General features: G+C 41.9%; 2 protein-coding genes across 2 annotated transcripts; one reads left to right on the top strand and one right to left on the bottom strand.

Moving 5' to 3' along the window:
* Window positions 1-38,755: 38,755 nt before the first annotated feature.
* Window positions 38,756-69,213, top strand: ADTRP (androgen dependent TFPI regulating protein). Its single transcript, XM_054285167.1, has 6 exons — window positions 38,756-39,102; window positions 46,340-46,474; window positions 47,886-47,987; window positions 58,355-58,470; window positions 62,195-62,346; window positions 68,108-69,213. The coding sequence occupies exons 1-6, from the start codon at window positions 38,950-38,952 to the stop codon at window positions 68,149-68,151; spliced, it is 702 nt and encodes a 233-aa protein (XP_054141142.1). The 5' UTR covers window positions 38,756-38,949; the 3' UTR covers window positions 68,152-69,213.
* Window positions 69,214-99,764: 30,551 nt separating this feature from the next.
* Window positions 99,765-120,237, bottom strand: TMEM170B (transmembrane protein 170B). Its single transcript, XM_054284864.1, has 3 exons — window positions 119,713-120,237; window positions 112,018-112,188; window positions 99,765-108,011 (listed from the first exon to the last, which is right to left on the bottom strand). The coding sequence occupies exons 1-3, from the start codon at window positions 119,807-119,809 to the stop codon at window positions 107,881-107,883; spliced, it is 399 nt and encodes a 132-aa protein (XP_054140839.1). The 5' UTR covers window positions 119,810-120,237; the 3' UTR covers window positions 99,765-107,880.
* Between the last annotated feature and the right edge of the window lie 22,593 nt (window positions 120,238-142,830).

Genomic DNA, 142,830 nt, shown 5'->3' with positions numbered 1-142,830 from the left:
TAAAATTGGTTCCTGGTGGAACAACAGCTGGCCAGCACACATGCTTCTTTTTCCAGTGAGGTTTCTGCTTTCTCCTTCAGGTGGTTTATGGGTTTTATATAATAACTCATGTGTAAAAATACTTGACTGGCAGTAAAATGTGATGGAGAATTTATCAGTCTATTCCTACATCTAATTCACAGGTCAGTAATTAGGGTTGTGAAAATGAGCAAAATCTTCTCACATAAGACTTTGCTTTTTATTCCTGTGCTTAGCCTAAAGGTGTGGAAAAGTACTTTGCATTGTCCTACACAATATTTTTATTTCTTTTCCTAGAAAGGCTCAGAAAATTTGCACAAAATATACAGTTGTTTAACCAAAGTCGTCTGGAAATTCTGCAAACCCTTCTTAAGTCTGTAAATGTGAGTTATAATAAAGACAGGAAAATACACGTGATATAAGGTAACACAAAAAAGGTACAGCAACTTTTGCAATATTGAATTTGATTCACTTCTCACCAAATTAACTTACTCAACTGAAATTAATAGAGTTACACAGCTATCCAGGTGGTGCTAGCAAGGCAAGGATTCAAAATCCAACCGTTCCTCTACTTTCTCACAATGGAATGAATCAGGAGAACACCGCTGGAGCCAGAAGAGCAAAACTAGAGAGGAGAAGCTGTCCCATTAGGGGTGAAGAACAAGAAAAGAGCATGTGCATGGCCTCTAAGGCAATGACCACTCCTCTTGCCCACACACATAGTGCCTCATACATAGCATCCCTCATGAAGAGTTTTGCAGGGCTGGTAGAACAGATGGGAATAGCAACAAGGAAGTGGCAGCAGCCTTTGGGACATGTTCCTGTGCAGAGCCATATAAGCCCCTAGCAGTCAGTGTTTAGATGGGTACCAACAATTTGCTGGCTCAGATCCTTAGCACAAAGCAGCTGGCAACCTTTGAGACTTGAAGGAAGCAAGCACAGCCAAACTAAAATAGCTTGGATCCTCAGTGATGTGCAGTAATGCTTCTCAATAAACAATTCCATTTGGCTAAGAGGAAAATGAATACTAATAAACCAGTTGAAGCACAATAATATAAATTATTTCTAAGATGCTGAGGAAAATCCAGAAGTGTTTTACTAGGAGAGACAGACCATGTGGATGGAAGGACTGTATTACATGCAGTGGCTTTCTTCTGATGATGATGAATTACATCCATACTATTCTTTCCTTTCCTTCTTCTCTAACTCCGTTAGGACAATGATACTTCAACACAAGGAAATAAACCTTTAATTAATAGTCTATGAAGGAATTAACTTATCTGCAGCACACTCAATCCCAGTATGATTTCTCAGTGTGATCATTCCCTATTCTTCTGTCTTCTACCTCAATATTCCTGTCTTCAGGAATATTCCTATTCTTCATTTTCAACTTTTGTGTTAATTTTTAAACACAACATGAAATAAATACTACTACAATATGTCTGAGTGACAATTACACTACTTACTAGGTCAAGCCATTGTGGATGCTGAATGCCTTCTCTGTGTGAACACACCACAATTGTGTTTCAGAGGCACTGATGATATTTTACCTTTCTTCCTTCCTCTCCCCTCCCATGGTTTACTGTTAAAATTTTTTCTCCTTTTTGCTGTTTTATATCCTGGCCAAGTATAATTTTTAGAAAATTTCTCTAAAAGTAAGATTTTGAAAAGCCAGTTGCACACATTCCAGTTTGTAGCCAAAGAATACGAGATAGATGACAACCATTGTATCACACATATTACCTGTGTTTTCATATGGCTTCTAACAGAGTAAGGAAAAAGAAGGCAAATCTTAGATTTTCACTTATGACAGCTCTCTTTGGTAGAAATAGATCAAAATTGAGGGAATCAATTCTTGCAATCTATTGAGGTAAAAGGCATTCACCCACTGTAGCTAAAATACTTAGCATTTCTATGTACGGATTCTGCAAAGTGCTGAGCATAAGGCCTCAGTAATCCCAATCCCAGTAAGTTATGGAGATGCTCAGTCCTGAACCTACAGCTGGTTCTATGGCAATCAGAGACTGAAACAGCCAGAGGAGAGGGACTGGGGGTGCAACCTGAGCCCTCCAGTTCCTCCCTGGAGCCTGGGTGGAGGGAGAGACATCACCAGCCTCACACAGCAGCTTCCTACCTGCTCCGCAGATGGGGAGCAAACCCTCTTCTGGGTGAGAGCAGGGAAAATGGCCACTTTTCCTACCCTTCCCACAAAACTGTCTCCCTGAAACAGCTGACAGCCTGCCATTCCAGGGAAAAGAGTGAGACATTTGCCTGTAGTAATATCATCTTGAATTGTGAATTAATCAAGTCTCAGAAGTTGAGCTTAGGTGTTACAAGCTTCTCTGGGGAGCTCAAATTTACCTGAAAGAATTCAAAGAGTTTTAAACAAAATTATAGCTACAATTTAGCAAAGGAAACGTGTATAGTTCTGTTTCTTATCGCTGGAGTGCTGTAAAATTGAAGTGAATTTTCAATGTAATTCATTCAGAATGATTCTTGTTGAGTAATTATCTTCAATAAAGATCTGTCAATACAGTTTCAAGCTATTGTCATTTTATATCAAATATAAATTAGACAGTATAATGAATTCAGGTGCACCTAAACTCAATGTCAGATGAAATTCGTCTATGATAATCAAGTGAAATAATTGCTCTAAGGAGATAAAAACAAAACCATTTAATACAATAAGAGTAAAACTCCTTCTTTCTGGATTAACATAGCATAGATGATTTTGCAAAATCATCTGGGGTGTACATTTCAGGAAAATTCTATCTAACAAAGTTTTCAGGATTGATTTCTGGAAATAAAGTGCCATTATGTTGGGTGGTATAAAATAGCATAGCTTTAAAATAGATAAAATCATGTCTATTTAAACTGGGTGAAGATTTGCCAAACACTGATTTAAGCTTGTCAAGGTGTTTAGATAAAGGCTGTGTAGCCAGAATGACTGAAAGGGTGTGCTGCCCAAGGGGCTAATTTAGCAATCCTAATATTTTCTGAGACACAGAGACAATTGTTTAAATACTTTTTGGTTAGGGCATCACCAGCTGATGCATGGCCTGACACATCAGAGCAAGAAAGAGTGTCAGTTCAGCAGCTGTTATGACTGGACCTGGAAAACAAGGCTGTGCTGGATCAGAGGTTAGGTCACAGCTCCCATCAAGACCAAGGGCAACTGAGTATCTTTTTCCAACAAGAACATTTTTCTGACCTACTCCGTGGTTTATAGTGAGTGGACACAAATCAGCAGACACAAATCATTGTCCTCCCTCCTGTCCTCTGAGGCCAGCAGTGGCACAGCCATCAGGTTGTTATTTTAACAACCTTCAAAGTGTTAAAAGTAGTGAATATTTTTTAAGGAGAAAGAATCTGTGCTTTCAAGTCCATGCATTGTTATTCTGCTGTCTTTATTCTATCTCTAACTCTGAATGTTTCTCCAAGCCAGGCTGCCACAGATATTATTTAAATTTGTCCTGCATAACCACAACAACTCAACACTTATTGTTTCTGAATACAAAATTAAGCTAAAACCCACTGCTTTTATACATCTATAGTTAATGAACAGAGAAAACCCAAAGATAGTTGGAGAAAAGGGGACACGTTTAGAGGCTCTTTCTTTACAAGCACAGCAGCAAATTGAAACATGGATGATCCGAAGCAGAAAAGCCAGCAGCACCAAGCAGTGCCACACCAGAGATCTGAAACCAGCATTCAGCTCTTGTAAAACAGAACAGAAGCTACTGAGAGAGTCCTGTCCTGACTCTGAGTAGCAGGGAGTGGTGACAATGGGGTCCTGAAAGACAAATGGCTGCTGAAATGCTTTTGGTTTTTTTTTTTCAAGTTACTAATAACTTTTCTAAAATCCTCCACAAAATGTGGTCTTGTCCAGTGCCAGTACAGCTTATGTGCATAAAATAGGACAATGCATATGACGGAAGGAGTGTCTGTCTAGCAAACACAGCTCATCTCTCCAAATGGATTTAATAACAAAGCATTTTAAACAGGTTTTTGAGTAGTCAAATCAATCCTAAATGGGAGGCTGATGCTGCAGGATGCTGAGAGCTCTCAACCTCCAACTATATCTGTGGGGATGTCCAGAGCCTTGTTGGGTCAGGTCTCTCCACCTGCATTTGGGGATCTTTGAGGTGGATGTCAACAAAACCTTTAAGCATTTTAAGCATTTTAAGTCTGCACAAGCACATGCTGTGAGGTTAGCTCCTTAAAGCTTTGCACCTGACATTAAGACTAAATCATGCTGCAATTTACAATTATTTCTCTTCCTGCCTGTTTACATCTGTGTTTTCTGGTTGCTGTAAATCCCTGCTTTGCTTTGCAGTGCTCCTTGGCTTCAGTTTCTCTATTATTAGTGACAGACCTGTGCAATACATCAGCTCAGACAGACGGACTGCGGAGTTACTCTTACATTTACCCTCTGCCTGACCAGGGACCAGCAGGAGTCACACCCAAGTACCCAGTAAAGCTGGTTACCCACAGTTCAAAGTAAGGAATGACCTGCAGTGCAGGAATGACCTGTTACGTGCACTTGTGCCATGATAAACTGTGTCCCAATGGAGAAAAAAGGAATTCCATTTTGAGAGACACTGGAGCAAATACTGATTAAACCCTGTTTTCTTGCCCACATTTGATATTTTAGAGTAGGGTAGTTAGAATTGCTGTTTTGCTGCTTCTTTTACTTGCATTACTCATTATATTTCTCTTATACCCCGACAGAGCAATCTGGAATGATTTGTTTCTCTGAAACAGTTAAGTGACCATCTACATATATAAAAACACAGATTTATTTATGCTTTTGCAGACTGCAATATAAAGCAGCATTATAAAGGAGAGTGAAACAATGGAATTCCATTAACTTTGAGCTGGGCACAAAGACGGTTACACTCCATATTGTCTTTAACCTGTTTTTATGAAACAGAAATCTGCAGTTGTATTGGCATTCAACAGCACAAAGGTAGTTAGAATAAAAGCTCTTGAAATTATTTTCCTCATTGTACATTTTGGAGCTGGTTGAACAGAACGGAAAAAAAAAAGATAAAAAAGAATATGTAACGAAACCTAGAGTACTTGTCTACTAATGTATAATCTGGTTAAAATGTTCTTACCTTTTGTGAAAGCAGAAGTGATCTAGTGAAAGAAATTATTACAGTAAACAGAGCTAGAGCAATTTGAAGTTAACTTGGGTGAAATCAGTACCATGGGAGCAGTGTGTACATTTGTAAAAGCAGGTGCCACACACGCTGGACTCACAAATGGGCATCTGTCACTTCTGGTGCTGAGCCACAGGGCTGAGCTTGCCACACCAGCACTGTGGTCCCTCATGACATCTGTTCATCAGCAATCATCCCCTTCCAGCAAACACTGTCCTCTCTCCCACTCCTTCCCATCCCCAAAACACTGCACAGAGGGCAGGAGTGCTCTTGCTCCCTGTTTGCATGGGGACTTGGAGTATTTGGCCACTTTCTAGGCCACCTGCTCTGTCTCTGGGGACCTGAGGAAGCATCACCACAGCCACCAGCCTACCACCAGGGTGACCATGTGACGACTGGATTCTTTCTGCTTTCCCCTGAGACGCCTGGATACTGGGACATGAACTGAAGTACTGAAAATCCATTTTTCCTCACAAAAACCGAGGAAACCAAATCCACTTGCATAGTTACTCCTAGGCCACCAATAACCATCCCATGTAGTTTGATGACTGCTCTGGCAGCTTGATGGGCAGAACCTGTTCCCTTTCTGATTATAATTCACCTCCGTTTCTCCTGCCAAGCTGGAGAACGGGGAAGGCATGTGAGCAGCTTGGATTTGGGCTGCTTTCTGATTTCAGATAGGTTATTTAAGGGTTACATAGCCCTCCTTGGGCAGAGCTGGTGTCAGGGGCAGGCAGCCCTTAAGTCAGAAATTGCAGTCTTGCACTGCAGTTCTTGACTGCCTTCAGGGTGCTGCCCTGACCCAGGAAATCTTGCAAGCAGAGAGGAGCAGAAGCCAATTTTTATTGAGAGCTTCTCTGGAAAGAAACTGCCTTAAAGGTGACAACAAAGTTGTCTTCTGAACTTAGAGCAAAACTGACACATTTAGAGGATGAACACATGAGTCTCTTACACAGCACCCTCTGGCAATCCCCAAGTAATGATTTCACCTATCCTGCATCATGAGGGCATATTCCTTTTGCCCTCAACTCAGGGTCAGACACATGGGCAGGCTGGAGGATTGTGATCAATAACTTCAGAGATGCGCATCCCCTTCAGGACCCTTTGGAACATCTAAGAACACAAGGAGTGCAGAGGCCACTGGCTGCCTATCTGAAACTCCCAGTGCTGGGTTCTGCCCCCACAGTTACTGTCACACATCTTGCAGCTTGTGCTTGAACCTGGCAGAGAAGCCAAGAGCTTTAAATGGCAGCTGTTTTTCTCCATGGAGCCCCTTCCTGTGGGGCATCCCACTTCTACAAGGGTCACCAGCTCAGGTGTATTTGGCTGGGAGCCTCCCATGTGATCGCAGAGGACCCCAGGACTGAATTACAGTAAGGGCAAGATTAAGCATGCTGATTTTTTTACCAGAGAGTAGCTTCACTTTCCTGCCCCTACAACTTCTTTCACTTCTCATCTCTGTAGAAAGCTGTGTTCTGTCAGGCTGTACAAGCCCTTAACTTGCATTTTCCTGAAGAGTGGCCACAGCCACTAGATCATGCTCTCTGCAGGAGGAAATAAAATGTGCTACTGTAGCAGTGGTGTGTGCTGGGCAGAAACTGCTCAGATGGGCTGGTGTGAGGTAAGAGGTAAGAGCTCACACACAGACCTGCCAATGCGCTTTAAAAAAAGGCAAACACAATGGGAGGCCCCTGTGCCACGTTCACCAGATGGTCTCACACCTGCCAGTATCTTCTGCTGGTCTCACTGGGGTAACCACAAAGCTTTCTTTTCCTCCCCCATGCCATTGCATCTGTGGAAAAACAGCTGCCACCTCACAAGACATCCCCAGAAGTCAGCCTCCTGCAAGGCTGTGGGCCTCAGTGTGGTGGTGACAGCCCCATGTGACAAAGGGCAGTGTCAGAGCAGGGCAGGATGTCTCAACAGGCATGGCAGTGTGTGTTTGCACAGATGTTCCATGCTGGGCATGATGCCCCACTCTTTGCTGCTGCAGGAGTGCAACAGGTCGGAGTCGGCCTCTCCGCCTCCCCATGCTGATACACGTGTTAAGTTCATTATCCTGTTTGCAGCTCCTTTTCAGGATAACTGAGATGTGAATGTTTGAGCTGTGTCAACAGCACACACTGTTAGACCTCCAAGGAAATTAAGGCCCCAAAATGATTGCAAATGGAAAACCTTTCTTTTTCTTTTTAATTAGTAATCCAACCAACCATTTAATAGAGAGCAAAATAATCACAGAGAGGTGAAGGCAAGGTATGTAAACTAGATTTCTGCTTGACTGGACCTGCTCTCTCAGGGTGCAATTGGTAACACTTGTCTGCATTAATAAATCTGCGCCTACCTGAAACACATGGGAAAAGCTGGAGAAAAATGTCATTGTTGGTTTCTACAAAGATGTTTCTAATTCTCCTATTTGCTTCCAATTGTTCCTCAAAGGCCAACTTCAATCCCACTCAACTTCAATTTCACATTATTTTGAGAAAATTAAGAATATGTTTTCCAATAGATATTTCCACTCCTATCACTGAGGTTTGAGATCCTCATTAAAAGTCATTAAATCTTGAGGAATAATTACACTGTTTCTTCTTAGATGAAGTCTGTGCCAGTAGGGTTTCTTAGCTCCATTTATTTACAAAAAAAAGGTAAGCTTTTACAAAACATCCAATCCTGAAAGATACTCTTACATGTGCATATCTGAGTTACATTCCCCATTAAATTTTAGCCCATACATTGAACCCTTGAGTCCTCCTTATTTTAAGAAATGGGCTTTTCAAATTTATGCAACTGTATCTCAAAATCTGCACTCTTCCTTTGCACTGAATTTTTGTTCTGTGGTTTTTTTCCCCAAGCTAACACAGCAGGAGGTATTCTTGCTGAATATTTTACCTGAATATCTAATCGGTGTCAGCTCCTCTGCAATGGCTTTTGTGGGGTTTTTTTCCAACTTTGCTTGTCAAGAGAGCTCATTGTTGGAAGGGATGGCTCGAGCATTAGCTGTGTGTGGAGGGAGAGAGCTGGCACAGCCCTGGTGCTTCAGCTCCTTGGGGTGAGCCAGGAGCTCACATGGTGCATGTCCCTAGTGCTTCAGCTCCTTGGTGTGAGCCAGGAGCTCTCATGGTGCATGTCCCTAGTGCTTCAGCTCCTTGGTGTGAGCCAGGAGCTCTCATGGTGCATGTCCCTAGTGCTTCACCTCCTCGAGGTGAGCCAGGAGCTCACATGGTGCATGTCCCTGGTGCTTCATCTCCTTGGGGTGAGCCAGGTGTTCCCTGCTGCCAGATCCCAGCCTCCCCTGGCATGCCAGGCTGTGCTGGAGGAATCCCGGGTTTCACTTCATTGTCTTCTGCCGCCTCTCACACAGCAGCCACACACATCATTGCAGGGAGGTCTCCCAGCCATGGGCAGTGGCAGCTGTAAAACACGAGGCAGCTTCCCCACATCCTGGGCTGCGTTCAGACCTTCCCTACATCCCAGGCTGGGTTCAGACCTTCCCGTCCTCGAGGGTGACCTGCCACATGCAGCAGATCAGGCACCAGCTGCTTTCACTTCAGCCATTCCCACTGCCTCCGGCAGAGGCTTTCTTCGCTTTGTCTTCCCTCTTTCCCAGCGTTTAGGAAGGGGGAAGACTCTACCCTGTCAGAGATGACACGTAGGAGGGTGAGATTCAGAGATAGTTGGTTCAGGGAATTACCACTCAGGCTAATCTGGTGAAAGGCATATTTTAAAGCAACGAAGGAAAAAGAAGGAGGATAAAGTACATTGCTTTATACTGTGGCGTGCCTTTGGACAGAGATCTGTAAAGAGTCCCAATGTACAGGGTTGTTCCAGTTCACAAAATGAGAAAGCAAAGCTTCTCCCTTCCAGATTCATCATTAACTCCAGAAAGGGAAGATTATAAATGCTGGACGAGCGCTGGAAATAAAAACATAAATCTACCGCAGAGAGCGCACTATTCAAACAGTGTTACTCACAGCCTGCACCCCTGAATAGCCCCACCGCTGCTATTTATAACACCACAAGCACCCTTGGAGCTGTGGAAAGTCCAAACACTACTGGGACAAGCATTTTCCCACCTGTGAGAACAGAGAACCTGTTTGTGCCACGGCAGTGACTCAGGAGCGGCTGGGGCTGCTCCATCCATCACCTGTTTGCAGGGGGGTGGTGGGACACAGACCTTGTGTGCACCAAGCTGCAGCTTTGTGAAGCTCAATGTGTCATATATGTTGCAGACTTGCAGAGCAGTTTTAGGCTAAGCACTGGAAAGTAACCAGTTGTCTTTTCAGGGGGGATTTAATTAACAAAAAAGAAAAAAAAAACCAAAAAAACAAACCCAAAACAAAGAAACAAGAAAAAAAAAGATCACGGAAGAATGGAAGAATTTGTGAATAGAAATATGTCCAGAAAACTGTTTCTGTTGTCTGAGGCTCTGCTGTTGTATTTGGAACAGGAGCTCTTGCAGGTTTGTCCCTTTCCCTAAGAAAAATTCAGGCTTCTTGCACCTCGAGGTCACATGTCCTTAAATTTTCTCAAAGTAATGTCCTGTGGCTTTGCTAAGAATTTTTTCTGGCCATTTCAAATTCACCATTTCACTTGCTCTAGTCAAGGGGTTTATATGCAAACTTTCATGCAAGTCTTATCCTTCAGTAAGACACAGTAACACCCTTGGCTCTGGAAGTATTCAATAAGGAAGACTCCTTTGGTGTGAAGGGTTGCACAATGATGTATGAAGTTTAGCCTTTCCAAAAATGTCTTCTCATTCTCTTCCTCTGAACTCTAAATTATGCCGTTCATCTGAACCTGTCTAGAAGATATCTGATGCTTGAGGATGACAGAGTTTATCTGGCTCAGTACCTTGACTGCTGTCTCTTGGAAAGTTTCAGCTGTTGCAGAAAATTCAGAGAATGATGGTGTACAACTATGACTTTTTTTTTCCTTCTGGGACCCAAAGCCAGGATTTTGTTTGGTACATGGATATTTTGTTTTAAACAGATATTGCATCTAAGGGGAAATGAAATTTCTGCTCCAATCTTAATGTAAAATTAAAATGTGTAATGTTTATTCCTTGAGAGCACCTTGGCAGCATAGAACTTCCATTCCAGAGTAAATATATAGATATGCCTATCTGCCAGGGATAGTGATTTAAAAAACTAATCTTCAACTGCAGAAACCGCAGCCTCCGGCTCTTGCCCCTTGGGGCCAAATCCAGTAAAGAGAAAAAGGCAAATGTCACATTTCCCTGCCAGTGAAGTTTCTGACCACCCAGAAGGCTATTCAGCCCAGGGAGAAGCAAGCAGTTTTTTATGCAGCTTCTATAATATCTCCTTCCAACCCTATTTAGACACAAACCAGGCCTGTACAGGCAACAAACAGACTCTACAGGGGCTGTAATTCTGCATTTTAGAATCATGGTAAGAGGTCTCACAACACTGCCCATGGTGACAGGCCCTACAGAAACCCAGCATAAGAGGCAATACTTTTCCTGAGGAGCACCAGAGCCTAGAGAGAGGAAAAGAAAAGCTCATCTCAGTGGGAAGTATGCCTGTGACGACCCAGCCTAGCAGCCAAAGAGCAGAAGAGCAGACAGATCAGACAGAGAATCACAGAATCATTTAGTTTCACAAACACCTTTAAGGTCATAGAGTCCAAGCCTAATGCTGACAAGTCCACTGCTAAACCATCTCCCATACCAGTGATTCCTGTGTGCCTTTTACATTTTATCCTGGATCTAATTGTCTGTGACCATTTACAAACAGCACTGAGATGGACAGGGTAGGGGCAAGGTAAAGTGAAACTCTGATTCTCTGGCTTTCTTTGGCAGGCCTCTTCTCCTACACATTATGTGGGCATTTATCTGATTTTCTAATCTAGACCTGGTTTAAAGCTTATCATCCTCAACATAAAGGACAGCAGCTCTCACCCTGGCAGGAAGGGGCACTCCAGCAGTCTTGCTTCAACTTCCCTCTCCAAATCGGGCAGATTGGGGATTTTAACATGGGCTTTCCCCAGTGATTTCTGAACCACAAGGCTGCTGGCTACTCTGCTTAAAGATTCAGCATTTCCTGGTGGAGCTGCTCCACTCTGTGCCAAATAATTTAGTGTGAACAAATGTGGTTTGGTCACTCCTGTTAAGCTTTAAGGGGAATAGGACTAGGGAAGGGTTTCATAAAGACAGTCGTGATCTACATCACATCATGTCATGAACGGAAATTGCAAATTTCCTCCACGCAGAAAGAAGGAACTGAAGTGGAAAGTGCAAACCCTGGACAACCCCTGTTGGTCCAACCACAGAGTGAAACAGAAACAAACACAACTAAAGGAGGAAGCAACGTGACCAGCAAAGTGTCACGTCAGCATGGCTCCTCTGGAAACCTCCTCGCCCAGGTCTGCCTGCCCGTGGGTGGCAGAAGACTGAATGAGGCAATGAGGAGAGAAAATGTCTCTTCATTCTGCTTGTCCTCAGCTCAGCAGGGTTTCTGAAAAATCCCTTGTGTGCTCTGGATGTGCACATCTATTGGCATCCATTACCCTGCTCAAGGAAAACTCTCTTAGCTATTTGAGAGCTGAACAAATTTCTCACGGATGCAGAGCAAATGATCAATACAGGGATGGCCTAGGCACAGGGAACATGCAGAGGTTTGAGAGCCACCTCTTCACACAGCTCAGTTCAACATAATCTGGCTCCTTGAAGATCTTGTGTCTTGTAGTTGATTTCAAACTCCCAGGGAAGCTTTTCCTGTGGCTGGGACACTCATAAAGTCTCTCTCTCTCATGTGGGTGTTCCAGCAGTTAACACCATCTGCAATCATGTTGCAGACATTCCCTGTGCTCGAGCACACTTTTTTCTTTCTTTTTTTTTTTTTTTTTGCTTAATGGAGACACTAATTTTCACATGACTGATCGAATTTAGTGACATCTCAGACATTTCCCCCTCTGAAAAATGAGCCTAAAAATGACCAAAGGATTCAAACATTGAGAGATTCAAGCCAGGCAGCCAAAGTGATTGCATAAGACTTGCTTCCTTAGAAAAGTCATGCTAGAAAACAATGAAATTCAAAGTAGCTGCTTTTCTGTTCTCTTAATTCTCTAATTCTAACAAGCTAGTCTGCCAGTAGGATTGGAAAATTTTCCATTCACAGAAGTTGCATATCTGTGTCTGTAAGGTCCTAGAGATTTGCTGAAATTTGTGGGTGCCCAATCCTCTACAGAGGTGTAGAAATCATCCCTGTGTTTAACAAAATATTCCCTTGTTTGCCAGTGTCTTTTGATGAGAATAAGTAATGAAAATTCTGTTGACTATTGTCACAGACCACTCAAAAAACAGATACAAATCTGTGCAAAATTGAACAGACTCTCTTCTCAAGAAAAAAAAAAATTAAAGCAAGAAAAATGTTGATTGATGGTGTTCATCAACTCATATAGCTGAGGGGTGAGCAAAACAACCTCACAGGCTGGCACGGTAAAAAGGAGGAAGATGACAAGGCAAGGGAAAGGACCACGCTCCACACCCACTATATAAAATCCAGGGAAGCTGGAGCTGCTTCCTCTGAAGAAGCTCAGACAAATGCCACAGAAACACCTGGGAGAGTGGCACTGTGTTGATTTCTCAGTGGATCAGTACTCCAGGGTTGGACAGCCTGGCTGGGATTTCCCACACCACCTACAGCCTTACCACCCTCAGGGCCACCCCTGAGTCAGGTGAGATGCACATGTGCTGCGGGCAAGAAGGACATAGCTGCAATGCCAGAACAGCCCAAGGTGGCAGATAATGCCAGCCTCTCTCACTGGGGGCTGGGAACATCGACATTTGGGAGGAGGAGGAAGAAGAGGAGCAGGAGGAAGTTGGTGTCCGTGACATATCTCACACATATGGCAGAACCACAGCAGCTGAGAAGGCTCCTGAGCCAGGAAACAGGATTACAATAACTGAGAGAAGTTTCTCCTGTGTCCTGGGGGTCCATAAACCTGCCTGTGGGTGAGTTTTCTGCCTGGGAGCATGCCTTGTCCCTTGACCAAATCTGGGCCAACAGCCCATCATTTCCAACAGTACTCAGCTTTGTCTTGAGGAGCAACTTGTGGCTTGAAAAGTGACTTTGTCATCCTATATATAAATAGCAGACACAGCACAAGCTGCATCATGTCTAACTGGAAGACAATCATAGCTTCTCTGGATTTATTGTTGACTGTGAACACACTAACATGAAAATACTATTTTAAAAGTCTGAACGCAGTACATGTTTTCTCCGTCTGTGTTCTTAAATTGATAAAATACATCTGCTCTGAAGAGTCATTACAGCTTATCACAGAAACTTGGATCTAATTTATTGCCAGCAAAAAGCTTTCTTCAAGCTTCTTTCTTTTTCAGATGCTCTACCATAAAACATGATAATTCACATTAAGAATGCATTTAAACACTGCTGAAAAGACAACTTGTCCTGAATAAAAGGTAGCATTCAGGGTGATGGTTAGGATAAAACATAGCCAAGATTGGAATTACAAGCTGTAGTAATTTGGAATGCATCAAGTTTTGCCTAATAACCCTTATATAGCCAAAGTGGCCTACAGCCTGCTGAAAATCATCTCTCCTTAAATCAGCTTCCTTTTGAGTCCTTAAAATCGCCTGCCAGACGTTTGAGAAATCCATATCCATTGCTTTCACCCAATACACTTTCTTTACCCTTTTTTGTGGCTTTGGGAGTGCAGTCATCAGGCAAAACTTGTTGCTTCTCAGAGGTTTTAAAATCAAATTAAATCAAATCAAACAGAGGGGTGTGCAGTACCAAACATAATTGCTAACTGTGGCCATAGGCTGAGGACAGGCACGGAGATGGACAATCTGAGCCCTCCTCCTCTGCAGGGTCGAGCAGATATCACAGTATCTTCAGGGACAGTCAGGGGAAAGAGCTTACGGCAGGAGCCTGAAGGGTCAGTAGGGTCTGCATGAGGCAGTCCTGCTTGTGAGAGGTCCCTGTGCAGGAGAGGATGCTGCCACAGCGCATGATGTTCCATAATTATCACCCAAATTCCTCCTCATTCTCCCCAGATTTTCATAACTTTGTTATGCATTCTGCACCAGCCCTTGGCTCTTGTGCTCTCCTTCCCCCTCTGGATAGCAGGGTGAGCACAGAGCAGGTGCTGGGGAAAGGTGATATAAACATGCCCCTGGCATTCCCAAGCAGCACATGCTTCTGTAAGCAAAGTGTGTCCCAGAAGCTGTGCTCCTTTTGCTCCTTCATCAAGGATGCTCTCCACATCCTGCATGTTTCTGTAGTGGCTCTGCTGGATTTGGACAGGGAGAGCTGCAGTTGCCTGCTAGAGTTGGTGCTTGTTCACCTGCTCAGGTCCTCTCCTCCGGTCTCAGTGCTCACATCATGAGTGTAAAGGCACTGTGGGGGGCACTATGGGGTAGAAACTCCCTTCTCCTAAAGAGAAAGTGTAAGGCCAGACTTTATCTTCTGGCACAAGGACAGATCCAGCCTTCTGGGTGATCTCAAGGATTTTCCAGCTGGCAGCTTTTTTGCAGCCTTGTCTTAGACACTGTTCCCTGCTTGCATATGGAAGTGAACCACTTTTCCCAGGAAACAAGTGGTGCTGAAGTGTTGCCCCACCAAACCCAAGCCCCAATCCTAACTCTAACCCTAACCCTTTTGTGTTCCTGTGCAAAGCTCCCCTGCTGAAGGCCCAGTGGGTGGTGGGGCAGGGCAACCCATTGTGCCCAAGACCACTGGGACTCACCGGGCAGTCACACCCCTGCTCCAAGATTTACTCTCCAAGCATTCAGCAGCCTCCCTCCCTAGCACTCATCAGCTCAGCAAAGCAACCACACTGCTCTGGCCACTCTAAGATCTCATAGGGCAGCAATATTGGGCTTGGCCACACTTCTAAGTTTGTTTCCAATTCTGTTTTAGTTTCATTAAGTGCCTCCTAAAAGCTGCTGTTTTGAGCATTGCTTTCTTAATTCACTGGAAACACAGAGTCAGTCCATTGCCCCCGCTCAGTGCCACTGGCAGATGCACTTCTGTGCAAAACTCATCTGCTGACATTGGTGCTTTCCTGAGCATCACCAGCAGAGCACAGCTGCACACAAGCCAGGAGGTGCAGAAGGCAAATGAATGTTTCACATTAAAAGTGCAATGTCATAGATTAGTAGAAAGAGGGAAAAAACCCCCAAACCACCACATAGGTAACTCTGCTCCTTCAAAAGCACCAAGTTCACTGGCAGATTTAGTAGTTTGAAAGCTAGCAATGCTCTTGCATTGTTGCTTGAACAACGTGGCCAGATCTTCCTCCCTCCGAGCAGAACTCAGACTTCCCTGGAGACATCTCTGCAGCCATGGGTAAATCCTATTTTTTTTAGCAGTACCTAATCATTACTGGAGATCTCTTTTCATGCACACAGCTATCCATGTAACAACACATCAAGGTCTACAGTGCCAAGCACGTAGACATATTTGTGGACATCTACATTAGATGGAAATGCCACCATGGAGTATGCCCCTCCAGACACTGACTCCAGCTATTTGCTTGCCATTAGAAAAGGGCCTGCTCAGTCCAACACCCACAAATCAAGAGTGTTGTGCAGTAATACAGCATTGTTCACTTTCTTTTCTCAAAGAAAAAAAAAGAAATCAGATTTCATCGCTTCTTTATGTGTTGCAGTTGTTTAAATGAAAGACTTTTCTTCGAATTTTCCTACAGTCATTTTCTGTCTTATTTTTGCTATGCTTCCAAATAACATTCACTTGGGCATTCACTTAGGAAACACAAGAAAAGGAAAATATTGAAAAGCTATTGATCTGCCAGGTGGAAAACTCTACATTTCATTTCCAGGACCTTTTTTTTTTCAGCTTGAGAAACAACATATTATCTGTTCAGTAAAATTCTGGAATCATAAAATTGTTTTATAGCAAGAACAATCACAAAGACAATTTGTTCTTTGAATTTATTTTGAAGCCTGCACATATATTGTATGCCATGCTTATATGCATAAGTCAGTTGTGAATACAGTTTTGGGTCTTGTTCACAAAGCTGATTACAACCAGAAAAGAAAAAACTGCTAGCAATGCTAAAATTCGTCCCCATGGAAAAAGCATCTCTAAAATGACTTCTCATGTGCCATGGAAGATGCCAAATTACAGTACCTCCCTTTCCATTAGTCACTCCACAACATTGTTCCCAGTTGCCACATCTTGCTTTTCCCCAGCAAGAAAGCAAAGAGGGCCACCAGACTCCCTGCTGTCCTCAAGAGATAGACTGAAAACATTTCCTTTTTGTTTTGTCTTTTAGGAAGAGGAGAAATGGACTATGCATTTAGAGAAGAGTTTGAGATGTTGCAGTTCTAAATTTCCACAAAAGTACTCACTGGCAGAACTGTGAGAACCAAGAAGGCTCTGCTTAGGGGGGCTTCAACACCCTGTGCTACATATATTTTCTCAAACTAGTTCTCAGCTTATCATGTCACTTCTCCCCAAAATAAGGCGCCTGTCCTGCACTGCCTTTGGCAAAGCCTATACTCTAATGTCTCCTGGACCTTCAGCAAACACAGAAGCAGCAGCAGGTACTCATTAATTGCCTACCTCAGCCATTGCTATTGTCAGACCTAAGGGGGGGTGACATCACAGGTTTCTCTAACTTAATGAACACTGCCTGCACTGCAAGGGTCAGAGAAACCCTAGACAAACATCACCTGATGTTGAAAAAGAGACTTAAAAAAAAAAAAAAAGGGTCAGAGTCCTGTTCTTCCTGTATTTGCTCCAGAGCGGGTGAAGTTGTAGAGAAAGAATAGCTTTTAAAGGCACAAAGTGGATTCTGGCATGTTTCCCCTTTTGTATTCCAAGCTTCAAGTTGGAAAAGGCTGCATTGAGGGTGGGGTTTTTTGTTAGTTTAGTTGTGCTGCTAGACATATATTTAATCTGTTTCCCTGATATTCCTGTTATGAGAAGTGGCAGCCAGATTTAGGGAGACATTTATCAATAGAGGAAGCATACACACAATTACTACAGCGTCGTCTAAAACAAAGGGAGTTCACTTTTCATTACCCTGAGGCATTGAAAAGGCTCTGCCATTCTTAGTATTCCCTCTCTCTCTCTTTCCAATATTAAGTTATTGGGAACTGGCACCCATCCTTTCCCCATGAAGACATAGGAAGTTTGCAAGCTTTAAGTGAAAGCTCTGGAGGTGGATCACATCAGCCTGGTTGGGGTGAGAAGAGACCTGTGGGGATCATCTGGTCAAACTCCCCTGCTCAAGTGAGGTCACCCAGAGGTGGTTGCTCAAAACCATGTCCAGAAGATTTTTGAGTATCTCTGAAAATAGAAGCATTTGTTTACCTCATGTAAATGCACAAAAGTGCCTTATCTTACCCCAACTGTCCTTCCACAAGAAATAAATCTCACAGATCATGGATAGGTTCCCACGTAAGGGAAAACAGAGCAAGCCTGCATGGTCAGGGCAGGCATTAATTTCTCCCATGACACAAATCAATCCTTTCACTTCTTGTGAGAGAAACAAACTCACTTTCTCTTTTCTCTGCATTTTACCTTTTTTGCCCCTCCAAACACCCACACTTTGCCTGTGGCAGTGGCCCACCAAAGGGAATTACCGAGATGGAGGGAGCCCTTTGCCAAGATGTCCAATAACCACACAGAGAACTTTCCAATCATCTTGCCCCATCACAAGGTGCAGTAGGGGGGACAGACCTGGAATTTTTACATGGGTCAGATGGGTGGTTTTTTGGACAAAGGAGTGACTAAGCAAGTTTCAGTTCAGCCACCTTCCTGCTCTTCCCCTGGGGAAATACATGCCCATGTAAGAACAAAGAAGTGGTTAAATATGGGGTTATCTGACCAGATCTCTCACCAATCTTCCACACTTGGGGATTCCTTCAGCCACCAGTACATACATTTCTGAATTTTGATAACATATACTAGTGCAGCTCTGAATATTCTCGTTAACCTTGGGACTGTTTGTTTGGGAGTCACGGTGGGGGTTTTGGTGTGGGTTTTGCTGTTCTTGGGGGTCTTTTGTTTGTTTGTGTTTTTCTTTGCCTGATTTTTGTTTTGTTTTGGTGGGGGATTATTTTGGTGGGTTTTTGTTGTTTTTTTGAATTGCAGCTTGCTAACTTTACTGGACTTTACTGACTTGTGGTGGTAACAATTGTTAACAATTTCAAACAATTGTCCCTTACTTAAGGGACTTTTTTCACCATATGCTCAACAAAGTACTCTTTAGAAGCTGGCACAGATTCCCAAGAACTTTCCAGTTTTCCTGTTAGGTGTTATAATATCCCTGCTCCAGCATGAGTGGAAATAATTAGGAGACATCTCTCTGGGCTTCAGCAGGCTGAGAATGAAGCTTCCAATTTGCTCTCTGAGAGTTTTTGTAAAATCATACACAATAAGTTGCCCTGAGGTGTGAGTCTTACTCAGGAAGGTGTCTGGGGCAGCTGGGGCTGAGGCCTCCTTCCCTTACCACTAGAAGGAAGATCTACAGAACTGTTTCACTGTATTGACTGCACTTTTAAAACAATCTTGTCTTGTATTGCAGGTTTGCTTATCCCAATTGCTATCCTAACTTATTTTTTCATTAGAAGGATGGTGTGATTTTAACAGCCCAAATATTTTGGCTATTAATTAATTTTCTTGCCTAGACTGAGAATTGAAAACACCCTATTAATGAAAAAAAATCAGCATGATACATTTGGCTTGTGTCAGCTTATATTTTTCATTTGCCTCATATCTCAGCTTTGGTAATCAAGTTGATTTTATTTTTATTTACACTTAAGTGTCACTGCCCAACTCAATTGCAAAGGCTGAAATAGGGAGGGGACAGAACCCTGTATGAAAACCAGCTGTTGACATTGGAATTAAAAAAAAAAAAAGGGAGAGAGAGAGAGAAACATCTTCTGCATTTCTTTGCCTATCATTGCCTAATTTGTGGCAAATCCCAGACACATTCCTAAGGATGCAGATGATGACAGTGTCAGAAGACTCATTCATTGTTCTGGAGGTCACAGGAAGTCAGTGGCAATCAGAGGACCCAAGTTTCCCCTACAGAGATACTGCTAGTGTTTTTTGTATTTGTCCATAACAAGGTGAAATTTAAGCTGACAAAACTGCTTCAAAATCAATGCCTTGGAAAAGATATTGCATATGTTTTCACTTCTACCACATACATTTGATTGTTATGTCAGGGGTTTTTTTCATACTTTTTCCACAAACACAAGAAGTGCCAAAACATGAAATTCTCTATTAACTGTGCAGTCTATCCTGTAAGCAGACTACAAATCACAGCATTACTCTTGTCTTTAACCCTATAAAGTGCATTAGAAAATCTGACTTATGCTGTTTCAAAAAGCTCATACCCTAGAGATGGGGTTCAGCTGTGACACATTGATGTCACACATAAAATATCTCTCCTGCATGATGCCACGCAGCCGAGGGGGTACAACACCACAGCCCCACTCAGATGCCCAGTGAAGCCAGGAGGGAATCACAGCAAGGCACAGGCACAGAATTTGCCTGCCTCTACTGGCAACAAATACTATTGACACACAAACCTCTGGGGTGCTAAAATGCTTCACTCCAAGGAAAGGCCAGGACATCCCAGGGAAGCAGTCAGCCAGACACTGATAAATCATCCCATTTACACAAGGCAGGGAGAGCACCTCAGCCACACTTTAAAGAACGCGACTTTTAACCCAGCTCACTCAGCCCTGGGGCAGCACTGTACTGTTTGCTCTTTTTCCTGAAGTCAATAAAGAACCTCTGGATACCCCATTCACAGTTGCATCCAACACTTACCCCAAGTATTCAAGTCCAGGTTGTATGGGGTTTGGAGTAATCTGTCTTGTGGAAGGTGACCCTGACTGTGACAGGGGAGTGAAACTAGGTTATCTTTAATGTCCTGTCCAACATAAACTATCCTGTGATTCTATGTCTTACACAGTGTTTTCATATTCTCTCTTGCTCCATCATTCACTGCCTGATTTGGTTTCACATGCTGATGAACTCCTGCATTTTACTGTCTCTCACCTACCAAGTCACTTTAGTTTCTTTAATCAAGCCATTGCTTCTCTCTGATTCAGCAAGCCAGCTAGTTCCACTTGAGTAGCCATCAGCTTCACATACCAAAAGCTGTTTGTTTTATTCCTGCAATTTCAATTTTCACTAGCTCTGCCTACCTCCCCAGGCTGCAGTTGGCAGCAACATGAGGAGATGCAGGACACCAGCAGAACAATCAATCTGTGGCTACACAGCTCCAAGGAAGCAGCTCTGCAGTACAGCAGCAGACAGCAGCTCCCAACATCTTCCCTTTGAAGGGAGACAGCTTCCCCATAAATGCTACCCAGCAGAAACTCAGTCGCACATCAATTGCTATTGATGAAAAATTAAGACCTGAAGATCTTGGAATCAAACTCAGAAATGAATAAACTATTCATAAGAAATTACCTCTCTCTTCCTCTGTGTGCATTTTGTTCACCAGCATTTCCTAACTTTTAGACATGTGTCGTCTGACATAATTCATCAAATAACTTCATCTACATGACAAAAATTATGCACATAATTTGAGAGCAGACTCCACAAACACTTAATATTCAAAATTCAAGCCGTGGTGATTAGTCTTGATTGAACACACAAATCAGCCAGTGTCTTACTGTATTTGAATGATTAACTCCATAGTTTTTGGAAAAAAACTCCACACTTATGATTATGATGAATTCAGAATCTGCTTTTTTGGGACTACTCTGATATTTGCTTGTGATTTTGCCACCCCTCCCTTTTTTTTTGGTTTAAATTCTATAACTCTCTCACCATTTAATCCATTTGCAGACAGTAAACAGAAAAGAAGAATGTATTCCAGAAATGTATTCCAGGATGCATTCTGGTAGAAATTTGGAATTGACTTTTCGTAAAAGCTTTCTGCAACACTTGCTCTGACCTCTGATTTTTCAGGCAAATAATGAATTCATGCTGGTGAACAGTGTGCAATTTGATGATACCAAGTCAAAAGTGCTTTAGAATTATTTTTCTTCTCCCTGTTCTATCTTTCTTTCCTAGGATCAGATCAGTACATATGAAAGACCATAATCTGGATGTCTTCCATTTAACTATTTTCAGAGGAACATCTTGAAAGTTTCCTTTCTCCTTCTTAAGATGAAAAGTTCTTTTGAACTCCATTGGCACTTCGGTGCCAGAAATGAGATCAAAATGCAGGGTTTCTTATTTCTTCCCCTCAGTGAACACCTGGAAGAACACCAGAGGCTATCTGATATTCTGAATATCTGCCACTTTTCTCCTGGTAGCAGATGGTCTCCTCATCCTTGGACACTGCTGTCCTGTACTACACTTAGAAGCTCAGAGTCAAGGTAGAGTGCTTTAGAATAAAAAAAAAATCAATTACTAGAACGTAAACATCAGTATAAATACCTCATTTGTAATCAGTTTTATTCCATTGTTACAGCAAAATGCACATTTCACCCCCATGTGGGAGATGACTGAAGCAGTAAGTATACAGCAAAGCAAAACCACTATTGGAAGAGCACAACTTCCCTTGGAAAACAGCCTTAGAGCAAAATCAGAGAAGCACAAAATCCTGCCAAGACATCAAGTTTTGCTGACATTTTGTTTTGGAAATAACATCAAAAAGTAAATGTTGTCAATACCAAAAAGGAATCTGATAGCAGTATTTACAGTTTCAGTGTGCTAAAATAAAGTTGTTTAACTTAATTCCAAAGCCACCTTTGCTTCAAATTTCAGTCAGTCGTGGTACCTGACTTAATGCCTAAAAACCCTCAAGAAAAACAGTGGGATGGAAATGCTCCAGTTACACTGAAGCATGCTGAGAGGAAGATTTGATTTTTATTATTGTAAATATTTTGGGCAAGAATAGCGCAATTTGGCAATGTTAGTTTGAGTTAACATAAAGTCACAGCTGGAAAAAAAAAATCAGAAGGGATAGTTAAAGAAAACCTCAATCCTGCACTCAGCTCCTGGTGTGGCAGCAAGGGGAAAGTTGTCCAGATGCTGTGGATGTTCAACTTCTGCCTGGCAGGGAAGATCTAAGGATCTTTTGGGGTTTGCAGTCTCTATACAAGGAGGAAGGAGATGCTCAACATCCTACTGCCAGTGATGGAGCAAATACAGGGTAGGGACTTCTGCACTAGAAACCTCGAGAGAGCAGAAAGGGTAGCAAGAAATTTGGTGGGCGTATGGAAAAGGGAAGAGCAAACAGGGCCAGCTGCTTCTGGATATGGGGTAAAGGTGTTTTCCTGAGGTTTCTGCAGGAGGGATTTCCCCAGCAGCTATTTATTGCTGTTTCTGACTTTAAAAGACAAGACTTGGGGAAATACAGCACAGGGGCAGATGGTGCTGAGAAATACCCATCCCTCCATCTCCCATTTCTTCTTTAGATGAGGAAACCAACTGAAGCCTGCTTCTGCTCCTCTAAGCAGCTGCATCACACACAGAATTTATATGCATATTTCTTTTTATGCATCTTTTCATATGCCCAGAAGGAGGACAGGGCACGGGGAATGATTACATTTACAGAGGTAGAAAGCCTAGATTGGTTTCCTGGGAAGAGCACGGTGAGGTCAGACAAGGTGCAAATTGGCAGAGCTATGCCTTTTAATGCTATGGGGTATTTCTGGCAGAAGAGGAACCCCAATTTCAAAGTGAGCTTTATCCTACAAATAGGAGCTATCTCATGTTGAGGAGCCCATCTCCCATGTGCTTGTAGGGAAATGAGAGTCACAGCACTCCCCAAAACAGTGATGCCTCCAAAGCCCAGAGAGGAGTGAGGAGAAGGAATGGTACTCCACCTTGAGGATTCCTACTAAAGACTGCAAGATTGGGGATGGATGAGACCCTGTGCTGCCACCATTCCACTGAATTAAAGGATGATACCCTGCAATCTTGCTGCAGCATCCTTTTGGGATACTAAATTCCACACTAGCAACTTTTCACCTCCTTCAGGGAGATGGGGCTACACTGTGGCCAAGGATGAGGGTGTTCTTTCCCACGCCAAACCAGACCCTTTCTCCCAGAACAGAGTAATTTCATACACTGAGAGACCAGATGGCAAAGCTCAAATGTCACATTAGCTTGTTTCTGAAAAAAAGTCACAGCCCAGGACAAGACTGGCAAAGCAGAGGGAGCACGGCACATGAGCACACACGCCCGCTCACCAAAACACAGCTGGCTGGGCTTATTTTTAGACCCGATTTGACAGGGTCCCTTTAAATTTCGCTGGCTTTTGTCAGTTTGTATCACAGAGCGAACGTTGTTTAAACAGAACACATTATTTTTGGCCCGTGAATCACAGGACCCGCTCAGCAGCCTTTTCATGCAAACCACTGAGAGGCCTCTGTTTTTCTCTGCACCGGATTATTGCAAAAAAACCCTTAATCACCAGGTACGGTGATTGGCTTCAAAGATTTGCAAATTAGGAGTAAGCTATCAAATAGCCTCCTAGGGGCTGTCAACCACACAAATCCCATTGCCATTAATGAGGGCTTATGCCACTAAATGATATCTTTCTGTACATGCATACATATATATCAACACATACACACACACAGGGAGTGTACAGCACGCCTGGCTGGTTTGCTCCTGTAGGAGGCACATGGGATTTCCCTCATGTAACATCCTTGGTAAACCTAACTGGCAGGCAAGCGGGGAGATCTCCCGGGGACCCCTCACTCATCCCTCTGGGAGCCAGCGCCCTGGGAGCAGCGGCGGTAATTGCTCAGCTGCGGTTCTGAGGGAGATGCTGGCACAGGAGCTGTGGGAGTGTTACGAGGGAGGGTGAAGCACCAGGGGACTTTCAAGTGTGGCAGGGAAGGAAAAAAAAAAAAAAAAAAAAGAAAAGAAACGGGAAAAAAATCAAAGGCAGTTGGTTTTAAAGATCTCAAAGACCTTTGTAAATACGTGTGCCTCGTGCCTAAGCGGTGACAGGGATCTTCCTGGCTCCTCCGTGGCGGGAGGAGGAACATCCCCATCCCTGAGCTCAGCGCCTACGTAGGCTCGTGGTTCCCCGGACCCGCTGGGCTGCGGGCAGCCCTCCTGCAGCCCTGGAGCACCACCAGCGCCCTGAGTCACACGCGGCCGGGCCGGGCGCCTCGGCCAGCGGACCGCAGCCTGCGCAATGCTCGGCGAAAGCAAAACAAAAACAAGGCACACGCTCCCCCGCCCCGCTGCCACCCCGGGATGGGTTTGAAATGATTCGCAGCTGCTGCACAGAGCTGTCAAGCTCTCGGCTGCGTCAGTCCCGTCTCAGCGCCGAGGGGACGGCTCGGCAGGGCAAGGGGAAAGCGAAGCCCCGAGGAGGGCACAGCTTTCCCCTTGTGCACATTCAAACCCGCTCTTTTAGCACGGCAGGATTATCCAAATCATGACATGCATGTGAAAATGAAAGGAATGCAAGTGTTCAGTTTGTTTGGGTTTTTTTTAAACTCAGATCTGCAGATTCTCTTCTGGTCTGAATTTAAAAATAAAAAGGGGAAGGAAAATTAAAAAAAAAAAAAAAAAAAAACCCACAAAAAAACCCGCATAGCTTCCATGTCCCAAGCTGAAATGAAATAATATGCAGCGTTTGCTCTTTTGCACTGGGGATTTCCAGGACCTTCCTTCCCGCAGGAGGAGCGGCCCCGAGCGCCGCTGGGCTGCCCGGCACAGCTGGGGCCTGTGTCAGGGCCCCGGGCAAAGGGCACGGCACCAGTGGGCGGGCTCCAAAACAAACTCAGCTGCGGCCACATTTCCTCCTCACGGCCCTTCTGTGAGAAGGCAGGAGCCTTGCCCAACCCTGTCTAGCCCCGCTTTTCTTAACCGAGGCAAACGCTGCTGCAGTTTGTCCAAAAGGGGTAAGGAGAAGGCTGTGGGGAGGGATGGAGCAGAGCCCAAAAAAGCAATGAGGCTGTGAGGGACAAAAGGCAGGATTAAAACAACAATTCATTTCCAGGATAAAAATGGTAACTCCTGAGCAAAGATGGCTTAGAGAGTCTCCAGGCAGATGGAAAGTCTCAAAACTTTCTATTTCTTTATTAAAAAGGAAAAAAAAGAAGGAAATAAAGCAGAAGGAGAAGCCCCACCTAAAGGTCTCAGTTTTAAAGACCACTTTCCCAGTGTAGCAGCAGCAGTTGTTGCCTTCACTGGCTGCACAGCCCTGTGGAGCAGGCACTGAACATCACACCCCATAACGTTCCAATTTCTCGTCCATTTCAATTTATACCATCATTCCAGCATCCCAAATTCAACCATTCCTGAAGGGCCGAGGAGGTGCCTGTCGTGGGAAGCTCAGGACAGGGGACCTGAGGTTGCAGGTGAGGCACTGGCCCTACCCCACACAGGTCACTTCACCTTTCCTCACTGTACCCACAACAAACAGCGAGCAAAACAAATGCATTCAAGTCTCAGGGGAAAGTCTGGAACAGGTACTGGACAAGGGCTCAAAGCAACAGTAAAAAGAGGCCTGTGAACACAAGGTTGGATAGATGGTTCCTTTCCCCTAGCAAACATTTCCATTTTGTTCACTCCCTGATGACATTGTCTCCTTTGTGCAGTACTCTTGGAATCTTGGCCCTCTTCAGCATCTTCTTTGAAAGACATATCATCATCTGGGATTTGTGGGTAACTTATCCACTTAAAAAAATACACATTACATACAATTACAGCTGTAGCTTAATAGGAATTGTATTCTCTCCAAAATAAGCACTCTGGGCCAGTGAGCTTCAAGGGACTTTCAAACAAGGTTTACCAAAACAGAAACAAAAGTGAAAGATGATACCTACTTTCTGTCTCCCTACCTCTCAAATAAAACAGTTTTGTCCTCAGTGGAAGGTTCCACCAGAAACAGAGGAAAGATAGGATTACATGGAGTCTCCCACATTTTGGAGTGAGACGGGGGCTATTGAGAGAGGAAAAGACTGATTACTATCTGCTGTTTCTTCTCAACAGTTGAGAAACAAGGGAAATGAGTTAGTTTTGGCACTGGGGCACTGGGGACACACAGATCTCAGCTCTCAGCAGGTTCCAGGGAGCAGTATCAAGAGGGCTTTTCCTGACGTCCTTGGGACAAAAAAAAAAAAAAAAAAAAAAAAAAAAAAAAAAAAAAAAAAAAGAAAAGACAAATGAGAGCAAAGGAGTTAACACTTTAGTGTAGGGCAAGCACACTAGTTTCGCCTAATTTTGAGGGCAGGTCAGGTTCTGGGATTGGGGACAAGGCTGATATGTCTATGCTTTGTCATTTTAATTAATGTCTAATTCCAGCTCCAGATCCTTAGCAGCACACTGGAAATATACTGGATTTACTCAAGCTTTCAATTCACCCTGCTTTGGGTAGGGGCTTAACCAAAGAAACAAGCAACCTACAGGTGAAATGTGAGTTTTGACTGAAGAGTGGTTGTCAATCACCCGGGTCTCATACAGGAGTCCAGTGCAGACAGACCCTTCCTTCCATCATGGCATCTGATAGAAATGGAGCAGCCCATGGAAGGCCATTCAGTAGGTCATCCACATGCCTGGACATTATATATTAAAATAAACACAGGCACTCCAGAAAGACAGAATGCTCCTCCCTGCTTCACCCAGCCTTAGCAGCACATCTTCCTTTAGGGAATCAATATCCAAAGGTAACAAGGCCATTCTGAGCTCCTGCTCCTGACCTAACTACCTACTTGCACAGGTGATCTTCTACATTTGAAAAGCAGAATACTTTGGAAGAAGTTATGATCCAGCTTCCTGGAGATTGTTTGCTCTTTCCTCTTTACATTCCTTTAGGCTGCTTTCTCCCTTGCCCTCCTTCTTTCTTTCTGTAGTTCTCATTATATTTTTGAATCCTTGACTTCACCTTTTCTTGCCAGCCACACTTCTCTCAGTGACCTAAATTCAAATCTCAACATTGAGGCTCATTGAAAGAGAAGGTACACTCAGTGAAACCAATTACACAGAACAGACAGCCTATTTCTCCACTGCAAAAAGACACTTTAGGTAAGTTTTAAGAGTCCATGCATATCCCACAGGATTGCATGGCTAACTTCAGATTTGCAACAGCAATCCTCAAACTCATCAGTTAAAGATGCCCAGACCACTGCACTACTGAGTCAGTTCAGAACCCACTTAAATCTACATTCTCCTACATGTTTCCATATGTATTTCTGGCACTATTTAATATTTTCTTCTATCTATTCAGGAAAAAAATCAAAGAGTAAATGAGATATCTATTCGCTGCTGACTGTATGTAGTCAAAGTCCCAACACTGAAATGCAAAGCCTCTGTTATAAATTGAAAAATCTGTTATCTTCTCTCTCCTGTAAGCTGGAACCACTACTGGAGTGGCTTCTGCAAGTCCTGCACAGCCATGAATTTTGTGGAGTCACTTGGAAGTCACAAAAACTAGTTCTGTGGAAGAGTCAGCTTTGGGGCAGCTTAGCTTTCTTTTTATATTTTTTTAAAATTATCCTTGTAGATGACATCTTCACTAATCTGTAGCAAAGTCCTCACATGCCCTGACTTTTGTGTTGTTGGGAAACAAGCTTCTGTTCCACAAAGGTGCAAGCCACCTCTGTTGCAGCTCAGATCTGCTCAATATTTTACACTTCAATTTCACTCTGCTCAACATCTCTGGAACTGGCTTCTGGCCGAGTAATGCAAATCTACACCAGCAAATCCCTCTGCCAACTGTGGGTCCCAAAAGCTGTCCTGGGAAGGAGCCCTTCCAGTCCTTTGCAGGGCCTCTCCTAATTGACTTTCACTGTGCTCATGGAAACCACCTCCAGCATGATCCAGCCTTCACTACCTCCATGGATGATGCCCTGTTTTGCCTGTGTGCACACAGCCCATCAGGATGCATTTCAGGGCTCCATGGAAGGACACTCAGGCATGTGGCAGGAGGGAAGTTCAACAGAAGGCCTCATCTGGATAGCCAGGGGAGCAGGGCTGCAGAGTGCAGCACTTTCTACCTCCCACACAGTACAGATGCAGCCCAGGTGGCTCAGAGTTTTTATTACTGCACTGGTGGAGAAGCTCGAAGGAATGTAGATTTGGACGGTCTGGAAGTCATTATCCCATGGTGCTGTCTTTAGAGTTGCTATTCTGCCTTGGACAAGCTCCCTGAAAATATGCACAGGCTAACTCTTATGCAGTAATAAATGAAATAGAGCTTTACATAAAAATAGCAATTGCCGGGGTGTATAGATTTGTCTTTGAGGGAAATATGCGTTTGCTGAATTACAAGAACTGTTGTGGAAAGCAAAGATGCTCTGCTCAAGGTTGTCACTAAATATCTGCAAAGAACCAGAGGCCCAACTTCGTTCAGCACAGACCTTCCTTGTGCTGTGCAGTCAGCAATATTCACATGTGATACTTGACCTTTCTGAACTGCATATTTTACAGCTCGATTTTTTTTTTTAAAGCAAAAATAAAAGCAAAAAAAGACACTTCAAAGCATCTTCAGCATGTGCTACAGGCATGTGCTACATCCTAGCTACAGCTAGTGGGATTGAACCAGACACTGTCAGCAGACAGTAGTTTGATCCAGTCGCTGGAGTCCCAGCAAAGCCTTTCTTCTGGAAGAGCATCACTTTGCTTCAGCTCTCACACCAAGGTGGCTAGCAGATTACGGAGCTTATAACCTTTTACATGTTAAGAGTGTATTTTTTCCATTTTCCAGTCACATACAGAGCAAAAGTTCTTTCCCCTTAAGTGTCCTAAAACATATTATATTTTGAGTTCAGAAATTTACCTCTCTGTGGAGAGGAAAGACAAAGAAAAGGGTAAAAGAGAAACATATATAAAACTGGGAAGGCTCATCCTTTTAATGTGGCAGCCTGTGTTCCTCCCACTGTTGTGTGAACTGCGAGTCCCTTCCTTTAACCAACTAGGTCTGCTATTTGGTTATTCCTCAGCTGTCATTGTCCTCTGTTTTGATCCTGGTTTCTCCATGAAGCAATACAATACTGCCCAGTATCCCAGCACTGAGCCCACTTAGCTGACACCATTACCTTTCCTTCCAGCCAGGGTAGTCTGAACCAGGTTCTCTTACTCCACAATGACTACAGCATTTAGTGAGAAGAGCAGTGGCATCTGGAATCATGCTTTTTGTGTGAGTGCACCAGCAGGCATGAGGAAAGAAGCACAGACTGCTGACACACATGGCTGTGAGAACTTCTGCCACCCAAGTCAGTGGCACAACACCGAGCTAAAACCAAGGGCACCGGCAAGCTCTGGGCTCTCACTATCAGCGCAGCATCACCTACTGTTCCCCCTGTGCTTTCTGCATACGTGCTGGGCTAAACTCCAGGGATTAATTTACCACCCACTGAGCAGTTTTGCAGAGGAGGAAGGGATCAAAGATTAGTTCAACAACATGAAGTTGTCACAAATGACGCAGAGGCCGATATTTCCTCTTGGCAGCCCGGAGTGCCGAGAGGGCTGGTGCTGGCACCTCCTTAGGTGACACCAGCACTGCTCTCCGTGCCAGAGTAGCACCACTGGAAGGCAGCACTGCCCAGACCCATATACATTTGGCTGCCAGAAAAGCTCCAGGTGTGGTATCCCAGGAAAATGCCAGCTCAGCTTGCATGAGGCTGGTGCTGATGGTACTCTGGGAAAGCCTCATCCAGATCTGAGGTACTTCTGATTATTTTTACACTATTATCCTCCCCCCGCCATATATTTTCCTGCCTTGATCACCAGCAGATGACTGAAAGGAGTCACCACAAGTCTGACTCCTGCTCTCAGACACCTGCAGCAGCACCACTTAGCATCAGTCCATGTTAGCATGGGGCAAAACTTGTGAAGAAACAAAACTCTCCCAACTCCTAACTGTTCTTTGTCTTTTTACCAGCTTCCATCTAATGTATTGGAACCAGCACATCTGCACTGCTTGTCTAGAAACTCAGTTTTCCTTTTTCAAAGCAAGAGAGGTGACGCCCTCCTTTCTTAAAGGGTCTTGGAATGCACACAGAGAAAGCAGTACAGCACATCACCGCTGAGTGCTACAATAAAACACCAGCAGAAAGCTCCTGAAGAAAACAAGCAGGCAGCTCTGTCCTGCACTCTGCAGATGAACTCAAGCTCACTGCCAAACACAAGCAGTTCTCTTGCTGTGTGAACAGTAAACAGTAGAATTAGCTGATAACCAGCATCTTGAATTTGGCAAAGGCCCACTTTTTTCCACCCCCACTTTTAGGAAGCAAGAATGCATGAAAACTCCAAGGCTTTGAGATGGAAAGTGAACAGCAAACACTGCCTCCCTTCACCAGCTGATCCCAGAAACATAAAGGTGTACAAACTGCCCGTGTTTTCACTAAGCAGCTAAAGCACATGACTGAGAAGGTTCAGATCCTGCAAACACATTTAGTGTTAATGAAGCACAGCATGATTTCAGAGGGTAGGGAAAAGGAGGCAGCACATACTAAATTGCCTTATCCCAGTCTCAAATTCCCCACAAATACATCTGATTATCTGACCAGTAATCAAATGAAATGTTGCAAAAACTGGAGGCCCTTCTCCTCAGCACTCAAAATAGCTGTAAGGAAAGGAAATGTGTGAATGCACATCATGTAATGGAACTGACAGTGGGAGAAGGAAACTTTAGGTGTATGAAAAAGTGGACTTTATGAAGAATATTTTTTGTCTTTTTTTTCCTCCCTCTTCCCCTCACTCAAGTTCATTTCTATACAGGATAACTCCTGAAGGATAACATTTTGTTATGGGAGACAGCCAGTCTTATGAACAGCTATGGCAAAATGCCCTGTGGGAAGCCATCACTAAATCAATCCAGTCCATGAAACTGTGACGTGCTAAAGCAAGTAAAGAGGCCCTGGCTGCAGATGCAAAGGTGAGCCACAGCTGCTACAGAAGCACAGGGCTCCCATTGTCTCTCACTCCCCTGCAGAGGGCAAGCTCAAGCTGTGCCCAAAGCACAGCCTGCAAAGCAGGCTCAGAAGCAGAAAGAAAGTGCTTGTACTGCCACCTCCCTCCCATGTAGGACTGCTAGAGCACAGGTTACTGCAGGCAGGTGCTGTGGGCCAGAACTTGGTCATGCCTGGCACAGCTCTTTGGGCAATACACATCACCTTAAGGAGGTAGGAGAAACCACCTAGGGAGGAAGACCTGTGAAAATTAGGAGCTACAGTGAGTGTGGATACATGTGATAACTAAGAGGAAGCTGGAGGGAGTGGATGGACATACTCAGCAAGGTGCTGGTGTTAGGAAACATCTTTGTGTGGGGGTTACCAGGGTCCTGGTGATCAGGATAAGAACTGAAGCAGAGGCAGCAGGCTACTTCAGCTTGGGGAAGCAGGGCAGGGCTTGCCCCTTCCCCATCCCAACTTCACCAAAGAGGAAAGAAAATTCAGAGAACTTCCCGGGGTAAAGGGTCTGAACAATAGGGGCAATTTGCCAGCTCTTCACAGTTGCAGGAGTATTGCAACTCGTACATTGCTGGGGAAGAACAACAGCCAAGACACTGAGATATCATTGGTATCACACACGGCTTCTGCTGCAGGATTTGCTTTTTTGTTTGAGAAGGGGGAGATGAAGAGCAGCATTGACTTGGTAAACCCAACATTTGCCTGCTGACAGTGCCCAGCCAGAGTCTGATTGCCATGGCAATGCCTCCCTGGAGAGCTGAGCAGGGGGTTTAGGCTGTGCCTGAGCCGGAACAGCCCTCTGCGTAACCCCTGCTCCAGCAAGGGCCTACTAACAGCTGACTGCTCCGTACACAAGTAGGATTCAGAGCCACAAGCTGTGTCAGGCACTGCTGAGATTTTTTGTGAAAACCACAGCACTGTCTCTTATGTGGGAAACCCACTGTCTGTACCCATTGCTTGAACAGCAGCTGGACCAGCCCACTGGTTCAAACTTCAGTATTTTATCATCATAAAAACACTGCAACCTTTGTTTTATCCTGTCTTTGGCAGACTGAAAAAATTACTTTGTTCTTCAGTGCTTGGTAGGAACTGGAGCAGGAACTGGACATGGATTTGGCGTACAATGGATATTAGTGTCCCAAGGGAGAGGAGATCCTTGTACTTGCCACTCTGGCCAGCTTGCAAGGTCCCAGCATCTAGCTGGGTTTAGGAAATTCTTGGCATTTACACATGTTTTGTAACCCACTGAGTCATCCATCTAGATTATACCAGTGGTGGGAAGCAAACCAGAACCTCTTCAACATCTCTTGCAGAATTATGTCTTTTCCTCCAACATGATTCAGAGGTTATCAGGACTTAATGGGAATAATCATTAATTTACATTTCAGCAGAAGATTTCCATGTGACTGGAACACTGTTTCACTGGTCTGGATCACCCTTCTCCATGCACATGGCAGGGATAAGCAGTTCCATGCTCTGCTCTGCATTTGTTGCAATCTAAGTACCAAAGGTTGTGAAAACAGATTTAGGTACTATACTAATACACAGTATAGATCTTATTATCTAATAGATAATCCAATATTATCTAAGATAGAGTTGCACATAAATGACACCAAGTCAGAAGCACTTAGTAGAGTCAGTGCTGGATCTCTATTGCCTTGCATGTGGAATAATTACTTATGGTTATAAATAGACCACATTAAGAGTAACATGATAGGCAGTATGTTATCAAACACACGTCTATTTACAAGACAAGTTCTTGACCCCCCTCTAGAAAGGCCAAAGCAAAATATATATATATATATATATAAATGCATATCTTAGCTTGCCCAACAAAATTTTCTAGAAGGACAGAGTCTGAGAATCAGTTATACTTTGTGCATGCAGGATAAATACCCTGGCGTTTTTTCCCTAGTACACTGTGGTGTGGTTTTTTCACTCTGAACTTCAGGTTGTTTGTGCACAATATTTCTAAATAGTCATACATTAATTTTGCCTCTCTGACAGAAAAGGGAAAAGGTAAAATTAGGAAGCAACTTATATATCTCTTTAAAAAAAGTATGTAATTTCTTGGAAGCTGTGGAAAATAAGTGAAAAACATGCCTTTTATTTCTAAACAATATTAACCTTGCCAAGAGAGAACACACTCTTGGGGTTTGGTGGTAAGGTAAACAATTACTAATTTCCCCTATGAGTAGGAGATAATGAGATAGGCAAGCATTTTTCTGATAAAATGTTCCTTAATTTCAACATATCTACTTTTAGAATCCAAGTTGTTAGCTGAAAAGATTTTGTTTTGATTGATGTCATAATTCTCATTCATTTAAAAGAATCAGAAATGTCAAATCATTGTTACACAGGAAGTTTTGGGCTTGGATCAAAGTGACATTTCATTTAGCAGTCTGAATAAATGCACAGTTTAAAAGCCAACTCAATGAGAAGGAGACACTGAAATCTAAGCAAATACTTCCAACTACTGAATCCAATTTCTGCTTGTACACAAGTCATCCCTTTGGGACTGAGAAATCTCTCTGAATTTTGGCTTTTTAGAACAAACTTTTAATTCAATTCAGAACAAAGATATTGAGATGAGGTAAGCCATTTCTTGCCTTCTCCTTAAAAATACATATTAAAAATATTAATCTTACACAAGAGAGAGAGGAGAGGCACATGCAGGAGGATGCATAAGCTGTCTAAGAGCCATAAAAGTTTCCTGCTTGCCACAAACATTAGGTAGATGTTGCAGGGGTGCTTATTCTCAGATTTGTACTGAAATATTTCAGGATACTTTTAATCAATCTTCATTACTTGTTGCTATCACTGCTGCATTGCTGGGCAAAGCCCTCAGCTTTTATTAGAAGCTAAAATATTTTTACACTTCTTACTTGCACCGCTGTGAAGAAAAGTTAACTCAACCAGAACTCCCAGAAGCTACCAAAGCCCAAGACAAATAAAACCAGAGAGAATTAAGTCTTGTGAATTACACCAACCATATCACTTTGCCTCAGGATTTGATGATGCCTGGAGCAGACTATGCCGAGCTGACAATTTTGTCAATTATGTTTCATTTCATACATTGGGGCTGTCATAGGATGAATTGTTATTGTAGATGTCCCTGGGGACATTGAGCTCAGGCAGCCTCACACTACATGCTAAAAAGCTTTCTCAGACAGAGTTTGTCAGAAAAAAAATCTTCTACACAGAGCCCTGCCCTACCTGCAGCTGAGCCAGAAGGAGGGAAGCAGAGCCCCCAGACACATTCACATTCTGCACAGAGGATGCTGCACAAGAACAGCCCCGGGCCCCCTTTGCAAGGGATGCTGACCCTAATGCAAACCAGCTGACAACAGCAGTACATTAAAAACAACCAAACTAGGAAATCGACATGTGAAATAGCAGAACTGCGTCAAGGACAGAATCAAGCATCAAAAAACTAGAAGAAATATGTACTTGCCCAAATCCTTGTGTTCTTTTCACCTTATAAAATCACTCTGGCAGAAGCAAGACCCCCTGCTGTACCGTCTCTTATTCTTAGATGGTGCCTAGAAAGGAGAACTAAGCACAAAGATGGGGTTTTTAAAGTCCCCAAACCTTTCCTAGGCTTTTGCATGGCTTTGAATCTGTTCCTGTCATCTGATCCTAACTGCTGTCACCTACCAGTAATTTCCTGCCTTGCTCTTGCTTGTTTTGCCATCACTGGATGCTGCCGTGGCAGAGAGGAAGCCTTGCCAGTGCAAAAATACTGAAGAAGATTTGAAAGGCACCTATCTGGTCTCTAAACAAATTGTCAGAAGTGAGGAAGCAAGAATATTTGTTTCTATCAGCTGCTTCATTAGCGCAGGTTGAGGTGGTAATTAAACACTATTATGGTAATGATGGGCTTAACTGGGGGCTGCTCGATGGCCTAGAAATACTGTGCCCATCCGTGAAGACACACAATTACATTGCCACTTCACACTGTTTGCTGTCACCTCTGTACCTGAACCATACTAATAACATGAGTGAGTCAAACCCATTTCAGTGCAGCCAAGCAAGCTGGCCTAAGTCACTCTCATAGAATTGGGAATGAGCAGAGGACATTTTGTGGACATAAACTGGATTTATGCCTCCAGTTACTTGTTCTATCCTTCAGCTGAACCATGTTAATGAACTAAGTGGGAGCTCCCAGTTTGCTTCAGCACAAAGTCAGCTATTGCTGCACAAATCAGATGAGCCCCTGAAGTGGGTTGGGAGCATTGTCAGTGTTTGTGAATGTGGCTCAGCTCCAGGGGAGAAGCAGATGCAAGCTGGGGTGTGGTACCAAGCAGATGGAAAACGGTGTTTCCCTAAACAGTCCCACTAGATCTGCAGCAGCACATCTGCTGCACCCCAGTGTGTGCCTTCTTCCTTTTTCCAGTCACTGCAAAAAGATTTGGACCGAATCCCCTCTTCCACTGAACCTTCAGTTGATGTTCAGACCCATGGAGAGATGACATAAGACATGACCTTTTCTGTGCATTTGCTTGCCACACCACACTGGCCAGGAAATAAGAAAGACTCCATGAAGTGTGAAGTGTTGGATTTCAGATCCTATTTGGTGCTCATGCTTTCTTTGCACTGTTTCTGCGTCCAAATTCTATCCCTTAGCTAGGCTGAAGGGAATGTATCTTCCTTTTTGTATATGGGAAAACAAAGCAGATGGTCTCAGTCTGAGGGACAGATGTCCACATCAGAAAACTGTCACCGCACTTGACACCTTCCCAGTCATACTGGCCAAAATCCTCCAGAAAAGAAAAAACGCACCTTGCCATTTTGCATACATTTACATTCATTTGCATGCATTCAGGCACCTACTGAGCAGAATGCTCAGCCTTCCCATTTCTTAAGTTGCACTCAAGCTCAGAAAGACTGGTGTGAAGATTACTTGTTAAAAGAGCTGACTGCCTGGTGACTTTGGTATGCAAGCTATTAATAAAAAGGGCCCTTCTGTGCCAGTGTCCTATTCTCTTCCTGCCTTTTGTCAAATGGATGGGTCTAGACACAGAAGAGCAGCTCATAACGGCACTACCCCTACCCAAAAATTCTATAAAGGCAAATGAAAACCCTTTTCTTCTAAATTTTCTAGGACATGAGCAAAGCATTTGACACTGTCCCACATGACATCATCCTTGTTGCTAAACTGGAGAGACACAAATTTGACGGAGGCACCACTCAGTGGATAAGGAATTGAGTGAATAGTTGCACTGAAAGAGCTGTGGTCAACAGCTAAATGCCCAAGTGGAAAGCAGTGGAAGTGGCATTCCTAAAGCATCAAGACCAGTGCTACTTACCATCTCTGTCAGTGACGGGGACAGTGGGATTGAGTGCACCCTCAGCAAGTTTGCTGCTGACACCAGGCTGTGTGGTGCAGTCAGCATGCTGGAGGGAAGGGATGGCATCCAGAGGGACCTGGACAGGCTGGAGAAGGGGGGCCTGTGTGAACCACATGAAATTCAACAAGGCCAAGTGCAAGGTCCTACACCTGGGTCAAGGCAATCCCAAGCACAAATACAAGCTGGGGGAGAATGGATTGAGAGCAGCCCCAAAATAATTTGTCTGGGAGTTGTTAATGAGAAGCTCATCACGGCCTGGAAATGTTCATTTACAACCCAGAAAGCCAAATGCATCCTGGGCTGTATGAAAAGTAGTGTGGCAGTCAGGTCAAAGGAAGTGATTCTTCCCCCCTATGCCACCCTCATGACACCCCACCTGTAGTAGTTCCATTCAGCTCTGTTTGTAAGAAGGAGATGGACCTGTTGTAGCAAGTCCAGAGAAAGCCACAGAGATGCTCAGAGGGCTGGAGCACTTCTCCTATGAAGACCGGTGGAGAGAGCTGGAGTTGTTCAGCCTGGAGAAGAGAAGGCTCCAGGGAGACCTTGGAGCAGCCTTCCAGTGCCTAAAGTGGGTTCTGCAAGAGATCTGGAGAGGGAATTCTTACAAGGGGATTTGGTGACGGGACAAGCGGGAATGGCTTTAAACTGACAGAGGGTAGGTTTAACTTAGATATTAGGAAGAAATTCTTCACTGGTGGTGAGGTACTGGAACAGGCTGCCCAGAGAAGTTGTGGATGCTCCATCTCTTCAAGTGTTCAAGGCCAGGTTGGAGGAGCTTTGAGCAACCTGCTCTGGTGGAAGTTGTCCATTCCTATGACAGGGGAGCTGGAACTAGATGATCTATAAGGTCCCTTCCTACCCAAATAATTCTAGGATTCTGTGATTTTATGAAAAGACTGGTGACGGTCCGAGTACAAAAAACACATAATACCATCCTGTTTTCCTTTTTTTTTTTTTTCCTGGCAGGGAGTTTTCTCTTTCAACCTCAACAACCACAGAAGGCTCTATGTCTTTATTTTTCATAAGTGAGGCAGCAATAATTCACTGGGATTGTGGTGGCTGGAATGCCTGGGGGATCTGGATGCGGGCAATCTGAATTAGGGGAGAAGTCAATGAAGCACAGGAGAATACTGAAGTGCCTTAGTGCGAGGTCTGTTTCCCAACATGCAGGCACATTGCTGTCTGAGTTCATAGGAAATTATCCCACATGGAGCCTTGCATCTAGTAGGAGGGGGAAAAAAAAGCCAGATAAAAACAAACCAAACCAAAACACAGCAGATTGCTCAATGCCGTCTGCAAGCCAGTTAAAAGGGGAGGAAAAAGAGATCTCTTAATGCAGTCTGCTTGGCCAAAGCTGAGCCCTGCTCATGGGGCAATGTCTGCAGGGGCAGGAAGAGCATGCTGCCTCCCCATCCTGCATGAGGAAGGTCCAGCTGTGGGCTGGGGTGTGATACCTGCTCCCCATCAAGGCGCCTGTGAAACACTCAGGTAGCAATTACTGCTGAGAGCACAGCAGTTATGAAGACTCTAGGAAATATTGTGTGTATTTTGCAGTGCTAGTTATGATTGCTTGGTGAGGCAGGAGGAGAGGAAAAAGCAACCATTCTCACGGGAACTTTTTTGTTTGCTTCATTTTGGGGTCATTTTGTATTGGTTCTTCTCATCTTCTCAGCCCTGGTGATGTGATGATGTTGTGCTAGGGAGGAGGGGCTGTCTGAAGGTGAATGGCAGCAAATAAAGAAGAAGAGAGGGAAGACAGGCTGCTCAACACTTCCTGTTTGTCACCCAAGGCCTTTGCTCTGTTGTCTCTATCCCTGCCAGAGCTTCAGAGTGACTCAGGGTTTGTCTAACCTGCCATGCACAGCTGGGATGAATTCCAGCTGCTGGGAGCAGCATAAAGGTGGCAGAGTCTTTTCCCACCAAAAAAAATTAACAGCCAGAGAAATTTTCAGCCCCAAGGACCTTTGCCGATGAATCCTGTCAGCTTCCTTACCACCTCCATAGCTTATCAACAAATCAAGTAGGCTTTTCTTTCACAGGCCATTACATTTCCCACTTCTTTCTTTGGCAAGAGGCAAAAACAGTCAAAAACAGAGGCTTCCCAAGCTGAGTTGGAGACATGGCTGTACACACAGCTACAAGTGAGGAAAATGCCACTTGTTTTCACTCTCTACCCGACACATGACAGCCTGTTACACAAAATCAGCAGCAAAACTCCCCCCACACTTTTGCAAAAGAATAACCCAACCCAAAACTTATGTAACTCTGCAACTAATCTTTGGTAATCTTGAGCAAGGCATTTAAATCCAGGGAATAAGCCTATTCTTCTCATCCCCCCCACCCCCCAGCCTATCTTGTAAAGTAAAAAGGGAAACAAACAGAAGCAAAGTTCATAGCCTTGTGGTTTTTCCTTTTGACCAGAGCAGAGTGGCATCGTGTCCCGAGACTGCTCTGAAGTTAACCCTCCTGCCTTGCCTTATCCCATGCACTGAGCACCTTAAGAGAAAAGCTGCTTTCAGAGCAGCTGTCAGTTGCTCTTGGCTGAAGCATGGAAATCTCTACTCTCGCCACGTACCACTGCCTTGCTTTTGTCTGGTACTTTTTCGTTGCCTACTCCATCGCACACGTGAAAACAGAGGAGCGGCCATCTGAAGTGTTCCTTTACGGTGGGCAGTGGAAATATTTGACAGTCCTCAATCTGGTAAGCCAATCCTGTTGTACAGTGATACCAATATGTCTGTTTGTTTGTCTGCCATCTGCGCCTCAAGACATATGCAGCTGGTGTATTTCCTGCTGTTAAACTGCTTCCTTTGGTGGTTTTTACCCCCAAGGAAACCAAGGAGGGATCTGTGCTTGTGCTGTGAAATGTATTCACAGGTTTCATGCAGAAAGAATATTGACTGGTGAGATGCTTGGTTTTCAGAAAGTACTTCAAAGCTAGCTGCCTCCTTGTAAAAGAGGCATTGTCAGTGGGGAGTAGGACAGAAAAGTAGGAGTATGTCCTGCCAGGACACATACAAGTTTGGTGCCTGTTTTCTAACCTTTGATTCAAAACATTTCAACACTGCTTGGAGTTTTACTTCAATTTTTTAAAATAGGCTTTTATGTCCTCTAAATTACAGGAAAAGTGAAACAAAGCAGAGCACCTTGCTAATTTAGCCATTCAGAGTACCTGCTTCATTTGACAATCAGTTGAGAACACAAGGGAAAGAAATTCCAGCCTGTGGAGAGAGCTGCTTGTGATATTATTACATGAGTGTCAGCAGTGCTTTCAACTGGCTGCCCATTTCCTAAAAGCGCACAGAAGAAGAGAGACTGTAATGTGTTCTGTTTCTTCTAATGTGCTGTCATTTCACAGGATAGAAATTCAAAGTGAAAGTTCATGAGATACCTAGGGGAGAAGGCTTGTTTAGAGTCCAGGATGTTCATCAGCAGCTGAGGGCAGTAGTGCTGGTGGGGTGGAAAGACCAGGCTTGTGGAGAGGTTTCCTATGAGGGAAAAATTTCAGGCACACTTGCTAATTTAAAGGATGACCACAGGGACCTACATCACTTTTCATCCATTCTGTGTGACCTTCAGAGTTAAATTCCAGTGAGAGGTCTGATCTGGGGCATGTTTGTCTCTACTTTTACCCTTCAGAAGGAGACATCCTATGTTGGAATTCAGTGGAAGGCTAAAGGCTCCCCAGCTCCAAGTGGGGCTTTTGGAGACCTTCAGGGAGGCAGAGAATTTGGTTTTCCTCTATCCTCAACCGTTCTGTGACTCTGTGAAACATTTGCAAGCAAGAAGCAGTGAATGGCAAGTGAAGTGACCACAACAACCCAGGGATTCTGGTAGCCCCAGCCCTTTCCTCAGTGGCCAAGCCAGCTATGGGAGGATGAGGACACATATATCACTGCAGTTGGGTGGCATTTGTACTGCTAATTGCTATGGTGCCTGTTTATCAGTATTGCCATTTTGGGGGAATAGCTGACCCCAGTAAAATACCACCCATACTTTCAGGCAAAACAGCATCTCCACCCCCGTCCCCTGGCACCATTATAGTGAGATTTACCACCCAGCTCTAAAGCATGAGATCAAAAGGACAAAGCAAATAACCAATCTCCCAGTATTTTGGGATGAAGAAATACTCACTGAAATTGTCATCCAGCTTCCCTTAGTGACCATCAGTGGATGATCAGGGAAAGGCTGCACAAGGCAAGAGCATGTACAAATGTGAACTGAAGTTTCCATGGCTTTACTGTCTCACTAGCATAGCCAGCCAAAAAATAAATCCAGGCTAAGGTGGCTAATATCTATTCAAAGCCTTCCTTTCATCTATCTAAAGGAAAAACATGCCTGTTCATAGTTCTGGTGCTTTCCCTATCCTCTGTGCCATGAGGCAAGTGTGCCTTGTGTGAAAGAGCAGTTCATTTCGTTGGTGTAAACCTGCTTCCTTGACAGCTGAGCTGGATGCCTCATTATTTCTGTGTTGTAATTTAATCATCCATCCCTGTTCACGTTTTCTTTGCCACAGATTAGAATGGCATTAGATTATCCTCTCAGTTACTGTTTTCTGCAGGCTGGAAGTCCAAACTGTTTTCATTTCTCTTCACAAAGCATTGCTTCTCATTAAAGCATCCATGTCACCGTTTGCAGCAGTTTTTCAAATTTCAGGAGGGAGTAGGTGGGGCAGGCCACAGTGGTCAAGTTATGAGCATATATGGGTTTATACAGTGGCCTAAAGGTGTTTCCTTGTTTGTAGTTTAATTCTTTTTGGCTGCTCTTAACTTTCTATTTGTCTTTTTTGATCACTGGTAGGCAAGGACACAGCAAGTTGAGAGAGCAATCCACACTGAGACTAATATTTTTTTATTGGATGGTGACAGCTACTATAGAACCCATTGTTGAAAAATATATAATTGAAGCTGCTTTTTAATTTTTTCTGAAATGCTTTACATTGCACTTATCAACACTGATTTTTGCTTACTATTTGATCACTCAGGCACTCAGTATCCTGAGATTCTTTGGCAATTTTACAGTCAGGTCACTTTGACAGGAAAAAAGCCCACATCAGATTCACGGAAGTGTATCACCTCAGTATTTGCTCCCTTTCCCAGCTCATTTACAGATGTGCTGAACAGCTCAGGTTGTATTAGATCTCTGTGAGAGAGGACTCTTGCTCCACTTCCCCAGTCCTTTGACTCCCAAATTTTAACCACTCATTGATCTGATCCCAATGCTGAAATGGAGCTGCCAGCCAAAAGGGAAATGGTTTGGGCTGAAGATATTGCCTATCTCATGCAGAAAATGTGGCAATGGGAAAGGGTGTGCAAAATTACTCCTTCATGGATGGTAGTCCTTCTTCTTCAGAGATTTATTTATTTCAAGAAAGGATTGCCAAAAAATGAAGAGGCACTAGGGAAAGAAATGGTGTCACCCTGTTCTCCTGCTGAACTGGGTAGCATTTTTTGGTAAAGCAGCAGCAAAAAGGTGGCAAAATGTTCTTGAGCTGCTGTATTAGAGAGGAAAAGGGTGAGAAGACAACATGTCCCACATGCTGTGGTGCTCTCTGTGGGGCTCCACTGGACTTAAAGGACTCATCCCATGGCCTGGCATTAAGCCACTCCCTGTTGTTGCTGCGGAACATAGAGGAACAAGAGGTGCCTGTCAACCACACTTGTCCACTGGGGGCACATCCAAGACACTGAATTTTGGTCAGTCTGGACAGAGCCCTGGAAAACACCTTGGGGATGTTGGGAGTTATGGTTGTGGGGAAGAAGAGCTGGCCAAAGCTTCACACTGGGCTGTTCTGGTTCCGTGGATCTGCTGTGCTGGGCAGGCCTGGGCAGTGCCTTGGAGGCTTCCCCAGAGCCAGGAACACAGAGACAGCCTTTGTCCAGCTCTTCTGCGCGTGTCCTGCCAGACTGGGATGGCCTGCCTTCTGGCACTGCCTGTCTGAATCCCTTGGAAATTTTCCCTCCAAAATTTCTCTTATTTCTTTGGAATAGCATTTAAAAATTTCTTTCTGTGGAAAGCTGCTCTGGCCACCTCACTGTAATCTGAAATATAAATACTGGGAAAACTAATATTTTCTGAGGATGGAAATGCTGCTTGTCTCCCAGTTTTGCTGGAGAGATGCTGGAAGAATTCCTTCTAGATATGACCCTCTTTTAGCACCTCATTCAATTCCTTGCTAGTCTCTCCCAAGAGAGCTACATCTCTGACATTGCTTCTGATCCATCTTCTTAATGATCATAGCAATCAAGATTCAGTAAGGAAATATTTTTGTAAGAGGGAAAAAAGGATAAGTGGGCTTTGTATCAAAGAGGTTCATTGACCCATTATTGAAGAAGCAGAAATGACAGATAAAACCAATTTTGTATTAATTTCATTCATCTGTGACACAAAACAGTGCAAGCAGAATCATTCATTGCCTGAAATATCTGAGCTCATAAAATTCTGCTCACTGCTTACAATCCATTAGTAAATAACTGCATAATGAGCACACTGCACCTTTAAAAACTATTACTTGTGTTCCTGCCCCAGTTTATTCCTTATACTTTTGTCTTTCATAATGAAAATACTGTTCAATGTCCTGAAAACTGCTTTGTATTTATTTCAGAATAGGTCCAGTATTTAGTAAAGATATTTTCCAAGACACTATCATGTGAATGGATGTGTGTCTACACTAAATGTTGACTTTTATGTCTAATAACTTGCTCAGAATATTGGATTTATCCCTCCCTAAAGGGCAGAACTTGGAGCCCGATTTATTTGTACTAGCTGGAGATTTCAATATACACATATGGCAAGATCTTATACACAAAAGTAAATCATGTCAGGTTAGTTAAACAGAAACACCCTTTTGATCACTGCACCAGATAAAAATTGAGCTTTGTCTTTGTCACTGTGAGTCTCAGTTTGGAAAATTGATCTGGCCAAATTAAATGTTTCTACAGCACCCAGCACCATGGAACTCTGCAGGGTCTAGAGGAGAAAGCAGCCTCTCTCCAGCAGGGATAATCATATCCATATTCTCCTCTTTGGGTTAATCATTAGCTTTCTGAATGCTTCCAGTCTTCCTTCTGTTCCTGTGAGAACACTTTAGGGAATCCTTTCTATTTACAGCCAGTGGATTTATATTCCATGAGTGCCTGCAATGGATTTGTGAGTGCCAGCACTGCTGCTTGGGAAATTCACAGGACATCTGGAATAATTTGATGTTTTCACATATTTATTTTTTTTTATGTCAACATTTTCCCTTTAATGGAGGGCTACATGATTTGGATGCACCTTTCTTACAATAATAACCCCAGTGGGTTTGGAGCTTGGATCTTAATCTCTTGGGGGTGTACAATGCCAGACTGTGCAGTATTAGGGATGATCCTAGCTGAGTTCAGTTTTCTGGTTTGAAAATTACTTGTATAGCCTTCCATTGCTCTTGGAAATGCAGAGTGATCACTAAATTGTCTGCAACACCTTTGAAACTATGGTGATGAACAAGGGTAGAGTTACAGCAGCACAAATCCAAGCTCCTGAGGCTGAGTTCAAACTTCTTCAGGAGTTGTTCTTCCCCCTGTTTAGCTGGAGAAATGGGTCAGGTTACACATTCAGATAAGAATTTTCCATACAGAAGATAACATTGTCCTCCCCTGTGTATAACAGAATATTTACCAGGCTGAGAATGTGGCTGTTTTGGGACTGTTTCTTTTCAGTAATGTTTATTTTAGTTAATTTTGAAGCGGGGAAAGAAGCAGCCTATCCTTGTCCCATGATTAATGTAATGCTGACCATGAACAAGATAATAATAGCCCCATCCTCTGGGAACCAGGCTTCTCCCTAATTGCTTTATTGGCAATTAGTCACCATGTGTCACTGGACTGTCACCACCCTCACGTTCATTTTTCATGCCTTTTACAGAAAGTTACTGCTGACTCTACAGGGTGTAACAAGAGCTTCTGGTCATTACCAGGCTTTTCTTAGCTCTTCGAGGACTCAGTATTGGTGTCCTGGTGAGACCAAGGACTGGGACAGACATTTGGGCTGAACCTGTGTTTGTGTCTAAGTACACTGCACCCCAGCATGGGCTTTACTGAACCAGACCCATGACTTGGAGAGCTGAATCCCTACTGACTGAAAAAGTGCCTGCTAATTGCGATAATGGGGAGGGGGAAATCACACTCAAAAGAGCTACTTTGGGTGCCTCAGAATTGAACAAAAACCTCTGTGGGTTCTGATGAAGCTGCTTGGGTTTGTTTTTAATGTAAAGATATGTCTGTTCACCCTAGGCCTTGATAGGAAACATGTGGCCTTGCAGCTGAGCTGGGTGATGCACAACCTCTGGTCCCTGGTCCTGGGTGACTCTGGGCCAGTTACCCAGCCCGTGTCAGCGCCTCCCTACCTCTGCTGCTGTGGGTCTGCACAGGGAGAGGGACAATCCAACAGTGGCACTTACTGTCCTGGCTCTCTGGGCTGTGGAAAGGACAGGGAAGGAAGACTGTATCTTTTCCCTGTGCCAGGAAGAAACAAAATGTCTGGGGACAGTGGCAGATAACTGCTGCAGCACCTTCCTTGCAGAAACTATGGTAATTTTCTTGCCCAGGGAGACTCAGTCTCTGGAAACTAAAGCTTGCAGAAGCCCTTGCTTGACAACAGGCATGGTGAAATCATAGTCTCCTCCTCCCCTCATATATTTTGATAATTAAGGAATTTCTGATGGAAAAACATTGCACTAATTCTGTCCCCTCCCAAGCACCACCCTTTTCAGCTTCTTCAGAAACTGATGAAATACCCAGCCACAACTTAGAGACTTTGCTCTAAATAAATATCTGAGTCAGAATAAGATCATGGCAAAAGAGATCTCATCCTGAAAGCTGTAACCCTCTTTCCATTTAAGCATCACTAGCTGATCCAGTGTTTGCAGTAGGCTGCATTTCCCACATTACATTACTCTGGGACAACCTAGCCTTAAAAAGAAGAGGTCACCCCATGAGTTAAGTGAACAGAACTGACTTGGTGCTAAATGCAAGACAGTGGGAGAACTATTTTTCTGCAAGGTTCTATTCTGCCTTTTTGTGTCTGACAAATCTGGTTCATCTTGATCTGCTGTGTAGCATTAGGAGAGAAAATGAAGCAATTAGAAAAGCAATATTGGTTTAAACCACAGTAATATAACAATTTTACACATAATTTGGAGAACTCTGTTTTGTCACTGTGCATGTATCTAATTCTTTACCAAATCCTCCTAGTGTCCTCCCCCCCAAAAATCCCACCCTCACTACCTATTTAAAGAAAGAAGGAAAAAAACTGCAAAACACAACCTCCCAATCCTAAAATTCATTAGTTATAAATTGTTTCATTTAAACTTAAGTAAAACTTCATTTTTAGTTTGAAACATCTGGATTATTGCTTCTAAGCATTTGAAATCCTTTCTTGAATCCCTTTGAGTTCAGCAAAAGAGGTTTTTTTCAACTTCTGCACCTAATTCTCACCTTAGATCATTTTGAGCTACTTGACACTGAGATCAATTGCACTGCGAGTCCCTAGAAAGAAGAACCTGTGTTGGCTAAATAGTGGAAAAGTTCTCTAGCAATTGCTTTACAGGAAAAATGTCCTGGCATAATTTGTTCCCTCCTGCTCAGATATATGCAGTGGTCAGCCATTAACATAGGAAGTATGATGGAGCTGGCTTTCAACTGTCCCTTCACTTCACCCATCTGAATCACATCAAACATCTCTGTTTAATCTATTAACTGGGATACTGTTAAAGTTATCTCCTGACCAACTTTATTTAATCAGTTTGGGTTAGTAAAAGAGATTGAGCCAACAGCTATTTCCCTCACACAGGCTTGCTGCTCATGAACAAAACAGCTCCCTGAAGAGCATGAACAGATTTCATTGAGGAACATGCTAATAAAAGCTGGATGAGTTTCCCTCATTAGGTGTAATTACTTTAGGTTTTGCAGGCTGTCTTCTATGGGGTGTCCTTCCTGGCTGATGTGTTGAGACTAATTAAGAAACTGCGATGTGCTAAGTGCATAATTTCCAGCAGAGACCTTCTTTTCAGTGTCCTGGCTTTCCCAGTGTCCACAGTAAGTACCCTTTGTCTCTGTATGTGAAAATAACTTTTGCATAAATGATTAGGGGTCTGTAGTACCAGAAGCATGTGTATGAAATAGATAAGAACTAAAGGTTTTATTTTACCATTGAATTTGGAATGGATTTGGACCATTTAGAAGAAGAAACAATGCTGAGCCTGTCATGGTTGAGAGCAAAGCCTCTTGCACAAACATGAGGGTTGCTGTCCTCAAGTGGACACAGATTGACCCCAAAGGGTGAATGAGGTGCAACCTCTCTGTTAATCTCATGGTCCAAATAGCTGTGGATTTATCAACTTAGGGCTTTTCTCTAAAGGGCAGCACAGGTCAGGAGGACACAAGAGGGTACCTAAGAGGCAGCAAAACCTCACATCTCCTTTTTTGATGCCAGAGTAACTTTAAATAAGCACTGGAGAGAAACAGATTCACAGAGAAAATACTTATAGTCACAGCCTACGTCAGATTCATCATGGATCACCTACTCCCTCACAGACAATGCTGTTTATCAAAATGGCATGGGTTGGACAGGAACTGATAGGTTATTTATACATGTAGGTACTCTCTGTGAGAGTTATGCCTGCAGCCAGTACTGAATCTCAGAGGGCTGAGAAGCACTGCTTAAACAAGGTCTACAAGCAGCTCAGCTAGCTGGCTCCATAAAAAAGCCCTGCCAGGGATGGAGTCAGGGTGTTCACTATGCTGCTGTCATATCCTGCCAGGCATCCTCACCATGCCTGCAGGGCTGTGGCACAGGCTCACTCTTCCAGCATCTCACACCCCTGATTTCTAGCCCCAAGCACAAAGTGTGCTCAAATACAAAGCCAGGCCAAAATTGCAAATCAGCTCCCAGGTATCAGTAACTGATACCAGGGATCATTTCCTTCAGTTAAGTTGTCCCACTGTAATTCCTGATTTATTGGGGGAAAAAATGGGTGCCCACAGTGTGCAGCTTTCGCCTGCAGTTTAGGAATTAGACTTATGAGATGTGAAGGTAAACGGTAAGTTTATGTGAACTGCCTTATCAAGATCTGTTTTTACTTTCTTACTGAGCAAAATAAAGGCTTAACACACAATCCCTTGAGGAGAACTACTTGACCATCAGAAGATCCCATCTGCAAAGGGAAAGAGGGAAAAAAAAAGCATCAGCTAATCTCAGATTCCACAGAAAATGTCAGTGTTGGCAGTTTATAAAGCAGGGGTTTTTTTTCTCTCAGTATCAACACAGAACACTGCATCTCTGAGTAAATGTGAGATAACATGAGTTTATCTGGCAGTGTCATCATTTTTCATGTAAAAAAAGCATGGAGACATTTTGCCTTCTCAGAAATAAAAGCACTAACCAAATCCTAGCAGTTATGTTTGTCTTCCATTTTAAAATTTCTTTCATTTTGCATTTTGGTTCCAGTTTGTGTGTGTATCCTTTTGGACACTGTATACCTACAACAGAGAGCTGGTTTACCCCAAAAGCCTCGATGGAGTCATCCCGCTCTGGCTAAATCATGCTATGGTGAGTAAGAAACACCTCAGCCTCTTGCAGAGAAAAGGGAGACTTTGCAAAGTGTGCCCCACCACTGCATTGTGCCGTTTTCCAGAAGGGCTTCACAGCTTTTCCGTTCTCACCTCCTCCTTGCTGCTTATCTGAATCTGATGTTGAGCTGTACGCAGCAATCAGATGCATGTGCTTGAAGCTGCCTCAAGAAGCGTTTTAGCACACAAGGAGCGTCAGCTAATCGGTGCTTGTCAAACCTCTGAAGTCAATGAAATGATGTGTAGTCATAAGGAAAGAAAATCTCACTTATTGTAGCTCAAAAAAGAAATTGTGTCTGCTAACTTAAGTCTCTGAAATACAAAATGGCTGTGAATGTAACAAAGCAGCCCCTCATTTTTAAAAAAGGTGAAATAACAAAAGAGAATCTGACAGCTCTACAGCTAATAAGCTAATGTGTGCACAGCTTTGAATAGCTGGATTGCAATGATTGTTTACAGATTTTCTATAAATACTTTCCAGATTTCTCGTTCATTTGCTCTGGCCGTTTTTATGATGTGTTGAATAATCACATATTTCTCATCAGTCAAGTGAAAGGAGGCTGACAGTAACATGGAAACTGTGGGTGGATTGCAAGGTCAGGGAGGCCTCGTGGGACGAATGCGAAGTGGGAGAGAAGGGAGAGGTTCAGCTCTAGGCTGAATCAGAGAAGCCAAAAAGTATGAAATAATCACATAGAAGACTCATTTCTCTCCAGACTTCATTTCTTAAGAACAGTGCCTTGCCATCCACTGCAGTGGATGTACCCAGTAAGTGTTGAAGGTAAATCTGGGAGGGTTTGGGGTGTCTGGCTGAGGACAGCTCAAGGTTTGAGCAGCCCCTTGATTTAGACAGGTGCATTCAGAGTCGCGTGACTGGAATTCAAACACACAGAGGCATGTCCGCATTGCTGATACCCGAGTGGTGAACCACAGCCATCATGCACTTTTAACCTCATCACCTGCTCTCTGTCCACCAATTCATTTCCACCAGGACCTTTCTGTGGCTGTCCAAACCTTTGCACAGGTGCAAAAGGGTTCTGCTCTTTCTGAAAACCATCATCCACCAAAATGAAAGATTCTTTATGTCCTCAGCATCATGCTCGTTTCAGGTCCGGGATTTAGTATGGGGAACTGGTTTAAAATCCTCACAGTGGTGGAGGTGCTGAGCAAGGGGGGAGGGGGGAGTAGCACAAAGTGAAGCTCAGAGAAGATAGGCTTTGCTGCTTGTTTTAATCCTGGCTCACAGCTGAGAATTTGCCCTTTCCATTTCCACATTTGTTTATGACATCGGAAGGTTGAGAGGTGTCAGGGCATACATTTTTATTTCATGTGCAAGAACTCTTTTCAGGAACCCCTCAAACATATCAGTTATAACATCTTCTTACCTTACCTACATCTACATTTCATAACAGAATCATTTTGACTACAATAAAAAGCTTTTCTGTATCAGAAGTGTCAAAAACAGGTGTTAAAAAGGAAAAACACATAAAGCAAACCTCTATCACAACCTGATATTTTATTTCTGAAGCTCTTAATACACTGCAGACATCTTGTGCTTGACAGTTCCTGGGTAGGAAATTTTCCTTCCAGTCACTATCAAGCATAAAACATCTGCCACCAGCGTAGACTGATCCCTGCTATTGACAATATCGTTGTGTTTTAGAACACCGTCCAACAGGTGCCTTCAGGCTTAGCTGAGGCATTTTCTTCTTCCAACACAAAATATCTGCTGGAGACATTAAGGAGATCCAGGGACACTTTAAGGGACAATCTCCAAGTTCTGATTGCCAAGCAGACGCTTTTTCTTTGGGTTCCTTTCCTTGCATATTGCTGTTCCATTATGGCTCTGAGATTACAGGCATTTCATGGCAGATTGAAGCAGCATGTAGCTGGCTTTGGAGGAGAAAGACATGGGTGTATCAGTAGTAACCATCAGTGCCATATCATTTGCAGTGGGAGTACTTTTTTTTTAAATCTCAGTCTATTTTAATGTTGTACATAGAGAAAGCATATGTTGTTATGTAACTGGAGAGTGAGCCTAAAAAATAACCATGCAAACCCACTTCAGGAATATTGAGCTCCTTGGCTTTGTAGTGATGCTGCAGCACCTTCCTTGCAGAAATGAATAACAATTTTTTTCCTCACATGAACTGCTCTTACAATGGGAAAAAGTCATTGTTGCCTACCTGCTAGCCCAGAGTTGCAGAGTGAGCACTACAATTTAGCCATGTTTTTGCACTCTGAACAGAAACATTTTGTTTTGCAGATGGGATGGTTAATGTAGAAAGGAAGTTTGCTCATAGTTGAAGGAGACCAAATATTCCAGAGTATCTAGGTTTCTCTCTTTGCTTTTCTACTGAGTTTAACCCAAAAGCTGGGCTTCAGTTTCCACTTCTCTTTGCCTGGGATAATTATGTTTTACCATCTTTAAACCTTGACCTTCGGGGATGAAAAAAATCCACTCTACTTATGTCTCAAGCACAACTATTTTATTTGAACAAGATTTTTGAAGTGGAAGATGGCTGAGACAAAAGATACACCGGCCAATTCATCAAGTGAATTTGTTTATTTCTTTCCCAGTCATCGCTTTTCAAGCAACATCTGGATACTCTCCAGAAGGAGACTAACTGCTGGAGACAGCTTGGATTAAACCATGTGCATGTATTATTCAACTTAATGGCAGTATTGGGGAACACTACACTTTGAAAGGTCTGACAGAATTGAATGCTAAATAAAGTGGGCCACTGGTGGGTCAGAAGAGATAACTCAAAAACATTTTTGATCTATAACAAAAGATACATATAAATGTTGAGCAGATGTGTTCACAAAAATAGAAATGGTACAATTGTGTTTTGTAAAAGAAGATTTATATTTTCAGTCTGTTGGCACAGTTTTCTTTATTTTCAGACTGCAGCTAAGTTGAGTTTGGCCACCTCTTTTTCTAATTTACCCTGTAGCTGTGTTACGCTTTCACCTTTACAAAAACCAGCATTTTAGTTCCATGGGCACTCTACTGACACATGGCTATGAGTTGTGCATGTTCAGAAGATATTGTAAGCTATAAAGCTGACAATAGACAAGGAAGGAAGGTAAATGGAAGCTCGGAAGAAACATCTCTTACCTGGCAGACTTTCAGCAAAGATGACAACAAATTCCCCATTGCCTGAGCTTCTGAAGCTCCTTTGCACTTTGCCCTGTTGTGGCTAAGCTGTACCTGAAAATAAAAAACGAAAACGTAAGGGAGTGAGAGAACAAGCAAGGTACACACAAGTAATTTTCCTTCACTGAAGCAGGCCACTGATGCCTTGACAGTAGGAGTACCAGCAGGACTCACTATGTCCCCTCTCATCTTGGATCTTCTTGGTATGTACAAGCTGCTTGTGTTCTGCCTACCTAGCTATACCTCACCTTCCCCAGTGTGGGCACATCTACATCAACAGAAATGGTATTTTGGATCAGTGTGATTTACATCCATCTGGAAAAAATGTAAGTTATGTAAATATAAGTTACTCTTACCCTCATGTGAGGGTATCTGTGTCAAGGATTACATCTTACTACAGCTATTTCAGGAAGCTGCTGCGTCACTAACCAAAAAAGGGGGCGTAAATTCAGTTTGTAGGGCAGAACCCTTTTGTCCAGGCCACTCTAACTTGACTCCTACTCCAAGTGTGTACACAAGAACAACCTCAGGTTCATCTTTGGCCATCTTAAACAATTCTCTTTGCAAGCGTTATTTAATGCTTAATAATTCTTGCATATTTACACAAGGGAGAAACATTTCCATTTGTTTGCATTTCACAGTATCTCAATTTTAAGCTGTCTGGCAACTATGGACATTCACAGGCTGCCAATTACATTCAGCTTTTGGCAAAAGAAGAAGAATGTGTGTGTGAGGAATATGGCACACAAAATTAATCACCCCACACATTCAAGAGCAAAGATGCTTAGCTTTTCCCAGCACTACACAGATTTTTTTGAAGTTTCCATTTTTGTTGACATAAGCCCATTTCCTCAGGGAGAAAGTATGTGTTTCACAGACAAATGTTATGGCAGGGAATCCTCCCGGGCTGCTGCTACCCCAGCGTGCACAGGTGCAGTCCCCGTAACCCTCCCTGCACAGGAACAGCTGGAGAAAAATATTCCACAGCAAAGGATGTATCACTTCAGTCTCATGTCAGCCTCCAGCTGCAACATCAGTTTCTTAGACTACATATCTAATGTCAGGGAGAAAGGCGATTAAAATTCTGGCATTGACATTGAGACAAAACATTTGCTAGTAAGCAATAGGATATTCAGCCAGGGCCTTATTCCCAAAAATGCATGTGTGCAGGCAAGAAAATATCTCTGAAGCTCTTTTACCTTTGATCATACAATTGGTCTAATGTTTCATCCATTTTTCACTATAATGTTCCCAAACTACCTACACGTCTAAGAAAAAAATTATGTTGCTTTGCAGGTGAGAATGAATGGATCTGGAAAGGGCAGAAACAGGTAGTAGCTGATGGTTCAGAGAGGAATGCTGCTGGAATTAAATTGAGCAATAGCTTCCCCACTAATCTGCTACACACCTGCTCAGTAACAGGACTCCCTGTGCCTCCTGCTCTATCCATAAAATAAATCCGTGGTTCCCTGAAAATGCACTGATGGTTGGAAACACAAAAGACATGTAGCAACCCTAAGAGAGAATTATATCTTCAACTAAACATGGCAAGGTACTAGTTAAAGAAGTAAAATGAACAATAAAGCTTAAGCCCCTTCCACCCTGAAAAATGAAGAGAGGTTAAGGGAAGAAGAAAAATGTATAGGGAAAGATTGCAAAAGAAAATTTTGAAGGAGGCATTTGAACACAGATAAAATAATAGCAAAATAAATCAAAAGAGGGAATTAGTTCCAAAATTAAGCCAAGAAAGTAGAGACCATACAGAGATTTGGAAAATTATGAGTATAAAAACTAAACAGAGGTTATGGTGACAGGAAGCCGTTTAGTTTTATTATGCTCAGATAACACAGGCTGTAATTGTTCATGAAAGCATCCAACTGAAGGAAATTTCCATAGACAAGGGGACATTTTCCAACAAAGAACTGAGTATCTGAGTAGACACCTCAAGGGACATCCAATGAACACTGGCTTATGAGCCTCATAAGGCAACACCAAAGTGGGTTTTTCCTTTTACTTTGCAGTAACATACCGATGGGGAAGAGAGAAGCATGAGTATTGGCCACAACTGCTTGTCAGCACACAGGCTCTGCGGGGAATTGGTCTGAAAGGAGAAGCACAGGCAGTTTTTCAAAAGCACTTGATGGTCTCCAACTGTGCCCAGTGGAGTTTAGTTTGGCCAGTGGTAACTGTTTGTGAAAAGATTCCTCCCTGAAGTCTCACATGTTAATGGAAAGCAGACATGGAGGGTATGTAAATGCAGACGAATTAGAAACAAACAGCTCTGGTCAAGCGAGGCATCATTTCCTCTGCTCCAGAGTCAAACAAGGTCACACCGAGTCAGCTGCGACACACGCGTCAGGAGCACCAGTGATCTCAGCAGCTCTGGGGAGACTTTTCATGGGCTCAAAGCTCAGCCCAGGCTGGAGCCTGCAGCTGAGCACAAACTCTACCCAACCCTGCCTTCTCAGCCCCAGGAAGCTCGCTCTTACTTGAATTCTCAACGGTGAAATGAGGATATAGCATTAAATAAATACAGGAATTACTCAAAATATGGGAAGTAAAAATTCCATATCGTCTTAGCAAACACTGGAAATAATATTCAGAGAGGACTATTTATCTCAGCTTAAACTCATGAACCTGAAATGTATCCTGGGAAACATTCAACACAGGGTAGGAAACAAAAAGTAAAGAAGCAGGGGAATGTTCTTGTCCGCAGGAGAAAAGTTAACGTGCCAATATTTGAGATAAAGTTCAGAATATGTTTAAGAAACATTCTTCCCGCTGTATTCATATGCCAGAGTTTGTATGAGCAACAAAAATAAATTTGTAATTTTATAACTAGTTCAGTTTCACCTGAGTTTTTCAGGAAAGAAGCAAAGAAACTAAAACCAAATGGAAAATCACAATGACTACCAAAAAGAGACACAAAGGATTTTAAAATGGAATGTTTGGAAGCAGAATTTAGGCTAAAAGTGTGATTAGTTAGCTAAATGTCTGTGATAATTTTGAAAGTCCCATCACTTTTATCTCTTCACTCAAGGAAGAAATTTTAAAAATTCTGCTCTTGCAAAATTTGTAAGCTGAAAGCTTTCCTCAACAAACAGAGGTTGTTAGACAAATAAATACATTAATATTTCAAAGAACGTAAAAAATAAGTACCAACAGGATCCTTGCCAAGAATAGGGAAAAGCTCTCTGATTCAGTTTGGTTCATAGATAGCCTGATCAGTACACACAGCTATTGTTTTAGCCTGTTTTCCTTATCTTGGAGTGAAATAGGTGGGGTTTTTTTCCCCTCCCTCTGTGATAATTATTTTTGACAGTTTCACTGTTTATATGTGAAACTGAGAAACTGTTAATTGAAATAAAAAATGAGTCACTGTTTCCAGCAAGTTTTGCCAATGTTTTGATCTGTGTCAATCTGAGCTTAATAATTAAAGTTTTCTTTAAAGGAAGAGGCAAAACTGTATATTTTAATTTGGCCCCATACAGATACTGTGCTCCTCAGACATACGTCAGTTTAAGAATATGAAATGCTGCTAAGTAGGACTGAAAATATATTTAATGACTATGCACCAGAGACCTACAGTTAAAAATAATGCAGATGAGAAAATACATCTTTTTTTTATCCTTCCTTTTTTTTTTTTTTTTTTTTAGAAAGGGATATGAGAAGCCTTTATAGCCTTTCAGCAGATCTGATTACCATGATATATGCTCTATCACTAATGATGTTGCCAAAGTCAACGTCTCTGGGCTGTGAGAGGGAAATCATGTGGAAAGCCAATTGTGTGTCGTAGGCGAGGGGCAGGCTCTGCGCCCTGTAGCCATCCACACATTCCCCTGGTGTCTGCTCTACAAACACTCATCTGCTGTCATAAACTTGCTTGGGTATTGCATAGGAATTCCTCTGTGATTTTACTGTTAATGCACAAATTTGGCTTGGCAGAAATAGGCTCTGGGATAGCAGAAGTGTGAGGAAAGATTTTCCCACATGTTTACAAGCCTGGGCTGTACATGAGAAGGAATTGGGGGGCAGAGGGATAAATGAAAATAAAAACGCCTTTATATCCACAAAGGAAAAATAATAATTTTTTTTTAATTGTCCTGGGGGTGCTTGAGGAAGCTGAGAACTGTTGCAGAAATCTGTCTCAAGAAGGCATTTTCACAGCAAATTTAAATGACTCTACAAAAAAACCCCACATCTAGTTAATATACTTGGCAAAATATATTTTAAAAGATGCAATTATTTGAACAGAAACACAGCACACAGTCATGGGCCAGTGACATCACTGGACTTGGGAAGAGAGAAGCTTGCAGCTTTCCTATGCCACAACAAATTTCTTTCTTTGTTTTTTGATGGTTTTTTTTTTTTGCATTTGTTTTTCCAAATCAGTATAGCTCCAAGAACTTTAAGAAACTATTTGCAAAACAAGAGGCAGATAGTCCGACTCCTGAATGCTCTTGCTGTCCTTAGACATGGAAAGACTCTTACAAGCAGTGGAAAGATCACTGAATCAAGAATAGCAGAAATTTCAACCTACCCCTTCCACTAAACTCCTGGCTGTTCCCAAAAGCAGGCAAATTTTCCAGTTTTGCCAGTAACTTTCAAGCTTCTATTGATTTATAAGCTCCCAAGTGTTTTCTCTAACTCCGACATAAGTGGAGGAGCCTGACAAAAATGAGTAGTAAAGCACATCAGCCTTTTGTAAACCAGCACAGACTACAAAGCAGATCTCCCAGCAATCTGTTGCAGGCAGTACCAGCCCGCTGCTCAGCAGCAGTGCCGATGCACGGCGTGTTTGAGCAGCAGGCTGCCCCTCACGCCCCCAGCCTCTCCCTGTGACTGTGTCCTGCTGTCCACACGTTGTCTGTGGGCTGCTGGAGCATGTGTGCTTCCCAGCATGAAGCTGCATCTCTCCTGTGGGACACTGAGCCACTCACCCCAGGTCAGGGACAAGATGGACATGGAACATTCGCCCATCACAGCCATCACTGCATCAATCTCTTAGGCCTTTGAAACTTCTCATTTTCCTCTCCTCTCTAGATGCAACAACACATTCAGTGCATTCACAGGTTCTGTGCCTGCCTTTGGGCTGCTTCACTGTTCATACTTTCTGGCTCTTTGTACTGTTCTTTCCTGGGCACGCTCCAAAATACCTGTCAAAATGAGGTGCTCTAAATCAGCGTGCCCGCCAAAGGCTTAGGCTAAAGCCTAAAAATGAGGACAAGGTGTAGGTTTTCCACCACTGCTGCCTTGCCATGGGCATTTTGGGATTTGTTCAAGGACAAACTATTGTTCAACTATGGAAAATAAACTCTTTTAACTGTTTTTCAAAGCAGCTTAGCACATAGATTTCTGACTGAAAGAAGTTACAGGGATTACATATGAAAACTGTGTGCACTGAAGATATTTTTCTGGTTAAATGAATTCAGGAATCACTTGTACTGATATGAGACTTCTGCAATCAACCAAGCATGTTGTAGAGCTGAAGAATATCTTTGTGAAACAGAACAGAAGAAAAGAACAGTGTCAATTACTGAAAGGAACTGGAACATAAAAGAAATATTTTCTATCTCTTTTCTCTGAAAAATGAATAACTGAGATGGAATGGTTATTTTGATGGAAGGATAGCCAAGTATGAATTGCAGCTCCTGGTTTTGGTAGGAGGGATGAGGAAGGACACTCAGCTTCCAGGTCACTTGGAAGCAGCAGACAAAAATGGATGTCTATCTCTTAAACAAATAGCTAAGTGCATGCATGCTGTTTGTAGCTCACAGTGCATTTAAAGAAATTAATGGGTATTTTTTACAACCTCTAGCATAAATGCAAGGCAACAAAACTTTGACACTGTATTACCATATCAGATACTGACCACAGTTTCTGAAAAACATGTACATTTAAAATGTTAGAACCATTTATCTGGGACAAGAGGAATCTTTATACCATACCCCCAGCACGTTATGCCTTTAGGGAGAAAGACAAAAAATATCCTGAGTTTGACATTTTTTTCTATTTAAAACTCTATCTTTCTTTCTCTGTTGCCCTTCTTCCATACCTCCCCCATCTACCTATGAAACCATTTACTTAATTACCAGGAAATTAAGCAACTAATCAGCTACAGTTGTTACAATAGTTTTTCTCCTGATGCATTTCATTGACTGTTTTGCTTTGTTGCTCCCCAACATTGTTTAAGCCATCTGTCCTAGGTAGTGCAATTCAATTCCTTGCTTGCACAAGGAATACAAAATTTTCAGTGGGGAAATTTCACCTAGGCAGATTATTTTCTAAAATTGTTTCAAATCAGTCAAAAATTTGAGGCATTAGCATCCCATGAATCCCTGTATTGTCCATTTAACATCTGAGCCCAGAAGGCTTTCTGCTGTGCTCTCAGCATCCCCTTGGTGAGGAGCATCCCTCTTGGAGGCAGCTCCTCACCACAAAACAGTCAGTGCCACCAAACTGTCTGCCCAGAGCTGAAAATCCTCCATGCTCAGACAGTTATCATTAAAGCTCTTGAAACTGAAGCTGCAATTCAAACTCTTCAACAAGAAAAAAAAAAAAAAAAAAGAAAAAGAAGAAAAACACATTTCTCCATCAATTTAACTCCTTTCTGATTCTGGTATAAGCTTGCTTGAAGTTTCTTCATCCCCTTCAATCACAGCTAACTGAAGTCTCCTGTATGTTTACAACCCCATTTTTCCATTTACAAAGGGAAGCACAACACACTGGGATTGCACTGGAGCAAGTAATAAATGATACTATATAAAGTACAATAATGACTAGAAGAGAACATGAAGGCAATTCAGCAATTACTCAGTGAGTTCAAGGAGCATTCCTCTGACATCCTCAACTGCACATAATGATAGAGCTCAATATCTTTTGTACCGTAATAGGAATTATAAAAAAAATTCTTGCATTACAAAATGCAGGGAGAGCTCACCTATTATAAACATAGACCGTGCTACAGGCAAGGCTCATTTTTATATCTTATTAACAAGAAAATTTTGGGGCTTATTACTCTAGGGGTACTTCATTGTAAAAAATGAAGTATGCGCATTTGTATACAATTATTCTCAGTATTGTTAAATAATTCTTTGCTTCTGAGCAGGTGCCTGAACTTTATGATCAGCAATGACTGAAGGCAAGGCACTGTGATCTGTCAGTGACAGAGTCTCTTTTTTCCCCAGCACACGGCTGTATTGCCATTTGCTCTCCTGGAACTCCTTGCCTTGCCGCATCGTTACCCAGCAAAGAAGAAGGGATTGATCCTACTGGGATTTGTCGCTTTTCTGTATATCAGTTGGTAAGAATTTAAGTATTTTTTCTCCAAGTAATCTACTTTTCAAAATAAGGCCAAATGCTGTACTTTCGACCAAAATTTCTCCACAGTCTTTTCTGTGGAGAAATCATTTAAACTTCAGCTGAGACCCATGAAAACTATTTCCAAACATAAGCGAGGCAGGTTTCTTCAAACACAGTATAGATCTTGAGACCTTACAGTGGCTCCTGCTCTTGTAAGGCCTCTTAAAGGAAAGTAACTAAACAGCCATAAATTCAGGGATAATTCGAGTAATTTCTTTTGGGCTGGAGTTTTTACTTCTACTGGTACCATCAAATTTACCTCCACTCACTGTCCTGCTTGCTGCAAAACCAGAAAATCTCAAAAGGTCTGGGGGTCATGGGAGCAGGAGAGAAGTAAAACTCAGTTCAGTGTTTGGCAAGGACACGTGGCTGGTTTTAGAAACTTGAGACAGAAAATGATACTCTGAGCCAGGTGCAAACTGGTGGGTAGCGAGGAGACATCCACCCACCACCACCTCCCACTCCACCAGTGGACACTGCCCACATTTCCAGCAATGCATCCATTGATCTCCAGCCTGTTGGAGAATGATACTGAGAAAATAAACTATATCTAATCAGCACCTCTCACAGCTCATAGCCATCTGTCCACCTGCTGTGTGTGTGTCATGCACCCCTGGAGTGGGTTTGCTCATTGCATCCTGGCTGCAGTGCTGGGATATGGAGGCACTGCCACCCCATGTAACTATGGGCAGCTGCCAACACCTCAAAGCTCTCAGAGGATGCTTTTTATTGAGACTCAACTCAGGAAGAAGGCTGTATAATTTCAGGGTATTATACAACTTTCCAGAGCTGAGGAAACATCCAGACTGAGGTGGAGAATATAGAGCATGTGTATTACAAGAGGATACTGGTCAGTGAGGAAGCCACTTGTCTTCATGCAAAGGTTTCTGAGAAGTCACTGGAACTAAGAGGAAACCCATCCTTTGCATTCCTACTCACCAATTCTCACTCTCATCTAGACACCATCTTCAGCCCAGTGAGTGAAAATCTGAAATAGAAAATAAACTGTTCAGATGAAACACTGGACTGACTTGAAGCCCATCAGTGGCTGTGGAAACAGGGGACTTCACTGATACATTACATAAGCAAATTAGGAGCCATTTATTCTAATCCTGCCCAGAGCCTAATAGGATTACGACCGTGGCTTCCTAAATTCCTTTCTATGTTCTGATTCACCCCATTGCTTAATGCCAGCTTTGTTTTGCTTGTCTTATGACAACATTTGGGTTTTACTGTCTTTGAGACCAGACTGCCCTTACAGCCATGTGAGCCATGCTTTCCCCTAAAATCCCTATCAGCTGAGCAGTTTCATCCTTCAGGAGACATGGCTCATATCAGGACCTGAATCTACACCAAAGAATGAAGATCAACACAAGCATCAACACATTGGAGCCCTCCCAGTATCTTCTATGAGCTGGTGCTGCATTGTGTTTCCAGGGTCCTGAGTGGAATGTGATCCCTTAGAGTGCTTGTTCCCTGTGTGCCAGGGCCCTGATGAGTGGATAAAAGATGTTAGAATGTCAATACAGTTTTCAAATCAGCAAGGAACCTCCTGCCTGCTTTCTTTTTGCCTCTACTTCGTGGTTCCCTGCAAACCACAGACAACAGCTTTCAACCAACAGAAAAAATTTCTGGCCCGTGCACTGAAATCTCAACACATGTACATATTTTACTGTTGGTGCTACAACCTGGTGTTTTAATAGCCCCATTTGGGCACCATATGTTTCACAAGCAACAGAGTCCTTGCTCCAAGCCTCTCCTTGGACTGTCACTGCCATCGCTGCAGCGCCAATGGGCTGAGAAGTGACTGGTCCCTCCAAGGCAGCAGAGAAACTGAGCAGCCGCTTACACCTCGCAGCAGACACCTGCCTCTGAGCAGGGTGGCACTGTGGCTTTGAACAGTCATTTATTTGGGTTTGGAAATACAGGTTGGAGTGCTTCATATGAGAGACACCAGCTGGCCAAATTGCATGAAGATAACCTAGTTCCTCATTATATAAAAGAAAGGTGGTTGTCACTCTCTGTTTTACTGTTGGAGCTACAATATGAAAAGAGGAGTCCTGTGCAGTGAAGAACACATGCTGACATTTGCACTCCACTTAGCACTTGGAATTCAGTGTTTCTGCTCAGCCTCTCAGGGGCCTTTCCTGCAGGCTTTTCTTTCTTTTTTTTTCTTTTTAAATTACTTAGGTGTTTCACAGCTCTGTTTGTTAGATGAAAAAATCTTGAATCATAAAAATTAATCCCTACATTTAAATATTTCCATGCTCAGTCCAGACAGCTCTACTATCAATCCCCTCCATTGCTCCACTCTATCCCTCAGGTGATGATAGTAAATCTTTATTTACAAGCAAGACAAAACCACCTTTTTATGCTCCACTTCTTCCTTTTTTTTACTAGAGAAAGGAAGAAGCATCCTTTCAGCCTTTTTTTCCCTCCTTACCATTCTCCCATTCCTCAGTGTCATGACACAGTTTCAGGATAGTGTGGCAGCCCATTTGCCACTTCTCTTTGAGGCATGATGCTCAGTAGCAGGATGGGTGACATCAGAAAAAATTGCAATTGTGTTCCTGTGTTAGCACTAGTGGTGGAAAGTAGGGCATAATACTCAGATATGTTTTTTTAAATGAAGAATCAAACTTTTTAGGACCATTTGGACCCAAAAGTTTGTTTTAGGGAAGTACTGTCCTTGTTAAAATGGCACATCCTGATAACAATCAATGAAGACATACCCTATTTCTTAAATTCTTTACATAATCAATACAAATATAAATAATTTTATTCACAAAAAGTATTGACAAAAAAGCATTTTTCCTATACTTAAGATATATAAAGATCACTTCTATATTCTTTAGTTCAGACATTCTCTATTAACCACTCAAATGAGCCATAAACAATGAACATATTACCAGCAAAATGACAGCCACTACAAGATATTTTCTGAGAGAATAAAAAAAGGCAGAAAGAGAGGGCACAATTAGAAGAAAAGAAACCCTATAAAGCAGGCATATTAATCTTCTTTCCTTACCAAACAATGCTTTGCACACAGTTCTGGCACAAAAGGGTGAAGCAGCCACATCTGTTTCTCACCTAGCCATTCTTCTTCTTTTCCTCCTCTTACAAAAGAAAAGCTGCTGGAGAATTCCCCTTGCCCTTTCACCTCCTAAAAACTACTTTCCAGTCCTCAAAACAGTGCTCAACAGCAGAAGGATTGGGACAGGCAGGAACAGCTCTGTGTCCCCACAGACTCTAGGGATCTGGATAGGGGCTGAAATGCCCTCTTTGGATGCAACTATCTAAAGAGCAAACATATGTGAGAGCTTATCTGAATAAGCTTCACTAGCATAGCCAAGTGCACATCCCTGTTCCTGAGCATTTTGCTATTTTACTGTGCTTTTACTGCTGTTAATAGCCAATGCCACCAGGGTGACAGAAAAATATTGTGTGCATTTCAACCTGCATGAAACCCATCTAATTTAGCACTGGCTCAAGTGTGCTTCACAGCAAATAGCCCAAGTGCCGAGCAGATATATTGACAGCCGAGCTAATTTTCTCTGTATCAAGCCTGCTTTGATAACTCAGCCCCTCAGGAGCTGGAAATTTTGAAGTGGTTCTTCTAATTGAATGGCCCTAACTGAAGGTAAATTCTCTCCTTCCTTGCCTAGGGTCCTGTGGATTTATTCTGTAACAGGAGAGTGGGTATATCCTCTCTTTGCTTTGTTCAGCCCCCCTGGACTAGCAGCCTTTTTTGCCGGTAGCCTTGCCATCATCGTCACCTTCTACAACTTCGGAGAGTTCCTCAACCGTATGATATGGGGTCAGTCCAAGTTTTCTTCATTACTTCTATGCATATGAAAAAAATACCCCTGAAATGAACTGCTGTGGTTGCCCAGGCAGGCAGGAAGAGGAAGGGGGCATGAGTACACTGGGGAAGGTGTTGGGATGGTGGCACTTGGGTGTCACGATGTCATTGTTGTGTCCCACCCGCATGCTAACAAATAGAGAACAGACTGGAGCAAGGATTCCAACCCTACCAGACAAAGGTTGGACCAGCTTCCTCTAATTTGGGTCAAGAAGCACCTCTTACCAGCATAATCACTGGGTTTTCAATTTCTGCTCAAAGAAGGGTCCAGAGAAGCCACATGTCTTGGGCTAAAACTCTTACACCTGCATCACATGTTGTTTGTCAGACTAGGGATTAGCAGCGTTTACTGCAAATTTACAGGAATGCATTTGTGTATCCAAGGAAAAGCACTGCAGCAGCAGCTCCATGACTAAAACAGCACTTTGGAAACTTTTACAAACTGTTGAGAATTTTTCCCTTCTGCTTTAGTAGTGGTATGGCCAGTAGTGACCTAAAAAAAGTGAAAAGCAGCTTCCTTGGACATAATGGGCAGTTGGAGGGGGGAAAAAGCGTAGCTTAGGAGAGCATATTTAACAAATGGAAGAAAGAGAGAACTGAGGAAGAACCTTTGGGGGTTTGGCATGGGATACTATTATTATTATTGTTGTTATTATTATTTCTGTCATTATTATTCCTTCTGGTTTCCTCTCCTTTTTCATTCAAGATTGAATTTTTGAGGATGAAATTTTTTCTGTCAGGAAAACATGTGTATTTTATTTAGGACAAATGTGGGAACATTTGCAATTTCTTAAACTAGCTTTCTGATTAAAGAAAAAAACACTGCAAAAACACCTCTGAAAATAAATAAGACAACCTCCCTCTGTTCTCAGGGAACATTTGATGCATAATCCATTTTGCAAAGTCTCACATGCCTGTCAAGCCAAAGTAGAGTGTCTGTAGCTAGTCTCTCACCATCCATACTCAGCTACCTAAAAGCAGCAGATTGGCTTTCAAATGTGCTGAATAACCAACTTCACCGGTTGCTACCTTTGCAAACAAGATGCTCGCTCTACATAACCATGTTTGGAGATTTTGGCCACATTCTATTCTGCAAAAGCATCATATGAGATGAGGATTGCTGGTAAATGAAAACAGATCTGCAGCCTTTCTCTACTAGCTCTGGTTTAAGAGGCTTCACATATAAATAGTAACTACTGCTAATCAAAGACTGCACCATCACCACATGATGGCATAAGTCTTTATATGAGATATCTGATATATTTATGTATCAGATTTTTTTCATCACTGAGTACATATTAGTAATTTTAGGGCTAGGGTATGCCTGCTGCATAAGCTGGAGATAATCAGAATTAAAAATAATTTAATTTCCAATGTGTCAACTGATTGGACAAAATATTGTGCCAAGCAGAGATCAAATTAACTGCAAAAATTAGATGCATATTCAACAGCTGACTAAAGAAACTTGGGCAAGCACTCAACTTTACTGTGCACACAGAAAGGCTGAAAAGCACCCCAGTTGTGGTAGCATGAATGTAACCTCAGAGTATGTATATAAACAATACACAATATTCTCCATTGATATCTGGTGTGCTCTTGTGATCCCTGGAAGCCTCATCTGTGTGGTGGGTCTGCCTTTCCATGCACAGTTGCTTTTTTCCAAAGGAGCCACAAAATCCCTGCCTTAACAATTACATGGTGTTTTCATCCACGTGCAAGACACTCCCCTTGAGTTACAGTTCCTCATGTTGGTGCCAAGTGTTTTTACTGATCCACATCCCAGCTGTGTCCACCCAAGAGAAGAGTAGGACTTCCTTAAGCTGGTATCAATAATGAAGTCCCAATAAGCCTTGAAACATAGCCACAGGGAAGCTATTCCAAATTGCAGTGTGCCAGAGTTTTAATATATTCCCGACTGAGACAAATTTTTGGTTCAGCATTGCCAGAGAAAAAAAAGCTGCAAACTGAATGAAGATGTGATTCCAACATACCTTTTTTCCCAAATGGCTCCGTGTACTTTTTTTCATCCTACCCTTTCCTCTCTTTCCTTCCCATCACAATAAGGCAGAGGATGCAGTGGAAATGATCCTGCAGAAAAGAAAAAAAATACCAAGCAACCAATCAAAAAACATTCCCCACACCCCACAAGCAAAACAATCAGTGGTGGTAGAGGACAGACCTCTTCATCTTTCCATACTCTCCACTTTGCCCACCTTCTCTCTCCCTCAAAAGATAAAGTACATGGAAGGGCACTTTTGATCTCTCTTTTGCTTCCTCCTCATTCCCCAAAGGCTGTTTGGGTTACAGGTTAATACAGATGTCTATTAGGTTCTTATAGGCACATCTGAAAACACCTTGTCTAGTAACACCTGAAGCCACCAAAAAATTAGACCTGATGCTGGTGGGATCTGACAAGGCAGAGCTCTCTGGCTGGGCTGCTGGCACCAAGATTCTTCCCAGTGGAAAAAAATCTGAGGCTGTTGCTTCTTTTTATTTCTTTCCCACTCGAATGAAAAACAGCTCCCCAGAGGTGTTTATTCAAAGGTGCAAGAAGCATTAACAAACAGCTCCACCAGGGTGGCAAAGCCTGGCTCCCTCCTGGACTTACATCCTGTGGCAGACCATAGGCTGCTAATCAAGCTTGTTCTACAGCAAACCATGCTTCATATGGGCTCTTCCACACTCCCTTATAACTCCAGGCTATTATTATTTTTCCTAAAACCAGCTACATAAATATTTACTCTTTTTCACACTTAAAGGTGTATTTAGTTCCAACTTATTCCAAAGTCTGTAGATGGCAGTTTCCAGCTTCAAGCAAGTACGTGTTAAATCTACGTCCTGTGCTTGACTGAAAAGATGCAGAATCATTTCTGAGAGCTGGAAAATCTGGGCTGTAGAATAATATAACCTTTTTTTTCCTTTTCAGGATGCCAGACCCTAAATTCATTTTATTATTTATAGACAAACTGCTTCATACAGCATTGGAGGTTTTAAAAATGTATTATCTCTCATGCGCCTCTCCTCTCCCTCCCCTTGCACAGTTGGATTGGTGGTAACTAAGGCAACCCAGCTGCACAGCCTGAGAGGCACAGAAAATAGTACCAGTAATGACTTCTTTTTGTTTTAAATCCCAGAGTTTCTAGAGTACAAGACAATGTTGAGCAATAGAGAAACTCCAAAGAGGATAATTTGAAACAATGAGCTGATTCTTTTACTGCCATAAATTTACCTCAGCCAAGAACTTGGCTGCAGGGTCTGAGTACCAAAGATGAACCGTGTGATCGTTTCTCCCCTTCCTGATGGGTGAAAAACATCACACAGGCAACTGATCTCATGTTTCTTCGACCAGTCAAACTAGAATCCTCAAAAATAAAGCAAAGCAGTGCTTGCTTGGGGTTTGCTCTGTTTGGGACAATCAGATCCTTGGAGAAATTTGGATCAAAGTTCTCCACATCAGACAGAGCAACCTTTCAAATGAGGTCTCTTATCTAGAACTCACATTTGAAGATGGAGCACATTCATTTGTCTTCCATCTAACACATCTGAAAAAAACCCCCAAAATAACATTCATCAGCTGCTTCATTTCAATACTCTGAAATGCAGCTGGAGAGGAGCTATAGCTAGCAACAGCTACTTGCTCCAGCAGTGATTGAAAAGCCTCCTGATGTTTTTGCCTCTATTTGCAAGATTTTGTGGGCCCAAGGGTTCTCCCAGAGAAATGCTTATCCCCACATGGTGGAACTGTCCTTTGAGAGAGAAACAGGGGAGGAAAGGAGGCTGATTGCTGGAGTGGGAAGCAGCTGCAAGAGACCCAACCTAGGTGCTTGCTGTCCACTAGAAGGGAAAGCTTTGGCCAGCAGCAGGCTGAGGAACAGTCAGGGGAAAAACAAAAATTAAAGATATTATATTGCAAGGGGTAAGGCAGCTCAACAGGAATGAGAGCCATTGCTTTCAGGAAAAAGAGAAAACTTATGGTGGAATACCTTTCTCATGCTCAGTGCATAGATGGATGCACTCTTCCAGATCTTCTATGAGCTCTTAAATATCTTGGGAAGACATTGCTGAAACCTATTTACCTAAAGCTGAAATAAAGTTAAACAAAATTCTTCTCTCTAGCCTGTTTTTCCTCCTTTTTTTTGGAGTTCTTTTGCATTCAGCGCATTTTCCAGAATCATATAACATGTTTTCACAACTGATTATTTTCCCTGAGTTTTATTTTTGTATTTATGGGCTTTTGAAACCAAGCTCCCTTAATACCCTGTAGCCTTGGGAAATCCAGCCTATGTGACAGCTCACAAATCTGTGCAATACAAAGCAATACTATAATAAGATTGAATTCTTGATGCTGTCATTATTCTGAGCAGCTGTTGAGATTGCAGAAACCCGAATGGCAAATGAAGGGATGCAAAGGGCAACTGTGTGGGGCATGAAGCCATGCTACCATTGTACTGGTACAGGCTTATCAACAGCAGGTTTTGTATGAATGTTAAAATGCTGATGTTATTGTTCCAGACACAGGTTTCACCCTTCGTTATTGCAGTATCTAGGAGGGATTTTTAAACTGAGATTCCTTTCCAGAGGATTTGTTGTGTCATGCAAAGAATAAGAGTCTAGAGTCTATCTATTCCTTTCAGTGACCAAATTATGTTTATATCCATAATTTCCCTATATTGCCAATGATTAATGGAACTCAGATTTTACAGGATTTAAATCCCAGAGTTTGAAAACCAAATATGAGTATTTACTTTTGACTCATCCTCGTTGTACCACAAACCTGTGATGGCACATTTATGTCCTTCATATTTGTCACTCCCAAAAGCTGCAGTTTATCCCTCAGGCAGAGATGATTGACTGTGTAAAGGAAACTTGCACTATTTGTCACAGGTCCTATTTTTGGTGATAAGTCTATCTGGCAATCCACTGGAGGCAGACTGGATCAGAACCTCTCACAAACCAGAGCTTACAAATTCATCAGTGGAGGCCAGACATTACGAAGTACTGGTTAACACGCTGGTCCTGGCCTGTCAGGCTATTTTCTTTTTTTGTGGTTTGGATATTTTCCCCTCACCCATAAATATCCATTTGGTCAGTACATACCAATACAACACAGCAATTAGTGTTTCAGAGCCTCTGAGGTCCATGGACAAGGAAAGATCATTTAAAGGAGAGTTTCCTATGAATGAATAGGAGGGGAAGAAGAGAGGCTGAGACAGTGTGTTAGAAAAGATACCCATAAACAGTTGATTATTGGCTGCCCTCAGAGAAGCAAAATAGCTGGTGCTTCAGAAAGCTGTGGGATTTCAGTAGGTCCTGTGCTGTCCTGACCAGCCATGTGAGGATCCTCCAGCTTTCCACATGCTCTTACAACAAGCTAGGTTGGCTTGGTGGCTGACACTTTCTCCCTCTGGCAAAGCACAATTATTCTCAATGGGTGTGGCCCATGGCAGATTTCAAATAATTCCTCAGTCGTTGAGTAATCAGTTACTTGCTGGGGACATCCCAGGCTCATTTGACTTCTGCAGCACTTCAGCATTAGCAGCTGGTCCAAGACATGCACTTGCAGTTCACTCCCACTCCCAGATGGGTAGAGTTCCCCAGGGATGTTGGGAGGCTGGGGCCAGTTTCGCATCCTCCTCATCCCCAATGTGTGAAAGGACTTCTCTGTTGTGCCTTCCCCTCAGATCCCAATAATGTCTTCTCCTCTGTCTCCAAACAGGAGATTCAATAGTAATACTGGACCACAAGTGGAAAGGCAAGTGAATCCTCCTCTTGAAGCCAAACAATCCCTCCATGAATTCTGAAGCCATGAAGTAGAGGAAAATAAACGTAGCTGTGATAAATCCTTTCTCCAATGCATTGCAGCTTCTGGTGAAGCCATTATGACATCAGACATATGGAAAACTGGTGGAAAATATGAAATGTTTGCCTCTTTCATGATAACTCTGCAATTGCTATGAATAAGAAAATTGTGTTCATCTGTTTACACAGATTTCTCATCTCTTGCACAACGTACGTGAGGATGTGTCCATGGTTAAAAGTTGTCACTGGTAAATGCATTCCCTCATGAGCCTCACACCACTCTGTAAAAGACCTGTGAATGCAAGCCAGCTCTTGTTTGGATTGCCCTTCATCAAGTCTGGAAAAAATTAAGAGGAGAGATAATTTTAACCGTGCTGTGACTTCCAAGCTAGCTAGATAACAAATTGGGCTAACGAGCACTGTAATTAGAAATGTCTGCTCAGAAAGTTCACCAAGAAGCCAAGTTCTTCTAACGAGAAACTTTCTGTAATATTAATATGCTTATATTATGCTTAATATCTCCCCTCCATTTTAACAGGAAATCCGAAGGCAACAATTTCTTCCTTTTTCTGGGTTTCAGTTAATCTCGCAGCAAAAGTAACCTAATTATACTGACTGTATGATTGCTTTGACAGAAAGCATGTTAATTTAAAGCACTGTTTAACATAAAGCTGCCTGCCATATAATTACACTCCATTCACATGTTTACTAATTTTCCTCAATATAGTTGATTTCTGTTATTAGCCTCAACATTTTGTTAACATCCAAAACACTGGAGATCTGCTTTGCAAACTCCAATAAACATGCAAAACCGAGAGTAGCACAAGTGTTCCTTAATGGTCAATGTGAAAAAGAAAAATCTCTCTTATTATTCCTGCATTCAAAGAGGATTTGAAACTAGTTGCAGTACTTAAATGTCTAAATCCATCCTCATTGCCAAAACCCCTCGCTTAGAACTACTGTGCACGCTGTTCACCAGGGTGTTATTTTCACCTTTCAAATGCCGCTGGAGCTCAGTAAAAACAAAACACATTGTAAGCTGCCTGTGAGCAATAAAAAGATAATGTGTATACATAAGATTGTTCTTCTCATGTGTTAAGCACCTGATAAAAATTCTAATCTGGGAAGTTAACATGCTAGGCGTAGACTGCAAACTAAATGAACTCAATGAGATGCGTGCATGCGTTCAGTAATTCCCAGCCTATCTAGATAACTCGCTCCAGCTAACTTTGCAAGGGGAATGTAAGCAATTACACATGCCCACACACAAACACACTCCTCCCTCATTTTTTGTTGGAGCTGAAAGATGCTGGTCAGAGGAAATATATTGGAGAGAGAGACAGAAGAAAAAACACAGAGGGAATTGGGGAAGAAGAGAAAGTTATGGGAACTGCCTGTACAGGTTTGTTGGGTGTTTTTGTCTCTACCTCTCTTGTTTTTAAAATCATTTGTTTTGTACTGATACTCCAGTACAGTTCAATTGTCAGAAACTCAAAACAAAGCCTGGGCCCTAGCACAGGATAGGTCTTTCCACTTCCAACCAGAGAAGCCAAATGACAGACCTCACCCTCAGCTCCTGCTCACACCAGTGGAACCTTTGGGATCTGATGTGGTGACTGAGCTGCTGGACTACAGGGCTTTGAGGAGAATCACGGGGAAGGTTGTTTATTTCTTTGAAAAGGGCTCAGAAGAGGCACTTCTTTCTGCTACATCCGGTATGGAGAGAAGCTGGATTCGAGTCATGCACTTTGAGAAATCAATGAGGAATGCCTGTCCCCAAAATACAACTGCTGGGATCGTGGATTTGCTTTGTTCTTTTCCCTCATATCCACAAAGCTCTGAAAGGAGGAAAATGTGTCATTGCTCACAAACCAACATTCTCCCTGTGATTTTTCAACAGGCTTTACGGAGACACCCTGTGTAAGGATCTGGCCTTGACGACATTTACACCAGATTTCTCTTTCCAGTCAGTCTCTCCCATTTCATTTTAAGCGTGCGAAGCCAGTCAGAACTGTTTATTTATAGCCGTAGATGTTCATGGCTGTATAAATTAGCTGTTATTACCGAAGGAGGTGCCGCCCACTCGCCCAGAGCAGCTGCACAGGAGCCCTTTCATGCTGCTCCACGGAACGCAGCCCCAGCGGGCAGGGAAACGACGCTGTCCCAGGCAGACGAAGGGACCACGGCTCAAGCCCCTGGGCGAAAAAACAGCAATTAATTTTTTCCACAGTGCAATCTGCAGCATGACAACCACAATTACCTAATACTGTTTAGACCTGCCACTTGCATTTGGCAGAGAGAGAGAGAGAAAATGAAGGATTAAATTCACCAGAAGAAAAAAACCCACCCAGACTAGAACCTACCCCTGGACTTTTGTTTTATAAGATTAAGCGATATTTGTTTAGAGGGGGTGAGGGGGAAGGGCCAGTGGGGGGATGGAAATGCAAAACTGGTTGTTATTTGAGACAGAGCACAATCAGAAAATAAGAACCCATCCCATACATACAAACACTGAGCTGTTTCCAGCAGAAACAGCTGGAAAGCAATATCCACCACCACGAGGAGCTTTCATCTTAACTCACACCTTTGTAACAGTTTACTTCCACAAAAAGCATAGGCAAGTGCTAATTTATTCCCTCCCCAGTTTCCCACACAAATTTCTTAGTTTGGGTCTCTGCCAGAGCTTCAGGGTCACAATGTGACCTCAACAACATAATTTAAGATTGTTCCAAGCCTTCAGTGGAACTACTGAGGATTTACTTTGATGGATATGGAGCCAGGATCTGGCATGCAGAAAATATGCATTTACATTCTACCAAAGTGTCTAAAATAGTTGCCCAGGGATGCTGAAATTCAATTTGAGACCTTGTATTCACTTGGCAGAGCACATAATTAAATATTTTGTGCCACAAAATTAACCAGAGTCTCAGGGGTATGGGTAAGAGACGGCTTAGAATCAACCATGAGAGCCAAACTAAGACCTACTTCCCAGGCAAGTTATTCAGTAAATATTGGAAAAAAATCATTGCAGTCATAGATAGGTTCATAATAATTTTTGTTAGTATTTAATCTTGCTGATTATCTGTAGTAACCTCTTACCTCAAGGAAGAGGCTATCGGCAGTGTGGATTCATTTAAATAACCCCAATATCAAGAACTACTCTTGAACTAAAGCTCCTGCTTTACAACTAAAAACTGTTCTTGAATTAACCATTTGGAAAGAAGCATCAGGTAAAACCCAAATACAATTACAATAGGCCAAACATCAGAACAAGTGGTTAAAAGCCCTAAAGCAGAATTTTTGCCTTTTGAGGTCTCCAGAGACCCTACACTGCAAGGAGTTCAATGTTCCTGAAAAGCAAACCAAATTCCTTTAGTGTTTGATGTCACAGTTCTTCAGTTTAGATTTCAGACATGGTGAGTCTAAAAACAAGGGTTTGAGTTAAACCCCTAGGATATGGCCCAATAATAGTTCTGAACTATAAAATTCCATGGTAATACTTGGTGTTTCAAATGTCACTTTCTATCAAATGCTCTCAAAACATAAACATAAATCTGCCTGCCTTGTTTATGAAGCTTTAAGCAAAGCTGCAAGTTCTTTTCACCTTGAGAGGGTAATTTCCCTCAGTACCTGGAAAGCAGCACACATATAAGAGAATAATGCTTTATTTTACACCTAAGACAAGCAGAATTACCTCCTCCAAGGAAGCAGGACAATATGGTTTCACTGTTGGTATGGACTAGGTTCCTTAGGCAGAGGAGAAAGAAACCAATATATACCAACACAAGACTGCTTCTTGAGATGTTAGTTCAAGTTTTTGGCATGGAAACCCCCAGTGGGTGTGCAAAAGCATCAGTGCTCAAGAGGGGAAATGAAGACACGTGTATAAAAGGAGCTCCATGGTTAAGCATTTCTTTCCACCAGGCTTTTCTAGCTATGGACAGAGAGAAGCACAATTGTGGAAGCGTGCTTCAAACAGGGAAGAACCACACTTTCAACCATAGAGGTACTAAGGTTGGAAAAGATCTCTCAGATCATTGAGTTCAAACATTAACCCAGCACTGCCAAGTCCACCACTAAACCATGTCCCAAAATGCCACATCCACGCGTGTTTTCAACACCTCTAGGGACAGCGTTTCCACGACTTCTGTGGGCAGCCAGCTCCAGCGCCTCCAGCGCTCCATGTCCTTGCTGTACCGCGGTGCCCAGACGCGGACACAGCACCGGAGGCGCGGCCTCACCGGTGCCGAGCACCCGCCGCACTCAGCACAGCAGCGGCAGCGCCAGAACCAGCGCGGCACAGCCCGGCAGCTCCGCTCCGCTGCGGCCGCTCCGCGAGGGGCAATTCCCGGCAGCTCCGCTCCACCGGCAGTGCCGGCACTGCGGCCGCTCCGTGAGGGGCAATTCCCGGCAGCTCCGCTCCGCTGCGGCCGCTCCGCGAGGGGCAATTCCCGGAGGGAAGCGCGGCAGGGCGGGAGCGCGGCTCTCATCCCGAGGCGCCACAGCGCCCCCTGGCGGCGGCGCGGCGCCCTCGCCCTCCCGCCCCCTCTGCCCTGAGGGGCCCGGGCGGGAGCGGAGATCCCGGGGCGACTCCCGGGACAGCTCTGCCGGCCCCCAGCGCCGGGAAAGGCTCTTTCCCACCGCGGAAAGCCGCCGTGTCCTCCCCACAGCAGCTCCTTGCATCGCCCATGGGTGGGTGATTTCAGCGTTTCAGGGGTGCAGCAGCCTCAGCGTTCTAAACTGAGTAATTCCCCTAAACGGAATAATTCCGTCAGGACACGCCTGATGGATGCTCAGGGATGCAGCAGCGTTCAGCTCTGGAGCACGGGGGCAGTCCTTTGGGACCGGCGTTCTTGCACTCGCACATCTGCGAGCCCAAAGCAGCCCCAGCCCGAAAGCGAATCCCCGCGGTGTCCCAGTGCGGTCCCTCGCAGGCAGCCAACACCACCTTATTAAGTCAAAATCACAGGAAGAGGGAGAACAAATAGAATGTCATTTTCATCAACACATGTAACAATTGTGCGCGAGAGGAAAAAACCCGAAATTTAATAGAGCCCATTGTTTTTGTCCATAGGTTCAGTTTTGTGGATGCTTTGCACTTCTTTCATTTTTTCCCCCTCTTTACCACCCCCCTCCCCCCCCCCTTTTTTTCCCCTTTTTTAAAAAACAGATGTTGCCAAATGTTTTTGAATCACACATACTCCAAAATGCCTCACAATCATTTGTGGAACCACCCCCAGGCTCTAAACCCTTATATCACTGATGCAGCCTCCTTGTTGCTAGCTTGCCAAACAATAGCCATTGTTCCTGAAGGGTCCGGCCAAAACTAATATGATGTGCAACTGCCTTCCCACTGTTGTCTTTGCAAAACTACTTAAAAGTTCCAGAGATGCCTTTACGGATGGTGTACAGTACAAATAAACCCGAAAGGAGCAGAACAATTGGAAAAGCTCATAGGAACATTGGAAGTGGGTGGAGTAGAAATAAAAAAATTGTGGGGGGTGAAAGAGAGGAAAGCATTATGAGAAAGAGTTTATATTAAATGATAGTGAAGCGTTTAGTTATGCAGCTGGTTTTGTGTTGTTGCAGAAGTGAAACCACAAATATTTTAGTATTCATATCACTACAACTTGCATATAATTAGCGAATTTGGTAGCTGTGCAAATGCACCTTAAATGATTCTTTTATGCAGCTCTGATTTTGGAAAGAATCACTGTGAATGAAGATTTGGGAGGGAATAGAAAATGGCTACAATTCCTGCTTGGAGAAATACAATATCTGAAGAAGAAATATCTGGAAATCATAGGGGTCACAGACCCACAGCTATATATATATAGCCTGTAGCTTATGGACAGTCTGATATGTATTGAATTCAAAATGTAAGCATTGAGGAGGGGGAAAAAAAAAGAGTTATTTTGAACTGCCATCATAAAAATTGAATTTATTTCTTATGTGTAGTTCATTACATACCAGTGAAGGATCAGCTTGACCTTTCTGCTATTAGTAGTCCAGGCCATGAAAGAAGTTCCGTCATGAACCAATGGAAGTTCATACTGTTGTTCTCTGTGTAGTACATCTCCAGATAGAAAGATCACGCATCTTCCGTCAGCAATACATTTATTGATAAAGAAAGCCCTACAAGGCAGGTCAAATCCACAGGTACATTGTGTGTGGTGTGAGAATCGACTCTCAAGTGTTCCTTCGCATTTCTACTTCTAATCATTGATCTATTTAGTCATCCTAAGTCTCAGTCCTGGACTCTGATACAAATTCAGAGCTGAACTTTGACCGCAGTCCTGAATCAGAGGTATAGGAAAAAACTGAGCAAGTGAAAAAAAGGCACCACAACTACTTCAGAGGAAAGTTAATTGAAAAAGAAAACCCACAACATTCTGGCAAATATCAAAGCTGATATTTCTACATAATGTAACTCAATTATGAAGTATTTACTAATCACATCATATTTATTGTTAACAAATTGTTGCAAGTGCCTGCTACAATGGGCCTCTGTTTAGCCATTACTAGCTGCTTGACAAATGATCTGTGGTGTTAGAAGGTCACAGAAAGAAGTTGAGAGGCACTGGGAGGGGGAAAAAGGGAAGGAAAAACCCCCAAATCCCAATTATATAGCAAGACAAAACTGTGGGAGAATCTCCGATATGCTCTTTAAGTATAGCCATCCCTTATAAGGAAGAAAATCATTACCAACATCAAGCACAGCCTGTGGGCAAAGCCTGTGCCACTCAGATGTACCCCCAGCGTGTGTCCCTGGTGACGTGTCCGTGTACTCATCCTCCAAGTATGTCCCACTCAATGTACAGCTGCAGCGTCTTCCTCCCTGGGGCACACAGCATCTATATGTCCAGAGAAACAACACGTGGGCCCAGGTCTGACCCCCCGACCTCCACATGCTGCAAGCTGCTTCCAGAGCTGAGGGAAAGGAAATGACCCAGAGGAAACAATGCAGGACATCATTCCGTGAGTGCACTCTTGTGGTCAGCTGGGAAAACAAAAAACCAAACCAAGAAATGAAACAGTCATGACAGAAATTAGGTTGATCTGGTCATTACACTGAGGGAAAAAAATGCCTTTCCTTTTAGTGGTTGTGGTGCCTTTTAGGAGTTTCTGTTTTGTTTTGCAGAATTGCTGGGGTTTGGAGTTTCCCGATTATCGGAGCCCTCCCAAAGCACTCCTACACTCTCTGTCTGTGCATGTGAGTGCTGTCTCCTATTCCCCAATGAGAAAGGCATTTTTAACAAATTGATAAGACAGAATTTTCCCATACAGTCACTATCAGGCAAGCAGAGAACTGCATGGCGTGTTAGAAATGAAAAAATGTGCTCTAACTTGGACTAGCCCTCCCAATCCTCCCCCTTCCTCATCCCAGGGTCAGAGCCAGATAGTGAAACATCTCCCAGTCTACAGCACTCACATTCCTGAAGCAAATGCCAGATGCAGCCCTGTGCCCTGGGTTTGGTCCATTTGACCACCTATGTTAACTGTTGAGGAATTTCAAGGAAGCAGGAAAAACAGCAGCTGAAGGAATGAAAAACCAGCCACTGTATCCAACACTGGCAGCAAGCACACAAAATCTATGTGCTATGTCTTCCTTGTGTGTTGCCCCATAGGCTTTGAGGAGCAATCAGTAAAGCCTGATTTCCCTCATACAGATGGAAAATATCTTAGACCTGAGCTTGTAATGAAAACCATGCTTAGACAGGGGTTTCTATAGGAGGGTTTTTCTATGCCTCATTCTAGCGAATGAGGCACGGGGCAAAGTAGAATTCTCTTTTTGCTAGCATACCATCTATAAAACAGCTAAAATGTCCAAAGTATTGAAGAGGAGATTTAGCTTTGAGCAAGAAGTATTGTCACAGAATAATTTAATAATTAATGGAGAGGTTCTTTCATTTAACTCTAGTTGCAGTGGGCTTTCGGTTCTCTTTGGTGTTGGGAGCAGCCAGGGTTTTCCAAGGGTGGGCAGCACAAGGCAGCAGGCCATATCTGTCAACAATGCACTGTGTGGTCCAGCTTAAAAACCTCTCTTCCTGCCATTGTTATCCTTAAAGCCCTGGAATTTCATCCAAATGGATTTGACCCCTTGCAAAACAGCCCGTGCATACTTCCCTGATTAGGGTATTCCTGCTAGATGAAAAGAAGGAGGGGGTGGAATTGGAAGAAGAGTGGCTTTCTCCACCTCTGCCCAAGCAACACAAGTGTCCTGCTGCATGCTGGACTCCAGGATGGGCACGTGGCTTTGAGGAAAACCAGCTTGTCCATTGTCCAGTGGGGGAGCAGGTCTGTGCACCTCAGGTATGCCCCACAAGCAGCAACTGCTAAAGGGGGGAGAAAATAACTCAGAGGATACAGTTCTTCACCCAGCTTGCATTTGCTTGTGGAATAAATTTGTTGGTGTCATTTTGACCCAAGCTTTAGGAAAGGTCTTTTATTATGGCAAATTCAAGTCTGAAATGCATTGTCCTTCCCCATGGTGCAGCTCTCAGTCTGCCCTAATGCTTTGCCATGTGCTTGCAGGTAGTGCTCAAACCGCTCCATCTATTTCCCCCCTCATTTTTGTGCCAGTCTTTGCCCTGCTACATTCCCTGTACCTGACTAGATGATCTCAAAATTTCATATAACTCAGAAAAATTATTGATTAGTATTGCCATCTGCTTCCAGCTCTCCCACCTTGTTTTTCTCCATTGTCTTTGCCCAACCTTCCTACAAAAGGAACTTCACAGTTTCTTCCTTGACAGGGCTGCTGATGTCCAGGACAGGCCACTGCTACCACTTCAGCTCTATCACTCAGCATATCCCTCTGCCCATACATGAAGGTGTTTCAATAACCAAACTGGATTTCCCGGAAATAGAAGAGCACTTAAAGCAAAAACTACCTTCAAAATACCTGAAACTAAAAGGTCTGGACAGAACTTTCCAGACTTAATCAGAAGAGGATCTGGGTCTTCTGACTTCTGGCACAAGACTTCATTCCCTTTGTCTTCATAAGGCTTTGGATCAATGCATGCAATAAATATTTCCACTGGGCTTTAACTTTGGCCATTCACCCAGCTATGGACTCCTGTACAGCCCTGTGCTGTTATCGTGGCTCTAATTAGCAAAGGTTACACAGCCATATCTATTGTTTCAGCAAAGTTTGGGCCACGAAGTTCACATGATCATACTAGCTGAAAATAGAGGTTATCAAGCAATCAAGCTAAGCACATTACTTGCAATTAGAGCTCCTTATTTGTTTTATTCTCATGCACTCACCTTCTTGTCCTGCCTTCCCTTCTCCCTACTGCCAGCATACCACTTGGAGCAGCGCTGCAGCTTTGCTGTGAGCAGCGACCCTGCATCGTGTAGGCAGCTGAATTAAACCCTATTGCTGTACCCATCTAAAGTGACATTGGGACAGGGGTGACACGGGTGTGCCTTGGCAGCTACATGGCAGTAAATGATATTACAGCAAAGACACACCACTGGAAAGGACAAAGCACATTAAGTTAAACCTCAAGTCAGGCTGTCCCTGGCCAGTGGATGCAAATGATTGACTGAGAGTTCTCTCTGTGCCAAAACAATAACGAGAGATAAAAAGGGATTTGGACATTGTTCCCCTTTCACTCTCAGCCAGAGTCCAAAGAAACAAGCAACACACATGCACACATTCAGGTATTTTGAAACAAAAGTGCACGCAGAAGATTGAAATTGTGCAACCAACTCTGTTCTTAGCATCACTTGTGTAAACCACTATGGCTATATGTCTATATATGGCTGTTTTCTTATTTCTATTTCACTCATCTTGGACTCTGTTGTTGAATGAGACCATTTTACTTTTATACTCAGTCTGTCATGTTTTTGGTTCTAAGGAGATAGCATGAGGCAGTTATGGTTGGATCACAGTGATGAATATTAATATTCAAAATTTGCAAAAAGCTTAAAATAGATTGTTAATTGAATTACTATTCAATGGATAGTGGAAACTATTCTATGGATAGTGTTACCTGTTTAAGCCCTGCTTGGTTCAGTTTAATTGTGCCTCTTGGAGATTCAGGTTACTGATAAGTGTGGTCTGCCACCACACTCTGCTTTTCACTGACTTTAAATGCCATGCTGAAAAACTGTGACATTAAAGGTACTTCAACCTGGGGTTCTTTTTGTTTATATTCTGCCCAGAGACCCCTTAAACCCTATGCTGTTCTCAAAAGCAAAGTGATGTCTAGAATCTCTTTTTTTGGCTTTTGTGCTCCATTTATGAAAAAGATTTCCTCATAATTAAGTGACACTAGAACAGTAGACTCTAAACCAAGATGACATCCCTATTCATGGAAGGAAAATTAGGGGCTTCCAATGTGGCTACTGCACTCCATAGAAACAGCTTGGTACAACAGCCTCTTCCCAGAGACCACTTTTTGTTCTTTAACTTCTCCCACTAGTTTATTCCTCAACAGCTTCTCCGTATAGAGGAACCTTGAATAGCTTTTCTTGAGCTCTCTAGCTTGAGAAAAAAGGTTGCCAGCTGTCCTCAAATCTAGCTGTGATCCCTCCACCAAAACTTGCTTAAAGTGGGACACATAGGTCTGTTGTGAGCCAAATACTTTTTGCCTGTCATGGAGTGGTTACTTCCTTTCTCATAAATACAACCACAGAAAAATCACATTCAGTTTAATTAAATAGTAAGATTTATCCTTTTCTCAATAATTAGAGGTGTTTCAAATATGGTGATGAAAACAAACTTTTCTAGATCTCAGAGCAAATGAAACCAAGTCCTTGAAAACAACTATTCTTGGAATATCCCAAAATGAACATTAAGAGAAAAGATGCAGGCAATTCTTTGATAAGAGGCTAGAGGTCAGATCTGATATAGCAAGCAGAAAATTTTTGTTCTTTCCAGAAAATGAGGGGGGAGATCTAATCGGGATTCCTCAAAAAACTGTGCAAGAACCGACTTACAAATAAAATGGTAATTGTGAATGGTAATTCTGCTCTTCTCAAACATCTGTTTTTTTTTCCAGGTAATGCATTGTTAAGCACAGTATTGATTAGCTTTGATTTAATGCAGGTTCTCCTGTGACTACTTACCCATAAAAATGAAGATTTTTCCTCCCTAAATGGAAATAAGAAGCAATAACATTTTAGAGCAGTAGATATCAAACCCCATGGTGGCTTATACCTGGAATATAAGAGTTCAGAAATTAAAATAAAAAATACTATTCATTCTTAATAAACCAAAATTTAAATACTCCCTTTATTATACCTACTTTTTTATTTCCCTTCCTGACTTCCACATTAATAAAGGCTGTAGCTGTAATAAAGTCTGGGAAGCTAATGGAGACATAAAGTACCTTCAGAACCACGTTGGAGTGGTAAATATCAACCATATTTCATTTGACTCCATTTAAGAGAAACACCTAGTTGTCCTTTCCCAAGCAAATTTTTGTGGTTCTTTAAGAACACAGAACTGTTTGCATTTTGTCAAAACTGGTGCCACTTATGGAAAGAAATGAGGGCTTTCTAATACAGTGATTTCTAATACAATTCATCTGTCCCTGTAGGAAATTCATATTGCAATGAAAAATGAGCAGCATAGCTTAGTTGTACACTGGAGACTTTTTGCTAACCATTTCATTCCCAAGCTCTGAAAAGGCTTGCAGTTAAATCTGGCAGGCACAAGAAATTACATAACATGAGGCTCACACAGCACAGAGCTCCTGAGAAAGGCCAGAACAGCAGACCCTCCCATCCCAGGCCTCTGCTGCTTCTCAAGGAACAGTGGCAACAGCACCTTCTTGCACAAGTGCCATTTATTCAATTAATCTAGTTCAGGCTGTCCTCATGCGAGGCATCCAGTCACTGGATGGCTGAGCAGGACACAACAGGTGACACAGGAAGTAGGATGCCATCAGACAGTGCCAGACAGATTGTGCAAGGGCCCTTGACTGCTGAAATAAAGGTGAAAGATCATGCCACCTTCTGCCCCTTCTGGCAATGGCCCTGAGTCCTGTTCCATGTCTGTTCAGCTGACTCACTTATACACATGTAGAGAGCAGAGAGGAGCAGTGATGTAAAGCCTTGGTTGGCATTTTGGAAAGGTCTTTGGTTGAGTTTGTTCCCCCTGCCTCACCCCAGGAATAGTATTTCTATTTCTGTCTCTGCCACTTCTCCATCTCTAATGGCATCTTTAATGTCAGAGTAAGAAAGAAGTATAGCAGAGTGAGATTTGGAAGCTACTACAAACTAAACCCTTTTGCTAAATCTGTCTCTGCATTCCCAATTTCTATAAGCACAGGTTGAGACCAATATGAAGCAGAAGAGACATCTAAAAGCCCCATGTTACTTCACAGCCTTTGAGCCAGGTTTTCAATTATTTTCTTTCTTTTTGTGTGAAAGGGTTCAATGAACCTAAAAGAGCATTTTATTAGAAATTTTTAAAGTGCTTAAAAAACCACAGTGGTTTTTTGGAACTCTGTGTAGTGGATACAAAAATATTTTAACACCAGGGCTGGTGTTATAGACTTACTTTCTATTCCACAACTTGCTCCTGCTTTCTTCCTTTTTGGTCTCCTACGTGTTGTACATATTCATGGCAATCTTCCAGTGGTGAGGTTGCAATGAGAGTACAGACAGCAACCCTCACCTGCAACAGAAAATGAGCTTTTTTTTATTCCATGAATATCCTATGCCATTTATAAATGCCAATTTGTTTGGTTGTGGATTTGGGCTTTGGGTTTTTTTTCTATGATATATGCAATTTGGAAAACACACTTGCTTCCTCAAAATGCTAAGCAGCTTCACAATGTCTCATAGGGAGGAAATATAACTAATAGTCATCTTTTAAAAAGTGACAACTGGCACATGAGTAGCAACTGTGCCTCATGCAGCATAATTGCTGGTATTTCAAAAGGTGACTTTGTAAGCAGGGATGTTTATAAGGCACCCTGCTGTCTGCATGCTATTCGAAAGTTGCTGAGGATTTGCGTGATTTTCTTTTAAATTTTTGTTTGTTTTGAGCTTTTATCTTCTCTGTAAAAGCAACACTTTGACATTAAAGCTGAGTTTGGCAGGCAATTTAACTCTCAAGTAACAAAGCTGTGGTCTCATATAGTGTCTGATATCAGAATAGAACACGGAGAATAGAAATGAAACAGGGAAATAAATTCTGAAAATTATCTTAAAAGACCTACTTCTAAAATACTGTGTCTCTGTATGAAAAAACAGCCATGTAAGAGAGAAGCATAAAATTAACTTCTACCAAATAATTTTTACTGAAAATTCCTCAAGTGATGCATTTAAGTTACGTGCTTTCGCCTCAAACAGGTTCAGAGGATCATGGACTAAGCCAGGTTAGAAGGAGCCTAAGGAGATGATCCAGTCCAGCCTCCTGACAAAGCAGAGTCAGCTGTGAACATGGGGGTTTTAAAAAACAAATCTCCCAATCTTTTTGTTTATATCCTAACCACCACTGAGGACTGGAAGGCAGCCTCCTCCTCATCAAGCTTTTGAAAACAATTACACAGGAATTTCTTTTTCTTCTTTAGGTACAAGGGTATTTATTTTAATATGACAGAACATGAAGCCTTTTCCATGGTGCAGTGAACAAGGCAGGGAAAGAAAAGCCTCTCTTGGTAAATAAATACATCAGCACATACAGGCAAGGACTCGTGGAGACAATGGAAATGTGGACAACTGACTTGTACCAGTTAACTCCAGGGAAAAGAGGCAAAAACCACTATTGCCTTGGACATCTATAGTTACAGCTTTGCCATATGGAATTACAGTGATGTAAGCCCAGACTAAGCGAGCTCGTAATCAGGCTTTTCAATCTAGTCAAAGGAGGTGTTGGGGAGAGGTAATGTTGACAAGTAACTAAAGTATAACTGAGGCAGTATTGTGAACAAGAAGTAGTAAAAGAAATCAGAAAAAATATTGCTCCCAACCAAACCTCCCTCAAGACAATAATTTTACTTTCAGGTCTGACTGATGCTGTTGTTCACATGTAGTGAACTTGAGTTTAAGCCCAGGACAGCTTAAGGGTTTCCAGGAAAGAAACTGGCTCAACAACAGAGTAATAAAAAGGTAAGGAAGTCCACATCATGTGCTGAATCCTGAATGTCTGCACAAGGAGTGAGCTAATGTGCAATGTGACGAAGTAGGAAGCTGCTAATGACAGACAAGCTCCAAACTGGATTGTTCCTGGGGATTCCCATGTGCATATCAGATGGAAAAATAATAGCAGCAAGGAAAATGCAAGAAAACATTAAAAAAAAAGAGTATTCTTATGATTTCTTGGTTGTGTAACCATCTCCATAGCCTCATCTTGAGTCACTTTTCCAAAGCTTTGTCAAGTCAATTATAAATACACCTCCTAAAGAAACAAAATTGCATTGGCAGGGAGAAAGATGTGGTGATCCAAAGGGTCTTTTCTATCTCTAATTACCATGACCTCAGCTGGACATGCCCAAAATCTTTTAGAGAGGAATGTGTGTTAACACTTCCATGAGGACATGGGCCCCTGGGGAGGTGAATATGTAATTGCTCCAGCAAAGAAACATCATCTAACTAGTCAGGAATGAAAAGTTATTGTACACTGAGCCAGTGTTAGTCCAGTTGAGAAATTTCTTGTCTTTTTTTTTCCCCTTTATCATCAACGGTTTCCCAGTGTGATCCATTTCAACTAGGCTTTCTATCCCACTTAGCAAAGAATCTCCCAGATTAGAAATATTTTTAAACTTCAGATGAACAGTTTAATTCAGTAGTATTTTATAATTTTTTTTTTACTTTATTATTGTCAGATAAGCAAAATTTGGTTTTGAAAAGAAATTGCAATGTGTTTCAGATAATCTCTTCACTGAGTATGCCTCTCCTCTAAAAATCAGTGTCTGTGGTAATAACTAGAAATGACTGTACTGCTATTTTTAAGGCTACTTGAACGAAAAAGAACTTTTCAGGAAATCTTATGACTATTTCTATGCTGGAAAGTTTTTAGCTAAAAAAAACCAGGTTTTAGAAAAAAATATTTATATTTTTGTTAAGTTTTCAAACAACAAAGATTTTCTTTTCAACAACGTTACATGCAAGTTTTTTTATTTACATCTTTCTATTCAACAGGTACATTAAAGTGTCAGAAGAGATTAAAAAAAAAAACAACAAAACAACAAATTTCAATCATAACCATCTATTTCCTGTGAGGGAAAAGGAATTACTGCCTTTTTAATGTTGTTTTATTTTAGCAAGAAGAGGCACAACTGGTCTCTTTTGATAGCAAGACCTGAGAACTTATCAGAACAAATATTACTAATGACTAAAGTGGTGATAGTTGGCTGCAATTTAGGTTCAACATTCCCAGAAGACCTTATTGCATAATCAATTTGAACCTACATGGTTAAATCAAATAAAATCAAATGAATAACATAAAAATCAGCACAGGAGCATATAACCATGTCAGACCTAGGTACACTTTATCTCTGCTTTCAGTGTTTGAGGCAAAGACCTGGGAATAACATCAAGAGTGGAACTATATGGAAAGTGGAAAGTTGGGGAGGCCTCAACTTGACATAGGGCAGCAACAAGGTGCCCTTCAAGTCTGAAATCAGGGAAAGATGTTGTATTTTAGGGTCTTTCCCACCACAAAACCTGCCCACCACAACTTGCTGAGACTGAGAGGATTGGAAAAGCACATACCTGTGGATGTATGCCTTTGACTCTTGATACCAGTTTTGTCAGTGCTGAAGATAAATATTTGAAGATAAAACTTACACATTTTTATTTTTCTTTGTTAAAACAATAAGGGAAAAATCTCCGGCTTCTTGCTTCACAGTGATGTGACTATTTTTGGTCAGTGATAGCATTCAAATTGCCTTAAGGGCTGTGATAGGAAAAAGCTAAACCTTATTTAAAATAAGGTTTGAAAGAGGCATGAACTACCACCCAATCTCTGAGGGAAGTGGAAACAAGAGCTATTTTTGAAACTGAAACATGGGTGAAAAATGCTGGGGTACTGAGCCAAGGTTTCCTAGGGCACTGTTCCTTAGCTGGGTTTTTAAACACTGTAGAAAACACTTCAAAAAGTTTATTGTTTTTAACTTTTTTTTTCTTTTAAAGTAATATACACAGTACAGTGCTCCTTGATAAGGCTAAACCAGACGTGGAGATGCTCGAATGCAGGAGGAGGCAGGCAGGGCACCCCCTGCTCCAGCACTGGGAGCTGCTCACCTTTGGGGCACTCAGGGGAGACACAGCCGTGCCAGAGGAACCTGTTTCTGTGCCTCTGAAATCCCTTTGTCCTCCAGGTGGGTGAAAGGGCTGCAGTCAGAAACTTACTTAGCCATGCTCTTTGAGGGTCACTAATTAGCAGGGCCATTAACCCCACATGTGGAGCCCAGCTAGCACTGCAATAGATGAGAAAAACTGCTCCTTTCCTCCCTACGGACTGGCTTTCCATAAGAGCAATGCTCTCCTAGAATGCAGCTTGGCTGTGTTTGTTAAAAATACCAAACTGCATGGACTGCACATGACAGATGCACATCAGCAAGGAACTTGAGTGTGTGCCCCACCTTTAACTTGTTGAAAACAACCTGGGTGCAGCTGAATATGCATTTACCCATCTTGGTAAACTGGAAAGGGTAAGATCTACAAGGCACTGCTACAATATAAATCAGGCACATATTGCTCTGTTTTCTCAGTTCTGAATGTGCTGTTAAAACTTGGAATGACAGTTTAAGGGATGTAAGATGAAATGAGTGTTTTTCTGTATTGTTATGAAAATTCTTATTGATTAAAAATAAATATATTACAATTGACATTTTTTTCTGATGTAGTTAAGGAAAGAAGGGCTTTTCCTGTCAGCAAAGTGTGATCTTTAGAAGATCATTACTTGGTGAAGAGGAGAGAGTGGGTACCTGTTTCCACAAATGTGACAGCTTCACTGTGTCCTCAACAAAGATAATTGATTAAGTGCATATTGGATTAAAAATTATGTTCTAGGGGGATCCTGTCAACTGTACAAATGCCTTAATGTCTACAGTATTACCATATGAGAGGTGCAAGATGGTATTGGCAATGAATTCCTAAAAAGGGATTATTTATTGTTTTCCTCTCAAAACTGAATTCTTAAAAAAATAAAAAGGCAGAATCAAAGAAAACTTGGCATCTGCCCAGCTGTATGTTGGAAATAACTTATGAATTAGCACTTTGTAAAGCACAAGCTCAGGCGGTGTTTTGGAAGGGTTTTCTGCATTGCCCTTTGTTTGTCACTGGGCTGCTCTGCACCTGTTTCATACTGTACATACTTGGAATTTTTCTGTATTCTTCATCATTTCAAAGACAGGAACACAAACAGCTCAGCTTTTCCTGAGATGACTGTGTCTGTGTGTATATATGCATCACTGAAACTTCCTAGACTCAAATGCTGTTTTCTCCTGCCAGACTCGCCTGTGAGTCTTCCTGAACAGCAGGCACTTTTTCAATAGCAACTTGGAGATACTGAGGGAGAATAGAAGGTCATTTTCTAAGACAGGATGCCAAGAGGACAGGAATTGAATGGTGCTGGCTGGCCACTAGACGCCATGCAAATCAAGAATGCAGCGTGGTCCCCAGGGAAATGGCTCATGAGCCTGGAGTATATGATAAACCTGCAACCAAAGCCTTCTCAGGCAAGTGCGATAACAATGTGTCACATTCCAGAGGAGTCAAAAACAAAGGTTGCAAAAGTCCTTGCAAAGCAGCACTCCCTCAAGACAACTGTGCTTTCAAGGAAAAGGAAAGATTTGGCAGGTTCTGTCACTTCTGGCTATTTTCTGAAAACAACACTGAACGTTTGGGGTCAGTCTGTCTTGAAGCCTCTATGTAAGTGACAGCAGAAAGGCGATGTAAGAATCTCTAACCTTTAAGAGGTTAAAAAATTGATATGCATATGCAGCCACACACTGAAAATAAAGTAAATGCCACAATAAGGAGGTGGTAAACAGATATTTCCACAGTACATTACAAATAATTACCTGTTTTAATGTAGTGTTAGCCACCAGCTAGACTAAGTCATCTCTTTAATTGTTTTCTTACCTTTCTCATTTGCATATTGTGCTGCTTTCATAAATAAGTAGTCACTTCATTGCTGCTCATAAATTGAGAGTAAACAGCTCAAGATATGTATTCCTTTTGTTTGCCATTGTTCAGGGACCAGTCTGTGCAAACAGATTATGAAATAACTGCGCAGAGGAGATGTTATTTACTATTAATTACTGATGTTGGCTGCCTGGCCAAGTCCCATGGTCTGCAGGAGAGGGGGACAAGGGATGGGCGACCAAATAAATCACCCTTGCTAAGGTGATAGACAAAACCCTGACATGTGTGTATGATTCCGCAGGTAGAGCATAACTTATGGTGTCCTGAGAATCAAGGAAGGAAAGATCAAGTGTGCCCCAGAATTCAGAAAGTAGCTACACTGTTCTTGTGTGAATCAGATCAAGCTTACTGCCTCACCCTGCTTTCAACTTTGAGGTTTGCTGCTCCTCTTTCAGATCTGAAGGTTATCTGAGCTCATATGCTCCTTTCTTCCAGATATTTCTGCCAATAGCAGTACAAACAACACAGATCTTTGTGGTGTTGCTTCGTAAAAATTCTTTGATATCATCAAAGATCCCTTGTCCCTCGCAGAGTATCACAGTGCACCTCACAACGCACCACTTCAGCAGTGGGATAAAAGCCCTTGTGCCAAGCATTAGAGCCAGAGATCATTAGCTGAATTGCAAAGAAAGAAGTAGAAAGTCTGGAAGAAAAAAAAAAAATAAAAATAGCAAAACTGAAGGCTGGAAAGACTGCCAAGATCACAGCTGAGCTGTCTGTAGCAAGGCCATGTTCTTCACATGGATCCCCAAAAGCTGTTAAGTCAGGCTAAGGTAGGCACTGATTCCTTATTCCCAAAGGCACCCAGAATTTATGCATAGGTGAATATGAAACGCATCCACATCAGAAAACAGCCACAAAGAGAGCGTCTAGAACAGGATCTGCTGGGCAAGAGTGTAACACCATACAGCCAGGAGACCAACAGTGTTCAAAACCAGATCGATGTCCTGTATAATACCCTCCATTTTTGGCACTGTTTCTTAAAGCATTTTTCTGCCTGCCTTACTGTTTATGTAATGCTCTATCTCTGACTGCAATTACATGACAACCTCTAACAGCCCTCAGAAGGAACTGTCAGACCACCATATTTTAAAAAAATAAATAAAGGCTAGCAAGTTACCAGTCATTCACATCTTGCAAGGACCAAAACTTATCCTCAAGCACTCCAGCAGCTTCTAACTAAGAATAGAGAAAGTGTCAGCTGCATCATAGACAGTGCTAATAAGCTCTTTAACAAGCGCAATTTGCCTTCGTGACTGTCTCCCGAAGAAAAATCCAAAGGTTGCCATTAATTTTACTTTCTCTTCTCAGAAGTGCATTAAGGAAAATCAGCTCTTTGCTTCACTAGTAATCTACACAGCAAAAAAGCTTTCCCTTTCTCCTCTGCCCCCATCTGTGATTCCGAGGAAACACAGAGCCTTAGAAATAAAGGAAAGTTGTAATGTCAGTCATTCACTTTCACAGACCCCCCTTCCTCCCAAATAATGTCTGCTGGCAGTAGTCTGCCCACTCTGGATAGACAGAAAAAGTTATCCATCAACTGGCCAGAGCATTACAGGGGTTTGGGAAGTCAGGACATTCTGTTGCTTCTGCAGCTAGAGAAAAAGCAGTTTTTGTGAGTGCAACAGAGTGCAACCTGTGCAACAATCACAGGTCTCCTTTTCTCCATCCCATGCCCCTATCCTGGGCAGTCATCCAGTTTTCCAACAAAGCTCAGATCTCCAGGTGATATTATCTCTCAAGGTCTCACACATACCAGAGATGAGTATGAATCTCAGGTTGGGATTTGCAGCCTGAATTTTCCCCATCGCTGTAAATTGGTCACTTTTAATCTTCCAGTTTAGACTCACCTGCAGGGATTAATACATTTGGGAAAAACAATAGCAAATTAGAACAGTGATTCAAAGTCTGCCCACTGAAAATAGATCAGTTTTCTATGCAGATATCACTTATAGCTGAACATTTGTATTCATCACAAATCTATCTAAGTCCTGGCTCTTATTTTCTGTTTCCTCATGCTTAAAAACCTCCTACACAATTATTTCCTTTATGATTCTTTCCTTCCCACCCAGCCCAGCCACTGCCCTTCCTGGTAGTGTGCCAGTTCTGTTATTGTTCAGAGGTGAAAAACAAGACCTATCCCAGGAACTCACTCTGGCAAAGCTTAACCCAAAATGATTAAATCAAGAAGAGGGACACAGCCCAATGCAGGGGCCTCTGAGCAGGGCTGGTAGTGCTGCTATGGCACAGAGAGCCATGTGCAGGGCTCTGCTGTCCACTTGCTTCACAGTGACAGGGGGGACAGTCCTGCAAGGACAGAAAGCTGATCATACTCAAGGAGGCCACAAGTTACATTTAGGATTAACTTTCTGGCAAAGAAATAATGAGGTTGCCATGAGGATGCTCTGGGGTTTGAGAATGAAATGGGGGGCGAGCCATTAAGTTGTGAAGAGAAGCAGTGCTTCCTTCCCACATAGCCTGAACACACAGCTAATGATTTTATCCATTTGTACCATTTGAGGAACAATTTGACTTGGCATCTGGGCTGCCCAGAGGCAACCTACAGCTTCTGCAAAGCCACCTACAAAATGAAGCTGAATAATGAAGTTCTGAATACTTGTATCCACTGCAGACCTGCTCCTCCAAGGATTACAGGCATTCCATAAAATGCCACTGTTGAAATTTCACACTTCTCTTTCCAGTTTACAAGATCAACTCACTGGTACTCTGTTTTATTATATTTTTTTTACCTGGGAAAATAAGCAGACACTATATGGAAGTGAATTAGCCTTCATTCAAAACATGTTTTGCAAAAGGTTGGATTTCATTCAGTGCCAACCAGAAGATAGACAGTGATCTTATTTATGAGGTCTGGATCTATTGTCCAGGTGTAATTAGCTGATTATTACACTTCCCATTTCTGTTATTGTAGGTCCTTAGTTCTTTTTGTAACCTGATGCTCTTTGATGTTTTTCAGAGCAAGCAAAAGACATTTCTATTTGTCCTAATTGTTCAGGAAATTAAAACTGCCAATATTTTTTCAGCTAATTAGAGTGAAATACTTTGTTTGCCACTCCCAGAACAGACCTGTAACATCTTTGTTGCTCTCTCTAAATCACCAACTGCTCATTTGCTTCCTTTCACCATCCTCCATCACTCAGCAACTTTTTCCACAGGACATTTCCTCTCACCAGTTGTTCATTTGCCCATAACAAAACGTATCCTAATGGAGACATTGAGCTTTTTTTCTCTCCAGATATGACATAGCATACTGCTGTTGACAGCAGAAGTCACCTCTGCAGGAATAGAGGCTGCTGCTTCTCATAGGAGAATAGGAGTAAGGGTGTGCAACAGGCCTGGGCTGTGGGATGCTGCAGGCATGGGTAGGTGGGATGCTGAACAACTACTTCTTCATGTTCATTGTATTCTTTAAATATTGTGATTATGGGGGGAAAAGAAAAAAGGGAAAAGTTTAGGGCTTTGCCATTGCTGCTTTAGCTGGTAATTAGTGTGATCACATTTGTAAGTCATAGGGGTCTTTAGATACCTCTGTCAGCACCATATAGGACCCATCAATTAACTCTTCCACATGACACACGAGTTTTAGAGGCCTGTTTTAACAACACTTGTCTACACCTGATCTAGGCTAAGCACTCCCATGTAACTTTCTGTAGAACCCTCTTACCTTAGAATTAATTACTCTTCCACCTTAACTTCACATTGTGGAAGTCTTCCATAGGAAGGCAGGTCCTACACATCTTACCTTGCAAGCCTCTGTGGTTTTTGAAGTGTTTGAGATTGTGCCTATCCATAGGCAATTTTTTTCTGTAGCCATTGCACCTGGTACACCTCATCCTTCTTCAGATCCCAAACGGCTGTCACAAGGCTGAGGATTTAAAACTAAATTGACCCCTCCTTTTGACATTGGGTCGATGCCCCCATGAAGTGTGCTGCAATGAAGAATCATGAGTGAAATTCATTTCCTAATGTATGGTTTGCTTTTACTGCTGCTTCAGTGAAACATGGAGTGCTTACTTACAAAGGTCAGTAGCATGAAACATCTATCAAAAGTTTTTCTTTGAAAATAAATCAGAGCATGCTTAAAATAACAGTAATTCTCCTGAAGAGTTGACAAATACTATTTGGTACTGAGACAGGGAACACTCTCTCTATCCATAAATCAAGATGTCACAGAAAAAAGCAACAGGACTTCTTCATATTCTCCTTTCCTACACCTTCACCCTTTTTCTCATGATATCATTGCCCCAGGAAAATGATGAACACTTACAGGAAGAAAATCATTCTACTGCCAAGCCTGTTCATTACATGTCATCCTTCAGATTGTACTAATAGCTTGTTCTGGTGGCATTTGCAATATGAACAGCCATCTGCAAAGCCTGAAATCCTCAATATACTTCTAAATATATCCTCCATAATTGAAAAGTTTTGAAATGCCTGTGTCTAGGTTTGGGGGTTTGTTTGTTTTTTCAGTTTTTTTTTTCCTTTTGGTTTGTTTGGTTTCTTTTTATTCTAAGTATCTTTTGGCTTAGGGAAAAGATACCAGTGATTTTAAGATATGCATATTGACAAAAGCAAATTTAAAGCCCTGTACATGTGCTAACTAAAGCTGTGGTAGTGCTCATCTAGCTAAGGAATATTGCTAACTTAAGCTATTATCCTAGAATTGCCATTCTCTAAAATAACCCCGGGTCTCAGAATAAAAGATGGGACTACCCCAGTACATCTTTTCCCCTTTCTCCACTGCAACACTAAGTCCTCATGGCAGGAAAGCAAATGAACAACACTATCCTGTAAGATAGACACATTTGCAATAACATTGCTCATCTTCAGCTTGAAATTCCTTACTGCTCCCTGGCAGATTGCCTTTCCTAGAGAACAAGAAGGAGAGGAGATTTTACTGTTGTACACCCATATGTTTCCTCTCACTCCTAAAATCCAAGAGGCACGTTCTCTGTACTGGTGCCCTTTTGTCTGGCATAAATCAATTATTTCTTTTCTCTTATATAACTAAGATGAGTCATAAATGCATAAAGTCAGACAGGTACTGCATGTCCTGAAAGCACCTGGAAAAAGATACCCAGGGGTAGGGAGAAAACAGTAATTTTGCTTGCCCACAGTATAATGATGGGGGTTTTTTCTTTTAATTGATTTTTAAAATAGATTTTAAAGAGTTATTTATAGGCTGCATAATTTCTGTCCCAAGCTGCATGAACATAAAGTTCTCTTTCCATAGCTCATTTAAGGAATCCAGCCAAAAGTAAACCTAGGTGAAAAGGAATATCTGACAGTACTTTTGCATAGTGTCATATTTGCAATATCAACTATCCCAGGCAGTTCAAGGAAAATCATTTTGGATATCTTGCAGCAAGTTTTATTGGAACTGGGGACAGAGGGGAGAGTAATGCAGGAACATGCAAAAGCAGCTGTAATTTCACATCAGAACATAAATGAAAACACTAAAAAAAGGTGTCATCTTAAACAAAAAATGGGAAGTCAGACAGATAACTCCAGGAAGAATTAAAAGCTATTTGAAAGAAAATGATACTCACTGAAAAAGAGGCCTATGATCAGCATAGCTGCCAGCAAACCACAGCATGAGTAAGACCTGGCAGACTACTGAAAACTACTGAAAAACTCTTTAGGTGCTCTGTTAAGAGCAACTAAATATGATTGTGTGTGTTGCAGGACTGATACACATTAGGAATTTCTCCTTCACTTCAGCTTGTGCTACTCTAATAGATATATGTACATATGAGCCACACCTACGGCATACCTAGAGGATTATTGCTTTGTATAAAACATCTCAGCTGACTATGGCAATGAAAAAAATGGATCCCATAATTTTACTTAATCTCATTCTCACTGTAAGAGGTGAGTTACTGGAGGCCAGGGGGACCAGTAGGGAGCAGAATCCAGTGCAGGTAGGTAGCAGCCTTTTAGAAGAGTCCTGCTGCTAAAACCACATCGAGAACCTGTGAAAGAGAAGGCAAGAGAGTAGCAGCTGTGAGTGAGTAGGAACTATTGAAAAAGAAGCTAGCCTTAAAGATATTCACACTTGGAACTTACGGCAGGCTACCACTGACCACTGCCTACACACCGCTCCCTGTGCTGTTTACACAATAGCAGAAACTGTGCAGGCAGTGGGGAGATTTCATGGAATATTCACTGCCACAGAAAAGAGCACCCAAAATTTACACCATATTTGGTTTTTGTAGGGCTCTTATTTGTTGTATTTGTGGGGTGCCCCAATGAAGGAAGGAATGATGAATCTGACTCCATGTTCTCAGAAGGCTAATTTATTATTTTATTATACTATATTATATTAAAGAATATTATAATAAACTATACTAAAGAATACAGAAAGGATACTTACAGAATGCTAAAAAGATAATAATGAAAACTCATGACTCTCTCCAGAGTCCTAACACAGCTTGGCACTGATTGGCCAATGAGTGAAAACAATTCACACCAGAATCCAATGAAACAATCACCTTTGGGTAAACAATCTCCAAACACATTCCAGATGAGTAAAGCACAGGAGAAGCAAATGAGATAATAGTTGTTTTCCTTTTTCTCTGAGGCTTCTCAGCTTCCTAGAAGAAAAATCTTGTGTGAAGGAATTTTTCAGAGAATGTGAATGTCACACTTTTTCACTACAGACTAACAATAAATGTTTTGACACTCCACCCTGTCCCCGCAACCTGTGCATGCTCTGGTGCTGAGCTCTCAGCATTTATTTTTATATAACCATAGGAGCCAAGAAATTCAACCATGCTCCCATTAAATTACATGTTTGTGAAACTGAGCCTGGAAAGGGAAATTTCCTGGCAAATACAGAAGAGAAGCTGGAAAGATCAATTGATATAACCTGTTTGTGACCCATCTGTTATTCATAGGAAGCAATTGGGCAGGCAGTGTTACAATCACTAATACTTTCACACAGGTGTAGCACCATCTGCTCCTGCTCTTTTCGGCATGGGCTATTAGATGTTCAGTCCTAACTCCCTGATTGAGGTATAGGATGAAATTAGTAGGTTGAACCTTTACAAACCGAGGGAGACCAGTATTAAACCCGTGAAGGAAGATCAGAGCAGAGAACACTTAAGAAGCCTGAGACTATGCTGTACCTTGCAGACCTATGGTAAAGATTTGTAAGAGCCATTTTATCAAAGAGCAGACATACTTTGAAAAGCCTCAGATGGACATTTTTACAGGTGAATAGGGTTCATTGTTTAGCTAACACTGAGACTTCACCAAAGGAGATTGTCCCCTTCTCTCACCTGGAGAGAGAAGTTGGGGAAAGAAGCTCTTGGCCAGCCCCAGCAGCACATGCTCACCCTGACTGCTCTGCTGAGGAGCACTGGGTGTTCAGAGGGTTAAGCTGGACTCTCTGCTCTGCTGAGGAGCACGGGGAGTTCAGAGGGTTAGGCTGGACTCTCCCCTCTCAGAAGTTGGATATCCACGTTCGTTTTTCCTGTCCTTCCTGAACTCACTCTGACCTTTGAGTATGGACTTGTTTTGCAATAGGCCAGACTATTTAGCCTTTTGTTTGCTTGTTTTGTTTTTAAATTAAGGCATGATGTCTTCAAAACTCATAGCTCTACAAGTTTCAGGTTCGAAACTGGAACTATGTGAACTCAAGGGCTCTTGTACCACTTGTAAGTTTGTGTTTTGACATGGAGCAATGATCCCTCATGCAATCTCTGGCATTAAAAACCTGCTTGCTTTACTCTTTCTGTTTAATTACTGAAGTAATAAATCTCTCCTTTACAGTTTATTTAAAGTACCTTCCAAGCACATGATCCCCACACTACATTGTGCTTAAAGGCCCCTCAGCAAAAGCAAGAGCATTCAACTATTGAATTGTAAAATTACTAGAAAACTCACTCTTCAGACTTATGGTAAAAGGCAGAATATTGCTGTTATTGGCATTGTTGAAAGTTTACAACAGGGACTTACCATTTATTTTTTCAACTGGAAGTTTCCACGGGATATCTAAAAGATGTTTATAGCTTAGATTTAACAGATTTCACCATGTTGGAAGAATTAGTTGGATGGTTTCAGTTAGAGGAAGCACTCTAAAGACTGTTTAACATACTTGAAAAAGAAAAGGAGGAAAAAAACCTCAACAAACAATCCCCCACAGCTTTTAAATTTGGAGATATGAAGTCTTCTTTATCTTATTAACCTACTTGAAATCTGTACTCAGAACCTGACAAAGTTAAATATAAAGAGCTGACTCTTACTGATCCAAAAAGGAGTTAATTTGAAATCAGGAGGATTGTCATAGGCTGAAGTTCTTATTTTCCCCTTGACTGACTCCAGGATAATACACTACTATAAAATACATAAAAATAATCATTAATCTTCAATATGAAAATGGGTGACTCAGCTCTGGGCATAGGCAATCACTGTGATTGTGGGGCTGTTTAGGCAGATAAGTGGAGGTATGGGAGGTCTATTGTTTATATGAAGAATTTCAGGCACTTTCCCTCTCTACTGTAAAGCTGTTGGAGTTGAAGCTCACTACAGAACTGTTTGGAATCTTTCCCACGGGACATGAAATCCTGTGAAATAGCTCTACTTCCAGTGGGAACTGGGGAGTTTCTCTTGCAGTTGACTGAGATTTTAATGTGACTTTGACAATCTGGCTGTTTTCAGGCTGATCTTCCTCAGACATGCCAGTCAAGGCATTAGTTGACCAAGATCCTCTCTGTCTGCAAAGTAATTACTCTGACTGCCAAACCCTTGGGAAGTGCTTTGCAAAGATTTAAATGCCAGACCCTGTCTTGGCACTGAAGTGCTTCTTCCTGAAGTATCTCATATCTCAATCTGACCAACTGGAAAGCCAAGCAGGACTCCACTTTCCAAAACACACCGAAATGAGAGCATTTAATGCAATGGCTGTGCACTGAGAGAGGCAAGCCTGAAGCTGGCCTATGGGATTCTGAGTCCCAGCTTGCATGAGTGAACACAGATGGCAAAACTGTCACATTCAGCTCCTGAAAAATTCCCAGTTTTACAGGCCCACTTTGTCAGCCTGCAGAGCTGCACTGCATGGAAAGAAAGGAGGGGTTCTAAAGAAAGCACCTGCTGTGGCAGAACAGATAGAAGTATAGCCTCAAGAAGAGATTCCCTTCTGTCCCAGTTTGTTGCACACTCCCACTTTTACTGTTTCCTTACTACATCTCACCAGACAAAATCTTGTGCCCTGAATTCCTGAGCCAACACACTACTGCTCTGTTCCTTTGTTTGGAAAAGCACCCACCACCTTCACCACCAAAACCCCATTTCTGCTTTTACTCAGGTAAAGAATAATTTAACATTGAAGTGTTCAAGATCTAGATTTTGTCATCTGCTCCTATAGTTTTTAGTTTGAATTTTAGAAATATTCATGTCATATAGCACAATGTTAAACATGCAACCAGGAATAAATAATAAATAATACCTTAAGTACCAGACATCATAAACAAAGATAAAGTTATGAAGAAAACTGTGAGAATGAATAGTTTCAGTCTGTCCTAAGTTTTTAAATGTTAAGATTACTTACCTTTGTAGACATAATATTCAGAAGCAGCATAAAACAGGATTGTAGCTTTGGTCATTATCTAGAAGTGCAGCAAGGGAGGAAAGAGGAGGGAGAGAAATCATGGATAGGCCAAGATTACCACCTAGTGATAGAACTTCTGCTTTGCAGGGGGTTTGCCTAAATACCAGACAAGCTCCTGCTGCTGGAGAAACAAACCATCCAACTCCTATACAATAACAGTCCTCTAAAGGAAGGATTATACATTGCTTCAAGATTACAAAAAAAATCATAGCATATGATCTGGTAGAGTGAAGTACATAGCACTTCGTTGGTTCTTTTTGTTTGCTCATTTTAAAAACTATCAAGAAAAATATTTTCTTGTGTCTGTGGAAAAACAATGTGTTTAAGCACTTATTCTACTATTCCTCAAAGTAACAATTTAGATAAAAATAACTTAAATATTATTTGAACTTGAACAGGTTTTTAATTAATTTTTTTGTTATTCGTTAATAGAGGCATGAGTTTTCTGAACTGGTGGCATCCCAAAAAACACAGAATAAGGACTACATGAAAGAGGAAGTGGTCCTTCTGCATGAGGGAAACAGCCCTGGATGTGTACTTTTGTGCAGCATCTGACTCTGAAGGAGAGCTGGGTGAAGTAAGAAGATGAATCTGTTTTTAATTCTTCCAGCACATTTTTCTTTTCTTTCATATCTCACTGTTTTCCTTCCCTTCCTGTACAGAACTGCCATAATTAAAAATGCTAAACTTGAGGCATGACCTTTGATGTGGATGTCTACCTTTTTGTATTCAGAATAATAAAACTCTCCTAGCCTTCCAGATGAAGCTCATGCTGCCTCCCTTCTTGTTATTGCAGCATCCTTTCCCCCCATTCTGAGAAATACACCTTTCCTTGCTCCCTTTCACACCATAATTCAGTGCATCCTCGTCTTGCCCACACTGCCTCTTGCCCTGCTTCCCCACCCTAGCTAAGCTCCATGCTTTTATTTCAAGGTATTCCAAAGTATGTGCCACTGAAGCCACCTAATGGACTGTCAGGGCATTTTCACCCACATCCAGTGAGCCTGTCACGTCACAGTCTGGCAGTGACTGACTTCTCAAGCACTGTTATGCTTTGTCCCTAATCACTCAAGTTACTTAGCTATGTGATAACTGCCCCAATTTTGACTTTTTAGAAAGCAATTTTCTGAATCCTATCATTTTAGCACACTCAACAGTGCTATGGCCTCGTACTTCCCATGCTGCCTTTAGGTGACATTTTTCTAGTCTCACACTGAGTTACAGCTCTGTATTGCAGGTCCTGTGCATGCATTCCTCACAAGAGGGCTACAGTCAGGGTCCAAGGCTCTAGGCTGCCCAGGGCTAGGAGCAGGGCTGCACACCTCTGTCAGGGTGGTTAGGCAACAACAAATAAATGAGGGAGGGCACTTGGAATTGTACTAAAAGCAGAAGCTGTGCCCAGCAAGGTTTGGAAATGGAAAGGCATCCATTAGCTGTAACTGCTCCAACACTGAAGAGAGAACAAATAGTGCAGGCATTAGAAACATTCTTTTTTAAGGCACCATTATTTATTTTTATTTTTTTTTTAGATAGCACCAGGGACAGTTTAGGCAGCTGCAAAGTAAAATGGAACCACAGTACAAAGGTGCTGCTCAACTGATGGTCAGGCACTGTGCAAAGGGGCAGCTCTGTCTGGTTCTGAAACAGTTGTGTTGGGAAAAATTCCATGTTAAATAGGAAGCTATAGGCTCAGACTACTGATTACTCTGGCTCCCCTTCCACTGATAACATTTCAAGCTGCTATTCTACAATAATATTTTCAGTCAACTTTTAACAATTTTAAAAACCCCTGATAGTGCCAGTATCTGTCATGCCTGGAATGTCAGTAATCAGTGTTGCTCTAATATCCATCAGCAGAGTTGAGCTGACACATGCCATAATTTATGTGGACAAAAGGAGCATACTTGAAATACAAATTGTGTCCTCATGCTCCCTGAAAAATTTAAACTCATATCCTATTTTACAGTTGAACAAGCTTGACTTACACTGTACTTCTGTGCCCAAGCTTACTAGGAATACTTGAAAAATAACAAATACTTCTAAAAGAAAAGTGAGACCCCACCACCATTTACAAAGTATAGCCAGGAAGAGAAGCTCAAGAAATATGGATATATATATATATATATATATGTGTGTGTGTGTGTGTGTGTATATTTACACATATGTTTGTAGATATATATGTTAAAATATGTAGAACAATTTAACACAGTTTTATTCTGGTTGCACCCAACCCATCAGGCTAAGTACTTTTGTTATTCTAAAGTTGACATATCATTTTTCTTGTGTGTCAGGAAGTTGCAAATTCTGTTTATAACCTGATTAAAAAAACTTTCTGTGAGGCAATGTAAGATGTAATGCTAAACAGCATTCCCTGAAACTAAGCTTCTCAGAAGACAAGAAAATCTGTTCTTTGGGAGAGTATGTCTTTTAAATAAGCACATCTTACTTTTTAAGAATGAAAAAAAAATAAAAATCAGCTGTGAATGAGCCATTGTGGGGCACTAGAAATAGCACTTGGACATTGCTCTTCCTGGGATGAGGGCTCTGGATGGGCACAGAGATGACTTACCTTGGAGCAGCTCTCGTGCTCTCAGCTCCTGCTGTCCCTGGCTCCCGCTGGGGACACAGCCCAGGTGTCACAGACGTTCCTGCAGAGGTCCCAGGCAGGCAGGCAGCGAGCAGGGTGGCAGTGGAACATCCCTGCTGTGTCCAGGGGCAGATCCAGAGGGTACCCAGCTGTTCTGCAGAGGCAGGCACCCCATGCCATGCAGGGTGCAAAATCAAAGTAGCTGCTTGCTTCTGGCAGTTACTCTTAAAGCTGAGACTTTGGCACAGCATTGCTTTGTGCCTTACACAACTTCCTCCAGAGTCAATAATCAGAAGATTCAGGTATTTTGAATCCTTCCCTCTAGATTGATTTCCCTTTTTGTACCCCCATCACTCACAGTAAAAGCTCATCTTGAAAGCAACTTTAAATTACAAATTAAAAAACCCCAAAATCAAATTATCAAATGCACAAAAAAATAGCAAAACAAACAAAAAGACTCACTACCCACCACTACTTTGAGACATAGCAATCTAGTTTTATACTCTCTGCAGCCCCTTAAGCACTTCATAAGTCAGCTCCTGCAATGCCATCTCTAAAAGCAGTACTTTCAGCCTCCATGGGAAGACCCACAGATTTACTAATGAGTGTTCTCAGACAGATTATTTAAGAAAATATAAAGCAAATTAAACTTTTTTCCTTTAAAATAAGCAATACAAAGCTTACACTGCAGTCTGTCAAAATAGCATCTCCAAGAGATAATGACTAATCATGATGAATTAGACTTCCTTAAAAATAAAGGACATGGGGCAAAAGCAGGAATAACTAGCAGCTAAAAAAACCCAAAAAAACCCCCACCTATAAAAACATTTACATCATGTTGACTAAGCATATTTTTCCCAAACTGCTTTCTCTTGTGAGCTGGCTTAACCTGATGAACTATATCAATCTGGTTCTCATTTCTGCAACCGATTTGTTTTCTAAACTCCATACAGCCAGTTGCATAAACAAATCCTTATTATAACCACAGAAGCAGCTGCCTCAGTTTCTGCTGTAACCAGCCATTTACAGATGATTCATTTGCTCAGCCATGTTTTTTTCCCACATGCTAAAGTTTAGCTGTAAGAAACAGAGGCCATAGGTTATAAAGTTGTGTGAGGAAACAACAGAGAAATGAAGGAATTGCTCACAACACACTTCAGTCTGGTGCTCACACAGGTACCAGTGAGGGGGTTTTTCTATCTATAAATCACAATTCAGACAATTGTAGGGACACACCACTGTGGTCTACAGGAAGGTACGTCATTTATTTACTATTTTTAGCTTTATTTTTATGTGTACATCTGTACGTTTCAACCAGATTCACAAAATGCAAAACTTGTGTTGTCAGAGTATTTCATACAGAGGTTGACACATAGCTTCATGATTACTTAGAAGAACATGCAATAAGCTACAGAAAGTTTATGAAAATATTTTAATAGAAAATTTTAGTTAAATAAATGAGCACAAGAAATCATGTTTAACTTGCAAGTTCTGTTTATAAGCTGCTATGAGACATTTCCTACTACCAAAAATAAAATAAATATAAATAATTACATAAAGATTTTTTAAATCTTACAATTGGACAACTGTTCCACTGTGTCTGCATTCTAAAGAATGGAAGTGGAAATTGTGCAGAAGAATGTTTTACTTTAAATAGTTGTCCAACTGTTATTGCTGTTTTTCAGAGAACCTGAAAGCATGCAATGAAAACTTCAAACTAAATAGACAGCTGAATGTACATATTTAGGTTGTTAACACAATTAAAATGCAAAAGATAACTACAAAAGTTTCTCAAAATGTTGTGGTTTGTTTGTTTTAGGGGTTTTTTAAATATGTACATAGAGAACTGTACACAAACAGGTAAATAAAAAAGTTGCTTAAAAATGAAATAGAGTAGTATACAGTATTTACAACTTAAATGCCATCCCTTTTTTAACTGGGGCTAAACTATTACATGAGCATGCAGTACACCCACTCAAAACAAGTACCTTTTGCACACTATAACAGAGTCCTGTACAAACCATAAATCAACTAAATGTTAAGTCACTCTTCTCCATCACAGTTGTTGCTATCTTTGAGCTTCATAACTTTGCCTAGGTCACAACACTTTGGCTTAGGTAATTTCACAAAGTGAAGCTATGAACATCTGTTTCTAATACAAATTTGAAGAATGCATTCTGTCAACAAGACAGTTTATGGTGAGACACCAACAGTGTTCTGTTGTTTAAGTCATGCTTGGTGAAAAGCTGTACTGAAGGAGCACAAGTCTGTCAGTGGACTAATGGATATTTTTTACCTTTGTCATTTTTAAAGATTTTTAAATTCCCGTTTTCCTCTCCTCCTATTTGTTCAGCCAAATCCAAATGATTATAATACTTGCATTTGTAAAGCTTATAGTACAACTGTTAAAGTTAAGAATACAGATGCTAAATACTTTTTCTAACTGTAAAATAGGTATTTATTCTTAGTGGCTTCTGTAAGCACTTATGAAGAATTATGTGCTATTCTATATATTGTCACAGTCAAAAGTTTAGTTCTATAGATACCTGATTATCCTCTAAAACACCCAAAATATTAAGGACCTTCAGAACTCCATTATCTGTATAAAATTTAGGCACATTTCAAACCTCTAGCCAAGTAATGTTAAAAGGTTTTAGATTTTTAGCTCCCATATACCTTACATTGGTGGATAATCCAAAATGGATTTTACAGTGTTCATACTAAATTTCTCAAGTAAGCCTAGAGAGTTAGGTCTCAAACCAAAAGGAATGCCATTTGTATCAATCAAGTATTGTTAATTTCACTGAAAAAATTTCACTCTTCAGTATTTACTTTGCCTTAGAGTTGGTGTTTTGGTCCACAGAAGAAGCACAAAAGGACATATTGTTCATTCCCTTCAATACCTATCAAATCCTGCTAGCATTCATGCTGTAGCTTCCTAAAGTCTTCAGTAACTACAAGATGAAAAATCAGAAGTGACAAAATGCATGTTCCTGAAAGAAAACATTTCTTTACATCATTATTTTAGAGTGCGATTGTTTTTATACCTGCTACACTGGGAGAACACCCCAAGCAGTAATACATCTTCACAGGCTTTGAGATGTCCTTGTGATTACATTTAGAATTAATACACAGCCTGAATTTCATGTCTAACTTCAGGCACAATTGTGGGAAACATTAGAAACAGCATGCTTCAGGATATAATCTATCACAATTTTAGGATATCAAATGTATGTACTCAGGTTGAATTCTACTTTCTATGATAACTTCATTTCCCCAAAATTATGTGCAGCTTCATACACCAATTAATGAACCCAGATGAAGATTTCACTGCTGTAACAGATGATACTTCTCCCACTGACTTTAAAGGTTGTGATGGTGGTGACCAATGTCTCCACCAAATATCTGACCACTAGCCCAAGACAAATGTTCAGCTCTGTTAAATTCATCTCTACTCAAAGAACATTTATTACTTCAGCTGAGGATTAGAACAGTCTTTCACCTGGAGCTGCTCCCAATCTAAAGACCAAAAAAAAGTTATAATTCAAAAGGTATCCCATCAATATGCTGGTGCAATGGTATGTTAAATTTTGGTAACTCTGAAAAAAGGTTCTGCTTTAGCATTTTTGTGTATGTAATACTCCATCATAATTTATGAACAACATTCAGAATTTCATTTTGTCTCAAATTACATGGGATTAGATTGGTTATTAGGATGACAACTGTGACCCATCTCCATGTTTTTTCCCCTTAACTGAAACACCCATATGATAAAAACCCTGTTTCTAGAAACAGAATAGCAACTGAAAAGCATCTCAGGTTCACAATTGCATTTCTGGGCCTTATTAGAGCCACAGACTTTCTGGGGAGGGAGGCTAACTGATTAACCCACAATTCACTACACCAAGCAATACTATTGTGTCTATTCATCTGGAATTATACATATGTGATGTTGGATGGCTGTGTACAAAAACATCCAGTTTAATATGCTCATGATATAAATACTTAGATTTAATGCAGGCAATGCATTAAGATATGCCTAGTGCATGAAATACATAAATTAAAACAAAAAGACCCAGTTCTTATAGTTATTAGAGCTCAGACTCCATTACAGTTCCTCATTATATATGTGCTCCCCACAACAGAACTCAAATACAAACTGTAAGCTAAATAAATATTAATGTACAATATGTTGAGATGGCAACACTATTTTCTTTATCAAAATCAAAACAATGTGCTTCAAAAATAGAAAGCTACTTTAGACAAGTTTAGACAAGCTTCACATCCATGTTGAATGTTCAAAACTGGTTAAATTATTGGTTTCTTCAAAAAAAAATGTCAACAGCAAGTCTTGACTAGCCACAGCACACAGCTTAGTTTCATAAATTCAAAATTATCCAGATATTTAAAGACAATAACTTTTGGAACCTTTTTTTCCTGAAACATAGCTGCAGGTTTTGAGTCAAAACAGAATTTTTTGATCTGGGGAATAAGTGAAGCCAATCAGAACAGCACCAAATGCTCCTCAGCTGCTTCCCAAGAAGAGAACCCAAAGAGCAACCACCTCCAGTATATGCCTACAGAGATTGTGGAAGCTCAGTTGAATGCCAGAGTCAAGGTCAGAGAGGTCATCTCCAAGGGGAATCTCCAAGCTCATCTGCTACTGACCTCCAAACTCCATTATCTCCAAGGAAATAATACTAATTAAACAATATTTGGGTCACTTAAGAAAGCTTTGGGTCAACAGAACCTGGTTCTATGTGTGATTTTGGCTGCCTAGACACTTGTTAGAAGAACAACACAGCATCCCACATGTTATCCATCAGGTTCCTGGAGTATGTAGAGGATATATTTGGAATAAAGATGGTTAGATGTGCCAATCAAGGATGGGGCATTGCTGGACTTGCTACTTACAAGCCAAGGAAACCTGCTTTGTAAAATTCCAATCAGGGACAGCCTCAGCTGCCATGGTCACAGTACTGGGATCCTGCTGAGCATGCTGAAGGTCAGTGTTAAGACAAACATTTTGGATTTAGAAGAGCAAACTTCACTACGCTCATAGCCCATGGGAAGGGTTGCTAAGGAGGATAAAGTACTGGGAGTTCTTCACCAACAGTCTCCCTGAAACACTAAACCAGCTCATCCCCTTTAAGGTCAGGAAAGAGGCAGAGCAAGAGACCTCCTTGGTTTAACTGTGAACCTCTGAATTTGCTCAAATCCAGAAGAGAAGTGTACCAGAGATAGAAAAGCAGAAAAATACACACTGAGAACTAAAAGGACATTGATAGGATGTACAGAGAGCTTTAGGAAGTTCAACAAGGACAAGGGTAAATCTTGCACCTGGCAAAACACAATGCAGGAGTGCAGCACAAGCTGGGATGGACCTGTCTGAGGAGCAGCTCTGTGGAAAGGGATCTATCTGGGGGTCCTGGTGAACAAGCAGCTCCATGTGAGTGAGCAGTGTGCTGTTATGGCAAAGGAAGCCAACAGGATCATTGACATGGTGGATGGACTAGATCAACAAGGGCATCACCAGCAGAGTTAAAATCACCATTATCTCACTCAGCCACCTGACAGGCCACACCTGCAATACTGGGTTCTCTGTGTCTAGCTTTGGTCCCTGACATGCAAAAAACACACAAAACCATGGACAGGCTGGAAAGACTCCAGAGAAAGGCCACGGGGATAATCAAAGGTCTGGGAAGCCTGACATATGAGGAAAAGCAAAGAACTGGGCTGATTCTGCCTTGAAGAAAGCAGGCTTAAGGGAGCCTTTATCAACATATTCCAATTTTCAAAGGGTGGCTAGAAAGAAGAGACTCCCTTTTTACAAGCAGTCACATGGAAAAGATGAGGGGTAATGTGTACAAATTACTTTGTGATATTCCATTTGGGCACTGGAATAATGCCATTGGAACAAAATCACAGGGAAGTGTTGGACTCCCCAGTACTGGACACTTTAAAAACTTGGTGCTGGGCTACCTTGTCTAGACCGTGCTATTGACAGGAAAGGTTGGACCAGACCATGGCTGAGGTCCCCTCCAAACTGGTATTTTACAATTCTATGATCACACTGATAAATCAAAAGTGTGTGGAATGTTTAAATCTTTGATAGCAGCAGCTTCTAAACAAACCAGTAGCTTTTCCACATTAAATAATATATTCAGTACTCCCCCTTCTTCCAAAAATTAAACTGTGTTGATGCATTATCTGTTCTGCACAGTGCAGAATGTGCACTTTGATACAATGCAGAGACAGGCAGAGCTGATTGAAGATAGTGCTAAAACATCCTGTGTGGACAACACTGCATTGTCCAAGGGTGAACCAGGGTACCATCAGTGCCATTCACACACAAGATGCCTTTGTAGCTTCATTAAGGGGGGAAGGGGGAGGGGAGGCTAGCTAAAGTAATTCTATTTTCTATTAGAAAAGCTATTTCAGCTGTTAGCAAGTGTCAGGTATAAAACACACTCCACAAAGCCACCATTCACTCATTCAAATATACATATATACACAGACACACACACAAACACTGGCTAAAGCGCCTTATGCTTAACAACACTGTTTCTAGGGATATGGAATGAAAGTTCCAAGTTTTGCAGACATAAGGCCACTTACACTCTCTTTCACTGCTGGAGTCATTAAGCAGTACGTTCATGCTGTGATCAAAGAACACTCCACAGACAAACTTTTCATCATTATAAACTCCTCACAACAAACAGCTGAAAACAAACTTCTATCAAATAAGCCTTGTCCCTGTTAGGCCACTTAAGCATTACATTATCTGCCTGTCCCCTCTTGCCAGGCAATAATGCCATACAATGCAGAGAGAGAGCTAAACACACAACAACATTCTAAAAGTGAATACAAGTACCTATGCAATAAAAAATTATTTGGAGAAAGGTAGCTTAAAACCTGCAAAGATGCCTCCTTGTCCAAGGGGGAGAGTTACAACGGCAACAACTTCATTGGCACAGTAATTAAAATGAAGAATGAAGTTCATCAATACAAGCACATGTATCTCATCAGTTGGCAGCAGTCTGCTGCAGTTTAGCTTAGTGAAAGACAGCCAGCCATTGGCCAGTGGCAGCATAATAGCCTCCTACAAAAATTAAGAATTGAGATTAAAAATTAAGAATTTGGAACATGTGAATAAGTTTCAGTGTGAGACAAAGGCATGAGACAATCTAAATTACTGAACACAGTGACTGCTTCGTGATGCGTTTGGTTTTGATCCAGACAAGCATTTCCAGGTTGTCAAATAAAATGTTTTAAACTCTGTTGAACAAGACACTGTATCAAGTAACCAAATTAATCAGAAATAATCAAAGTAGAACAAGAATGAAGATGTGACAATTTTTTTAAAATCCTCTCACCTAAACATATATGTAACAAGGCACATTAGGAAAAATATCTTCAATCACTTTATTATTCAATTTGACTTAAATACCTGAAACCAGTTTTCTCACAATTTAAGACAATGGGGGAAAGTTTCAATTGCTTGTTACAGATGTCATAATTTCATTGTCTATTAAAGTGCAATGGTCATGTGCCAAAAATTATAAGCAAAAAGTAAAAGACAAAAGACAAAAAAACAAACCACAGGAAAGTTTTTGACGACATTCAAAAACAGTGACAGTACATGTATTCAGCCACATTTTTGAAGCAATTAAAAGTAAAAATAACACTGAAAATATTTATAAACCTACACTTTAACTTGTTCCCTGCAAAGCCCATAACTTTGTATGTTTTCCAAACAAGACTTTGATGCTTTTAAAGAAAACAAATACTATTAGCATTCCTAGCACTTTAAAGAAATGTGGAATAAGATAAAGGCAGACATGTTAGTTCATTATATTTTAAAGTACTAAGCAATGACTGGATTGCAAGTTATATTTTAAACATATTCTTTTAGGTGTGCAGTAGGTGCCAGTGTTTGTGACAGTCCTGAAAGTCTTTTTGACATCATAACAGCAAAACCTTTGAGTGATTTATTCCCCGTCATCATTAAGAGACAACTGCTGGAAAGCATTAAGCTGAAAAAAGATGTAAAAGATTCCTCATTCTTCACAGAACTTTATGCCCTTTTAATTCTGTATTTCATAAATAATTAGTCATTAGACTTAATTTCTCTTTACTCCAAACACTCACATTTATGACAATTCACATGCACAACACCACTCAGTCCCTTTTAAACTAGAAAAGCACAAACCACTAAAAGCTAAGTATTTGAAAGTTCTAGGTATCTTGACCTTTCCAAAGATACAAAGTGTTCAGAAACAAGGTAGTAAATACATTAGTGCTGCCCCACTTACAAATTTTTGGAGTACGGTAACTATTTCATTACACTTAATATTTTTGTTCAGTAGAAAACCAAGATATCATATTGTTAACCCTTTCCATTTTCCTCATAGGTTTCCTCTGACAGGTTGTTGTATTTGTGTTTTCCTTACAGAATGCATGTAGGGGTAAGGGTCCTACCAGTGCTTAATTAAATATAGGGAGTTCATTTGCAATGAGTACCCTTTTTCTGAGGTTTGCAGAAGGGCTGGTAGCCATGTGTATGCTTAAGACAAAGTAATTTCAAGGAAAACATCAGTTTAAGATTTGTTTGTGCATACACAATGGCTTGTACTTAATAACCTACATGTAGTCACCCTAAGCTCCTGATTTCTGACAGGCTAAAATCACGAAGAAATGTGCCAAGGAACAAAACTGCCACGAGCCATTCTTCACACAGTGCTAATTATATCAAGGTTGTTAAAGCTGTGGTTCTTAAACCCCATCAAAATTAATCTACATTTTGAAACAGATCTAACAGTTGTTTTGAATGCTGAACAAGAATATTCAGCATTCAGAGAGATTCTTCTAACACACACAAGTCAGTTATCTTGCTATTTCACCTGAATTCAAGGAGAATTGTGCACATTCACAGAATTCTTCTACATTCCAGAGCTTACCCAGCCACCCGCTCAGAATCAAACCCCAAGTTTGGCACACGGAGCAGCTTTCAGGACGGCCCCTCTGTTTCATTCCAAGGTGTTAAGGACAGTGATGCCACCACCAAGCAGGGGCCTGCCTGGCAGCTGCTGGAGGTGCTCCATCTCTGCTTGGATCACACAGGGATCCCCCCTGGCCTGTGATGGAGGCACGTTAAGGCGCAGTGCAGGAGTGCAGCAGTTCCAACACTAGAGGACAGCCTGCTCATTTGACTGAGCCTCGAGATTTGTAGTGCACTTTCCACATAGCTTCCTTCCTCTTGCATCAGAATTCGAGTTCATAAGCGGATGAATCCACTGTCAGGAAGCTTCTCTTCAGATTGAAGACGTTTTTCTCCCCTCTTTCTACATGAGTTTCAAAGCGTTGCAAGAATTCTTGAAAATGAGATAATTAATGTCAGTACTGTCTGTCCAACGCCAAAGACAAGAGCTTCTAGGGGAGCCATGTTCTTTCCTGCTACTCTGTAAATTCCAGCTACTGCAGCACCTAAGGATCACAAGGAAAACAATGATCAAATCACAGAAAAAGCCAAGGTTGAAATATGTGACAAATTATCTACTCTATGTGTCAGCTATTTATAGAACATCACCAAACACTGCATTACTTCATGGCATTACACAATTACCAGCCTTGCTTGTATTTTTACAGTTATATATATCCTTCAGGAATGATTTGCCCAATTGAACCAGATCAACTTTTCCATCATCAGTTTAAGAAAATCAAATCTTGTTGTTTCCCTTTACACATCTTCAAATTTTTTTTTTAACATTTTTTGCCTTGTGCCAGTTTGAAAAGGTAGCAAGACAGTCCTCTAAAACTTGACCAGGTCTGAAGAGTGGTTTAACTCTGCTTGTATAGGCAGGGAGAAGACAGGAACAATAAAGCTGCTAGTGTCAACCAAACAGTTGCAAACACACATTGACCAGCTTCATTTAATATTTCAGCTGAATAAACTGGTCATACTAAATGAGTTTATTTCAACTTAAACTACTGAATTGTTAACAATTGTTTAGTAAATCCAGCAAAACATTAAAAAGGCCAAAGTATTGCAGTGTTTACCATAAATGTGTATGAGAGGAAATCTCTAACCAATACAATTAGATTTAGAGCTATAGCACATAAAAAGATTCTGAACTCAACAGATCATTTTTCTTGTACATTTGTGTGCAAATTCACATTTGAAATATAATCTAAAGAGGCCAGGACCAACCTCAGCCAAACCCAAAACTTAATTGTAGACCTTCAGTATAGATTGTCTCAGATGTTATCTAGTCATAATTAAATGCCTTCAGAGACCACACAGGCTCTTTCAGGCTCAAAGAGAACTGAAAAGTCATCACAATTTTTTTAAATAATAAGCAAGTTTTAAACAAAAAATGGGACTTTTTTTTGGTTTTGCACAGTTACTAACAGGAATAGTCTGCTGGAGTGATCAAAAATCCATCAGTGACACAGAAATACATTGAGTCACAACAGATTTTCTGAAAGTACAGCCAGCATCTGAATGATCTGACATCTTCAAAAAGTAACACCTCAGTTTCACAACAGCTTTAGGAAGAGTAGAATTCAGTCATGATTATGGCCATAACAGTACTTACAAACACCATTAATCATACTGTTAGGCAATTTTTGGTTATTTTTATTGGTTTTTTTTTGTTTTTTTTTAAACATATTCTGTAAAGTATATTTTGTCTCAAATATCTCACCAGAAGGCTAGCCTTATGGTATTTCACTCAGCTACCTTTCATAAGCTTTTCCATTTGTTCCTTGGCTAGTGGCTGTCAAAACCTGAAAGAGATCCATTAGACTGAGCCCACTACTGACATTAAAATTATTTTTCAGATTGAATTCTCAAAGCGAATTCAAATTGGCCAAAGAAGTATACCAGAATTGTCACTACTAGATCAATAACAGAAATTTTGGGCTTTAAGAAAACACTGAGATACTCTGGTAAGTATCCAGAATCAAACAATAACAATTTGGTAGTTTGCTAATGATGTATTATTACACAAATAACAGTGTGCAGTACAACCTGTAATGCATCACCCAGCACAGATGGTATGGAGCCAAAAGTATGTACAATAGGCTGCCAACGAGGGAAATGAGAATTTGTCACCAAAAAGGAGTGTGCTGGGGAAGAGGAGGAAGGACAGGCCCTTCTGGAACAAATACAGCTAAAATCCTTGCCTTAAGCTGCTTGGTGTTTATATATTCTTGTCTGGCTTGGTGGGGTATTTTTGGTTGTTGCTTTGTGGGTTTGTTTGTTTCTATTAGGGTTTCAGATTTTTGGTTTTTTGTTTGGTTTTTTTTTTTTTTTTAACTGTATTCCCTTCTGATTAGTAATTTTTCAATACCTTTTAAAATTTTTATCTAATATCTAATTTAATTTTAATTTTTTAATTTTCATGATTTTTCAAAGCTAAGAAACAGAGGAGTCTCCTGCTTTTCTATATGCTGCTAAAAAGGTTCCAGAACACCAGAAAGTTTGAAAGATCTTCCTGACCAAAATTAAACTTACATTTTGCAATAGTCTATGCTGCATTGATTCTCCTACACAAACAATGCAGAACACTGGAAATGCAAAGTGGAAATTGAAGTCAGTTGGCTAGTTCAATTTCTTAAGCACTGGACCAGGCATATTCAGATAGCTGATATTTCAACTTGCATCTCTCAGTTTGCAGCATAATAGCTATTAAAACTCCTCTTTAATATTTGATCACCATAATTTGCCTTCAAAAGCTCCCCACAGAATTTCTATCAGTATGAAACAACTGAGTTCTGGCCAGAAACAAAAAATACTTCAAGGTAAAAGTACTTGCCTAAGCAAGCTGCAATGCTCTGTGCAAAACCTTTGGGAACAGCATAACAAGTCTACAGTCTAAGCCTGGAGAAGTTCTCAGATGAATCTGCACACAAACAGGATTGCTTATGTGCTAAATGTTTTGACCTGCAAAACTGGATGCCGAAAATACAACTGTGTTGCTCCTCTTTTTATGCAAAGATAAAAGACACAGAGTACTTTCATTTGAGAGACACTGATCCTGAAACCTCCCCACCACAGAAAGCTGTGGAAGTCTCTGCTTGGATCTTTCAACACCACATTTCCTATCTCAGTTCTTCAGAAATGCTCCTGCATGGCTGACCTTGTAACAGGCCACTGCCATTTTAATCCTAAGACAAAAATCAGCATAACACATAACATAAGGCACTCAAGTAGTTCCAACTTATCTTCGCAAAAAAAAAAAAAATCCAACCTCCCCCAAAAAACCCAACAAAAAATAGCTATACTGAACCATACTGTGTTAACTGGTGGAAATTCTAAGCTGAGAAATCTGTAGCAATTACAACATTCTGAGGAAAGTCTTAGTGAAACTTCTCATGACATTTGCATTTTGATTTAGCCTTGAAAAACAATAGCCAGGAAGGTCTTTCAGCAGCAATAAGAAATAATCTGACACAAATCCTCTATGAATGAGTAGTGATACCACTATTCTGATAACCTGGGCAGAACACAGGAAAACCAAAGTGAAAGGTGGGAAGTTTTGCCTTCAGACTATATGGTGGTTGCTAGTATTAAGGTGCCTAACTTAAAAGGTCTGAGAGGGTAAGGAAATCTTTTCTGCAACACTGAAGATTTTGGGGCAGAAACTACTGCTCAGATAACACAGGCACCATTCAACACATGGATTTTAATGCTGAGAACTCCTTACCAGCACTGTTGCAGGCAAGAGTGTGCTTCTTTCCTGAAAAAATAGCATTCGCTATTTTTCCCCCCACAAGAGAAAACTCAGCATGCTCCTACTTGCTTGGGAAAGCTACTGTAGTCTATTTATAAATTTGATAAACAAAGCTGGATATGATAAAACCAAAGAATTACTAAAGTATCCTAGAGGTTTTATGGCCCGTGTTTCAGTGCTGACATAGATAACAAAATTTCTTGGGAAAGATGGAAAAGCAGCATCTGATACAATAACTCTAGATGAGGACAGATGAGCAGCATTTCCTCAAAACACTGTTGGCAATGAGCTTGGTCAGGTGTAAGCCTTCCACATTTCACTATATAACACACTCCTACTTTCTGCAATGTTTTAAACATGAGTGTGGTTTTTAACAACAGCTCTGCGGAACCTTTGGGCTTTAAAAGAAAAAATTGTTGCATCTATCTGAGGATACAATGTCAAGAAATAATGAAAAAATGTATTTTGAGTGGTAACCATTCATGTAATTCCATAAGAAACTCTGTAACACATGCCCTTGCCAAACAGTATTCCACCTAGAACATCAGCAAAGCTTAATTTTTCTTTTTTGGGAGGTGAGAAGAAGCCACTCTACAACTATTGCAAAAATCCTTAATAAACAATTAACAATTAACTAAGAAAAGCAGTTTGGTCTTTTTTTTTTTTTTTTTTTAAGTTAGATGTAAAATAAGAAAGGAAAAAAACCCAAAACAACAACAAAAAAAACCCCAAACAAGAACAAAAGGCAGACTTACTGGTTATCATTGCTCCAGTTACAGAACCCAGAAATCCAATGCTGACCACAATGACAGATATCAGCCTCCCCTGCCTATGCCTCTGCAGCATCACAAACATTAATACTCCCACAGCACCATGGACAAAGAGAGAGGAGAAGAGAGCCCAGAGGAAAACCCAGTACCACATCTCTGAAAGAAAGCAGTCAAATAAAGGGTTAATGTTTTTAAGATAAGAACTTCATAAGTAAGAAACTTTAAAACATTGCAAACAATCAACAGTAGGAGAAAATCAATATCGATTTCCATTTAAAAAGTGATACATGTGACACCACCAGCACATGCTCAAGACTCTTTCCTCATTTCAGCAGTCTGTCATAAAGGACTAGCTGAATTGCATTAAAAATTATGAAAAGGATTTTGGCAAAAATATTAATTCAGATTTTTTTTACAGGTAGCCATAATTCCTTAGATGGCTTCATTAAATAGTGTTGACTGCAATTTCATAGTGGGCATTGTAATTGCTTCTGTCAAATGAAATATTCTGACACAAAGACTGAAGGAGGAAAAAGTCAAGAACTGGTTGGAGTTTGTTTGAGTCGTGAGTTTTTATTTTGGGGCAGGAGTGGATCTTTTGTTGTTTCCCAACCCCCCACACTCACAAATAAGAGACAGCATCAGGTAACATCAGATGGGAGAACTGAGATTAAAGACTTTAGCTTATCTACACCCAGGAGCTGGAATAGAGTGCTCCATCAAAGTAGCTTCAAAAGTGCAAATAAAAACATTATCATTTTAACAAGAAATTTTAACACATCTAATTCCTTGCTTCTAATTCCTTAGTAGAGAACTTCAGAGAGAGGCAGTGACTATTATTTGAATTACTAAAATGGGCATCAGATCATGAGAATGTTTGGAGCACAAACATTTCTTTGAAGAATGGCAGACGTGATGGATGAGCACCTTCAAAGAAAAGAGCTGGAACCCTGGAACCATCAATGGAGCTACACAATAACTCAAGAAACTTTCTCACTTGCTGTCAACTTTCTAAAAACATTCTACAAATCAAAAGGATGAGTAAATAAAAGAAAATAAAATCCCTTTTAAGTGAGCTACAGTGGGTATGTATCATTACAGAACTTGGCAAATTAGGGTACATATTCCATAATCCCATGACAGTGTCATTAATTCAGCTTTTGCTGCAGTTCCCCTCAAAAATAGAACAAAACAAAAAACCCCAGCTTCCTTACAAAAGCAAGATACTTATTGCTTATGAGGCAAGCCTTTATTAATGCAGCTTGACTCATATCAACTATTTGAGGAAAAAAATACAACCCAATTAGCTAACTTTAAAAATACTGAGCAGCACAAAACATACTGTGAAAAGATGCTGAGAAAAAAATGTTGCTACACAATAACCACAGCCCTGGGAGTCCATTGTCAGTAGGATATGTATATAGATAGCACAGACAGATAGAGTTTAAGCTTTTTTATTTAGCAGTACTTTGGGAGTTGCTCAACCCTTCCCCTTTCACACAATGAAACACTATGTCTGCCCAAGGACGTACAGCTCCTCTAAATCATGAAAGCCAAAAGACTCCTGTAAAAGAGCAGCAAGGAAGGTGGCTGGCAAACCCACATCCAATGAATTCTTCAACTGTAGTTCAAGGTGCAGCTTTTCCTTCTGAGTGCCTGGGTGCATGTGTCCACATCCTGAGGGCGGCTCAGAGCAGCTCTCATCAGATCCTCCATCCCTTCACCCCTGGCCCCAAGATGGGTGTCAAAAATCTAGGCAAAAGGATAATGACCATGGTACTGTTCCACTAAATTAATGTCTCATCATTCTCAGAAGCCACTGTGACAGAACAGTGGCAGGAGTGTCAAGCAGTCACTCCACAAACTTCCTTACTAAAATGAAGAAAGACTGCTGACCTAATCTGTGGGAAGGAAACCTCTCCTGCTGTCCTAACAGGCCTGGTCCATTACTAGCACAGCCTGGGTATCTCCATTGTTTTATTCAAGTGGCAGCACATAAACAAAGGGATTAACCAAAGATCCACCAATATAGAACATGGCAGCCCTGCCAGACCTACAGTTGGACAACAGGAAGATTTATTAACCAATCTGGACCAAGGAAGTCTGTGGGAAACTGACAGTGCCATACCCCATAATTTCTACAGGATTTGTTAGGCACTGCATCACCTTTTAGGAAATTGGCATTTGTAGGCATTGCCAACCTTTATCAGGTAGAAAAGACAAATGACTTCCAGTCTTAGGAAAACTCACTAGGATGACCGCATTTTTAGAAGAAAATGAATGCTTATGGGAAGGCTAACTACTCCCCTGTAACTAAGAAACCAAAAATATTTACAAACTCTTACACAACAAAATAGCTCCACAGTGAGCGACGATCTTTGGTCTTATTTACGTTCCAAATAAGGCTCAAGGAAAATTAACATCACCCCTCACTTTATATTTAGGGCAGGAGGCTTGAGAATAGAACCAGCACCAAAATGTCCTGTTGGCTAAAGAAATATAAACTTCAGTTCTTTGCTACACACTTTCTCCTCCTACTCCTTAAAAGCAGCAGGCATACTGAAAAGGAAATTAGAGAGCATCCAGAAATATTCCTTGTTTGACACAAAAGCAGCTGGAGCTTTGTTAAACTATGACCTCCCTTCATTAAGACATCATGTATGTCTTAAAACATCATGTAGGAGCTGAAACAGGACAATCACTTCCAAGCACGTTCCCTAGGAAAGGCCAGAAGTTATCCTTTCTTATCCTCCTTTATTTACTCTTTCTATGCCTGCTAGTTCAACACCTTTATTTACTTCTGCTTGTAGGGTGAGTGATGAAGCCAGCCAAGTAAGTTGTTTAACAGGGATGAACAAGGTAAGGAGAGAGAGAGAAAGAGAACCCTCCAAGCAAATCAGGAGACCTTAAGCTCCATTCACCTAGAGGACAACACAGACACTCTTACCCTGATATGGTGAGGGCAGAGAATTATTCATGTTCTGTAAAATTCAGTATCACCTAACCCCTGAACCACAAAGAGAGATGACTCTCAAAAGCAGTGTGTCAGAGTAACACTGAAAGACACAAAGAATAGGTTAGGAATAACACTGAGAGGCGCCACTAAAGAATAGAGAAAGAGAATGAGGACCTCTGAATACAAATGGCCAAGACTTCACTTGTTCAAAAATGACTGAGTAGTTTGATTGCTGAATTGACTTGCACCATCTCTAAGGAAGAGGAAGTGAGATTGAAGTGCCTCTGCTATTTATGTCCTATACACTGACTGATCCTTTAAGCAGCATAAATTTATGTATTGCTACCCTGACAAAAAAAAGCACAGTCCAATTTCAGCCTTTGTGCAGCTATTCTAATTAGCTGGCTCTTTTGACAGCATCAGCTGCTGTTACAGAGGTAATGATTTACCTATATCTGTCAGAGAGATTCAAATACTCACCTAGCCTCAGTTCATTTAGTCATGCCCTCAAAGAGATATGAATAGTACAAAATAAAATAGAAAAAACCAACAAAATTCTAGCAACTTCTTTTGCTTGACCCTAAAAAAAGTCAGAGTTTACTTTTAAAGTATCCAAGTTACTTGAAGCCACCAAAACACAACATACATTATCAAAACTCCACAGTTCCTAGAGAAATACAGGAACTAGGGCAGGCCCAGTAGTTTACAAGCATAGTGACATTCAGTAAATTGCAAAGATGTCACAGCTCTTCTAATAGGAACAACTGAGATATATTTTTCATGTTTAAAATTCTTAGTGCTTAAACTGAAAAGAAGATTCAAGAGAGTGTTTATGCTCCTTTCTTCTGGTTTGCCTCAGTTGGGGATTTTCTTCCTACCAGAAAAGCTGCGAACTCAAATACCTTGTAATTAATGCCCAATCACACCAGTTTTAGAGCACTTTGTTAATTTTGGTATTCATATATATCAGACAGATATCATGCATACATTACAGTTATGCACTACAGATACACATTATATATATATATTAGTGTAGGCATACACAACATTAGAGATTAGGAAAATACTTATTAAAGCATGTCATTATTTAGAATAACATTCATATCACTTCCATCTTATCAAGATTTGAAGTTGCACTCCATCATCAGTTTCATCTTACTCAATAGATAAATGATTTTCAAATATTTTCAAATATTATCTATAAAATGTATCAATATGCAGTCCTACTGCCACTCAGCTTCAATAAACGTGGAGTATCTCCTTAGTCCTTCACCTTCAGCACTTTTCCTCTAGTTCTAATCTTGTTTTGCCAGATGAATAATGATTGCCTACATACATCATAAATCAAAACTGATTACTCCAAAACAAAGTGTCTCTCTCTGTCTCTTTCTATTCTAAGCCCTGTACCCAGCCTACTGCTATCAGTTACAGGTAGTCAAGCAATAAGCACCTGTACTAAGGATATACAAAAATACAGATTTAAGTCAACAAGGTAGCACTCGTCAAATTTAGAATTAGAAAAACCAGTAATGTTAGATTCCTGTAGCTTATAAACTCAAAGCCCTCGGATGAAGTGACAGCTATAATAACTGCAAATGTAACTCAGCTCTTTACATGCTATGTTTTCTTCTTCCGCACCAGGTCCTGTCCCTAATTATTGTATTAACTGGTACTTTCAAAGTTATCAACAATACAGTCAAAGTGTTCTTTGGAGATGGTAAGATTTTTGCTGCACTAAGTGTGGAAAAAGAGCACTTTGCTGAGGATCATTTAAATCTCAAATTACAGACTAGTCCTCTCAAGTAACAGCATAGGGGGCAAAGAAAATCCAGACAATCTGGGAAAAATTAGCACAAGATGGAGCTTAGGAGCTTCTATCAGTAGAAATATTGTCAAGTCCTTTATTGTGGAAGCAGCCTTTAAACAATTTTTATTTTACTGGATACTAATAATGGGATTTTTTCTCTGTTTTCAGTTCATTTTCAGCTGCTATCTGATCTGCTCTAGTAAACCCTAGACTCTAAAACACAACCAGATCATATAAAGGAGATGTTCTTGGTATTTACTGGAGGATGTAACAAAGAGTGAGGTAAAAGCCACCCCACCTCTCCTGTCACTCCCAAAGCCTTACTTGCACCTCTCAGGAAGAGAGGAAGCAAGCACCCCATGGTGATGGCCTATGTTCAGCTAAAAGGAACAACACCAGCACCTTCAGCTGTTAGAGGGTGTGATGTGTATGTGGCAGCAATGAACTTGTCTGTGGTCTCCTGGTTACTTGAGGCCAAAAACGAAAGACAGGATTTCCTTTTTTTTAATGTTGAACCTGATTCACATATATGGTGTAAAAAAAATCTTTCAGTTTCTCATTAACAGGAAAAAGAACCCACCAAAACTAAGCTATTAGGGTATGAAGCATTCCTAGCTTAGGCTGGAGTTCATATCAGGACCCTGTTGAAAAATTCAGAAAATTAACATATTTTTAAGAAGGAAGCTGATAACATTTTGCAACATGTTTGTGAAAACATAATCAATATGGCTTATCCAAAAGAGATAAATCTTCACTTGTGTAACCTGAAAGTCCAGTCCAGACCACAACGTTAAGTCCAAAAGTACACACGAGGTAGTCTTGAATATTCATGGAACATGACATATTAATGATTTTCTTGTCCCAATATTCTGGGAAAATTTCTCCTTATACCTAACAGAGGTGCAAAAGGGAATGGATTAAGTAGTCAAAGAAGATAAACTCGTTCACAAACCTATTTTCTTGGCAGGTAAAAGAACAGAATTTCTGGTCTTGAGCAAAGTTTACTTTGATAAGGAGTATGGAAGGGCTCATAACTAGTTCAGCTTTTTGATAACATCAATGATTATATCAATATATATTCTAACCTGTGGAAAATATTTTTAAGCCCAGAGCAAGTTTTGGACTGTTGACAGTCCATGAGAATATTCAGGTCAGCAGGTTATGGCTAAAAGAGCAAACATCGTTTAAGCACAAAATTAGAAACCGCCACTACAACTGGCAATGACACATTCCCCAACAACACTACAATGGATAAAAAATTATTTTTCATATTTTTAAGTTAAAAAGAAAATACATTCCACATTAAAAATTCCTTATGCAAGCCCTTATCTTATTGAAAAGCACTGAGAAACAAGCTGATTTTAACTCTCAGCACTGAATTTCATAGAAACGCCTATGCTGCACAATGATCTAATAAGAAAAACTTTACAGAGGATGTGTGGCACAATGCAAAATGAAATCCATTGTCAACTTTTTCCTTTAAGAGTACAAGTTTTTAAAGTAGGTATGTTAAAGTAACTACTCAGGAAGTGAGCTGTATTTAGTGTGTCACCACACTAATACCTGGAAACTCTAATTATCAGACACATGTTACAGAATTAATAGACCAGATAAATATGAAAAGGTTAATCTTTTTTATTACACTAAGATGCATCCCGAAAGTTAAAAGAGCAACAAAGACAATCACTTTCTGTTTGCTACAGCTTCAACTTCAGTTACACTTCTATTTTCATCCCACTTCTACTTCCATCACACTTCTTCAACCTCTAGAAGATTAAAAAAGAAAACAGAATATATCTATTAACCATTAATATAGAGTGCAAAAAGGTGACATAATACTCTTTCATAAATATTAGATTATTTCCATAACTATTTAAAACCTACTCCTACTCAACATTTTCCACTAATCTGTCACCAGCTAATACACCCCTACAACGAAGCAGAAAGAATTTACTCAGTTACATCTCTGCTACTGACACCCAATCCTGTTCAGAGCTGGAAGCTTATGCTTTTCTTTACACAAGGACAGAATAAGAGAAGATACCCCTCTCCACTGTATGCCTTGGGTCTCACAGTAGTCCACACCCATTTTTCAGCCTGAAACCGAGCAGAAAAAAGCCAGTTCTTGCCAAAAGCCAGCCGAAGCTCCCCTCTCCTAACAGAGGGTGAAGGACCAGACTCTACTTTGGTTCACATTATTTTTTTTTATAACAGCTGAGTCTTTAAGAATCCCAGATGCTTAAGATTACAACTACTCTCAGAAAACAGCTGTCACCTCATTCACTCCCACAGGTCTCATTACCCACAGGTATACTCAGGGGTAGTGGGGGAAGTCTCTGATTCTCCACGCTCAAAACTTCGTGGTTTTCTAGTTGGTTTTTTTATAGCTCTCTGTCAAATACCAATGAGCATATACCCACAAGGGGAAAAAATAAAATAAAAACCCAACCACCTCCACAAACATACTCCAGCCTTCCATACGCATTTGTACACTCACTTTCTACGATCCTTCACTCACGCACAGGTACTCATCACTTCGCTCGCATACACACGCCCTATGCCATTAGCCTTATTTTATTATACATGGAAATAAAGAAGTAAGGGAGCACATCCCACACGCTCATGTCCTTAGCACGGGCAGGCTTCGCGGACACAGGCACACACCCCGGCCCAAGCAGCACCTCACACAGACCCCGCCCGGCTCCCGGACCCCACAGCAGACACAGACACAGACACACCCGATGTACCTGCTCACAGAACACGCATGCAGGCACCCGGAGAGACCCGGGAACACCAACACCAGCCCTCCCTCCGCGCAGCACACAGGGAGACCACCGCCACCGCCACCCCTCGCCCTCCATTGTGCGGCGGCCCCGGAGCGCTGCCCGCAGCCGCCCGGCCCGCCGTGCCCCGTTACCCGTGAGGCTGCGGAGGACGGTGCCGTGAGCCCACAGGCTCAGCACTTGCTGCACCGACAGGTTGATCATGGAGTTGTCCCCCGCTTCCACCTTCATGGTGCCGCCGCCGGGCGGGGTCCGGCAGCCGCCGGGCCGCGGGGCGGGAGGGAGACGGCGGCGGCGGCGAGGAGCGGCAGGGCGGGGAGGCGGCCGAGGGAGCTCCGCGCCGCGGAGGAGACATCGAGGACGGAGTGGGGGAGGCGGCGGCCGGGGGGAGCCGGGCGGTCTCGGGGGAGGAGGGGAGCCGGCCGCTGGCGCTTCCCTGCCGCTCAGGGGCAGGGCCGGGCGGCGGAGCCCATCATCACCACCATCATCATCATCATCATCATCATCTCCGCCTCCTCCATCAGCAGCGGCCGCCGCCGCCTCGCCGGCGGCATTGTCACCCCGGTCACCGGCATCACCTGGAGCGAGGGCGAGGCGGCCGCGGGCCGTGCCTAGGCGGGCGGCTCCATGCGGGAGCAGCGGCGGCAGCGGGGCGGCTCCCGGCGCCAGAGGCGGCCGGAGGGGAGGGGAGGGAGCGGCGGGAACGGGAGCGGGAGCGGGGCAGCGGGAGCGGGAGCGGGAGCGGGAGGGCGGCCCCGCGCAGGCGCGGCAGGAGGAGCCGGGGGCGCGGGCTCCTCCCTCCAAACGGAGAGCCAGCATTCGGAATCACGATTTGCCTCAGAGAGGGCGGGAAAGACTGGGATGTCGTGGGTCCCCAAAGAAACTTACCTTGGCAAGTGCCTCAAATAAAATCCGCATACACCTATGAAAAATGAAGTGATAACATTCCATGGTGTTAAAGCTGGTATTTAAGTTGATGCTGCTGAGTGCGTTTAAACATCGGAGAAGAGCAAAATGCAGAATCTGAATTCTGATGAGAGCAGCGTTTTCACCTCCCTGCTCACAGCCTCAGCACACGGAGCTCCAGAGGGCGCGGGCTGCCTCGGAGGGGTCTGGGGACACAGCCCCGGCGGAGCCGGGGGACAAAGGAGCGGACAGCACAGGGGGAGCGCCGCTCGGGAGTGCCGGGGCTGCCGGGGCGCAGGTGACAGCACGCGTCGCAGCGGAGGAGCTGCCCTCCCGAGCTGCCACCCCGAGCTGCCACCCCGAGCTGCCCTCCCGAGCTGCCACCCCGAGCTTCCATGCCGAGCTGTTATCCCGAGCTTCCATCCCGAGGCATCATCCCGGCAACGCTGCGTGACGTCCCTGCCCGTCCCTGTGAACCTCGCAGCTCCGCCGTCACTGCGGCCGCAGATTAGAGCCACCGAAAGTTAGAAAATGTCAGAAATCGTGAGCGAATCTTTATTCCGTGCTTTTGCTTTCTTTATGTAATAAAGGAACAGACGCTTTAAGCTGGATGCGGCTTCTTTGGAAGCACGGCATGCACGGTGCTTACCGATGTGAAAGCCAGCAGTCATCACCATTCATTCTTAAATATGCATCCCTAGGCCACATTTGGTGCCCGCACTTCCTCGCTGGCATTTCTTCAACAGTGCTTGCTACAGTACTTCCTAAACATAATTTTATGTCAGCATCCTTTGATGGAAAGGGTTGGAGAGGTAAAGCAATTCATAATAAAATTTGCGATTTATAGATTAAGAGCGAGGACAGATAAATCAGCTCATATCCTGCTTGATGCCAATGACCCGATTTTTTTCAGATAGATTTTTGCAGGATGTCTGGTTCAGGGGTGTGCTTCCAAAGCCTTTTGCAGCTGACAGTGCTTGGCATTTCTGCAAGTAGGTGTAAGTCAGGCCCTAGAGAAAACAGTTCCCTTCATTATACAGTAGTGATTTATTTTTAGGGCAGAATTATTCCATACTTGGAGTAGGGCTCAGTGAGAAAATAGCATAAAATTTAAGTTGGAACGTGAAACAGACAATGAATTATTTAGGAACAGTTTTTATGGTTTATTCTTTTTAACTCCTGCATGCCAAACATTGAGAAAACAAACATTTTTAAATGTCCTTAAATAAAATCCCCACCCCTAAATTTATTTTTGTTGCAGACCAATGTCCCAAGAACCAGGTACACTCTGCAGGACACTGTGGTGTAATAGAACTTACAGTAAAAAGGAAGACTACTTTTGGTGACCATTTTATCTCATAAATCTTCTATGACAACCTACTGACAGATGTCAGCAAGACTATCTGTTAGGCCAGAGGCATGCATGGAAATATGCATGTATCTGTAAACAGTGCTGCATCGGTGCCTGGTGACCTTCCAACCTGCACGTCGATGATTTCCTTGTGCTCCACACAGGGAAGAATGCATGGGGAATTCTGGCTTCAAAACACTAGCAAGTGTCCAGAACTTGCAAGAACACCTTCCTCAAGGTTTTATAGTAGAAGTACAGGGAGCATATTCACGTAGAGGTCGAGTGAGTATCTCTGTAGTTCGCAGATTCTTGCAATATTTCTTTCAAGGATCATCCTTCAGGGTTTTGCAGATGCTCTTTCCTCCCAGGGAGGGCTGATCATTCTGCAGCAGTACAGGGACAGCAGGAACACAGCTGCTCCTCTAAGTCCTAGGAGAACAAACCAGAGGGATCCACAAAAACCACAGTCCAGCTTCCACTGAAACTCATCTAAGAGGCTAAAAAAGGTTGTCAAACCTCAGGCATGCAACATCTAAATTAACTGAGCATTTTCTATCAAACACCTCCAACATGCTTGGACAGTGTACAAGTGATAAAGGGATGGAGACTCATCTTAAAAATGGCCATAATTTATATAATTTATTCAACTTCATCCTCAGCCCATCATCCAGCAGGTGAGATGGATAAAAATTTGAATGCAAATTCATCATGTGTGAACAAGGCTAACTGGGTCATTCTGGAAAATAGGAGAATATTGCTAAAGTACTGACTTTAAAGCAAATTTAAAAAAGAGTTATACATGGCAGTGACATTTCCCAGTAGCACAACACTAGGAGGATGTCATTCTGGAGAAATAGAGTCCCTTGAATGAAGCAGCAGAAACAGTCAAAATTCACTCTTCCAAGCTGTGGCTTCATAGGAGCAGGGAATTGCAGCCAACTGTGTCCTCAGCAAGACCTCCCACATGGGTGGTGCTGCCACAGAAGTCCCGAGTGTAGCAGCTCCCTGCAGGGATTATTATCAGCTCTGTAGGCAGCGATGCACGGAGCAACAGCGGTGATGGCAAAGGGCTCCCAGCAGGGCTTAGGCTGCTGCTGAAACTGTGACTCAGGGGAGGAATAAACCACGTGTGCTTGAGCAAGGCAGGCAAAGGGGTGAGGGCTGCAAACATCTCAGGGAGGAGAAACCACAGTGGGCAGCACTGTTGTGATAAGTGAAACGGGAAGGAAAAAGAAGAAGAAGAAAGAAGGAAGAAGAAAGAAGGAGGAGGAGGACGTAATCTCAGAATTTCATCAGATAAGGTAGCTCCATTCCATAAATTATTAATGGTTAAAAAAAGAGAAGGAGTCCTTTTGCAAGGGCATGGTAAGACCATTTCCACTGCTGTGGCACCCTGACCATGGTGGGGAGAGGCAGAGCAGAGAATGTGGGATGGATCAGGGAAGGTGACTGTGCCAGAGAGGAAGACTTGCTAGTAGGATGGCAGAGGGAGGGCTGGCAGGCCGGGTATGACCAGCTCTAATAATCCTCTGCAGAGCAAGGATCAGGAGAAGGCTTGGAACTGCAGGGAAAGCAGCAGGGGAGGGGAGAGAACCTGACAAAGAAACATTTACAATTTGTGTACAAATCCCAGGTTTCCACTCTTGTGTGGTATTCCAGAGGCAGGGACACAACTCACCAGGTCTGCCTGACAACCAGCCCTGAGCCACCACAAATGCCTGAGAGACTCCAGGCCTCCTTTACACATCCAAACCCACCAGTGAAAGGGTCCATGGGGAGCACCTGAAAGCTTATACAGGGACTGATCTTCATCCCAGATGAGCTCATTTTCCTTCCCCCATTCCCCTGTTCCCTCACAGCAGCTGGGAGGTTTGGGAGCATGCAAAGCACTGCAAGGAGCCAGCTGTAAACTCTGACTTCAGCCAAAGGAAATTGGTTTTACAGGTGGAAAAGTAGGGTCAGCTTAGTTTCTCTGCTCTGCAAAAGATCAGAATACATCTACATAAGTTGCTATTAACTTCTGGTATTGTTTTCAGAAGCTGAAGAAATAGTGATAAATTTCATCGGAGAGCCCTTGGCTGAATAATTTTCCACTTGGAAAGGTAATGCTGTTCAAAATGAACTGATTCCTTAAGTCACATTTCTTTAGAGAAACAGACAAGACTGAATATGTTCTATTGCCATGCTCTGGAGCAAATATTTAATTTTCCATAGTGAATACAGCTTTTCATCATAGTAAAACATCAAAATCCAAATAGCAACCCCTTTTGGTCCCCTTGAAGAACAGAATTCTCACTTGAGATTTTCTATTCAGAGCTGGCCATGTAGATTGACAGGCAGTGCAGTTAAAGATTTATTTTAACTGAATGGAAATCCCAGCACTTGTCATATATTCAGACACTTTTTCCCCATTTCAAAGGGGTTTTTTGGCCTTTCACCCAAGTCACTGACAAGCTGTTACAAATACAGAAAATAAGTTAATACCTCTGATGTTAGCAATAGGTTTCTTCCTACTTGTCCCCTTTCTAGACCACCAATTTATGCACAGCAGTTACTACTCAATAGTAGTAGTACTCAATAGGAGTAGTAACAGCTGAGTTACTACTCAACAGGAGTAGTAACAGCTGGCCTGCAAGCAAAGCTGAGTTAATAGAAGAAACAACAATTGACGATTTTCAAGTGTATCCATAGCAAGGAAGAAGACAAGGCCATCAGCGTGGAAACAGATTAGAAAAGAGACATGAAAATTTTTCTAAGCTAGACTACATGCTTAAGTAGATGTGTATACGGGCCTTATTAAATTTCTGTAAAACTTTTGCCAATTATATTGATGTTAATTGCTTTGCACCAATTAATATAATAAGTTATTGTGATGTAGATCATGCTTTGTTAAGAGTATATAAGGTGGAGAACACGCAGAATAAAAAAACTTTCTTCTTCTTGGACCCTGATCACATGTGTGTATGTCACGTCTGACCTAACAGTGACACTTGTCCCCTTTCTAGACACCAATTGATGCACAGCAGTTACCACTCAGTCAGGAGAATTGGCAGTCACAGCCAGTTGTGGCTGGAGAAGCGGATCTTTCAGACATCCTTGGCCTCCTAATCTCAGCTCTCCAAAGGCTGAAACGCGATCTCAGCCGCTGACCTCGGTGACGGATGAAGATGCCTGGACAGCCATGCAGGAGAGGAAGGAAGTAAGGCGACACCACGGGCTAAATATCGCAGCTCTCCCCAGCACGAAAGCAGCGTCCCAGTTTTCTCTGAGCCGTCGGAAATCACGCGGGCCGGCTGGCAGGGCGGCAGAGGGAGGCAGAGGTGCGCGGGAGCGTTCCCGCGGGCCCGGCAGAGGGAGCGCTGCAGCACCGGGACTGCGCTGCTCTGCTCGGCACGGCCGGCTGCGCTCTGACACCGCGGGAGCCGCCGCCGGAGCATCCCCGGGCTCTGCTGGCGCTGCTGCTGCGAGAAAACACCTGCGGGCACCGAGAAACTGCAGATAGATTTATTTTTTAATTAAAACTTTGGAAGGAAAAAAAAATCTGCTTAGTCTATTTAGATAATATCCCTCTGTAAAATACATTGATTTTTTAGCCAATAGTTTGCATGTAATAAAATGCCTGAAGGATTGAACCCACCATGAAATAGAAAAGTCCCACTGACTACTCTAAAAAGATTTGCCATAAGTAAAATTACCTAAACTTGGATCTAATTTTTTTTTTTGGTATTAAAATCTGCACTGCGTAAAAGATCAACTCAGCTATTTGTTTTATACAATACCATCATTCAGAAATATAAAGTTTTCTCCTGCTCTCTCTCTGCACACACTCACAGACGTGCACACACATGCGTGTGCATTCACACACATGTTGCAGTTTAAGGTAAGCACTACTGTTAATATCAACTGTGCTTAGAAAAGAATTTTATTGCTCTTAATGAACCCCTTCCCAGGAATCCTTTCCTGTGACTAATAATGTTATCAGAGTTCTTGTGAAATCTAAATTATTGCTTGTGTTTTCCTTTATAAGTTGACTCAAAGCAGGCACTTATCTGTTAAAACTGTCAGTAGGAGACATTTGGAACAGTCTAGCAGGGACAACCATCTCTCAAGACATGGATGAGACCAGTTTCACTGTTCCTTCTGAAGATAAAGTAAAAGTGAGGAACAACTTTAGCTCCTTCTTCTCTTCACTGACATGTTCAAAAAATCTGTTTGGCTAAAATGCAGAAAACTTGCTTCCAGCAAGTCTTATTTCTTTCAGACCAGCCCTCCCTCCTCCAATTATTTTTTAAATAACATACCAGACTCTCACAGTCCATGTCAACAATGTGATCCATGATAGCCACATCAGGTTTCTCATGTGCTTAGGTCATTAGCTAGCAAGAACATTGTCACGCTATTCTTTTTGAAATATCCTATTTTTAGATTGTTTTGGAGTTGCTGGGAGTTTGATAGAGAAAATTGTTCCTTCATTAAACTAATTCTTGTTTAACCCTCATATATGCATGCCACAGTCCAGATAGTATATAGGCATTTAAGTTTATCTTCTGCACATAGCCCTAAGCTCTGGCTCATCTAATTTGCAATACATTTGCATTTTTTCTCTGATTTAGAACGGAAGAAAGCTCAGGTTCAAAATATCTGAGTTTAGTTGAAATACCTGTAACTTCAAGCTTCACAATTAAAGCCATATCTGCTCTTACCCTCACATTGAGCTCCTTCCCTCCCCTTCTTTGCCTCTCAATTCTTGAGCAAGCAGGAGAGGACATATCAGCATTACAGAGCAGGACATTTCCTCAAAACTTCTAGCTTTCCCCCTCTGTAGCAGTGCTTTTCAACACCACAAACCTGCAAAACCACAGATATTTCAGTTCCTAAGCAGGTCCTTCTTCTGCTGACCCAGCATCCTCTAAAGTAACCTGGAAATGCCTAATTGATTTCAGTGGGCTCCAGTGCTGAATGGGGGAATTATCTGATCTTATCGTGTCTTCTTTTCATCTGACAACAATAATTATGTTTAGCAGAACTGCTACAGGTGTTTCTAGAGATTCAGCTGCCTTAGGGCAGAAACAATTCTGTTCTGCCAGTAAGGGCCATGTATTTTTGTTCCTCTTTAGTATAGGCCAGTTCTAACAAGTCTTACCCAATTATTTGATTATCCCAGTGTGTTTGTAGCACTCTCCATTTCATCAGTACAGTCTACTTCAGATAATGTCTTTTAGGGCACCTCAACAACACCTTTGTTGTCAACATTTTTTAAAGTCTGATGGTTCTTTCAGCCCTACCACAATCCCATGAAATTCAGAATCTGGCTCTTGGTTTAAATTTATGGGTTAATTAGAAATTTTTGGCACCACCACAAGCATAGATTAGTTCCAACCATCGTGAGATTCCCATTAGAATTCCTGGAATTTTCAAACTATTTTTACAAGTCTTTGACTTCCTGTCATCCCCTTTAGATTTTCCTCTCCTAGTTCATAGTTCAAGCTGATCATATAAATATGTCACAGAACTATGCTTTCAAAAATACCTCCCTCTGCAGTGCTGAGCAAAACTCAAGGTAGACATAAAGAGAAAAAAATTCAGCTCATTCCTACAGCAAGGGAGTCCCATTGCTGGAAAATAAAACCAAAATCATGTGAAATTATTGATAATTGTAACAGTTTTGGATCAGGTCTTGATACTTCATAAAATTCTTCAGGTATGATCCAACAGGACACCAAATATTTTCTTCTTGTTTGTACTGCCTTGAATACTGCCTGTCCCTTCAATAACATTATTCCTAAAGAAAGGAAAGAGTCAGCAGCATCACTGAGGTGCACAACCAAGAATCAGGAGACACAGCATCTCTTTCTAGACCAGCCTCATGCTGACAGGTGAGCTACAGGGCCAGATTCACTCCAGGCACTATCACACCCTGTGTCTTGTTGCCAGTGGCTTTGGGGAGTGCTCAAAACACAAAGAAGTATCCTAATTCTATTTGTAACCCCTTTGGTGTTTGGTTTCTACAGTTGGAAAAAATGAGGTAACCTTGCTTGCGGGGTTTAATTAATGGACAGTTTAAAATGCACTGAAAAATTCAGACAGACAGAAATCAGAAGTAAAAGGTATTTGCAGAGATAAATACTTCCAAGGTGGCTTTGTTATTGTTCTGGCTACCTGCCCACAGAGCTTTGCATGTAATTTAATACCACCAGGAGGAGAAATATTTGATTTTATAGAGTTGTTAGCTCTAGCTGATCAAAAAACTTAAGTGGGGAGGGGGGTGGGGAAAAGGTGAAGTACTTTATTGTCAGTATTTGTTAGATGCACTCTTCCAGTTCCCTCTGAAAGGGGCTGTCATGATACTCAGTAGTCTTAAGAACGGGGTGAAAGAGTCAGGTGAGGATGGGAAGTGTGTTCTCTCACTCACAGGATGAACTTGGTCACTATGTCTGGGCTACAATCTCCTCTTTGATCCAATCTAAGAAGTGTCCTTCTTACAGGACAGGAAAATTTAGCCACTTCAGTTGTGCAGAGCACAGATAGCTGATGGAGACTTGAACTGAGAGGGCCACACAGTGCAGCATCCTCTGGCCCCCCGGGTCTGGAAGCAGCCTGGCCACATTTGCACGGAGCTGTGCCCAACAGGAGGAGCTCTGCCTTCTGCATTTCATCCTCCTGCACTCACAGCTCAAGGATTAACTCAGGCTGAACTACATGAAAGTGATGTGCACCTGCCTGCATGGGAGTGCCTTAGGTCAGGGGGTTTTGCAAACAAACGTGCTCAGTGCAGGCCAGGCTCCCCGTCCAAAGCCCTAATTAGAGGTGTAGATCACAATCGGTGTAAGGATGCCCAAGGCTGCACTGACCCTGAAAATGACCATCCTCCCACTCTTCCCTCAGGTCCTCCCCCAAAACAGCACTGACAAAGCCCTGCAGAGCTTATTCTGAGACTGGAGTAACAAACTGAGTGGTCTGAAAACAAATACACCTGTAGGAACAAAAACAAACGAGCAGTTAAAGTGGCAGCACTCTGAAAATGTTTGGAGATGGAACTGTACATGAGTGTGTCCTAATTCCTTGCTTCCTGCGGCAGTATTGGAAGAGAAAGAAGTAAAACAAATTTACTACTGCTAGGAAAGGTGGGATCTGACCCAAAGCAGCAACAAAGGCTATGGTAATACTCCCAGCTTACACAATGTTAGCTTTTGACTACACCAACTGCTACGACCCTGCTCTAAAAATAATTCAAGTCCTGGTAAGATGATAAACATCATCTCACAAACACTTTCCTCACCTTATGCTTGCTTGGTAAGTATCAGAATCAGTACAGCAGAATTTGTGCATTCAGGTAGCAGTTATCACAGAAATCATAACAAAAGATAAATGCATAATGTGAACAAATTTCCTAAAGGCATCAGAATTTCAATAGGTTTTCTTGTCATATGCTCTGAATAAGGCACCCACTTTTAAACAATCTAGAATGTAAGGAAAACAACAAAAAAATCAGAAAGAATCTCACAAAAGGGAAAAGGGCCACAGCTAATTTAACAAGGTGCTTTCTACTGCTGTTTTACCTGTCCTTACTCTGACATCAGGAAAAAAAGTTGACTGGTTTCAGATAGCCATTAGCTGTCCTGTCCTTAGATAATCTCTGAGAGCTGAGGGGGCAGGAATTAATGTACACAAATACAGCACACTTGAAAAATATTAACTAAAGCTGGGAATAAACTATTCTCTAATGGAGGTCCCAGACCTGATTAACAAAGAGAAAAACTGAAGCAGATACTTTCCAAGGGAAATGTATACAACAGAACTATTCCAGGCTTTTATGACTTGATTTTTAAAACTGGCCAAGAAGAGATTTAATTTTGTTTACTTAAACAACTTTGGAAAGAAAAACGTCCCAGTGCTCTAGCACTTTGTCAGACAGATTCCAGAGCAGAGGATTAGCTAACTGTTTGGTCTCAATGTGCACACACACGTACCACCTCACATCTGAAAGGGGAACTTGGTCAGTTTGCAAAACGAGGAGAAATGCATGCTGGCCCAAGTTCTCTGTTTCTGTCAACCTCTCTGGTGAAGCAGCCCAGTGGGTGAGGACAGCAGGGAAAAGGTTTTAAATGTTGGTTTCCACTTCTCACTGCAAAAGAAAATTTAGCTTTTCTGTTTCTACTTGTTCATGTGGGAGCAAACAAATGCAGCTTCTGTAAAACCCATGACAGTGCTGCAAGTGCTAACAGCATCAGAATTACAAATGTGTTAGTAACTAAATCCTCCTGATGAGGGGCTGAACCCCTGGGACAGCACGAACCCTGGCACGCAGCCTCCCAGACAGACTGTCTGTCTGGGGAGGAAGTTGGAGAGAGTGGCTGCAGCCTCCTTGCAGCCAGAGCACCCAGAGGAGACCAGGGCTGCTCAGGATCCGGGTGGTGCTGCCTGAGGAGAGCTGTGCTGCCAGGTTCAACACTGCCCACCAGCAGTGCCCTTCTGCCAGAGCCCCCTGGAGGGCTGCCCAAGGCTCACAGCTGCCCTGCCTTCACCCGCCCTCCTTTCCAGCCTGCAGGGCCCTGTACTGGGAATGTGATACCTGCAAGGCTTGCTCAGGGAAAGGTGCTCACTGAAGGTGTACCTTAAGGATGCTGATTGCCTTCCTTGCTGTTCAGATGGAATCCTCTCTGCAACTCCTCTCTCACCTTCAGCTCTCCTGCTTCTACACGTTCAGCTCTGTCCAGCAACTCACTCTGTCCAGCAGCATCTATAAGCATGCAGAGGATCTTAGAGTCTGGAGTAACAACCCTTGCTTTAAAGCAAAGTTAAGGCATCTTTTAGTTGAAAAATTCCTAGCCTATTCCTAGAGTTTTATAGTGGAAGGTGCTTTCATCACTGACTCTTTTCTATTACTCTTATTTTGACCAATGCAAGTGCAGTCTGGCTTTTGTGCCAGGGGCTTGCTGATTATATTAAATTTTGATAGTGCAGTTTTGGAAGGACTTCCAATAAAACATCACTGCTAATGAAGACATAACTAGGACATCATTCACATTTCCAGTCTGAACTGATGTCTCTTTGGCAAATGGTGTACAGGCAAGACCAGATGCCTCACAGTGGTGAATTGCACCTAATGCCCTTCTGTAATATGCCACAATGTGGCAAAAGCTGATCACATTCAGAGTCATTTTAAGAACAAAATGTTAGGTAGATCTTAAAATACCCAGAAAAGAGAGGCAGGCAGAGGTAAAGAGGCTGGTGTGTGTTGTTTTATCTTTCACCACAGACCTCATGGCTGCTACAAGATGCTGGAAGAAGTTTTGTAGCCTCTGGTGCATGAGATGAATTTGGTTTGGTCAGCTGATTGCAGGGATGGGATTTAGCAGAGCAGATAACCCTTTTGATTCTACCCTCCATGAGAGTCTTTTTGCTAAGCAGAAAGTTATCCTGATGTTGGATCCCATGGTTTGCAATGTCAGCGTTACCTCAGCTCACTCTGATCTTCATGGAGTGAACCATTAATACAATGAAAATCCAAAAGGTTCCAAAAGAATGTGTGGTGTAAGGTCAGATTCTGACACCCCATTTACTTCACTCTTTTACAGGCTTCAGTATTGATAGTGATGCCATTTGTGAAAAAAGACATTGTCCAACAGAGCTTCCCCTGCCAAGGCATTAAAGAGGAGATACTGATCCTTAGTGCTTAAATATTTGTTTCAATACAAATTTTCCATTCTAGGATGCTATTTGGAAAAGCCCAACAACAAGAAAACCCAACAAAAGGTCAGGGGGTGCTGTACAACCACCTGGACAAATAAGTTACAGTAGCTGTTCTTATTTACTGCAGAACACAGCTGGATTTGGTCTTCTATTTCAGGTAGATGGTACTAGATTTTACATAAAAGTGTCAGCAGCTTTAATTGTAGCCAGGTAAGGAATGCAAAGAGGTCAGCTTCAGGGAGGCATATTTGGAGAGTGTAGTCATATTCAGGCTCAGTTTTTACCAAGTTTTTGCAATGAGGCATGATAATATAAACCTAAAGATTGAAATTCCACACCAGAGTGAGTAGTCCAAAAACACACTGCTTTGACAGTGTTCCAAAAAAGTCAAAGCTTAGATGGTGCATAAGTACTGCCTGGGCTTTAGTCAGGCTATCCATTTAAGGCTGAAATGTCACTCTTGATGAAATCAGAAACAACCAAAAAAGCACATTTCTCAAATCACTCAATTTATCATACTGCTTTTTGTCACAGTGCCTACTGGGTTTCACAATCAATCAGGCTTCTTTCAATATGCTCAGGATCATGGAGGTCTCAGTGACAAATTAAAAATTTGCCTTTGAGATAACACCAGATGTGCATCACATGTGAAGAGTGAGCTCTTTGTGTAATTAACACCACAATTATCATCACCAACACATTAACTGTAGTCCAAAACATGTCTTCATGTGACTCACATAATAATACCAGAAGCCTAGCAAAAGCCTGTAGGTGACTGTAGCCTGCTGCTTTCAGTGTTTTAATGGCAATCCCCTGAATCTAATCTGACTTCCTTTCTGGTTCCTATACTATATCACTGGGCAGAGCCATTTGCTCCCTTTACTTCTAACCTCTATGACATTCATCTGCAACTCATTTTCACTCCTCTGCTGACTCAGCCATCGGCTGAAGTGGAAGAAAAATTCAAATATCAAGGCATTATATCTATATCTATATCTATCTATCTATATCTATATCTATATCTATCTCTCTCTCTCTCTCTCTCTCTCTCTATATATATATATACATATCTCCATGTATCTCTATATATCTATATCTATATCTATATCTCTATATATCTCTCACACACATGCACATATATATATGTGTATACTTTTTTTTTTAGCTGGAGGTGTATAGCAAGTCTGGAGACACACATACTTTGTGCATCCTTTATTCCTAGTCATAAGGAAAAGATCCTCCATATGCCACTATAGGCTTTGGCTGGAAGACAATTTTATTTTACTTTTTGATTTAGTTAGTGAAGACAACAAGGGGATTGAGCTTATGAGAATCTCTTTGGGTACCAAAGAGTAACCAAACATTGACAGGCATGTGAGTAATTCAGCATTGACTTTGTGGCCAGCATAGCAAATGACACTGGAGAATTAATGTTTCATTGCCCAGGAGCCCACTTATAAATGCAGCTGTAATTAAGCACTGCCTGCTGCGATGCCCAGCAGTAGTGATGAAGGAGACGTAATAGGCATTTAGTGCTGTTTGGTTTTCAAAGCAGTATTTTAGCTGGGAATGCTACTCTGTAAGTTCCCTGGGAGCCATCAGCTGAATCTGGTTTCACAGACAAGAAACACGAGAGCCTAGAAACATTTGATCTGCCGGATATTGCTGGCACTGCTTACTGCTGCCTTCGAAGAACGCAGAGCTCTGTCACGTACCTTTCCTCAGGGCACAAATCGCTTTCTGCCCTGCTCAGGAGGAGGTTGCTCTGAGGAAAATGCACATATAGCTTACTTTTATTCAGGAGGCCACCAAAGGCTTTGCATATTCTTTGGCAATTATGTAAGATATGATCTGCAGTCCTCCCCCAGTCCCAATTTATACCTCAGAACAATTAGAACATTTATTAGTGAACAGGTGTTGGTTAATTGATGCGGTATCTGTGACAAGGCACTGAAGTTGTAAAAGATTAGTCTGTGCACAGAAACTAGGAACTGAGGACAGTCAGGCAGGTTTTCTTCCTGCAGGATAATGAAATTTTGCTGAATATTTATATTTTTAAACATTCATGTCTGAAAAAAGGAAAGAGAAGGGACAAACATGGGTCACAAAGATCTTATCAGGAAGGCAGGAAGCGGAGGTTTTAGATATCCCAATGTGATGTTTTTCACTTCTGAAAATGTGGCAAAAAGGATCAAAATAGTGTTCTGGAAAGCGAAGCGATCTTTCAAAAATTAATAACACATCTGTAAGCAGAAATCAGAGGTCCATGAACCATTGAAGAACCAGTCAGGTTCTTCAATGCAGCATCTGCTGCTGCACACAGAGGTGGTCAGGGGCTTCCCTCATTATCTGCCAGGGGAAGTATCCAGTATGCAGCACCACAGATGGTTGCACTGATGGAGACAGAGGCTGGGACATGTCAGCGCAGACACAGGAGCAAGCGATCAGTAGTCTACTTAAATGAGACTTGCTGACACATAAAATGCTTCTGGTAACTGGATCCTAAAACTTTTGCATTTCTAGAAAATAAAATGAAAAAATAAAATATTTGTTTAGTTTCCAGGGGAAAATCTATGCTTAGATATCTGGACTCTGTTCTCTAGATTTTCCCTTCCTTCATCCCTGTTCCTGTAAAGGCCCCTCTATGCCACTGATGGTTAGGAACCTCTCATAAGCTGCTCAGCAGAAAAGTGGAAAAAATGTTTTAGAATTACTTCATTAACTGTTTTATTAACCAGAACTTCAGTTATGCTCCTATGATGTACCAGCAAAATTGCTGAGTGTTGAGGATGTTATTGGTCATTTCAGCTTGTTCCTTTCACACTGTCATTGTTGTGGATCATCATATTCCTGGCAAGCAATTATTGTTTGTTCACTGCTTTAACCCAGCTGAATTCAAACAAGGCTGAAAGCGTGGACTCCATTACATATTCATGAGAAGAAGGTTTTTAAGTTTACTGGCTTGTATTCACCACCACCACCTCCCTCTTTTGACTAAATCACAGGTAAAATACGAGCAAGGTGCATGTTGACACATTTACACCAGGTAGAGAAGGCCTTGCTTCTATCCTATATATATTTGTTCCAAGCACTGTGCCTCTTGTCAGTGCCTGAACTGCACTGGAGCTACTTTGGAAACTGGATTTAACCTGAGTGCAGCTCATGGTGTCTGGTCCAGAGGAGAAATCTAAGGAAGTACCTGTAAAACATCCACTCAAAAAATAAGCTCTATGGAGGATAAAGCAAAAGAGCACTAAGTGACTGATTTTATTTCTCTTAGTCTTTGCTTCTGGTGGATAGCTGTAGTTTTCAACTATGTTTTATGTTGATAGGAAGGAATACCCTTTGCTAGCCTAAGGAATAGCTAGAAGACATAAATCATGTTTAAAGCTACATCACACTTCCTTAGTCTAGGCCACCAGCACCTGCCACTTTTTATATTAAAAGAGGCAAAGGAACCTAACTAAGCTGACCATAAAACGTGAGTGGAGCTGAGCGGGAGGGAGTGTTATACCAGTCTACATCTGTGATTTCCATCATGGACAGTGTCACTCAACACTTACAGGGAAAAGAAACTAGGGATGGAACCAGGCCACTGTGAAGTTTGAAGGGCTCCAGAATGCAGCAGGGTGGCCAAGAAAAGGCTTCTCTGTCCTTGCACCCTGTTATTACTCTTGCCATTGAAGCATAAATGTGCATCCAAAAGCATTCACATGGAAGGGATTGGTGAAAGAGATGGGGCTAATAGAAAACCACGCAAACAAATACAAAGCACATGTGGTGGGAAAGGTGGTACACATCACACATCTTCTTCCCAGGAGAGGGAAAAATTAAGAGCTTAACCCTCCCTCAGGCACTTATTTTCAGTATCCTTTGCACTCACCTATGCTCTTAAAAATCCTGTGCAGGTTGTGTTTGCTGGCAAATGCTAGCCTGGAAAAGCATCAGCTGCCACCTTTCTTATGGCAGCCCAGAGTCCTTTCTGCTGCCCTGTTCTTAATAAAACATCAGGAGGATTAGAGTCATCATCCTTAGCATCCTCAGACTGCTACTCATGTCAAGTACCCCTTACTTCATGGTTATAAATTCGCTATTTTTTACCTTTTTTTTGTTACTTAATTTTCTGGACTCTATTGTGACATTGTGTTCTTTCAAATGAGCCCTGCTAGGAGGATTTTAATCTGAGAAGTAAGCATGTTCTTCAGGGTATTTCCAGACTTCAAAGAGTAAGAGGATTATGCACAGCACAACTGACTCTTGCTGATGGTTAAAGCAAAATGCCAAATGAAGGCTACAGACAGGTGAAATATTTAGTTTTGGCTAACCCAACTCTACTTCTTGCCCCATTCTGCTGCTCTGTGTGTCATATTTGATTGTGGTCTATCCCTGCTATTTCTACTGGCAGCTGATGGCTCTCACCAAGAAGTGATAAAGGAGATTATTTCTGGATAAAGCATATATTTATTAAAAGTGTATTGCAAAGAATAATTAACTCTGATTTGCAGTTGTCAGTGCATTACTTGAGATCTTCTCTTGCATTATTTAAACAATAAGGTTGGTGGAGCTTTATGCTGGCTTTGAGAAACTAGATTTTTTTAAATTACCTGCTAATTATGAGAGGTTTCAATCCAGCCAGAAGGCTTTGTTCAAACATCACCTGTTGCATGTGAGGCATGACAGTTTGCACCAACAGAACCCAGCTCTACTAGGAGAGACTTCAGAAGATTACGGCTTTGGAGTGCAAAGCCTCAACCAAAGCCACTTCTGCAAATTATGCAACCCTTGATTTCAGAACTGGCAGAAAATGTTCTTCCCCCTTCATAGGCAGCAACTGTTATTACACATTGTACCATTGTTAAATTGTATTACACATTGTTAAATTGCACCATTTAACACCTTCTAACAAAACCTTGATCAAGCTGTCTTGGAATTTTGTAGCTCTACTGCCTTAGAGTTTCATAATGCAGGCTGATATTGGGTAACACTAACCTGGGTGATCCAACTCACCCAATTTTTTTAAGTAATAAGAAATATATAAGAAAGCTTACAAAACTTTTCAGATGTGTGCCAACATAGAGAAGAAATTATGTAGCTTTAGATAAAGCCTGCTTGTATGGCAGTCTTTCAGACTCTTTTTGCCACTCTTTTCCTAACACTTCTACTTCTCTGTTTGTTTCCTCCACCACCAATTCCATTGCTGAAATCAAAAAATTAGGTGATAACCACTGTAGGCATCCCCCTTTCCTAATTCCCATCAAGGCAGAATGTAAAGACCTTGCACACCAAACCATGCTGGTAACACTCAGATTTAACAGGTGAAACTTCTCCCAGAGACATAACATTTTCATGGTGATGCTTCTCCATTTTAACCTAGTGGGACTGCTGCAAAGAAACCTTTTATGGCAGGATTTTCCTGGGGCTTCCTTTTCTCAAAGGAAGAAAGAGCCAATTCAGTTGAAAAAAAAAACCAAAAAACCAAAATCCAAATACTTTCCCAGAGCAGGTCACAGAGCATGGATACCCAAAGCTCTGTTACTTCATAATTCAGGTTTATCCCACAGTGGACCAGAGATGAAGTCTCCATGAAATGCACAGGAATTTCTCCCACAAGCTGAGGTGGCTTCTGCAGCATCAAACACTGAATACACAGAAGCATTATCAGAACAGCAGCAATTAAGATATCCATGTCTTGGAGAACACAGTGACAAGAGTGACTTCCCAGCTGACATTATTGAATGTGTACAATATAAGCCTTCTCAAACCACTGGGAGCCATCCAAAATTGTTTTGCTAAAATAAAGTTTCATCAACCCTTTCACACTTTTCTCCCGTACTTCAAAAACTTCTGTCAGTTGTAGTAGCTCATGAATTTTGCTGGAAGTAAAGCCAGAGGCTTTTCCTTGTAAGGCACTTTACCAAAGGCACAGTAGCCTTAGGGCATCATCAGACACTTTACCTCCAAAGGAAAGACTCCAGGGGCTGGGTGGCTCTAACCCAACACCAACAGCACAAAAAGGTCAAACCCAAGGATTCCCGTTCCCTTTGGGAGAAAAGCACACAGCAAGGCTCTGTTTCCCAGTCAAGGCAATTGTTTGCCACCCTCAAGGATGCTCTCTCAGGACAGGACAACACACAGCGCCTCCTCACAGAAGGCAGCACCACAGCACAGGAATTGTAACCAGCTCCCTTTGCAGATTCCTCTTCTGTTCTGCCAAGGTGACTGAGGCAGGTGATTTGATCTGGAAAGTGTCCTCTTTACTTTGAAGTCAAGGGAGAGGATTTTTCTAAATCATGATGTTTTTCTTTCTTCAGTCCAGTCTTGACTTATGAGTCATTAAAAGTTACCTTGATTTGAAGCAGGAACTTTTCCAATGTCTTTGATTTCCTCCCTCAAAAGCCTGCTCTGTCCCTTCAGGCTTGCATGTAGCCTCAGAGGCCTTTCTGTTTTCAGTAGGGTTCACAGTGGCTGAGCACATGAAAAGCAGCCTTGATGGTGGGTGGCTTTCTGCTGTGAAGTGTGACACTGACCTCCACCTTCCCCTGGCACTCACACCTGCTCCATATAATTCACATCATGCTCCTAAAAATGAGTTCAGAAAACCCTTTGATACAAGTTCATCAAGGTCTCACTCAGCCAGGGGAGTACATGTAATTTACTCACAAGGGGCCAGTGTGCTTAGCACAATGGGCTGCAGCTTTGCACCAGTGGGTTTCAGCTGAGAAGCAAATAGGTGTGACAAGCTGGGCACAATGTGCCCACCACATCAAACACAGGCAGCTCCTGAGCGATAAACAGGTCATGGGAACCTTATAAAGCTCTCTTTTTGTGCCTTACTGAATGCAAGATACACATTTTCAGAGCACGTTGGTGCATTTTGGCCAAAAAAAAATCAGAAAATCAAATAAAATAACTAAAAACCAATAAAAAAGCACACACACACACAAAACAGAAACAACAAAACAACAAACACAAAAAGAAGGGACAGGTCCTGGACTGATCCTTCTTCCAATAAAGTCAGTAGGAGTTTTGTTGTGTGTATCAAAGCTCTCACAAACAGTCTTCCTTCCCCCCGCGTCATTATATATATATCATATATAATGATATATTTGATCAAAATATCATTAAGAGAAAGCAGGTTAGTTTGTGTAGAAAGGTGAAAGAAGACATGCCAAAATGAAACAGAGAAAGAAGGTGTTAAATTGTCCCAGAAGTTGTTTCACCAACCTAATATCAATTTACAATGAATACTGAAGCAGGATGACAGGAGTCTGACCCATATGAACAAAAAAAAAGACAATTACGTAGATATTTAAAGACACTTGAAGCGTCAGCTGAAACTGATGCCAGTAGTAATTTGAAAAAGGATACAATTTTTTCAGAATCTGGTGTTAGATGGCAGATTTCTGTAGGTTTTCCAAAGAAGATGATTCAATGCCCTGTGAACCATAAATTAGGAATCATAACCATGACTAACCTCTTATATTTGTAATATAGGCTGCCTCTGGACTTGTAACTTGTTCCCTGTCCCAAAAGATGTTCTCCTTGTTCAATTAGCAGATGTGGGTCACTGCACAGTCTCATCTAGTGTGCAATTGAGAATTATTTCTAACTGTTTATGTATAAAAAGACTCAAATTAAAACAAGCAAATCTTATCTTTGGAGTTTTTAGCTTTCAAGCTTCCACTGTTTCTTTAATAAATTAGCTACGATTTCTTAGGAGCTGGGGAAAAGGGACAAGGGACTCCTACCACCCCATTCATTAAATGATTGTTGAATATTTTTACCACCTTTGTGCGTTTTGTTTTCATGGATGTACCTCTGTCCAGTGCCTTGGCTCACTTAATTTAAAAACCTTTCCACCAATACTGAGTTGCATTTCTCATCTCTCCCAGCAGCTTCCAAATTCAGATTTCAAGGGGATCACAGAATTTTCTCCTCATATTTTTCGTCTGACTGCTCTTTCTCCCCTGTACTAGCAGTGCCTCAGCCCTTCAATCTGGACTTTTCTAAACAAATGAGCCTATTTCAAAAACTGAGCCCAGAGCATCTCCTCAGCAGGGAATGTGGCCTCCCCTGCCACAGAGAACATTTGGCCAAAAAACAGATCTGGTGAAATTTATCATTGCTCCTCAGCTCAACCAAAGACAGAATGCAGAATTTAGGCCAGCCTTTGCAGTAGCTGGTGCCATTTACTAACCTCACCTGCAAATACAGGAGTCAACAAGAAATGAGCTGGTTGTACCTGGGCAGTTTTCACTGACTTAAGGGAACACAGAGAGCTGCCTGAAAGGAGCCCCTGCTCTTTGATGGACGTTCAGTAATGGATTTGCTGCACCTAAAGCAAAGTTTTATTTCAGCACTTGTTTTTAAAAAGCAGCAACCAGTTGTCCACAACCCAGTGATCTGTGTAATTGAGTTCATGACATATCACAATGTTTACTAAGAAAGTGGCAGATGGCAATTATTGGGGTCTTTCTTTCTTTCTTTCTTTCTTTCTTTCTTTCTTTCTTTCTTTCTTTCTTTTCTTTTTTTAGATTAAAAAAAAAGCACATATGTATATGATGATTATGCTCAGAGTACTCCTGTTGAAAACAACTTTTATTTACTAAAGGATATTAAAGCTTGTTTAAAAAACATGTCCTCCATGAGAAGAGTGGCAGGCGGAGTTAACAAGCTGAAGTGTTATTTTACTTGAAACACTGAGTAATCAGAGGTTGTATGCTTTAAAAAATGTATTCCCGACATAATTTGTAATCCTTTCCTGGGGAGAGAACATAAACACTCTGAGGAAGGTGGCATGGCTCTGAGGAGAGGACATTTCTCCAATGCAGAAGGGCTAGGCTTGCAAACAGGAAGGGTTGGTCCTTTATTAAAAACTGCTGCTAAATCTCAAAGTGAGAGAGAAATAAGGGCAGCCACACCATGCAGGTTTATGCTCATTTCCATCAAACCAGCAAATACAGAGGAGGCAGGTCACAGCTGCAAATACCCATGAAGAATGGAGATTTTGAGGCCACACTTGGGCATTTGAAAGGACAAACTCCTGAGAGGGAAGTAACTGTCTCAGTAAATCCAGAGTGAAATTGCACATTTTGCCCTATGCTTGCCCTGGCTCTGCAGGTCAGTTACAGTGCCCTGCTTGAGGGACTGTATTTTCTTAGCAGGTCGAACTAAAAATGCCAAAGCCTCCTTTCTAGTGGCCAAGAGGTGGTCAAGATCTTCTAAACAGTGTTTTGCCATGTACATGTGACACACTGTGTAAATCCCATGGACCTTGGGCCTGCAGACCCCTCTTGCTCCCTCATGATGCAAATGGCTCTGCTCTTTGCCAGCCACTGGTTCATCTCTTTCTTCCTTCAGCCTCACTGGACAGCAGCATTTAAACCCTTTCAGGTTGTTTCCAGTCCTCCCAGCCCAGATTCCCTTTTCCTGTCTCACAGCAGCTGGGGAATGTAGGCAAACTCCCCAGTGATGTCTGAAGCAATCACAGCACGCTGGTCTTGGTGACTGCCAAGGGTTTCAGCAGCTGCTGTCAGTGACTGCTTGTCCACAGATATGCAAAAATGGTGCAAGTTTGGAGAAATTATTTGTTCTCCAGAGGCAGATGGTTTAATAATAGTCATCAGAAAAAAATATATATTAAAAAAAAACAGTGGAAAGGCATATATTCATTAATAACTACTTGAATAAGACTTGAAGAAGAAACTGCTAGAAGTTGATGAGCATGACCCTTTAGGTAGCAAGACATTAATGGAATGTTTTCTACCTTGAGGATTCAAAATTGAATTACTATTCCAGGCTGGGCTACATCTTGCAACACAGGATCAGCATTTCACATGAAATCAGTGAAAGTAATTCAGAAAGCTGGAAGCAGAGAAGATGGCAATGAGAAGATTAGCCTTTTATTTTCCTTTAAATTATGCCGATGTAACAAAGTGTGACACTGTGTTTATGAAAACACCTCAGTCTGACCCCACACCTGAGTACGGGCAGGCAACAAGGGTATTTCCTTTCTGTCATGAGGCTGGTGCTTACTGCCAGTGCTGGTCTGCAGCAGAGTATGGGTGTCAAAACACTTCTCAGATAAATCTCAAGGACCTTTAGAGTCTGTGTGCTCTGTACGTGGAAAGGACTCAAACATTGCATCTGAATTAATACAAGACCTTATGAAGATACAGTAAGCTTTGTTCCTTTCTGAGCACAACAATTCACTGAATACTAGAGTTAGATAAATAAACCTCACAATCCTTGGAGTAAGACCTGTGGCCTGCAGTGAGTGTTTAGCCACCACCCAGGCAGAGTCAGTCTTCCATGGTTGTCTCTACCCTGATAATTACACTTGTAATTACTCTGAGCCAGGAAGAGCTGTGACAAAGAGAGGACCAGGTCAGGATACGCTCTAGTTGGCTGCTTAGGATGTTCCCCAGGGAAGTGAAAGCTACATATTCAAATGTCCTTGAGCAGTAAAGAAATACCAGTGGTTTTGTCTCCCCTTTCAGAAATGGGTGGCTAAAAAGCTGCCACCACCCTTTCATGCAGCTCTGCCCAGGCAGAGCTCTGTGATAATTGCTAGAGGCTTGGAATCAGATTTTCAGGTCTCCTAGGGCAGCACAGAAGTTTTGGGGATGTTTTTAGTCAGAAGTATTCCAAACTGACATTAGGCACCTGAATCCTTTTGGAGAAAAGCCCTTTGCCTACCACTTCAGTCACACCTGTTTCCCACAGGTAAGGCAGATGCTGCTAAAGCAGGGCCTGAATAAAACCCAAAACATGTTAATTTCCTTGATTTGACTTCTGGAAAACATAAAATGGAGAGAACCTGCACTGCCTTAATTTCTTTTTTGAAACAGCTCTGCATACATCAGCATTCTGTACTCCAGTTAGCAAAATTCTATTTTCCAATTTTGCAGACTAGCAATCACTTGAATTGCCAAGAAAACTTTTACTCCAATGGATGACTGCGAGACAAAGGCTGTGCTGTGCCCACCTGGGTTGCTAGTGAGCAGCAAGTGGGTGCCAAGTACATGACAGAAGCAGTGATTTGCTGGCAGAAGCATAAACACAGCGGGAGAGACTGGGGTACTCCTGATACTTTAAAAAAATATAAAAGTAGAAGCACTTTTGATATTACATTTAAGGAAAAAGTGACAGTGGGAGTTGACAGGGAACAGACTGTCTGCCCAAACACTTCAGCAGCATTGGAGGAGAAGAAAACCAGAAGCTGGAAAAGCACCCAGCCTGTATCTGACATGGCTAATGACAACTATTCATCGTGCTTCAAAGTTGGACATCTGGGTTCTTG

This window comes from Melozone crissalis, unplaced genomic scaffold (assembly GCF_028551555.1).
Source record: "Melozone crissalis strain CALT ecotype California unplaced genomic scaffold, PUWL_Pcris_2 ptg000042l_1, whole genome shotgun sequence".
In the NCBI taxonomy this organism is placed as follows: Eukaryota; Metazoa; Chordata; class Aves; order Passeriformes; family Passerellidae; genus Melozone; species Melozone crissalis.
The sequence above is the reverse complement of the archived record's forward strand: the minus strand, read 5'-3'. Positions and strand labels throughout refer to the sequence as shown.

Coding starts and splice junctions, on each gene's coding strand:
- ADTRP (XM_054285167.1), top strand. CDS start 38,950: ATGGAAATCTCTACTCTCGCCACGTACCACTGCCTTGCTTTTGTCTGG. Junction 46,475..47,885: donor TGGCTTTCCCAGTGTCCACA/GTAAGTACCCTT, acceptor TTTTGGTTCCAG/TTTGTGTGTGTATCCTTTTG. Junction 62,347..68,107: donor CCTCAACCGTATGATATGGG/GTCAGTCCAAGT, acceptor GTCTCCAAACAG/GAGATTCAATAGTAATACTG.
- TMEM170B (XM_054284864.1), bottom strand. CDS start 119,809: ATGAAGGTGGAAGCGGGGGACAACTCCATGATCAACCTGTCGGTGCAG. Junction 112,189..119,712: donor CGTCCTCCGCAGCCTCACGG/GTAACGGGGCAC, acceptor GCTTTCTTTCAG/AGATGTGGTACTGGGTTTTC. Junction 108,012..112,017: donor AACTGGAGCAATGATAACCA/GTAAGTCTGCCT, acceptor TGTGATCCTTAG/GTGCTGCAGTAGCTGGAATT.